Source organism: Lathamus discolor, chromosome Z (assembly GCF_037157495.1).
Source record: "Lathamus discolor isolate bLatDis1 chromosome Z, bLatDis1.hap1, whole genome shotgun sequence".
NCBI classification, from domain to species: domain Eukaryota; kingdom Metazoa; phylum Chordata; class Aves; order Psittaciformes; family Psittacidae; genus Lathamus; species Lathamus discolor.
This window is the reverse complement of record NC_088909.1, coordinates 92,017,948-92,139,843: the sequence shown is the minus strand read 5'-3', so window position 1 is coordinate 92,139,843 and position 121,896 is coordinate 92,017,948. Positions and strand designations below refer to the sequence as shown.

General features: G+C 41.2%; 1 protein-coding gene and 1 long non-coding RNA gene across 3 annotated transcripts; both read right to left on the bottom strand.

Moving 5' to 3' along the window:
- Positions 1–201: 201 nt before the first annotated feature.
- Positions 202–45,433, bottom strand: ANKRD55 (ankyrin repeat domain 55). The gene is given in 11 exon segments (XM_065662073.1): positions 202–873; positions 7,066–7,167; positions 12,619–13,265; positions 14,885–15,052; positions 16,813–16,997; positions 28,026–28,154; positions 31,639–31,699; positions 34,922–35,031; positions 37,122–37,252; positions 39,140–39,262; positions 45,379–45,433. Coding segments are annotated over 11 exon segments (1,980 nt in total). The 3' UTR covers positions 202–604.
- A 29,736-nt stretch (positions 45,434–75,169) lies between these two features.
- LOC136005269 (uncharacterized) lies at positions 75,170–94,953 on the bottom strand. Of its 2 annotated transcripts, none has more exons than XR_010608736.1 (3): positions 94,884–94,953; positions 77,557–77,656; positions 75,170–76,007 (listed from the first exon to the last, which is right to left on the bottom strand). It is a non-coding gene; the product is annotated as an uncharacterized LOC136005269 (long non-coding RNA). The 2 variants fall into 2 exon arrangements; XR_010608737.1 differs by lacking the exon at positions 94,884–94,953 and adding an exon at positions 77,853–77,897.
- Positions 94,954–121,896: the final 26,943 nt, after the last annotated feature.

The following is a 121,896-nucleotide window of genomic DNA, read 5'->3' as shown; positions in this document are numbered from 1 at the left end:
TCAGTGCAATGAAGGGTGTGCTACAGCCTTGTCTGTCCCAAAGGGGTTAGCATTTCATTGTACTTATTTAGCTTGTTGAAGTCTCAAAACCCACAAGCTTACAATGTAGAAAATATGTGAAAAACAAAGAGCCAAAACCCCTTATTTTCTAAGACTGCATTTTATTTTGATCTTATAATTTTAAAAAGATGTTTTTGGTGGCACACAGCCTCAGAATCAGCACCTTTGCATTTACAAACTACAGAGAACCCCTGTCAGTTTGTTTCCCTACTTTCAGCTTTTAAGTCGCGCAGAAAATCTTACTCTTTGATCCTGTTTTCTATGAAAGGCTTAACAGCACATTGCTGCAACAAGACTGCGTGTTATGAGGATTCCATTCACAAAATAGATTTACAGCACATTAAATATTGATTTAGTAATTTTCGTAAATGAAAACTACAATGAAAATGCCTACATAAATACACAGCGCAGCTTTTGTGATGTGCTACCATTTCTTGGATTTTGTTCATTTACACTCCAGTGCAAATTAATGAGATTTTACTATATGGTTATCTTGTAGCAAGCTCTTAGATATATTTCAACTGATTGAAGCTAGTGTGATGAGTTAATTTTCAGCATCTGGTTTGGTGAGAGATTTCTTAAGGTCTTCTGCAGGGTTAGATCTCTTCTGGCTTGGGATAGCAGGTAGGACACAGCTTGGTTTCAGAGGCTCTCCTGATACACCAGGCAAGATGGAATAGAGCAAATGATTCTCAGAATGTCCCCTTTTATGGGATTTGGAGGTTGGGGCTGGTGGGAGAATAACTGCACCAGTCCTTGGGGAATTTAAAGGCAGTGACTTAAACTTCTTAGCACCCTGCGATGATAGCTGAACTGGAGGAAAAAGAAAAAGAGAGAAAGAGTGGACAGGAAGTGAAAAGCATGACATTTTAACAAATGAATTTTCTACGTTGTTTGTCTTATATTGTGTGTACTCAAACCTGCATCTGAAAAACGTGATCAAAATATGATTAAAAAAATCTCTAAAGCCTGGCAGAGCTAATCTTCAACTGAAGAAAACAATTCCAGTGTTCCAGTAAATCTAAGTGTTTTGTTTTGTGTTTGGTGATCAATAAGACTTGATAAGTTCAAAGGTTTACTTTTGATAAGCAGAGAATCCATAGTTTGTCTGAAGGAGACTTGGTCTGTTTGAACAGATTTACACAAGATATTTTTTTCATCAAAAACCACAGGCTGACAGAAACAGAAATGTTCCATGGAAATATATTCACAAAACCTGTGTGTAAGGATGCTGTATTACCCAGGGTAAGTTCTTGGGAAGGTGAAATGGAAGAACGTGGGACACTGTCTAGGTTGTTTTAGGCACAGTCAATCATGAAGATTGATCCACATGTGCTCTGCAAGTCACAGGCCACAAAACTAAAAGCACACTAAAACCTGCACTGAAACACAAGAACCACAGCTGTTGTATGCCTCATATGTGTCAGAAATCTTTTAAGAAATCATAGGTTTTGATCATCCTTAATCTCCATCTCACACTCAGCAGTGTAGCATTGTTTGTGCTTTAAATTTAATATAGTTCTGAATCTTCTCTAAATCAAAATCCAACTTCCTTCATTCAGGCAACTTACTAACTAATTTTCTTTGTTTTTTTAAAAGGAGAATTCAAAACCTTAATTGCGGAACTGCTTTTCTCTGCCTTGGAATTTATTGTGAATTGCATTAGCGTCTTTTCATTTGATTCTCCATTTTATTCCCAAGTTTTTTGTATACAAACAGTTTGGGGTTTTCAGTTTAACTATATGAAGAGTTCCTTACTGGAGTTTACACCACAGAATCTTCCTTGAATTTTTTCACATTGATTTTTCCTTGATTCCATTCTCATTCCAGCTGTGATTTCCTTCCATCTGCATCTGTTACGATAAATACCTGAGAGGCTCTTAATTTTGACTTAATTTTGCATTTTTCCTGGCAGCTCCTTTGATTATTCCAATTTCATAGTCTCTGATGGAAATTTTTCTGGTGCAGGTTCAGGGAATTTCTACAGAAATGAGGGCTCGAGAAGAGTATTCTCTCTTAACCCAATTAAAATCCTGTATAATTCCAGAGAAACATCTGAAGTTAACCTGTAGTTGGACCATTTTAATAGAGGATAAACTGATAAATGAACTAATTTTTATTAGGAATAACAGACTGAGTAACTACTCAGGTGCAGTCAATGCAGCTGTGATAAGCTGGACTTTACAAGTCAATTTTGAGCTTTAAAAAAATGATCCTCAAACCAAAGTAAACATTCAGTACACTAATTGGTCTCACAAGTAGAATAGTGGATGGAGTTTATTGAGGGCTGTAGAATAAAAAGACAAGAAAAGGAGGACATAAGGAATTTCAAGTTAGTTAACCTACCTTAAAAAATCCTTAATACCTGAAATTCTGCCTACAGTTGATGTTTTCCAGAAGTGGATCTTTGAACCTATGAAGTCTGCCTTCTCACTGCTCATCAAGCAACACCAAAAAGAATAACTGGGATACTGATGGAGTGGATGCAGAAGAAGTGAGAAATTATGTAGTTTTAATAAGGAAAGGTTATTAACTTTTTCACAAATTTTCATAAAAAGTAAGGTAGGTTTTGTGGTGCATTTTTGTTTTTTTTTTTTTTTTTTTCCTTTTCATGCTAATTTCAGTACAATTCAAGTTCTGATGGCCTGAGCAGGTGATGTTCACTAGAACTTTGGCAATGTAGTGTAATTTGTGGGTCATATTCAAAGTTCATTCATGTTCAAAATTTCAGGAAATCACTTAGTTCTCTTTTCCATGAAAAAAAAAAACCAACCCAGAAAACAACATAAAAGCAACAACACCCCTCCCCCCAGTAAATATTTTGCTTTATTTTGTGTTGAATTTCTGTGAATTGGCCTGGGTTAAAGATAATAAATGAGTTCATTTGTTTTCTGGCACATGATATAATGCTTTGAGTTCACTGAAATTTTAGTATGTAAACCAAATACATATGGAGAGGCTCACTTGTTTCCATCTTTGGAGCACATGCATGTCTTCATGTATTAAAGTTTACACCTGTGTAAAGTATCTCCAGAACACTTTTTGTACTAAATAAACCTTTAACAATGTGTTTAAGTAGTGCAAATGTAGGGTAGTTTAACTTCACTCCCATGACCAGATAGCCATCACAAAATCATGCTCATTCAAAGAAGTAAAAAACAGCATCCAAATATCAAGCCTTTCTACATGGTCTTACATACTGTGCTCACTTTAGGATATCCTATGAGGATATCAGGACTGGATGGCTTTGAAATAATGTATATAGTGACTAGTTTTCATATATGTATCGAAACACAGGAGCCTGGACCCAGCACTGGGGTGTGAGAGACACAACTCTTAAGGCTGGTTACCATACATCCAGAAGCTGTATAGAGCAAAAGCACCAGTAATTATTCAGAGGGCAGAATTAACCATCAAAGACCTAGTGATACAGTAAGAGCTACTAATTCAGGGAACCTTTTCCACCCAGTAGTGACTCTTGAGTAGCTACTATTACAAACTGCAGAGGTAATAATATGGGACTAAGTGAATCATTGCCCAAGGACTATGTACTTCAGCAGAAGGAATGGTTCTTAGACTCTCTTAGTTTTACAAGCAGTGGACCATGGTAGGCCATGGTAGAGCCTCTGCAGAAAGGATGGTGCTTTGTGGAGTCCTTTGCTTTTGAGTTGGGAAAGAAGAAACTTCAAATCATGACAAATAACAAGAAAACCAACCACTGGTCAACCCAAAATATTGTTAAGTGACCTGCAGAAATATTTTTTTTTTTCCCCCAACAAGTAATATCCTCATTATGGCTTCAGGCTTTAGAGCAGGCTTAGAAAGCTACATGAAGAAATGAGAGCAGCAGAGAGTTCTCTAGAAGTCCCATATTTGTTTGGAAAATGATTCTGGCATTGTGTGAGCAGTGTGTGATAGTTGTAAGTCTGTTTTCCAGGTGTCCTTGGGGTAGTCATGTGGTGAGATAGAATGTGTGCAGGGGATGGAGCAGCAACATACAGAATAACAGAGATGGCAGACTGTGCTGAGTCTACTCAAGAAGCCCTTGAGGGACCTTTTAGGCTTTGGGAGTGTCTGGAGGGTGGAAGTTTATAAATTGTGGTTTAAAGTCACTCAAATATTCTTTTCCTAGGCTACTGTTTAATTACTGTTATCCTCTTTCTAACTTGTATTTTTAAATGTTTTTGCTTACAGATTAAAGTATCTCTTCCTTTTTTTTTTTTTCATTGCCCTTCCTTTTTTGGGAAATGTTTCTGCTTTCTGTTACTCTCTAAGCAGTTTCAGTTCTCTTTCTGATTTATGCTTATGTTATTGTTCTAACTCCCTGGTTGCTTTTGTTTTCCACTGGCTTTGTTACATGCTTTTAACACACATCTTGTGTAATGAAACTGTTAGAAAAATGTTTATATTTAACTTTGTAGCTGGAGCCATTTGCCTGGATGTCTAAATCATTTTGCCTGTGTCCAAATCAGTAATATATTTAAGGCTGCATGGAGGATGCGGAAAATCTTGGCTCTGAAGCACATATTTGCAAAACTCCAGGATCAAATGTGTCATTTATATTGACAAAGAGGGAATGTACATCTATTTTGCAAATAACTTTCTCTTTTCTTTTTTTTTAATTTCTTTTCTCTTATTGGCTTAAACTGATGTTCAAGCAATAATGGGCACCTAGGTACCTGTGCTTTGTTAGTCAATTAAACCATGGTTGTTAACTGTGATAATTGAATTTTATTTGTAAAACACAGGATTTTTGCATGAGACTAGAACTAAAATCCTGGCCGTTTGTATGATTTACTGCAAGAACACCAGTGATTATTAAATAATTTACTTTTTTTTTTTTTTTTTTTAGGATTTTGCTTACAACTATGTTTTAACTAGAAAACACAGATAACATTAGTAGAAAGCTTAAAAATAGGAGTCTTGGAACTGGGATTTTGAAAGCAGTGAGATTATTTTCTTTCCTCTGAGCAGACAGAGAATACCACCTCAGTATTCCACATATCTTTACTTTCTTCTTCCTCTCTTACTTACTGTGCAGCAGCAGTGCAGGATTCTGTATTTCCCCTACCCAGTCTGATGTTCCCCATAAAACTCTCTCTGCTGTTTCGTTTTTAGTAGTATTGTTGTAACTGCAGAATTGCTTCTGAAACTCATATCATAAAAGGCAATGAATCCTAAATTTAACTCTGAAATATGAGTGCTTTAGGACCTGGCTGATATGTAGGATGACAAATAGTAAACTGGAAATCCTAATCCAAAGTACACTGGGGGATCTGTGCCTTGTGGAGAGCAAGAATGTGAGGTCAGGACACTGCTGGGAGTAGGGCTAGTGCTTGTATGTGAAGAACACCCCAGTTCCTGGCTGGATCCAGCTTGGGACACTCACTAATTCTTGACACCGCCGGGGCTGTGGGAGTCGGGTGAAACTTTCCATACTCTTTGGCACCTTAGTTCACTGCCTTGGGAATGAGGAGCTAGCTGAAAATACAGAGGAATAAGAGGCTGCTGCTCTCTTGATTGCTTTATTTTTGTGCCTGTGTTATAGAAGCTACCCAAACCGGTTGCTGTTAGAATGAGAGAAATGAATGATTCCCATCCTGATGTAAAAGCTACTCTATCTGCCATGCTTAAGGCAGGGAGAGATAGACAATCTTTTCAGCTATGTAACATTCAGAAAATGACTGTTTCTTGTTCTAATAATCTTCTCTCTAGTTTTTGCTAGCAAAAGGACACAAAAATCTGTGTCATATTTTTAATGTTGTCTGCAGAAGAGTCTTTTACTTATCCTGGCTTTCATCTCACATGTCTGACCTCTCTTTGCCAAGCAGTCATTAGGGTGTTGTCATCCTTCTCTTTACATCCTGCCCCTTAAGAAAAGCTTCCAGAGTCATACAGATATATGCAATTGATAGTGAAACCAAGAGCAAAAAATCCTGTCTCTGAAAATTCCAGTCACTTCCTCCCTGGAAAGCAAATGTAGAACCATGCTCTCATCTGTATTGATGTACATCACTTCTACTAGCCCATCTCTACGAAACTTATTGGAGAAAAGGATTGTGAATCAGCAGCCCAGCCTGGAGGTGGGCCAGTCACTAGTGGAATACCCCAGGAGCTGATACTGGGGCTAACACTAATGCCCTCATTAGTGACTTGGATGATGGGGCAAATTTGCAAATGATGCGAATGAAACTGGGAGGAGTGGTCTTCACAGGCTGGAGAAATGGGTGGACAAGACTCTTACAAAGGGAAATGTGTAGTCCTGTGCTTTGGAAGGAGTAAGTCCCTGCACCAATATATGCTGAAAATCAAACAGCTGTAAAGGAGCTTGTCAGAAAGGGACCTGGGAGTCCCGATAGACAATGAGCTGAACATAAGCCAGCAATGTGGCCATGCGGCAAAGATCTCCAACAGTCTCCATTAGGAAAAGTGTTGCCAGCAAATTGTGGCAGGTGATCCTTCCCTTCTGCTCAGTACTGATAAGGCACATCTGGAGTGCTGTGTCCCATTCTGGGACCTCCAGTACAGGAGACACATGGACATACTGGAGCCGCAGTCCAACAAAGGGTGTTGGAGATGACTTAGGGATTGGAATGTCCAGCCTCAGAGGGGTAACTGAAAGAGCTGGGACTGTCCAGCCTTGAGAAGAGGGAGCCAGACTCTTCTCAGTAGTATCCTATGAAAGGAAAGGAGTCAATGGGAAATAACTAAGAAGCAGCATTTTTTGCTCTAAAGGAGCTCCAACAGGTTTTCCAGAGAAGTTGTGTAGTCCCCATCATTAGAGTTATTCAGAACATAGGTGGATATGACCCTGAGCAGCCTGCTGTAGGTGACTTCCCCATGGACATGGAGGTTGGACTAGACAATCTCCAAAGGTGCTTTCCAAACTCAGCCATTCTATGATGCTGTGAAAAAAGGAACATGAAACCTCTCTCAAAACCCTCAGATTGCCAGTGCCGGAGGCACGCAAGTATGATACTGTAACTGAGACTTGACTGTACTTACATTTCTGAGCACAGTGGTTGGGCATGGGAGCTAGGCTGTTCTGTACCGGAGTATTATTTTGTATTTTGGGTTGGTCTGTGAAAATCTGTTGAAAACTTTTACCTGTGAAAGAGAAAAAATGACCTGTTACCATATGGAAATAATTATTAATAATATGATGCACTGTAGATCGCTGGCTTTTAGAAAAAACGGCAGATTTAGTAATTCTCAGACATATGTAATAACAAGAAACCACTGACGGAAAAAGGCTTTTCTTTTTTTTTTTTTTTTTAACTCTACATTCATTTAAAAGAGTGACTGATTTAATACAACCTTCATGTGTACCCTTATCACTTCCTTTCATATAATATAACAATTGGTTTTAAAACAAGCACAGTCCAGTAGCTAGGTCCATGTAAGAATATTTGGACACTAAATTTGTAGAAATATTCATCTAGATGAATTTGATTTCAGAACCAAAGCTTTCATTTGCAAACTTTTCTAATAGGGTCTCAGCCTTTCTAAATACTACAACACAAATAGAGTTCAACTTGTGGTTGGTAAATGAGACTGGTGCAGGTCTATCAGCAGTAAAGATGAGCTCTGAGAGGGTTTTACCACAGATGAAAACATAGCGGAACTGATGTAAACTGTTACTGATCCTTATTAAGCTATGTTAATGGCAATTACATTTTTCCAGGAACAGATACTGGAAAATGAAAGGTTAATTGGCTAACTGTGGCATTCCACTGGCTATGATTAAAATTAACTTGGTTTTAGTACTGTTAAAAAGAAAATACAATAGATGATGTTTTGCATTTTGCTACATTAATGACAAATCAAATAAAGAGGAAATTCAAGCACCAAATCAACATTTTCACCAGATCATCTTCCTGAGTTGATCTTATTCAGTGATGTTCGAGTCCCCAGATTTTTCTTTTTTGTTATCCTCAGAGCTGAGATGAGCTGTGTAAGAAGTCTTGAGTTGTCTTGCCAAACAGCTGCTCATCCAGCATGGCATTGCAACATAGCTCACTGCAGATCAAGCATATGGCTCTGTTGGCATGCAGACAGAAAGGGAGACACAGACTGCATGTAGTAGGACATCTCAGGCAACAGCTGAAAATGGAATTATGCAAATTGCCTTTGTGGCTTTGTAGTTACTTGAAAGTACATATGTTGCTGGCTTGTGCAAGATAAAGCTATAGGAAAATAGTTGCAGAACCGTTTCCTAGAAGTGCACTGAAGTAATTGTCAAGACTGCTGTAACTGTGCTACTGACCAAATGGATTCTCTATGAAAGGAGCTAACGTGGTCTTTATTGGACAAATCCCCGTGTTGCAGTGCATCCTTCACCTGAACATGGAGCAAAATTCTGGTCCAAAGACCACGGCAGTTGATAGCCATTGACTCAATCTGCTGGATCCCATGTGTAAAGCTGATGTGTATTGGACTAAGAGTTTCTTACAGATGAGCTATGTCTGTTACAAACAGACTTTAGTTTCTATTTTTCCCATGTTTTACTCTTTATTTAGTCTTTGACACTTCTCCAGGGTGATCAAAAAATGGGTGTAAAAGTTGGGAAATTTCTTCTATAGACATTGCATCCACGGTGCACAAAGAAATAAATACATAAATTCCGAAATAGCAGAGTATCAAGCCTGCTGTTCCCATTAGTGAAATTTGAATTATATTGGTTTCAGTGATGCTTATGCTGAGAACTAATGGCTTATGTATGTACCATTATGGCCTTGATTATGGGAGGTTGTTTCTATCAAGAGACATATTTATTTCATAAATGGGGATATATGGCTGCAAAACAACAGTACAAAGCATAATCATGTTTGCAAGGCTGGTATGAATGTTTGGAAAAGAATCCTTGTGTCTAAAAGTTCTGGCATCAAGGGAAAGTATTCTTCTGCTCTTTCTTTCTATCTGCTCCACGTAACATCAGAGAAAAAAATTTTTCTTTCCTGAATATATCATCTTTGTCATCCCTAAGAGCATATTTATGATGATATTTATTTTTTAATGAAATGGAAAGGGTACAATTTATTATCATAGAATGCAGGATTGCTCTGCATTTTATTTTGTTTACTGACATTTTTTACAGGTTGTTCTTTGTTTTTCCTTTGCATTTAGATAGGTGAACCACACTGTGAAACAGTGAAACAGCTACACTGAAAGAAACAGCTACACTGATCATCTTTGCTCTAGTCTTTCCTGGCCAAAAAGTGCTTCCTGTTGAACCATACCATACTGATTATGCCAACATAAGCTTAATAATAGCCTATTTTTTACATTACCTGTTCAAGCAAATAGAAGGTACTGGGCTGCTGTAATAAAACCCCTAATAAAGTATCACCCTTAGCAAAGGTTAATAATCTAAAAGACGAATAAAAGAAAGAAAATGCTCCAGCTGGTTAGGGGGTGCTAACAGCTGCTTACATTTGAGACAGGTTTCCTTTTACCCGTATCACTTGGAGTTTCTCTACCTGCACCATTTTCGCTGTGGAAAGTAGATGACAGTACATTTTGCAAAAAGAGATGATTACAAAGTTCATAAATAAAAAACGCTTTGGATTGTGGATGCCAGCTCAGCACTGTGGCTGGCAAACTCTTGCAATATTGGCTGTAGTTTTTGGTATAATCTGTCTTTGCTCTTCCCAGTGGAGGGCAAGACAAAGTAGTTATACTGGATGAAACCAGTGTCATGATTGTAAGGTGAGTCTCATCGCTACCCAAAGCAACTTCTCCCCTTTGTGTAAATGCAAAGTCTCAGCTAGTAAATTGACTCATGTTTCATTTCCAGGAGCACAGAAACCAGAACAAAATAGCTCCAAAAATCCCAGTCTATGTGCCAGCTGCCTTAGTAGCTTACTCAACTCTGACTTTAATAAAAGGTCATGCAAGAAAATCAATTCTGGGTGTTAGCTGAGAAAATAATTTTAAAATTGAGTTCCCCTAGATTATTGATACCCATAATCCTGCCCTGGATATTCAGTGATTAGGGAGTTATTTTTAACCCCCACAGTCATGACTTGAGAAATGCAGTTTTAACACTTCAGTGTCCTTCAGAGTCCAGATGATGTTCTTCCCCTCAGCTAGGCCTTCTGCAGAAAAAAACCAGTGAGGAAATATCTTTCCTCGGAGACAGCTGCCTGCAGAGCACTGCTGGCTGGGCTGGAGCCAGGATTACTTTACTTCTGATCCCTCTGAGTCCTGCAGGCACAGTGCACTGGAGACCTGGAGCTCATACAGTAAATGCAGCTCTAATTCACAGCAAGTCAGGTGGCTGTAATTACAGGGGCAGGCAGATTTAAACCACACACACAGGCATGAAGGAGGATAAGCAGATCTTTTTATCGTGAAGAAATGTTAGGCAGTATCTAGGTTGTGCAATGTATTCCTGTCAGACACTCCCTGCATCCTTAAGAGCTTTTAATTCATATGCTTCAGTGGAAGTCTTTTTTGCCAGCTACAGGAATCTTTTTATTGTTGGAAAGTTTTGTTAAAGGGAGCTGGTAGACAGAGAGCTGGGCTTAAAGCAGACTCAGGCTTTATTTTCTCTGAGGGAGATAATAAACTCTTAGAGATAAAATGACTTACTCTTCCTTTGGACATGCAAAGACTGCTCCCATTGTAACAATTAGAAGATTTCCCATAATTGGTACAATTTTTCCCTTATTCATGCATGTAGATTGTGGGTGCTATACCAAATCTCTGTGCAGATAACAGAGTACTGAATGGGTGCGCAGGGTCTGTCCTGATTCAGGGTCTGTCCTGATTCAGCTGGTTGCAACATTTTATCATAGGATGTTCACAGAAATCTGCCTGTCTTTCTGTCCAGAGCAAAAAAGTATTTAACCATACAGTATTTCACAGTCTTGAGAAAAATCTGTAGTCACATTTTAAGTAACATGGTCGTTACTTCCACATGAAATGCGTTCATGGTCTAGCTAATCCCATGAAGAAATGTTTTTCTACAGTTATCCCCAGGTTTGGTTTTTCCAGTTTGAGTTCATTCCTCCTCTGCTGTCAACAGCCCTCAGATATCTCAGTCTCAGTGTACCCTGTTATATTTGGGTTGTAAAGAAGCCCTGCAGATTTTCTTATCTTCCACGTGTGAGCTGAACCTTGAGGAGTTCAGTGTAGAAAGAGTTATGCTGGAGCAATCCTTGTAGCCGTATGGAGTTTGGGGTTTGTATGGTAGAGTGAATAGCTGAAGAATGCATAGTAAAAAAGTAGTGACACTTACGGATCAGGCCTATCAAGTTTTCAGGAACGTGGCCTGATGTTCATAAAGTGGAACTTTTTGTATAGCTACTTTTTATTACCCTGAAAAACAGGGTAAAATTTCCAGCTTTTATTTGCACAACGTAGAATGACCAGACATTCTGAGATTGCCACCTCTACTCTCATTATTAGAGATGTGAACAAGGATTTGCTATTTTATAGATCCCTTCACCTAGAAGTCAGCACAGTTTGCGCTATCAGGCAAGCTCAGATAGTGACCTGACCTCTGAGAGTGTTCTTTTCAGAGAGGGTTTCTGTTCATTCCTATTTACTGTAAAAGATAGCAGCTCATGTTTGTTGGGGTGAGGGGAGATTAACTTATTGTGTAATGTTTACTTCTTGTAATGGTGTACTGGTAAGTTTGGGGATTGCTTTTGCTTGCTTCATTTTCTGTTGGATATTACAGTGGTTGGAAAGCATGCTAGATGTGTTTAATTTTGGCATGGGGCTAATCCCAAAGGAGATGGAGTTGAAGACAGATATGTTGAGGTAAACTCCAGCACTCAAGCTAGCCAGCCAGATTCATTTAAACATTAATATGAGTCAAACAAAGTACTGGATCCCAAATCCAGTCAAACCCTGGTTTTGAGTTTACTTCAGAATTCTGGTGCTCTTCTTCATTACTGTTGCTTTAGTTTCCAAACCGCAACATAAAAGCATTTACTCTGTCTCTGTAAATTTAGCAACCTGAACTCAGCTTTGGAAGAACTGTAAGAGCAGCACCTTGGACCAAAAGGCTGGCACTTGGGGTAGGCAGGGCGGGAAGGGGTGACACTACAGTCTAAAAGTGCCAAAGCGCAGAGCTGTCCAGCGTGGCACACATGGGCTTACCTGGTTGGATCCAGAAGCAGCTGTAAGCACAGTTAGAGATTTGAGTGCAGTACTATTCCCTTGCACATCTAGTTCCAGGACTAAATGTGGACACAAGGCAGCAGGTGTGGCTGAGGGTGTTACCATGAATTCACAAACCACATATATGATCTGAAGGCACTTACTTACCTTGCTCAGGTACATTCTGTGCTTCCTGACTACCTGTATTTTTATTTCCTCATCAGACCTACTTAAATTTCTTATTTCTCACCCCTAAGCACCTTGCTTAAACTGTCAGCTGATGTTCTGTACATATGCTATCTTCAATTGCTACTACATATAGGGAGAAGAAATTGGAAAAGGAATTGAAAAACTTGAAATGTCATGGGTCAGACTTACCAATTTTTTCTGACTCAGCTTGCTACATCAGTAGACATTATAGGATTCGGGAGACAGAAAACAAATTACCTGAGGAAGAACTGGGAAGTGAGGGAAGGTGGGGAGGGCACAAATGCACATGGTGAGATCTATCAGAGTTTAAGCCATTTATCAGTTTGTCTGAAGGAGTTCTAGTGCAGGCTTTGGAGGAGAATAGCTGGTTAGAGCCTGTGTTCCAGGGATCACCCAGCGAAGTCTGGCAGCTGCTTCTGGGGTCCATCAAGTTGTGTTCACTCTGCCTCTTCAGAGACTTGTGTGCAAATTGGTGGGTGCTGGTGCTGGAGAAGGTTGATGTGCTCCGGGAAGCAGTTAGGAAGGAATTGCCCACAGTGATGGGGGGAAGGCTCTGGGTCCTGATGGGCAGAAGTCCCTGACACTCTGGCTGCTTCTTTTCTGGTATGAGGTACTTTGTGTCTGTGCTCCTTCTTTTAAAGCCAATGGTGGTCAAACGCTTATCTTTGCAGTTTGTGTCCATAATGCAATCAAAAGTGGTGATGATGTCATCTACATCTGACCTCTCTTCTCTGGGATTTCGGTCTCTACTTTTCTCCTTCTGACTGTTTTTTTGATCATTTTTATTCTTTTTGAGAGAGAAGATGTGGTTCAGTATACTGAATCGTCCTTCCTTCTTTGGGGGTCTTTTGTTCTGGGAGGGAAACTGTTGAACTAGCTCAGATCTACTGGAATTACAAATCAAAATGTGATATCATTATTGCCAAATAATAAAGAAATACTGTGTTTGCCAATGAAATGGAGTATGTATTGTTCAGACACATTTGCAGGAGTCATTCAAGGAGGCAGAAAATTAGGAATGCAGGTTTGTAATTAAGAGAGACTATAAACGATACCATGTTACTTCACTCTTTCTTATGGGGTTCATTGCCTTACACTCATCTTAATGTAGGCTCAGTGCAGCTATCAGGAAAAAAAAATAAACAAACTTTCCTGGCTTCAGCATCTACCAGCTGCAGAATTATTATTCTTACTGGTGAAGCAAGATCCAATAATAACAAGAATAACATGATGGGATCTTTGAAACCAAGTGGTCTTTGTATTATGTCATATCTGGAAAATAGTATTTCCAACAGCACAGTCATTGCTAACACTGTAACAAAGGCACTAGTTGACCATTCCTCCCCTTTCTCTTTTTCTTTCCCTTTCCCTTTCCCTTCTCTTTTCCTTTTCCCTTTCCCTTTCTTTTTCCTTTTCCCTTTCCCTTTCTTTTTCCTTTTCCCTTTCCCTTTCTTTTTCCTTTTCCCTTTCCCTTTCCCTTTCTTTTTCTCTTTACCTTTCCTTTTCTCTTTCCGATTTTTTTTACCTTTAATTTTTCTTTTCCCTTTCACTTTTCTTCTTTCCCTTTTCCTTTCCCCTTTCTCCTTTCCCCTTTCCCTTGCCTTGCTTGTACTAAATAGGTCCGGTGCAGTTTCAGATCTATCAAGATAATTACCTACAGTGATGATGCTGTAGTGTTTTTAGTAGTGGTTTTTAGATGAGATTTTGCTAACCAACATTTCAGATCTACTCTGTCAGGCAGAGTGCAGAAAGAAGAGGGGAAATGTCACCCATGTCTTGCAGTTTGTAACATAGGAAATAATACTAACTGCTGACTGAAAAAGAGGGGCAAGCACAAAGAAATGTGACGATAAGTGTAAATGCATGCTCATTTACCAAAGCTGAAGAACCAAAACTAATTAAATGACAACTGCTGAAACATGAGAAATACAAAGAGACAAGATCATAAGCAGTGGTAAAAGGCTCATACTTTTTAACAGAAAAAAAAAGTCAGAATAAAAAGAATTCAATAATATAATCAAGGTAGAGAACTAAATAAGGAAAACACTCCCAAACGCTTATCCTGAGAATGCAGACTTGAGGTTTATTTTATTATCTATCTGGCAAAGCTGCTTTTGTGTTCAGCCTATCCCTCTGTCAGATTAAATGAACACACAGCTAGTGCACAGAGATTTCAAAGAAGTGGAAGGCATAATACTGAGGGCTGAAATTATTCTGTAAGATAAATTTTCTGCATGAAGGTGACTGAGCAAGATCTATACTCACATCTTCTTGGTTCAGAACCCTCTGCTGATTGGCAGACTAGCACTGTAACCTCAGTGATGAATTTTCAGTAGATGACTAATTTTAATGTTGCTACCTTGGTGGAAAACTTCAACTGAGTATTGCATATGAATCGAGAAGACATCACCCAGGGTTCAAACCCTGCAGTAGCAAACAAAAAGCAATATATTTGCTTTCTAGTCAGTAGCAATATATGAGCAAAATGTGAACTTTTTTTTACCTGCTCTCCTGAGACAGCAGATTGATGCATGCTGTATGCCCACAGTACATTGCGTACGTCAGAGGAGTGTTTTCATTGATGTCTCGAGGGTTGCTATCTATCCCCAGCTCTAGCAGTGTCTGCACACAGTCAGCTTTCCCTGCTGCTGCAGCCCAGTGCAAAGGCGTCCTATGGAAAAGGAGGAGTATCATTAAAATAAATGGATTAATTTACTATTTAAACTATAAATGATATAATGAGGTGTGTTCCTATGCTACTTATCCAGCCACAACATCCATTTTATGGAATTCTTCAGCGACTTACCACATGCTGATGTAGTTGCCAGCGGTGGTAATAAGGCCACTGAAGAACTGGTTTCTATCTATGTGCGACTATTTAGCTGTAAAGAATGTAGATATGGGGCTGCAAAATGCCTATACATACTATGTAATAGCAACTGCTGGAGCTGCAGAGTGGGAGGGATCCCTGAAGTTTTCAAAGCAGAATTAGAAAGAAAAGATCTTCATAGTGTCTCCTGCACAGGGACAAGGTCTTCTCATATTTACACCAAACACAATTAGCAATGGTTGGCTCAGGTATCTCTGTGGAGGTAGCTGGAAAAGAAGCCTCCTCCGGGTGAATGAGAAGGACTGGACACATCTGCCAGGCTGTTACTGGCTCTTTGTCAGTTTCTGTGTTCTTTGATGGGCACAGACTGGAGCAGATATAATTGTCTTGAATCTGTGTATGACAATTAAACTTATTTTCTTCTTGGCAGAAGATTTGCATCTTGTCTTTGGAAACCTATGTGAAATTTCCAAATTGTAATACTTTGCACTTATGAAAAATCTGGAAGCACAGAAAGTACCATGATAAAACTGTGAGAATGAAAAAGAAAATTGACTTTTCTTCTGCGTGTTTCTTTGCAATCCCAGTGATTTCAGATGGATACAGTCGGACACATAATATAATGGAAATCTGCTGTGTTTACAATGAACAGCTTATCTTTTCCTCTCTTCAAGTATAACATCTTCTATGGAAATATCTGAGAATGTGCAATAGGAGGTCAAGTCTTACTGAGCTCTTTACTGTAGTTAAACTCCTCCCTTTGCCCTTTTTTCCATAGAAACACAGCCTTCTCAACTACATTTTACTGACGTTTAGAAACTTCTCCAGAACCCTGTTGGTTTTATTTCTGTTCCATTTTATTGCACTTTTCCATGAAAAATGCTATTATTTTAAGTACCTGAAGGCCTAAGCCAAGAAAATGTTGGCTTTTGCTCCACTAAGCAGGATAAGCAATGTGAACAGTCAGTTGGTTCTATTTGCATTAAATAAATTTTAGAGCAAAGTTCCAAGGGAGGTGGGTGTGGGCTGAAAAACAGTAAAGGAGATGACTCTTGTGCACTTATGATATAGGGGTGTCATCCTAGAAGAAATCAAATGCCTCATCAAAATGGAAGGTGAATTTCCCTTGGTCTAAGGAACACTGTGTTAGCATTCTTATGAAACACAGGAGAATGTGTTAAATGTGTTTCATTCTTAAATGAAACAAGGGAACGTTGCCATTTCTTAAATACAAATAGCAGCAGGATCCTAGCGTCAAATTGTAGGATCCTGTTCTATTGTTTTGAAAAGAATGTCCACTTTTGATTGAAAGAAGTCAAATGGTGACAAAGTCCTTTCACACATAATCTTATCATTTCCTACCAGAAACACAAAGCTAAATAACATTCCTACTAGTCAGTTATTATACCAGATATGATACATGTGGGCTGGACTGCTTTGGACTGCTTCTGAGCAAGCACGGTTCTCCCTAAGTGCAGTTCATTAGTCTAGTGCACTAGACCATGGCCTGTGAAACAGGAAACACCATTATAGAATAAACAGAACTAGTCTCAGGTTAATAGAAAGGAAGCAGCAATTTCAGTCAGAGTTTCCATGGTTACCTTTCATCCACATCAAGGGCCTGCAGGTTGCACCCCGGGACTTTAGCCAGCTCACTAATAATATCACTGTAGCCTGAAGCAGCAGCAATGTGCATACATGTTTTGCCATTCTCATCATCGTAGTTTATTATTGATGGTCCCTGGTAGTGGTCTAGAATGATGGAACACAGAACCCTGTTGCCACTCTGGGAGGAAGTTCAGAGAAGAAAAGCATTTTACGATGGAGCTTACACCAAACTGCATTTTCTCTGCTAGAAAAGGCTATATACAATAATGGTATTTTGTTTTGTGTATACTACACTCCCCAGGTATGAAAGCCAAGAGCTTCCGATCTCCTGCTGGGAATTGAGTTTGAGTTATGAATTTCCTAGAACACTTTGAACACTGCAAAAATAATAAATAATGTACCACTGCAGACATCTCCAGAAGTTACAGAGTGTAAATTACTCAACAACTTTCTCAGAAGTAACTTTGGGTTTTTGCTGTTTTGCTAAGAGTCCAGAAAGATACAAGCCTATATTTTCTCATAGAAATTAGAAAGGACCTCAAAAGACCAACCCAATTCTGTAAGCCTGTCCACCTACACCTAGAAAAGCCATATAAAATATTTGCTCAAGTGGTTCTTGAAAATTTTCTTAGCTAGTATGCTCCAGTACCTTAATAGTAAGTTGAAATTGTTCTCTAACCTGCAAATGAAACTGAACATCTTATATCCTAACTTGGTGGAAACAGAGAGAAAGAATCTATGATTTTTTTCTATAACAAGAGAGAAGCACACAGCTGGAGATGTCTTACTAGACCATCAAATTCAATCCCTGCGATCACTAGCAGCTATGTTACATCACCCGTTTCATAAACTTACTGTGTCCAATAAAAGCAGTTAGGTTTTTAGTCCCCATTACTCCCAGAGGAAGTCAGCTCAAGAACTTGTTTGCTTTAACGATTAATATCTCTAATTTGTACACATACCCATGGCTGATTTATGTCCTTTTGGTTCTGTGCCAGCATTATTATTTAGATTAAATACTTCTTTACCTGGTATGTGTTCTTCAGATCTATTTATAGACAATCTTCATATTGTTTCTGAGCAGTTCTCTTGTTGCTCTAATTAATCAAAGACTTTTAAGTTTTCCATGTAAAATGCACTTTCTATTCCTCTCATCAACCTGCTAACCCTTCTCCTTTTGTGTTTTAGTTGTGTATCCTTGGAGAGGAGTGAATAAAAATTGTACGTAGTTGTGCATAGTAGTGGAAACCTCATAGCAGCCTTCCAGTATCTGAAGCAGGCCTACAAGGATGCTGGAGAGGAACTGTAGCGATAAGACAAGGGGTAATGGGTTTGAACTTGAACAGGGAAAGTTCAGGTTAGATATAAGGAAGAAGTTCTTTACCGCGAAGGTTGTGAGGCACTGGAACAGGTTGCCAAAAGATGTGGTAAATTCTCCATCCTTGGCAGTGTTCAAGGCCAGGCTGGACAGAGCCTTGGGTGACATGGTCTAGGGGAAGGTGTCCCTGCCATGGCACGCTGGTTGGAAGTAAGTGATCTTAAGGTCCTTTTTAACCCTAACCATTATATGATTCTATGAGAGACATTTTTGCTAGGTCTTTCTACAGTAACACTAGCTCTTCCCTATTTGTGTTAGAAATACCTCTTTTGGTATGTAACAGAACAGCATTTGCCTAATTCACAGCTGTGTCTCATTAGAAGCTACTAGTAATTTTGGAATAACTCTTTACAACTCAGTACTTCTCTCTCTTCCATAATTGTTTCCAAACAGTTTCTAGTTTCTGGGAGAACCTTCTGTTATTAGTGCCCAAATGAATGACTTAAATTTTTTATCCTATGCATTTTTTCCCATTTGTATTACTCTAGATTTGAAGGTATTCCATTTTTCCCTGTGTAATATCCCTATTCCTTTCTGTTAGTGTCTTCCAGGTTTGTTTTTTTTTTGCTTCGGCAGATTTCATCAGAAAGTCTCTGTATTTTGTGCCGAGTTATCATGAAAATATTAACCAAGATTGATTCTGCACCTTATTCCTCAAAGTAATTTCAGGCATTATTCAACATTCAGTTATTACTCTTGACTCCTTGATTTTGAGATACAAGTTCTTTTGCTTCTCCATACTTTTGCTTATTATTTTTTAAGGTGTCTGCTTATTCTAAATATGTCTATTAGAGATGGACAGACATCCATTATATCTCAAGTCTTTTCTACACACTTTTCTTCTCTGCTTTTGGGACACAGATATCTGCTACATATTGCACCATTGGCAGGATACAATCCAGGTCCCTGGAACCTGCTGGTTCCCAGTGATTCTCAGTCCCACAATTTACTGAAATGTGTCCCTCTGAAATAAGTAATTTTGTCTTGTATGTATTGTTTTTAGTCAGCTGTTTAATGTATAGTCTACTCATGATTATGCCACCCAAGCTTATTTTCTATGACCAGGCATTTTATGATACCCTTATTAACCACGTTAAAATTATTAATAATTAATAGTTGCTTGAATAGCTAATGAAAAAAGGGTGTTAATCAACATTTTCAAGAATACCAATGTCCTATGAATAATGGTTTTATTCTCCAGTCCTTATGCCAAATGTCCTCCATGCTAGCAAAATTCTGGTTAGAGATACAAATCCCTGGTCACATTCAGGTCTAACTGAACCTAAATGTGTATTATATACTGCTAGTACTACCACAATAAATATCTATTGCCATCTTTCTCCAACTTATTTTGATTAAAAAAGAATAAAATTAGTAATATGCATTACCTTAGTATTTCCGTATTTGTGTTCTAATGATACTATTGTTCTTCTAATCTTATGCTATCTTGCTAAATCCAAATTTCACATCTGCACCTACAGTTTCAGTCCCCCAGTGTTTTTGCACAACACTTAGCATTTGCGTAAGGCATTTCCCACTGTTCTTACTGGCATTTTATACATTTACAGACAGTTCTGTCTCCCACTAATCTTCCACTTTCTAGACTAAACAAACCAATTCAACCTCTCTTCATGGGTCAGGTTTTTCAACCCACTTATACTTGGTGCTTGCTTTTGGCCTCTTTCCAGTTTGTCTACAGCTTTCTTCAACTATGGCATCCCAAACAGCACAATTATCCAGATGAGGTTTCTCTCCTGACACTGAAAATGACATTGCCACTTCCTGTAGCCCACATATATCGCGCTTCTGTTAATATGTCCCAGAATGATGTTAGTTTGATTTGTATCGACATTGTAATTTAAACCTCTACTCACTTTTTAATCCACTACTCTTAATTTTGTGCAAACAGCTTCAGTCTTTCACTGTTCTGCTTTACACTGTGCTACTCTATTAATTGCAGTTCAATCTTAAAATTTATCAAAATAATTTTGAATATCATCCTAACCCCTGATGTACTCAATGTCCCTCTAATTTGGTTCTAGATGTAGGTTATATGCATACTCTCATATTCTGCATTTTATCACCTTAGTCTGGAACAAATAAAAGCATTCTTATGATAAATCCCTAGTTAGACTACCTATGAGATGTCCATATCCAAAGGTTATTTGAACTGTTCTGAATGTGTCTGATAGAGAATATAGGATGTGTGAACAATCATATATTGATTCATATATATCATCCCAGTCTCTGGCTTTATTTTGATTGCATTACTCCTTATTCTTCCCCACTGGGACTTTGGACTATCTTTGGACTGAGTTCTGAGTCCATTATAGAAGATTGTATTTATACAAATTCTGCTGTTCACATCATTCAGTGTGCCAAGAGTATGTACCACTCAAACCAGAAACAGACAAAGAACTGGACTTTCTCTGATCACTCTATTCACCATCTGCTTAAGAAAGGTTCTGTACCATGCGGTGAATTTTATTTTGCTGGCACTTTGCCAGTATTTCTGTGTTTTACTACATGGCACTAGACTGATTAATTGACGTTCAAACTATAGCCATACCATATCCAATAGCCTCTTATCTGAGGAAGCAAGATTGCTTTGAAGATGGCTGTGAAATTTCTGTCCTGTTTTAAGAATATTCGATTCTTCTGCTGAAGGAGATCTCTGGCCAACTGTTCTGTGGTTTTCCAGCTCTCTCTTCTTAGGAATGCCTTCTTATCTTTAAATTCATCTTGGCTTTTTTAAGTTGCACACAAAATACTTCTAAAATGCTTACGTTGCCCTTATTCCTAGATTGATAGCTTTGAGCTGAGTTCACCAAAAATATAGTCTTTCTGTGGTAAATTTACAATCAACCACTGCACTATTGTTACAGCAGAGGATGTTCAGTGGTAAATTTACCATAGGAAAATTATATGTTTTTGTAACCTTACTCTCTATATCCCTACATTTCATCTTCGCTTTTTGTATTCAAATTCCTCTCACCAATGTTCTCAGAGATTATTAGTTATTTTTGCTATGTGTTTCTATATAATTCTGCAGAGCTCCCCACTCAGTTTTATTTACACTTTTATCCCATTTCACTCCTTTAGATGCTTCCACCCGGTATTCATTTTCATCAGTGAACTTTTCTTTCTTAGATCACCCATCTCAATTGGACTTTTTTCATGAAGGAGAAATGTCCTAAAGCCTGACACTGGGAGACCTTGCAAGGCAAGCTGTCATTGTGCTTTATGCAAGATTTTGTCTGAGGTTTGTGTCTTCTCCAGACTGCGGCAAACAAATTCAGTAACAGGATCATTAGTGAATTTGTTGTTAGCTCTTTGACTTCATTACAACTCCATTTTCTTCAGGTTTGTTAAACAGCTCCTGATAGTTGCATCTCTCAGTGCTTTCAAAACAAGAAAATAATTCCTCAGGAAGTATTCACCGAATCAGGTACCATGAGGAGAATAATGAAAGTTTGGTGCACTTTTACGGTTTCAGTTAATTTTTCACCTGTTTCTACCCAATTTGTCCTCATTGTTGTTATGGCCATTGTTCTTATACTTCTGCCATTCTGATATGCAGAATGGTAATTTTACTCAGAAAGTTTATTGTCACTTATGTAGTATTCTACTATAACATTGCATTTTGTTTTGCCAGGCCTTCAATTGTACATAGTAGAATATTTTCTTTGTTCACTGCACTGTATAGAGGGTTCTATTTCCCCCCTTGTCAGAATACTCTTAACGAACTACAGATTTCGATGTCAAGGAGAAGAATCATGTGAAGGGAGTCTGCTAAGCTGGCTTGTGGCTACCAGTAATGTAGAGGTGGGAGGAGGAGAGGGACAGACTATAGACCACTTAACTGTTTTCAGGAAACCCTGACAAAGTACTTTTCTTCCAAGTGAATGCCTCCAGAGATTATGTGGTTAGGTATTATTAGTTCTCCTATACTTTCTGTCTCTTTGTATTAGTGTGCAGTTTAAAATGTTCCTGTATCTATAGTCAGCTTTGCTGAACGGAAATTCCCCACTAGCAGCTCTTGACATTGCTTCTTATTGTTAGCACTGAAGGCTAAATTAAGGCTGTTCCCTGTCCTTCTATATCCTCCTTTTTCAATCCCACACCTTTCTCTTTGTTGTCCTTCTGCTCTGACACTGAAGGGCTTGACATTTTAACCATTATTTCACATCTCTGTCTCATTGTAGATGAAGAATCTTCCATTTCAAACATAGCAAATGCCAATCTCAAGAGCAGGGATGTACTGCAGCACCTCTAGCCTGCTGCAAACACAGCACAGTGAGAAATGTCCATAAATATGGCAACCTGGGTTGCTGAAGGGTTTTGCACACATGGAAGCTTTCTCCCATTTTTAAGGACTTTCAGCATCCCCCTCTGTATGCCAGACTAGGGAAAGCTGAGGAGTGGAAGCATGTTTACTCTACCTGCACTGCTGCCCTGCCCTGGCTGCCAGATGGCTATGTTGGCAGCGCAGGTGCAGTGCACAAATTCAAAGCACCCTGTGGTTTCTCTGCTCTCAGAAGACAGAGGTCACTGGGCCCTATGCTGAGGAAAGGAACAATCGATGATGCCATCTTCAGCTTTCCTTCTGCCAGGGAAACTTGCCAGGAGTTGCCTGGATGCAGCCCAGGCACTTCACAGAGTGTGTTTCTGATGGCAAACCAATATAAATTAACAACAACTCTACTGACACTGCTGTAGTTACACTGGTGAGACTCAGCCAACCTAGAGAGAAGCTCACTGGTCGTCTCCTAACCCTAGTACTTCAGCCACAGACACCCACTGAGACAGGTCTCTTGCAGACTCAAGAGTGACCCAGCTTGGCTTGACTTTGTGGTACTCTTGAAAAGAGAATGTGCTGTGCTACAGGATACTTTGTCCTGTGGTCCTCAGAGCACTGCTGCCTCTGTTACAGCTAGGGGACCTGGTGTTATTAAAATACTTACCCTCTCAACAGCCTTAGTGGGTGTTGGCAAAAGCTACGAAGTGACAAAGGCAGTCATGGAGGCATGCCTCTATAGTTATCACATATTCCTCCCTCTCCTACCCTCTCTTTGCTCAAAGTAGAAACTGCATGAAATACTGGCCAATTCTCTGAGAATGATTTTCACTTGTAGTCTTCTATAATAAGTGCGTGATTTACTGTCTAAATGACTATGGCTATGACTAATATTACTTGGCAGCTTTCCCTTGCTAGTACATTGTCATGAGGACTAATTTGTCTGGATGAGCTGTTTACGTGCTTTGAAAAAGAGGTCATTTTTTATTCTGCAGTAGAATAAGGATTTTTTCTTTACTACTAGCAGAGAAATTGAAACATTTTTCTTCCAGTGTCTTTTTCCAGGCACAGGAGATCAGGACATTTATAGATATGCATAAAGTGTGGTGCACGTACATTACTCATGTTCTGGCGTCCACTTGCAGAGTTACACATAGTCTGTTCTGAGAAGAGGTCTGGTAATTATCCTGTACTTACCTACAGGTTTTGCCTGAGACAAATCCTGACTATGCTCAGTGGGAGTTCTGCCATTGATTTCCTTGGAAATTTGATTTGGCATGAATAATTACATTGTCAGCAGCATGTTGACAGTCAGTCATTTCAGGTAAAGGCATTTTTTTCTGATGATCTGGTTGTACTGATGAGTTTGTGTATCAATACTGCTGTAGCCTGTACAAGTCACAAAAGCAGCTTTGGCTTATGAAATGACACAAATGAAACCAGAGAAGTAGGTTACAGCTCTTCTGAAAAACTAAGTAGCAAGAGGGAACATTCCTGATCCTCAGAACTCAGCTGTATGCAGTAAAATTGTAAAACTCCTGCCTGGCATGAATTTGTCTTGAGTCAATTAACACTTTCCCTACCAGTTCCTGTATGTGGCTCAGGAGCTAGCATGAGCTGCAGACCATTTCTAGTAAGTGGTCTGCATACTATGACCATCCTGTTTTAGAGAATAAGAGTTCAGCTTAGTTAGTAGGGACACAGGCTGTCCTGTGATAGTTAGCCTTGGTGCCAGACTCAAGGCTAAAGCACATTCAATTTGCTATTGCTGACATAGTCACAAATGTTTAGTGCACTTTTTGGGAGACGCTTCTGATGGTACTGGAACAATTTTATTTCTCACTCAAAGCTATTTGCAAACTCTCTTCCTCCTTGTTCTGCAACTTGACAGCTCACTCTATAGAGCCGTGCTGCTATGCAAGGAGTGACAGCTGTACCTTTGCTGGAGTGACAATATTTATACAACAAAGGGATTTCTTAAGGGTATGCTTGACAAATGCACATAGAACCTATTTGTCATTTGTTTGCTAACAGTAAAAATTGTCTTTAAAGCTTGGTGACATAAACAAATCACTACTCTTTCTAGCTATTTCGAGAAAACTACATGAAACAAGGAGAAAACAAGTACAGTTTTGCAGAGAAAGAAATCTGCCTGAAACCAACCAGACTGTGAAGTGCCTAGCAAACACACTTTTTCTGGCCCAACTGAACAACAAACATGTCACATGGAGAAACACCCACTAAATTTAATGAAGTTTTTGGAAGTCTCTCTGAATCCTTCCACTGTAGGCAGTCCTCAGGAAAAAAACAGGGTGCTGGGCAGAAAGCACACAGATCCCCAAAAAAGACCCCAGTCCTGAGGCATAGCTGCCTTCCCTGTCCCCATCCTCTGCCCTGGCTGTGTGGCCAGCTGTGTCCTTGAGGTGCCCAGCGTCAGTGAAGGGGTTTATTCCTAGAGATCCTGACATTTAAGCGTGCTTTCACCTCCCAAATCATTACGGAGGCTGCCACGCTTGCTCAGCCAAACACAAATAGATAATTGCCTACACTTTTCTTTTACGATGTGTTTAAGATATACAAGTATTTTGCTTTCCTCCTAGGAAACAGGGTACTGAAATAATTGCATTGTTGTTGTGGAGCAAACATGCAGGCTCGTAATTTTTTAAAACTTTGCACTGCAAATCAACCTATTAAAAAATCATCAGAGTAGTTTTGCATGGCGGAATATTATTTTTAAAACCTTTTTAGTTGCCTTTTTTTTTTTATCCCTAACAGTTTGCCTTTCTTCACTTGAGAAGAACTCTTTAATTATTTTTTTTGTTTATTCTTTAAATGAAAGCTGATATTTTTATGTAATCATACAACTTTGGGAAACAGAGTTTTAAAAAAGAGACAAAGAAATTTCTGGTAAAAATTATTACAACTGGCAAGGCAATGCAGAAAGATGCCCAAACTTCTCAAGCTATTTGAAGGTATTACTAATTTTATTATGATACAGTAGTATGTATGACAGCGTATACCATGTAGTATATACTATATTCTACTAGGATTTCAATTACACCATTATCTAGATCTGCTAGAATGGCTTTAAACTTCGTTGCAGTATCAGTGAACTTTGTTGTTGTTTTTTTTTTGTTATGGAGATGTGTTTCCTTTTCATTACAGAGATTATTGCTGGCTGAAATGAAATTAGAGAAATGCCTCCTGAAACACTTTGATATAGTCCTATCTGCACCAGCTCATAAGAATATTACATGTCTAAAAAGTGTGACACGAGATGTTCTCACTCCAAACACGAATGGTCTATGTTTTTGACTTTGGTGCAGGCAAGGTCCCCATTTGTCTGATGGAAGACCAAGTGCCAAACATAAGGTCTTTGAAACAGCCATTGTGGAACAATTTTTTCACATGAAACATGCCTGAGAATCTGGTTTCGACTGGCAGCCAGGGGATTTTATGTGGTCCTGGTCTGTGTTTCAGCCCAGTGTGCACAAACTGCCTCTTTCCTGCAACAAGTTTCGGTGCCTGGTCTTCCCCTTGATGTATTTTTAAAAATGAAATTTAACACAGGGCCCTATTCAGCCGAAAACAGCTCCTGCAGCTGGTACTGCCTGAGCAATGTGAGTCTCTTGTGCCCTGAAGATATTAATACAATTATTAAAGCAAAAATTCCCCCTTTCCAGCAGCCACAGAGAAGACCATTAGACAAAATGATAATCCCACCTAGCAGAGCTGTTGTTCTGCTCTCTATCATAGAAGAGAAAGTTATGCCTGTCCATGGTGTCTGTTTCTCCTGGGTCTAATAGGGCAGCAGAGAGCACCAGCTGAAAGTAATTTTTCTTGGCCAAGCCTGAGTAGGAGAAATGGTAATGGATCTATTCCATGCGCTGGTATTTCAACTACCCCTTCTGGGCCTACAATATGGAGAAGTATGTGGACAGAAGAAGCAATTTATAAGGCTTCATAGCAGAAATCTGTCAAGAAGAATGCTATTTCCTCTGATTTCTGGGAGTAACTTACGGGGAGAAAGAAAAGGGAATTGTGATATGCCTCCATCTTAGTCCAAGGGGGTTTTGTGAGGTTTTAATTTCCCCCCTTCTCAAGAGTTATTCTGCATATTTGTGACAGAAAAGTGGAAGTGGGAGTTAATCCTGGAATTACATTAGTGAAGTTTACAAAATACAGAATCAGGGAAAGATTAAGGTATGAGAGGAACTCTGAAGGTCATGATACGAAGGAGATTCCCTATTGTCTTTCTGTCTGAGAGAAAGCTTATTCCCAGAACTCTGATCCAGACCACTGCATAGCCTGTGGGAGCTTGCATGAGTTTCAGAGATTTCCTGCTGGAAGCAGCCTGCATTGGAGTACGCCTAGTAAAAATGAAGAACAGGTTTTAGAGTAGATACATGTAGTCTCCTAAGGCAAAATAACAGGGGATGTAGCTGAGTTTCAGACTGATTGAGGAATAACAAAACTAATGTTGAAACAATACCAGTTGCAGAGGCCAAAATATACCTCTGCTGAAGAAAAACAAAAGTTGAGCCTATTGTACAAGAACCATCTGTGTGAGGTCATGGTCAAAGGAAACAGATTATTTGTTCTAGGTGTCCTTGCTCATTTACAAATATAACATATGGCAGTTCAGAGCTTTCTTTGTTGACATATTTTTTAAGACAAGTGAACTTAGGCCAAAAGGTAAGGATGCTAATATTTAGTGATTGTAGGGAAATGTTACTGGATTTTTATGCAAGTTCTATTTCTGGTTATCTGTTGTGCAGGTGTTTTGAACATTGATACCGGAACTTGCTATGGCAAGTGAGCAAGTAAAAATATATTTATATAATTTCATCTGGGAAGTTTTCTGCAGTAAAGTCTAAGAATAACTTAGTAAATTTGGCTATATTTTATATCAGTTACTACCAATTGCATAGTGCAGTATTTAGCGCCACATTAAACCTGCGTGTTTTGTTTTGTTTTTCTAATTATTGCCTGAGTAAATTTTAGCAATTTGACTTTTTTTTTTTTTTGCATAGAAGATAGGAACATACAGTTCAACAGGAAATGTGTTTGCTTCCTTGTCTGCCTTAATCTCCAGAGAAGCAGGGCCTCAACCCTTCAGCTAATTATTCTGCAACTATAGCTGTTAAAATGGATTTTAACTTGTATTTACTTTATTTTTTCCTAAAGGCCTTTGTCGAGAGCATTTGAGTTGCTGATTTCTACAACCCTGATTTGGTGAAAAAATTTAAGCATGAGTTCAACATGAGGCATACATGTGCTCTCATTGAGATAAATGATAACTTTGTTCAGGGCAACAGAGCTGAGCCTATTTTAAGTATGCCTTACTCTCCAACAAAGATGTTAGATCCTTGATTTGTGCCCACTGGCAAAATGCTGGGGTTTTAGTAGGCATTCCTCTCATCGCTTTTCCTTGTTTCACAGCCGAAATAATTGCTTTTGAAGTATTTCAGACACCCCAATAGCCAGCTCAGCTCAAGCAACTGCCTGGTGAAACCATGGCCATGGCTCACCTGTACTGCCCAGTGCAGAGCTGTTTTGAGGTCTTTGTCCACCAGAGTGAGGTCTGCTCCCCTGTGCAGCAGAGTCTGGGTGTGCTGAGGCCTGTTGTGGAAAGCAGCCCAGTGGAGTGAAGTCATTCCCTGAAAGCCACAAACCCAAAAGAGGAAATTATTGTCACTCACTGGGGCCCTCAAGTCTCTCCTCAAGTCTCTAGATAAGCTAGACGGTTCTGAAACTGTTCGGGACTGATACTCACTTCCCTCTTGCTCTTGATTTGGAATAATTAGTAACAGCTTCTGAATTAGTGGAGTCACAAGGGGGAATCAAGCTTTTTGAAGTTATTACAGAACATGGATACAAATGTAAACGTGCTTTTTGTACATGACTGTAGCCTAGTCGAAATAATGGGTGGTCAGGACATGACAGCTGGGGGGTAGTTCCTTACTGCTCAGTTTGTATCGTGTCAGAAAAGCCCATTTTAGACTGGTGTTTGACATGACACAATGTGGTGTTTTGTTTAGGTCTTATCTTGGATCCAAAATAAATATTATAAGCTAGTATTCTAGCTGGCACTAAAAAATGTCAGCAAAAAGTCACAATATAAACGTTTCATATTGTTTAGGGAGAAAACAAAGCAGCTATTGACCTGCATTTTCATCCCATCTTAGCTGTGTTCAGTCAGTCTTGGTAGATCGGAGAATTCATGGCATGTATTTGCACTGTCATCACCACTGTTACACACATGTATACGCTCTACATCCGTAATATTAAAGATTATTTGTATAAAGTTACTTTTAAAATGTGTTTCTTAAAAAACTGCTACTGTTGTTCAGGTGTCGTAGCATATTACTTTGGACAGGATAGTTCTTTACTATCTCTTATCAGGAAAATGCATTTCAAGGGTCTTGTCTGGTTTTGAAAATTATAAAAAGCGAAAAATGTGGAGTGGAACATTAAATTAAAACTTGACCTAGGACCCCATAAAGCCAATTGGCAACAATGTACAAGCTATAAGACACTGGTGCAGACAGTTTATCTGTGCATTAATATTGGAAATTCTTAGAAGTGGTGTTCTAACTAAAAGCTTGAATGCCCTAACAGTAATTTCTCTCACTCGTTAGGTATCGTAGAGGGCTTTTCAAGTCTCCAGATGTCTTAAGTATAGGCGATGACAAAATAGAGCAGTTGAATAAGAGCAGTTTTGGTTTTAGTTAGGGCTTGAGTGTGGGGGGTAGCTTTGTAAAACCAAAAATGTGGGTAAAATCCTACCCTAACTGAAATTTATGGGAGATCTGCACCTGACATCAGTGGACCAAGGTTTTGACAGCAGAGACTCAGTACTTTTGATGGACACTTAGTATCTGAGTGCTGTGAAGTGAGGCTTCCCTGAAGTTATTTCCAGCTAGGAAATAGGTCCTCACACCTGGTCTGGGAGAGCAGGAAAAATCACTGAAAGAGAAGAAGCTACAGTGTACCAAGCCAGCTTTCTGTCATCCCCTCTCAGTCTATTGACACGGACAAAATATTACTGAAAAATCAACGTTCTCTCTGTTTCTGCTGTGGTAACCAGCAGTCAGCTGTAACATAGGAGTGTGAGAGCTGTGGGTGGGGATCAAAGTTCTCTCTAGTCCAGGAACACAGCTCAGAGAGGTCAGTAGCAGATGCTTATGGAGAAATTATAAGAAACAAGGCTTGACATACAGCCACCTAAAATGTGGTAATCAGACTGAAGACTTCCTAAGAAATCCAGACCTCCACAGGCTAATGATGCAAAGAGTAAAATGTAATTATTTTTATTTTGTTTAAAACTGCTGCTGGATAATTTCTGTAGGTGTCCCCATCAATTTAGATATAAAAAACCAGTTAACAGTAATTACTTTTCAAACTCGTCCATGAAGTTTATTATGCCATGGATTTATATAATCCCTCTGGCGTAGCTGCCAAGGTGAAAATCCTGTTTTTGTTCATTCATTCTAGTTGTTAGCCTGCCCATGAAAGGAACCTAATATACAACTACTGCCATCTTTCTAGTCTTTTAATGTTGATTTTTATTCTCCTATATTCTTTTTCAGATTACTCCTCCAGTTGACATTCAAGCATAATGCTGCTTCCTGGTTTGTTCTCTATTTCTTTCCTAATAATTAGTACAGTCCATGTCCTTTTGGAGCACACATCTGGGCAAAGACTATTGACCTGGTTGTAGCAGCAGCTCACATGTGTGAGTCTGCTGCAGTGAGCAACGGCTGTCTAGCCTGCACCCATCCATCTGTGCATGGTGATTCCACCCTTGACTGGCATCTGTAGATAGGTTACTGTTGGAGAGAGGAAGCATGAGAGTGATATCAGAACTGTCAAAGCTGAAGATCTAGCAGAATCTTGTATTAAAGGTGAGACAGCCAAACAAACATTTGTAAATAATAGTGGACATAAAAGGAGAAAACAGAAGAAATGTCTGTGGGAAGTCAAGTGTGACACTTGTTCTGCCCAGATTTGAGGCTTATTCAGGGGATATTTCTTCACACTGTTATCTCACAGGCCTCATAAGTAAACCCACAGAAAGCTGCAGTTGTGGAAACTTATGAAACCTCCAGATGTATTTCTTATTGTTTATGCATTCATGCATTTATCGGGGTGTTTTTCTCAAGTGTAAGATGGGAAAACTGAACTGTTTTATGCCAAAAGAACAGTTCTGTTAGCTGAAATCATTTGTGAGGATCCATATTTTCCAGAAAACATGAATGTTCAGGGCTTAGTACTCACATTTGAACAAATACCTTCTCAGTGCCAAATGACAGTGAGATGGACTAAAAGTTCCAGATTGCATGTAGCCGTGCATTACAGCAAAAGATTACAGCTTGAAATTATGATTCACAGTTCCATGCAATTCATTAGCAACATAATTCTATACCAAGTCAAAGCATGCGTCTAGTTTAGGTTGTGAGCAGTGTCAGCAAACCATCCACTGCATAAGGAAGGTTCATGGGAAGGGGATCAACTAACAACTCTGTGACAGCTATGGCACAGTAGAGAAGAGGTACGTTCTTGAGCAATTGTTAGAGTGAAGAGAAACATATGAAAAGACATCCAGGGTCTCTCGTGTTTTGGCTTCTCTATTTGGAGAAGAAAACATTTGGAAGTTATCACTCTTCTATGAATACTATACTATATATATATATACGTATATGCAGGGCACAGTTCTTTAGGGACCAGAAGACAGTATAACTTCTTTATGTCCATGACTGTTCTGTGTAATGCCAGCTTGCCAATATTTTTGCTAATAACAGTGGTTTAATGAGGATGAGTGGTAAAGGTGACAGTTTAGTCCAGTGTCTAACTTCAGAAAAATCAAAAGCAACTAACATCTTGGCAATTTGAGTTAAGAGACTGATTCAACGTACCTCATAATTGGCAGTGTATGGAGAAGGTATATCAACCTAATGGTGAATCACATATAGCAAGAAAAATGACATAATCCTTTGCAGAGTTCAGCGAAAGCATTCTAGAAATTTTTGTCTAGTGCATAGGTTCATTGAAAATTGATACTACAGTGGACTTTTTCTGAGCAGCATGAATTGTATGCCCCCAGAGCCCAAGACTGTGACTTTTAGCACAAAGCTCACTCACCTCATTGTCCTGATGATTAATTTCATGAAGATTTGACTTCTGCAGAAGCACGTTCAGAAGCCTGTGGAAGCAATGACATAATCAGTGTGCTGTTGTCCCAACTAAACCTGGAAAAATGACATTTTTTTGAGAAATGAAACATGCAATTTCACGAAAAATCAGTATGAGTGGTAGGCATAGGTCAGAATCTTAGGTCTGTGCTTTGTCATATTAGAAAAGACAATAGGACTTTATGGCTTACTGTAACAACAGAAGTTTAATGCTGGGAATTAAAAGCAGATCCCTTTGTGTTGATTGCCAGACTGTAATCAAAGTGTGTAATAGTATACATGTGTGCAATTTTTGGTAGCTTAGCAATTGATTGTCATACTATTTAATGAAGTTTTTAACAAAGAGAAATGCTAATGATCAGTTTTTCACTCTCCTTAACTCTTGGACTAATGTGATGCTGTGTACAAGTTTGTGTGTGTGTACATGCATAGTATATATTTACACACACTCAAACCAATAGTATTTTACAAGGACTTGCAGTTTGTCTCCTGGGATAGGACATTGTTATGATGTAAAATATAGCAGTGAATTGTTCACATTTTATAGAATAATAGACCACAAACACTCCTCTCTGGTGGAGGGAACAGTTACAATAAAATGGTTTCATGAAATATTATCCAAGTGCAATAATACTTTTAACACTGCATGGATTTTGTTTTTCTTTTCCTTTCATCCCTGTGAGGGCGTTCGAAAATCACTATAGTTTTGGTGAAGGTGGTTTTGTTTTATAGTAGGATGCTAAGTGTTTGGATCATGGTAAAGGACCATCCTGTCACAGGCTGTAACAAACCCAAATAGCATAGATCCTAACGTGGATGTACAGTTCTTATGATTCTGGCAAATGGGAAGATAGATCCTCAGTGGATTCCTAGGTAAGATCATACTGGAAATCAGTGTCTCACCTGCAAGTGTAAATTTGCTAGAAACCTTCAAAATATGAGCGTGTTTAAAGGCATGCTGTTTTGCAAGGAAATTAAAAGATGAAGTGTCAAGAATGAAACTCTGATAAATGTACACACAATGTGCAGATAAATGTGTATAATCATGCATTATTAACATGCGTAAGAGGCAGAATAAAAATCTTGTGCTGCTTTTCATCAGGACAATCTTCAACATCTTCTAGTATGTTTTCTATATGGAAGTGTGCTCAGGTGTGTGGATCAGATCAAGTCAAGCATGTTCTTTTCCTCCCCAGTAATGACAACTAGGTAATTTAATTTATTCAAAATAAAGACATTTGCGGTTGCTTGGGGATGATTTGAGCAATTCTGCAGGTGAAAGTCTTAGTGATTGGTAACACCGTCTTCAGGTGCCAGAAGTCCAAATTGAGTATTTTCCTAATGAAAATATTCCTAAAGGGTTAAGCCTGGTCAGATGCCAGTGCTTTGCTAGGACTTAAAATCCATTTGTATATGGACACAAATACTTGGAGAAAAGAAGTGCTACACATCCTTTTCTGAATCATACAGCTAATGGCATAATGGAGTCATACTATAGGAACTCTGAAAAGGATGGTATTTTAGAATTGCTGTGATTAGCTTGGTAAAAACTTATAAAATGGAAGAGACATTTTGTGGTCATTCGGCACAGTGACTCAGAGTCTCAGAAATACAGGTCTTGGTAAAAAAGAACTGATGAGCAGCACGGAAGTTGGATAACCATAATATGCTGATAAAAACCATTTATCACACAGTTTTATAATCTGAGGCACGGTTCTGTTTAACCCCAGATATCATCAATAAAACCAGTGGTGCGAAGGCAGTCTCCTTCTTTTAGGGTAAAATCTCTATCAACAACAAACTTTGGGTCACTTATATCCTTAGAGATTGTGGCAACATAACTGCTACCACTAAAATATGTAGATATTCCACCATGCAGCTGAAATTTCTGTGATATGTGCTCTAAAAGGCATAGACCAGGAAGGGATTCTCTGTTTACCTTTCCTTGTAGGCTCTGTAGAACATGCTGAAGTGGGTAAGTCAGTTGCCAAAACAGTACATAAAATGGCTGATCAAGCTTTCAAACTTGGCTGAAAAAGCATTTCATAGCTGGCCACTGCATATACCCTTTGACAGCAGCTTTGGTTTCAAGAGAGTGACAATGACTGTGGTGGAAAAGCCTCTCCCTCAGTGCTCCAGGCATGTCTTCTGGGCCTGGTGCAAGCACAGTGAGAAGACACAGGAAATGGAATCACGGAACTGGTAAATTCCTGTGCAGAGTAAAGGTCTGCCTGTACCCGTGGAGAATGAGAAAATCATTCAGGGAACCCTGTGTGCTGCTGTTAAATTTTTGTTAAATTACTGTAATTGACTGTTCCCTTTCAAATAGCAGCCTGTACAGTATTTTACAAACATTGTCTTCTGTCTGTGTAGGCTCGGTTTAATGATAATGACCTGCCCTTTTGCTATTGTCTCCAAGTGACGCATGAAAAGCAATGGTAATGTGAAAAATTGATAAAGCTGTTAGAAAAAGTCTTGAGAGCAAGATCAGCAGAGGTCTGAGCTGGTCGGATGTGGTGACAGCAGCAAAACTGTAGTCTCATTGATTATGTCACATGACAATTTTGTGTATACTGAGCGTTATACCTGTCTCTAATGTCATCTTCTACCACCAGACATGATTTACTTGTGAAAGCTTTTTCTAAGTGAATTTGTTCAAATGTACAAATCAATTTTTTATTTTTTTTTTTACCTTCCTATTATCACAGGCTGGAATGAGACAAAGAAGTTCCCAAGACTTCTTGTGAAGACACTCTGTAGTTGTTATTCCACGTTCAGCAAAAGTAGCTTAAAATGAGGCAGTCCACCAAACCTAGCACCCCCGTTACAGTCAGGGCTCTCAGAGAGGTTATCATGTAGAGAACTTTCCTCACATTTGCCATTGCTACTCAGGGAAGTCCAGAGAAGAAGCAATATCTTGTAATATTTCTTGTGGGGAGATGCCAGAAGGGAAACCCAGGGTTGCAACCTGTGTTATATTTCCACCACCTCCCCCCCCCCCACTGTGATCTTAAACCAGGCTCCTCACCTTGACCATATATCTCTGCTACGCAAGTACTGTACAGTGCTTTTCCTTCTCTGCCCCCCTTCATAATAGCCACTAAATGAGGGAGCAAGTCACAAGTGTAACAGCTAACCTTCCTGACTGGGGCTCCCCTTTAGGCTGGGTAGCTTGTGCTGGTGACTACCTGTTGAAATTCAACCAGCAAATGCTGTTGGAGCCTGGGACGTACCTCACATCAGGCTCTGCAGTAGCAGCATGCAGTGGCAACCTCCCGTTTTTGTCAGGTATGTTCTGCTTAGCACCATTTCTGAGCAGGCTGATACAGCCTTCCAGCCAGCCCTAAAAAAGAAATCACAGCATGTCAAAGAGGAAGGTGAAATGCATCAGGTCAGATCTTTCTTTGGTGCGTCTGGCATCTGGGTGTTACTGTAGCTGTTTCTGCCAGCAGGGGAACTGGTCTCAGCAGTGAGAGCAGTTTCCCTTTGGAGTGCAAATCTCATACTAGCTCAGCCATTCATTTTTGTGATAAGGTGTTTTCTTTACACTGCATTTTGGTTTCTGCAGCTGTGGCAAATACTGACTCAGTAAACAATGGCTAAAAACCTGCTAATTGCAGGATCACTAGGAAATGCTACACATATTCTTGCATGTGGATTTAATTATGCTAGATTAAACCGGAAACATGAGCACTTAATCTTATTTCCTTGATGAGATTTTAGCAGGGATGGCAAATCAATAGTAAAAAGCCTTAGAGTGTGGTCTTATAAACACTGTTGCAGAAGTTTGAACTAGTGACAACGTTAGACTGAAAACACCACCAAAACAGATGGGATTAATCAGTGCTTGGCCTAAAACCTTCTATTGATCAACTCGGCAAAAAAGCAAGTAAACAACCTGGTTGCAATGGCATAAATCTTTCAGGGTATACTTAAATCCCAGGGAAATCAAGCATGAGTTTGTTTTTTTCAATCCTTCGCAAGCAATCGATAAAGACCATTCCCTCCTGTATGAGCTACATCAGATTGGCATTACCAGCATTTATAGGGAAGAGGTGTGGAATAAGGGAATCAGAGCAGCCCTGTTGTAGCTGCTGGTGGAAGTACAAGGCCACCAAATTCTGCATGTGATCGTGACTGTGGAGCTCTGCTGAATTCAGTTCCCTGCACAGACATCACAGCCAAATGCTCCCTAGACCTCTGATTATACCCATCACAGAAACAGAAATGGAAACTTCGAAGCCTGGGTGGTTTAAATCTTTTCCAGTCATTTCTTCTGTTGTTTGGGGTTTTTTTGTTTTGGTGGTGTTTTTTTTTTCCCAAAGAATATTTTTTCCCCTCTGGGAAAAGAGGAAGGAAAAAAGGAGCATGACACTAATTATGGGATTTTTAAAAAATATCTGGCAGAGGAAATGTTTATTCTCAAGAAAGTGGGGCATCCTCCTTGCACTGAATCAGACTGCCTGTTTTGAAATTTTCTACACTTATTTCCTGTCCTAATATTGCATAGCTGAGCAGAAGCATTGTTTTTGCCCTGAACTTGCAGGAAGAAACTAGATGTTTCCATAGTAAGGGAAGTAGTTTTATTAGGCTGCCACGGTATCTGTTTAAATGAAATGGCTGTCATCCAGCCGTAACTCATACTATGCACCATAGGTGAACATTCCTTCCTCCTTTCTGTCCGACTAATAATGGCAGCCCTTTGCCCAATTAACTTGGTTCCCATCCTTTCTCTGACTTCTGAATTACCTCCAGCAAGGAGCAGAAGACTAAAGACAAGAGGATCATCCTTGTGTACTTCAGAGATCACCACATCTCCCTTCCCAAACTTCAAAATGGGATGGCTGCCACGTTGTCACTTGCATGTGGGTTGACTTGGGCTGGATTGCTTACTGTTTTAGTGTCTGCACCACCTTGAATTCAAATTCCTAACCTCGCCATCCAAGGTCCATCAATGGTTTGGCTCATGTGGTGCACAGTAAAACATGCCTGCCGACAATCAGATTTTGAGATGGAAGTGCTGTCGCTGGAGCATAAATATCTGACGCTGACAGTGGGAGGGGAGAAGTTAATCTGCATATTAAGAACAAGAGTGGACTTTCCACTGCAACAGAAGCAAGCGCACCAGCAAGTGCAACAGAAGCAAGTGGCTTTCTTGAAACCACACAGAGGACCCTGGACCTAGTGAGATCCCCATACCATGCACTAATTTTACAACCTGAAAGAGAAAGGACACTCTGACACGAGTCCTGATCCTTCTCTGATAATCATCAGCTTTGCACTATAGTAAAGTTTAAAATTTCACTCTTGTCTATAGCTAAATATTTTGCACTTGTTTTCTTTCTGTAGTATAAGCAGAAATCTTATTTGGTCTGCACGTTTACTCCTTTTACTCCATCTATCTTTCCATACTTCTCCCCCAAGCTTTGGTACCAGATAAGTTGCCAGACATAAACTGGTACGTCCACAAGCATCTTGAGTATTAATATTGGCTCCCATCTTCAACAGAAGCTTCACTGTATCAACCTGGCGTCCTGACACAGCATGCAGCAAAGGTGTGCAACCTGGGGAAGAAAGTCAAATGTTCTTTTACAATTTTTATTTTGTCAGAGCCATAAACTAGAGATATTTTCTTATTTGCTAATGTTAGTACTGGCAAAGTAACAAATCCTTTCACTGACAACTGTTCCAACAGTTGTACTCAGCTCTTTGTAGGCAGGAAGTAACTGTTATGCCAGTTACTGACCACTGGTTTTAAAAAGAGCATGACTTCATTAGCAAAAGCCTTGCCTCATTAACTCTGCTTCTGGAGGGAAAAGTGTTTTTCTGTTGACAAGCTTCCAATATGAACTGTTGGTTTCGTATACCGTTTTGGAGGCTGATATTCTTCAGAGGGACTAGTAGCCAGATGGTGATTGGCTAATTTTCACAAACCCCAGCTTCATCCTGTCTCTATGTATTCAAAAGACTTATGAAATCAAGCCCTGTCCTGTGCAAATGTGTGTGTATGTGAATTGACACTTCATGTAGACAACAACTTATTTTAAAGTCTGTGTTTGCTCTAGAATATTTTCTTTTGTGTTGTCATGAGAACTTTTTTAACATCCTGCAACAATTTCTGTGCTGGAAAAACCTCTGAAATCTGTATTCAAACCTAATACTCAAATTTCTTCATGAAATATTATGGTATCTTTCAATTGCTTCCTCTTCCTTCCATTCTATTAACTACTGAATAACATCAAGAGATTTTCCTGCAGAATCTGACAAAACAATTTGAAATTAATAAACTGGGAATACACGTGAATTTTGAAAGCTGTAAAACTACTAGAAACTTCAGGCACAACTGAAGAATAATTTTTCTTACTGGATTCAGTAAGACTGCTGAGCAAATGTGTACTACCCAACCTGAGGTTATGCAGACTCTGCCATACATGCAGGATATGAGCCATACATTTGTCTTGCAAGACTGGTGTTTAGTTACATCTGTATGTGCAATGAAGTAAACAAGTTTCTCTTGGAGCTGAAATACTTCCATTTGCTGATCAGTCTATCTCTGCCCACAGCCCTTCATACCTAGTCCCTCTCCTGTTACGGGTCTGGACTGTGAGCATTTTAGCTTGATTAAGTATTTTTCCTAGTGACCCAATAGATGTTTTAAAGATAATAGGATGTCTGTCTTAAAGTGTAGGAAAAAATTGGTGACATGGTAAAAGCTGGTAAAGATTAAAATAGACAATGTTCATATGGACCCTTTAAAAGAAACTGCAGTAAAAAAATACTTTGAATAAACAAAGTCTTCTTTGGGAGAAGCATCCAGAGATCTGTGGCTCTAATTCAGTTGGGGAATAGAGGCATGTAAAACCTAAGCAATGGACAGCACTTTGTAATAACATTAAATAGTTCCCCGAACACAAACAAAAAGGAGCACAATCTTGCAGATAAAACAGATTATTTAAATTATTGTATGCTGTACACTCAACCCTTTGAGTTTGTAATTTAAACAGTTACATGACAAAATCATTCAAACTGTGTCTGTACATATACTTCACAAGTGCAAAAGAGTGAAATTCCCTACTCTAGCATTGTGCAGACTGAATGTAGCATTTGCCTTTGATAAAAAAAAATGTGCCTTTTCCTTCCATGAAGTGACAACAGTTTCTCATCATCTCCCTAAAGAAGATAAAATAGATTCATGATAAAGTACTGTCCCATTATAGCACAACAATGTATTTGTATCCATATACATAAAAAAAAAAAAAACTTACAATTAAAGGGAAAAGGAGTATCCAAACTAGGCATTTTTAGTGGATGTTCCAAAGAATAACTCAAATTTCCCATATTCTGCTACTAAATATAATTTGCTGAACAGAAAAATCAGGATAAAAAAATGGAAAATTTCATTGCAAGCTGAAGCAACTACTCCCATGAGAACAAGCTCAGCCTTCATTTACCCTCGCTGTCGCAGGACTCCAGGATGGAAGGATCTTCTCGAATCACTGCAGTTAGTGTGCTCACATCACCACTGGCTGCTGCTTGGTAAACCAGAGACAAGTCCCCCTCTTCTGCTGCATCACCTGCAGGGGAGGAGTATGTCCATGAGTAAGCAGAGTGCAAGTACAAATGATTAACAGTGAAAATTTATGACTGAATAACTCGAGGTGGAACAAAGTGTGTCTAAACAGCCCTGTGGTTTTTGTTAGTCATCGAAACTTGTTTTTCATCATAACTTCTTCCAAAAACTGTCAGACATCGACAGTGAGAGGACATAAGAAAACTTCTGGAAGGTTTCCATCTCTCCTAACTATGATGTAACATAACTTGTGAAACAACGAAGGAATAGCTGAACTAGCTCATAATATCACTGTTATACTTTTATGAGATAGGATGAAATCAGGACACAGTTGATTTCAGTTTCAGTGTTATCCTTGCATCAGTCAGAAGACTGAGGCTTTTCACTTCCTTTCCCTCAGTATCCAGGGAGATTCACTTCTCAGGAGAGTGAACTTCTGGCAGCAATGGTTTGTATTAACAGTTCCTACAGAAAAGAATGGTGGAATATTAGTTGGAACCCAGGAGAGGTTTATTTTGTTTGGCAGTTAATAGTATGAGGTATTATTTAAAGCAGATGCCTTGCAGGACCTATTCCTAAATACTCCTCAGAATTTTGTTTCTAGAGAAATTAATGTGATGATTCTGTCTTTTTTTGCTTGTAACTTCCTTAGAGACTGATCATCCCATGTCCCGCATGCCTACACCTCTTTTGGCTTCAAGTGATTTATAAACCAGTTAACTCCAGGAGTTGAAAGAGTTGTTTTTTTTTTTGGTGTAGGGGCAAATCTGTCATAATGGTAAAATGCTCTAGCTATGTATTTTTGGTCAGCCACAGTCTCGTGTTTAATTTTAGAGTTTCTGATCTCTATCAAATCAATAAGAACAGCTGCAGTGAGCTGTGTTCTTCCCTGTGGCTGAGGGCCAGAGCTACAAACTATTGCATTTCTCTAGCCACTGAACTACCTTGTAAGTAGGAGAAAGTAAAACTAATGCCTAAATTACACTAGAGAGCTGATCGAAGAAATGACAGAGCAAGTGACTGGTGGCTTATCCTTACTACCATGTCTTCTGGAGATAGCATAACTATACAGAAAAATGGGAGATGGTTTAAAGAGAATTTGAAAAGTTTATAATAAAGTCTTTTTCATAATAAAATATTGCATTATGATTATACATCGCTATAAATTATATTTTAAACATTTTCATATATATTTTTGAATGATAAAATGTTTTTAAAGATAACTTTAAAGTATTAGCCACACAATTCACATTGTGATCAGATGTTGCCACAGCTGAACCTGCCTGAGCTCCACACTGGGGTTTACAGCCCTGTGCAATTCCCCACATTGACCTTCTCCCCAGGATGCAATAATCACTCTTGACTTCCAAACTTGGCTTCCATGGAAACACAATCAGCCCTTACCCTGGGAAAGGTTAGTCTGTCAGAGCCAGAGCTCTTATTTTGGGCTTGGGAAAACTTGAAAGCTGGTGTTAATCTGTCTTCACCAATGCACAAATTCCCTCTCTATCACCTCTCAACTGAAGAAAATTTGATTTCCTTTCTTTCTTCTAGTTATCGTTTAAATTACACATTTGATAAGGTTTATAAATTAAAAATATTAACTTGTTTTTTATTCTACTGGGGAGTCTATCACTGAGAGAACTGTTCATTTGGCTCAGAAGCTTTGACCTGTGTGCTTGGGAGATCAGACTAAGAGTCATTGCCTCTGAAGAGTCATCACCAGTGACTAGTATACGAAAAAAGAAGTGACTTTACCACAGGGCCCATTAATCAGATTTCCTTGTCATGCCAGATCTGCAGACTGCTCTCACAATCAGCAAACTCATCAAAGACATGGTAATAACAAGCTCAGGTCAGAGCTAGTCCCTTACTCAAAGAGGGGTGTAGTATGGGCTGGGAGGAAGGCAAGGAGACAAGGCAGAGGTGCATCACTGGTGCTGCGCCTCTTGGCCAGCCTCTAGAGGTACACTTGCCAGCCACAAGCACCAGCATAAGCTCTTCTCAGAGCTGCGTGTGGTGCTTGTTGGATCAAAGGGACCCTCACCTCGTTTCATGCATTACACATGTAAATTTTGTATTTTTTGCTGTTCAGCCTTGTAAGTACTGTTAAATCTTCCTGCTGTGAGTCAGGAGGGAGCAATTCACCCACAAAAAGAAACTCTCCATCTCCCAGAGCAGAGCATGCGCTTACCCAGAGGGCAGGATGGTGGGAAGATGAGGACATGGGCACAAAACTGCGTGTGGGTCCCTGACTCCTTCTACCCCTTCTCATCTAACTAAAACCAAAACAGCTTCTTCCCTGTGCCTTTGCTTGTGCTGGGCTGCATCTGCTTTTCCCAGAGCAATTACCCTGCTGTATGAGGAGAAGAAGCAAGACTAAATAAATGGATGAATGAATGAAGCTTTCCCCATGCCTGCGCTCACAGATCATGAGCTCCACTCCTGTTAAGCTACAGTGGCATGAAGCCACATCCAAGATTCACACTTCCGTGTCTGTGAATCCTAGCTGTCAAAGCTAGAAAAGGCAGAGGAAGCAGGCTGTCATCCTCCTGGTGAGGGAGACTGGTCCAGGAGGACTTGATGAGCACCCACATTGTGCATCTGACATAAAGTAGACTGACACTAATTCAATTTCTATAGGGTGGCATGATTTCAACTGGGGTGTCTTGAACATGACCTTTGTGGCTTTGAGTAGGAGGCGAGGAGGAAGATAGATGTGTGGTATTCTGATGCTTCAGATGGCAGGGGGTAGGAATTGCCAGGATGTCATTTCTCCTGCTTCATCTTCCTGCAGCTTACCCCAACAAGGAATAAGGGGGCATAGGCACAAAGCTTGTAGGCTCTTTAATTTTGCAGTCACATCCCTGGGCATGCAGAATGGGTGTTCTGCAGAAGGTGACAGTGGGGTACTGAGCACCTGTGTCCCTCTTTGTGAGCTTAACCTGCTAGGGAACTCATCTGTGACTGGGGCATCAGCACTAAGCGAGATAAAGGGATTGTGGATAGCCAAATGCCTGACTCTGCATCCTCAAATGTGTTAGCATTACTTCATTTATTGTCTTGCAGTTCTGTAAATGCCAGCGAATAGTGGTGCCATCTCAGATACGTTTGTATTTTATTTTGAAAAATTGTTGTGCTACTGGTAAAAGGAAGCTGTCAGCTTCAGGAAGGCAGAAGGTCTGACTGAGAGCCCGTGTATGGAGCAAGGATAGAGAGAAACTGCAGGCTAGCACAACAGTGGCATAGAAAGATCTGGAAGGATCTTAGTGAATAGACCAAATGACATATAGGTTGTGACAGCTTTTGTAGCTACAATCCCCAGAAAGAATCAATCTTAAAAGCCGATTTATCTGAAATAAAGTGCAGTATTTTGAAAGTACGTGATTCCTTTAAGGCAAAGTAATTTTGGTTAGGAAAGGGTTTATATATAAAGATACAAGCAGAATGATCACAGGATTCAGAGCAATGAAATTACACTGCTTGTGAAATTAATTCTCCTCAGACTCTCCTGTGCTGAATGCATGCTTTACACGATTTGCTGTGTTGGCTGATGTGCTGTTTTACAAAGCACACGTTGGAAGTACGTAAGTGCATGCTTTCTCCTGCATTGGAATTTGCTGTAGCTTATTTTACATGGTCTGACAATGATTGATTTAGACCTTTCTAAAACAATAGGTTTGGAAAACAGAAGGCCAGAACACATTCTAATTTATGTTCATTGTGAAGGAGAAATATTGGTGTATATTATTTACTCCCCCCTTTCCTACAAGCCTTCTTCTTTCCACCAGTAGCCAAATGCCTTATGTGATTTCCCACAGCTCGTCAGTAGCACACAATACTAGGCAGTTTATTTGATTTCAGCATGTCAGTGTCAAGGCTCAGCAGGATGTGGGTAAGTGCAGTTTTTGAGAATTATAACTTGCTCTGCTGTTGATACTGGCAGGTATTATATTAATGAGCTGTACCATAGGAAGTGTTGTAAAGAGACAGTATGCTTTTCAAGCCCAGGATGCTGTTCATTTGATCTGTAACTGGGATAGTTTTCTGATGTGTGGGGTGGAGAAAGGTTTGTAGGGAGGGTTGAATTACTTCACTGGACTGACAGATTGATCTGGTTTGTTTGAATGATGATCATTCGTTCATTCATGTGTATTCTTTCACTCTTATAAATCATTCCAATGAAAGATACTCCCTCTCTCCTTACTAAAAAAATCGTGCCTGCTTGCATCAGTAATGTGCTGAGACATTAACATGCTGTTCAGATAAAATCCACCACAGGCTGTATGTTTTGAATAGCACTTTCTTTGCATGATAACCAGTGGTTTCACTGTCCCATTACTGCGTGCTGCCTGCTCCTGCTCTGCATCCGCCTCCCACACAGCACAGCTGCCAGGGAAGGCAAACAGTAAGTCACAAATCATCTAATGAGCCAGCATCCCTGGCATGGTAGTGATGACGAATTTATCTGGAGGGGACCCTTTTGCTGTGGAGGTGCTATAGAGGAGTGTGAGATGGGCCTGGAGATGATGCTGGACATGAATAAGGATAGGTCAGTATGGAGAGTGGCCTGGCAGGAGAAAAGGCTGCTGATCAGTAGCAAGGGTAGTACAGGCATATGTTGCTTCCTAACTCTCTTCTATCCATATATAGTGGTTAAGGTCAGTGGTCTCCTGCACTGCTTTCTGCCCCCTTATCCATCTGGAGACTTGACTTCTCATTCCCCAGCCCTGATCACATTCCAACCTCATTCCCAGCATCACTGCCACTGGCAGCCATCCCCCTAGCACTGACTGTGCAGTGTTTCCCCTCTCCCTTCCTAGTCTGAGCACTGCAGGGTTGATGTGTGGCACAGAGCATACTCGTGGTGCATGCAGACAGAGTTTCAGAATGGCAGTTTGGAGCTATAGCAGCTCAGTCAGCCCCACACATCTGCCCTGTTTGGGAAAATGCTCCATACGTGATTCACACATGACCTTGGGGCACCTGTCTCTATTCCTGCAGTACAGATTCCCCTTCTCCTGTTGCACTTCCCTTCCTCTTTTATCCTTGCAGGTAGGATTTTTTGCCTTTTGTCACTCAGTTTTGCTTGATGGCTTCCCACTGCTCCCTGTCTGCTCAGGGTGGCGTCCTGGCTGGGCTGGTGTGCTCTCAAAAAGACTTGCTTCAGGCTTTGAGCACTACTGTGGCTGAAAGGCAGCTTTAAGTCCACTGCTCTACATGGAGTGTGTTTACTCTGGGTACACCAAAGAAGCATAGGCAAGCTCTCAAGTACAACTGTAGGCAAGCGCCCATGTCAGCTCGGACACTTTGCAGGTATGCAAGAGAAACTGTAGCCCCTGCAAACAAATCATTTTGGCAAGCTGACTTAAAGAGAGATTTGTTGGAACACATCTAAACAAGCAATGACAGCTACCTGCTTTGGGAACATAAAAGGACTGCCACTAGGTTCCTCTGAGTAGATTAAGCTGTAAGACACAAAAGCTTGCACTGTGCAAACAATGACATGAAATTCAAACATTTAACTTAAAAAACAGAAAACAAAGAGACCTTCGTATTTCCATAGCAACCTTACCATGTAGAAAATCTTCATGTTGGGGATTTTAAAAATAATCTAAATTCACAGTTACAGCAATACTTACCTATACAGCTAAGATTTCCTGAAGCAAAGCTGATCACTTGACAGCATCTAGTCCTTTCAATGTATACAAACTAGTAAACTTAGGAAAATATTTTTTTTTCTTAAAATTTTACTCCGTTTTAAACTGCTCTGTTTGCTAATATTGCATTTTTTTATATATATATATGTATACATGAGGACCAACACCTAATATAAATTTATACATACATCTCTTGATGCTAAGCAGAAAAGAAATTTGATGCTCTTACTATTCTGCTGAAAAAATATTATTTAAAAAGAAAATACTGTAGCAATCTGCTGAAATACCCATGTCTAAATCTGAATAAAGAAATTCCTTCACATGTAACCAAAATAAATCTCTGTGAGACCTAAATCTTTTCCAAAAATTGTTGTTATTAATTCTGTCAAGTAATCCTAGTGCATTTGATGGGATGCATGGGAGGACCGGAAGATTTTGAAATTAGTAGCATGTGACTTACCTCTGTGCTGATCAAACACTGATGAGGTACTGAAATCCATTGTGGTCTATCTCATTATTTACAACCAGACCACACAAATGACATCTCCAGGGTTTTCAGGGAAGAATCCCATACATAACAGTAAATAATGCAACGATAGCTGTTGCCAGTCTTCTTGTGAGAGAATTGAACTTGCTTTACCGCTGAAGATTGTTGTCAGAGCAAGGACATTATCGCTATCCTAATGGGAATGGTATATTCTCTTTGCTATGCACCCTCTTCAAATGAGATCCCTGGAAGCTTAACTGAGCTTCTGAAAAACGTCTTAGCTTCAGTGAGTGAAACTGCCTATGAGCGGCTCTGAGAGATGCTGCAGCTCTCCAGCCTCAGCAGCAGAGCTCTGCCCGTAGAAAACAAGCCTCAGAGGGTGAGTGGGACTGGGCTGTCAGACAGAGCATGTGCAGAGCTGCCAGCACAGGTTGGATGCAGACGTCCTTGCTGTGCCAGCCAAGTGGCATGTGCTCCATTCACCGACAGCCCTGTGGGCAGGCTGCCTGTACCACTGTGCTGTCAGCGTGTGTCTGAGGAAGGCTTGTGAAGTGATGTTTTCAGAGATTACCCATTTCCTGATTAACTCCCCCACAGAGAACACAAATTAACAAGCCCTTTCTACCTTAGTTTAGTACCATCCAGTTACAGTTAAAGTACAATGTTTCATGAAGGGATAATAACTGAGAACACATTACCATGGCTGAAGTGCATAGCGATAGCTCCAGCAGCATAGTGCAATAGGTATAATAGTTCACAGCGGATGCTCCAAACCTAGTGTTTGCCAAAACAACAGTAGACCAACATCTCCACCCTATTTTTTTTGACTGGGCCTCTGCCTCCCTAAGTTGGGGCCCAGACTCTGTACTGCAAAGGGCTGGGGAGGGGACTCTTGTGAGCTTTGCTTTTAGCTGGGTTGTCTCTGTGGGAGAAAGAACAATAAATGGGCTGACTTGGAATTCACCTGGAACAGCGGGTCACCAGCAGTGCCTAGGGGTTGGTAGATGGGAGGGATAGAACAATTCTGCTTAGCACTGATGCACTGGAAGAAACACATAACTACTGTAGAATAATGCAAACAAATATACGAAAATTAGAAAAAGCAAGACACTTTTGAACCTCAAAGTACAAGCAGGACCTATACTAAAGCTAACCCTAGGTTTGGTCAGCATAAGAAGACCCTAGACTTTATTCACTGTGTTTATTCTGTACTGGTGTTTTGACCAATTCCCATGACTACAGCAGATGTTAGGAATATAAAGTACATTTGGACACTGTAGGAGTTGTATCTGGAGCTGATTCACATTCCAAGCATCTGCTGCTGAACCTTAATCTAAATGATGTGTTTGGGAATAGATAGTGGGTCCAGGAAGGAACACAGCCTCAACAGCTTCAAATGACAGACCACAGCTGAAATTCTCAAAAATGTGGCAGTGTGACCTGCTCAAGTGTCCTTAACTGCGGGGAGGCATGTGGTGGGACTGGAGCCAGAGACTGGCTCCGTTTCTTTTCCCTGCTGCTGGCTGGTTTATGCTACGGCTCACCTCAGGCCTTTTTTATATTAAGGAGGGATCCACTATGTGGCAAGTATGACCTGCAAACAGAGTGTTAGTTATCCAGATGGTCAGCTCCAACTGTCTCTACCTAGTTTGATCAACTAAATGCTCACAGTTTAACCTGCCCATTTATCATTACCATGTCTCTGTACTTCCATTCTGCTCCTGAGATGGAAGCAATAGGCTTTGGAGATTACTGGTCTAGTCTCTTGCAGTGCATTTGGCTGGGCATAAGGTGCATTGAAGGTATGAGGCCAGGTAATTTTGGGGAGAAACACCCAGGTACTCAGGTAAGCAGCTGACTCCTCACGGGTCCCAAATGGAACAGAATACTCATATGCACTGTGTGCATATCCCAAGGGCTCAGCCTGCCTTCAGCTCATATGCATATGCCAAGGGCTCAGCCTGCCTTCAGCTATGGAAAAGATAGGCATCTCTTCTGAGGTAAGTGTCCACAGCCCATAAAGACAAAGTGTGTTTGAGGGTCAGCAACTTCTGTCCTCTACATCCATCAGAAAAAAAGGAAAGCCAGCGCTTGAGCAAAACAGCTTTCCCCAGTGTAGGTACGAGCGGCATGCGAACACAGCTGTGTGTCTCAGCTATGGTGAACATATCAAAGCTCAGACGTTGCCAGAAACCCCAAGATTTAGGAGCTGGACTTGAGTCACTGACTTTTCTGGAAGTATCTTTTTATTTCTTCTTTAGAAGAGTTGAAGGAGATGTCTCCAAATTCGTCAGGACCTCCTGTGCTCAGTGGCTATGAAAACAACCCTGGCTATGGACAACTAACCCACAAAAGAGGTAGATCCTGATGACAGCTCTAGTTTGTTAAAGCGGATAAAGTTGACAGCTTTAATTTGTTAATTTACATCATTCTTTAATTTTAAGCAAAATGTTCCTGAATGTTTATGCTGTCAGCAGTAGCTGTTTTTTTTTTTTGGTGGTTGCATTTAGTGGAAGAAAGAGCTGGTGCAGAAAAATGACAAAAAGCAAGTATCAGAAACACTGTTTTTCTTTGTGTGTTTGTTTGCCCACATTTGCCAGTGCATTGGCATTTGACTGTATGTCAGGTAGTTAACTCTCCTCTTTCTAACTGTTGTTTCATTAGGTGAACGCAAAAGTTGTGGTGAGACGACAGAGAATGGGCAAAACATATACTCAAATGCTATGTAAATGCTATTTACAGGGGTGCAGAGCAGGGCTGATGGCTGGCATTGCAGAGACCGAGGGATCTTACCGAGTGCTTACAGCTGGCAGGCCGCATCCGCTCTGTGCCGCATTGCCAGCATGACCATAGACCCAGCTTACACATCTTCTCTTCCGCTGCCCCGTCAGAAGACAGCGCATGTGAGCAAGGGTTCTGCATGCGTTTTCACCCTGGCACAGCCAGGGCTTTGCACGAAGGACGCTGTGCCTCCGCAGAGCGCCTGGAGCAGCAGTGCCCCCATCTGTAAGGAGCACTGCCAGCACCGCAGGCCGGCAGCTGCAGCAGCGGAGCGTTTCCCTGCTTTCTTTACGGGAGTGTACGGGAGCCTCTGTACCGCCTGGTAAGGCATGTCACCGAGTGAATGAGAGTCAAAATGAACAGAGATACCATCAGCTTTCACTTTCTGTCCCCTGTGAACCAGTAATAATAACTTGATTATAAAGTATTTAAAGTACCATGCTATATATAGACTAACTCCTGATTGGCCTTGGAGCTTCATCCTCAGTGCTGGGAGTGCTCAAGACGTGTGGAGAAGTCAGAGCCCTAGCCAGCAGAAAGATTCAGCTGTGCTTTTTGGTGAGGACTGATCCAGGCACACCTAAATGGGCAAAATCTATGCTGAAATCTCAGCAAATAAGAGTGACTTGAGAAAAGAGAATAAAGCTACAGCTACACCTTAGAGGTTCCCACACGAATTTCAAGACAACGTGAGGATGTGTTGCTTCATAATGACAAATAACTCCTCTGCTAAGTCAATATTACTTTTTGTCCTTAACTTCAACGCGATCAGGGCATCTCCCATGGCACGATTTACTGGGACATCACTAGCATCTGTGAGACAATTTTCGTAGCAAGCCAATCACACCTGAGAGTCCATTCCCACCTGAGAGTCCATTCTGTAATTGGAGTAGGTCTGTTAAACAGCAACTGGTTTTACAGGTACTGTTTTCCCACATGATAACTGGCTTGTGATTAACTAAACCGAATTCATACTTTTTCTCAGACTGATTGTGCCCCCTTCAGGAGTGGGAAGTCTCACACTGAGTTTATCACCCTTGCCATGCTGTAGCTTTTCTTGTTACCCTCCAGACTTTCTCATGGTATTTTCAGGTCTAAAACTGTGTTCAGTACCTCTGGTATGGTGCAAGGCTGGTTTGAAGACCCTGGCAGAGTGGGCAAGCCAGATGTGCATATGGAGAAGCAGATGGGGTGAGTGGGGGTACATGGTTAGTCAGGAGAGTCAAGGTGTGTGTTCTGTGTACACACCTATGTGATACCAGGGAGCTGGGGTGTGACACATTCGTGGTATTACACTTGTAAAGGGAAACCTATGTGCAAATCCTTGCTTTTTATTATTTTTATTTTTTTATTCAATTATTTTATTATTTTAAAAATCTATTATTGTTTATTGTACAAGATAACAAGATAACTGCAGGGTCTAAATAGCTCTCACCAGCAGCTGTCTGGCTAACTGCAGCACAAGTGCGCAATGGTATTTCCTCTGAGCGCTGCCCTAGTCTCCAGCCTTTTTCAGGTAGCGTCCCGCAGAGCAATCTCGAAGGCAGGACTGCGATTCTGCAGAGTTCCAGTAGATGGTGGGATGGGATCAGCACTTGGCTCTTTGAACCGGCAGAAGCAGCTCTTAAGTGGAGACGCTTGCATTGTTTTTCTAGTAAATCCTTTTAAGTGGAGGAAGAAAAGTTCATTTGTGGGAAACGGTAATCTCTGGCATTATGCAGTGCATTAAGAATGTCTGCAAATTAATGAAGTGCCATTCCAGATATCGAATAACAGCACAGAGCATGACTAATCATCTATGAATGGTAAGCTTTGAGAGCCTTGCTGTAGACCTTTATGACACTAAATTCGCATTGGTAAAATACAGGAAAAGCTTAACATGCGTTTCTACCTCTTTGGCTCCAAAATGCTCTATCTATCTTAAACAAGAAAGTTAGATAATGAATTACAGGTGGGCTGAAAACATTATCAAGAACAATGGATCAGAAGGACAAAACAGACTGCCTGGTCTCTATGTTTAAAAGGAGAAAGGAGAAAGTCACCCCTTGCAGCCCTGAATCAGGAGAAGGCTGCTGCCTCTTCCCCAGTGGGTGGGGATGTACACATGGGGAATCCATCTCCCTGTGCCTCTGACTTGCTGGGACAGCTAAGTCAGCTCATCTTTGTACTGGGTTCAGGGTCATAATACCTGAGGGATGTGTCTTTTCAAAGGTATTGGCACCATTCTGCTTTTGTGTGCTTGCTGTAAAGGTTTTCCTGTTAGACACCCAAAGCCAGGTTAGTGAGGGAATGTCAGCAGCTGTGGGAGCACTACCTGCATAACTGTGGCTGTGTCCAGGCTCTGCAATGGGACACACGATACTGGCAGTGTAACAGATCCAACCAGGAGCAAGTATACAGAAAACAGGGAATTTGGGTGACAAGTCAATTCTTGGAGAAACTGCTTGAAAAAGAAACTGTTCATCCCCTGCCTCCGAGCACTTTCATGCTGTGTGAAAGGCAAAAAAATCCAGTCTAGTAGCTTTGGTTGTAGAAAAGACATAAATCTATTTATTTGTTATACGGCTATTTTATCACGCAAGCCTCCTCTGCTCCTCATTAATGCTTACAATTTACTGATAGCAGCCAGCCACACTTCATATTGTTTTCTGCAGCAAGCCGAGAAAGCACGCACCTTCTTTCTAGTCCTTTTTCTTTGAATCTCTTGTCTGCCTCTTAATGCAGAAGTCAGAGGGCAAAACCAAGATTAAATCCCACACCCATATCTTTGTATCATGTTTGTTCTAACAATTTCAGTTTCATGTAACAGCTACATAATATTGCAAAAGCTGCTCCTCTGACCCTCTTCAGTGTGATTACAGTGAGGTGTGTAATGCGGAGTGAATTTGCTGATGACTTCTGGGCTTTTTGTGTTTGGGGTAATTGAAGGTATGTGTCCGTTAAGGTCTTTGATTAGCAGTTTTCATATTTCATTGCCAAGATATGCTAAAGCCCCAGATATGAGATAAAAAGAAAAAAAGGTGTCTGTAACATGCAAACTGCTAATTGTGGCATGAAGGGTTTAGTCCTGCATTCTTTGCATACGTGGGACTCATGTTGATATCTCAACCCAGATTATGAGCTTTACTTCAGGCTTGCAAGGTGACAAGTGCATCAGTAGTAATGGGGGACATAGGTCTGTAGTTTGGTGTTACTAAGACAGAAGAGCAATTTAACTGTGTGCCAATTAAACTCAAACAAAAATGCTAACATATAATTTGTATCTCAATATGTGTAGTGTACTCGTGGTCAGAATTTGAAGTTAAGCACTGAGTAGGCCACAGCATCAGAGGTAGGTTCAGAAGAAAGCCAAGCACAACTGGGCAAAACATACCCTTTTTATACTTACACTACTGCCTCTGCTGAAGGTACAATTAAATCTGCAATGCTGCAGGACTTTGGGTTGCAACGGCATTTATTAGTGCTTTGATATAGTCAGGATAGTTCCCAGAGTTAGAAGAACAATTTATGGATGCCCCCTCCACCTTTACAATAAAAATTGTTACTCTGAAATTACGGTAGTACTGAGAGGGCCAACCAAGCACTGTGCTCCCATGGTGTCAGGCAGGGCTGAAACCCAACGTGAAACTCTCCTGAGGTGGCAAGGTTTTCCAGCCTACCTAGGAAAGACATTAAAAGTTAGAAAAAGTCACCGAGGTGAAGTACATTGTAGAGGTCACTTGGAAGGCCAGAGCAGGGTCACACACCTGGCTAGCAGTCCTCGGACTAGCAAATGACTTCCGAATGGCCTTAGCAGGCTAGTGCTTGGTCACTCGATATCCTGGCTTTGCGAACAAGGGTGGCCCTACTGGTTAAATACAAAACTGGGAGATGGCTGTGTTCTGCTGTAGTCTGCTTTCATGGGTTCTGCTGTTCCAGTTCACTGGAAATAATAATGTAATAATAGGTATTAGTTATAGAAATCAATGGATTTGTACACAGAACTGATGTGTTTTAGATGCTTGAGTGGATGTTTGCAAGAGGGCTGTTGTAAAGTCTGCTCATTTCTCACTGTGGTAGAATCAGTGTGCAACAGAAATGTAGAAAACATATTTTGCTGCTGACATGTGGCTTTTATATGAAGTAATTTTTGAACTTCAGGGGACCTTTCCTGAGATTACGAAGCCATCCAAGTGGGTCAAAGTGTGGCCTTAAACTATGTGCATACTTTAACTGGCAAGAGAAACTGGAAACTCTTTGGGACCACTTGAAAACTCTGTGTGTTTATTCTGCATATGATGGACAGGCACTAACTCACTCGATTTGTGCTCTGACACAAAGACAAGCCTGGTCTGTTAGCTCAAGCCCAGCACTGTACTAATGCAGTCACACGTTTTTCAGCTTGGAGTGTCTTTCCACTATATCTCACTTACATATATGTTAAAAGTAAGCACAAAGAGGAACTTTTCCTCTACAAATGTAACAGAAGCCTCCATATATATTGGTCAGAAACAATTGACAGGTTACACACGTAGATGTGCAGGAATAGGAGCATGAGAGTAGATGAGAGGAGGTTCCAAGGGTACCTCAAGAGATTTCAACTGAAAAGGATGCAGCGCCTGCACAGGGGGCTGTGCCACCAGTCCTGGGATGTGATGCAGTGCTGTGCATTGTGTCAGGTTTTCCACGACACAATAGGCAACCCCATGGCTTCCTCCCTGCCCTGCAGAGCCCGTGCTAGGCATCCTGACCCACAGCTTGAACAGGCATGGAGCTTCTTATTTTTTTTCAGAGAGAGGAGAATGTTTTTCACTCTGGTTAGGTGGGCTTGAAGTAAAAATAGTCCTGGAAAAGAGTGAAATAGGTATTTAAGCAAAAGGTGAATGTGCACAGCTTCTTTGGAGAAGGTAAGGAAACTGCTGGTAAGGAAATGTCTTTACATTGTCTCAGCTGGCTGGGGAGGCGTTTTTCATGGCAGAAACTGTCGGTGTTGGCAATGCTATGTGTGCAGGCCCAGCCTGGCCTGGACAAGCGGGTGGCTGGTAGGCGCACTGGCCGCTGGAGGTGTCAGGGATGGTTCGTGCCAGGGCAGCAGCCTGGATGTGCAGCCACCCCGAAAGGAGTGCAGCCCCTCAGCCAGCCTCGGCTCCCAGCAAGTGCTCAGTGCGGTCGCACTCCTCCAGGCTTGCCTCATCCTGAGCGTCAGCCTGGCGCTGTGCTGAAGTGTGATTTTTGTATGAAGGGGCTATTGAATCACACATGTTTGCCTGCCTGCACAAACTCTTCACCGAGCTGAAATGTCAACAGCATGCTCAGGACATCAGGGAAGTATATAAAGGAAAGTGAGTGTTGCCCATGACCCCATTAATTCTGCTTTTCCTTACTGTCAGACCGTGTGTCTCTTGTTTTAGATGCTTGCTCACGCCTCTGATCTGCAGTGCTCACTGCTGACTGGTGGGTGGGATGTGGGGATAAGAGCCCATCCCCAGCCTGTCCATGGGCTCCGTACCACACTGCCCTCACTGCTTCAAGGCATCCGCTGAGTGCAGCATGGTCTCATCTCAACCAGCCAGCTTTGGGCAGTGCTGTGGTCTCCAGCAGCAGAAAGGCAATGGCTAGAGGGAATTGCAAAAAGGCTGTGATGGCTTTCTCACTAACTTAGGCACTAAAAATAAACAACCCTTCACACCTTTTGGACACTTCACAAAGCAACTTGAGCAACCCCAGAAAAAACATGTGAAGCTCTAAAAATGGTTTCGTGATTTGCTGTGAGTCTGACTAGGGCAGAAGTGTTTAAAAGTTCTTTGAACATGTTTCTGTTCTTGAATTATTTTGAAATTATAGCACTTTCACATGTTATATAGATTCTGTTTTCCTGACCGGAGTCACTTTGGCATTTGTAAGTCCCAGGCTATTTATTATAACATTATCAGGACTGGATAGGACTGCAGAGAAGTGAATGTAACAAGTATCATCTTTTTTAGAAACAGTGAGTCTTACAGAACAAGCCAAGATATTTTTAGGTATGTGAAAAGGCACGCTTGATTTGTTTGTATTAAGGTTCAATTTGGCTTAATAGTAAAGAAAGCCCTTTGCAATGTTTTTTTTTCTATTTCAGAGTTGGTTTGCTGTGGCTTGTGAGGTTGGTTATAATCCACAACTGTCTTGACAGCTGCATGAACATGAAATTGTCATGTCTGTAAATCATAAAAATGTCATGAGTCTCTATAGAAAAATGAGATATTTTAGCTGGTCTTTTTTTTTATTCTGCTTTTCTAAAATAATTGTCATTTTCCACTTTTTTGAGTATTTTTAGGTTTGTTTCTTCTTTTTTTTCCCCCAAAGTGATAAGTGCACATAAATATTTTAGTGTAACTCTGATCACGCAGGGATTTATATTTATGCAAACAAAACTGAAGCTTTTCAATTTCCAGGAAGCGTTTTAGCAAGTAAATTTTGTAGTATGTAATGCCCTTAGATGATCATTCAAACTCGATGAACAACAAGTAGCTTATAGTTATTTGCCTACTGAGATTTGCCAAATCATATACACACACACACATTGTACTTCCACACATGCCAGAGGGCCTTTTCCAATGTTCAGCTAGAAGCCCACTACTGTAACTGAAAGTTCCCCAAAAAAGCTACTGCAGTGGGCTCAGACAGGAAAAAATGTATATGGAATAAAACCAGATTATAGACAACCTTTTACTGAACTTGCTTAATCCAGGAGGAGATTTGTGGGCTGATGGTGGGGAAGGGGAAGGAGACTGTCCCTGCTCCTCCTGTGTGGCGCATGCTTCATGTCACATGCAAGGGGAGCAGCTGTGCAGTCTCTCCAATCCACCCCATGGCCGTAGTGATCTCCGCCTAATCCATGGGAGATTTATAACTCAGCCCATGTGGGGCCATGCTAAATCACTCCATCAAAACCCTACAGCCAGGAACAATTGTCTAAAACTAAGATCAAAAACACAGACTGGGTCAATTAATAAAACTGCTGAGAGACTGTCTGGAAGGACACCTTGTCAGAGCAGGGTCTTCATGAGGTCTAATCCATACTACATGATGACAAAGGTACTGGGGGCCTTTCTCTTCATGGATGCCACAGGATGTACAATATTTATGAGACCAGTAGGCCACCTGCTCCAGTGTCTCTCCAGAAACAGTGAGCAGCAGGTGGTTACAAGTGTAGGAACAGAGCAGATATAGAAAATCCTTTCTCTAGTGTGAACTTCTGGTTTCTAGCAGTCAGTGCTTCAAGGACTGCCTGTGCTGGAGCTGTGTCCAGATGATCACGGATAACTGTAGTCAGTAGACCTCTTGCTCATCAGTCTGTCTGTTGTGTTATTGATCTTGTGTATGCTTTTGTCTTCTACATCATCCCAAATTACATAGTTAAATTTCTTGTGCCCAGTGATCTTGTACTTTCAGAAATAGTAATTCTTGCTGTCTCTAGTATTTCTTATTTTATAGATCTCTGTCAGCAGTGCTCAAGGATCCACATTCCTCTGAGGTTCTGGGTCTGGCTCCTTTTACACAGATTTTGCCTCAGACAACAGGTAGTGCAGATGTTTCATGTTTGGTGGATGTCTGCAATAGTGAAGAACAGCAAAATGGTGATTTCTTCCACTAGAAACAAGCGTTTTGTCTGTCAGATTTTTTCAACTAAGAACCATGAAATGAGATAAAATGAAGGAAATTATGAAAATGCCTTACTGAAATAAATACTTGTGTAGCAGATGGCATGGGATAGAGATATCTATGAGATTTTTCTCAGGACAACATTGTCAATGAAGAGCTGAGCTACAGCAGGTACAGCAGCTGCTAAAGCTTGGAGTATAGGTTTACCTGGAAGAGTCTGCTGCTGAATCAGTGAAGTTCTGTCAGTGATGAATTTAGGCCAGTAATTACTAAAACAAATGAAAAATAGCAGCCAGAGGCTGTAGTCCTGCCATGAGTATCTGTCATGATGCCAGAAAGGCTTCTGAAGTGCCTTAGAGCAGGTTTGCATTTCTTTTAGTGGGAGGATACTCAAGAAGGGAGAAAAGATAAGGTTATTTCTTAGACTGTAAAGAGGCTAGAAATTTGAACATACTTAAAATTGCTTAGCAAACAATGGCTAATTCTAGCTTACAGCAAGGCTGGTTCTGTGCAATCTGCTGCCATGTTTTGCTGTGGGTAGGGAAGACAGTGTTTCATAGAGCTGTTACCAGAGGTGGAGCAAATATGCCTACTGGGCTACACACTGTGTGTAGTAGACAGCATATATTCACAATGCCAAAAGAAGCAGAGCCAAAGTGGCAAGAGGTGAAGGGGATAGCAGTTGTTTCATGGAATACAGCACTCCTCAAGCTTCAGTCTTTCCAGTTGCATGAAAGATGCTACTAATTTCATGTTCTAGTCAATAGTTATTTCTCTTGGGTGCTCAAATCTCATAAACACAACAGCTAGCCTACATATATGTACGTATGCACATATGTATACAACCTTCTCTCCATATACATTTAAACACAAATATATAGTGGCCAACCTAATATATGTGTACAATTGATGTCTAACACATAATGCACTTATCTGAAATGCTATTGAGGGCGTATAATATGGTGCAGTTGCCTAAAATCTTTTGTAAATTTTCCTATTTCTTTTTAGATAATGCTATTTGTGAAAAGCCTTTGGAAGTAAAAAGCAGTATTTTATTCTTTGAGGACAATTAAAAATGCAGATTTTCTCTGGACCCGTGTTCTTACTCATCCCATTACATATTGGTCAGCTGGACATTTTAATCAGGATTATGGTGTCTAATGAGATTAGTTAGATAACACTTCTTGTTAATTAGGGTGGGTGTCCACTGAACTTTTTCAGAAAGGCATGTGGGTGCAGGACAGAGAATGCTTTGATGGACAAGTGACAGTGTGAGACCAAGGTCAGAGATAGGGTGCTGTGGGGTAGATGAGAATGCAAGCATGAGTGTTACCATCAGGTGATTTTTAAATGAGTTGATGAAAAAAGCCTTAATGGGGTAAAAAAAACAAACCCACACCAGACGTACTTTTATAGAAGTAATCATAGCTCTTCAACTGCTGTTCAAATGGTATTCAAATGTATCTGTTGGATTTAAAGAGATGATGTGAACAGAGTGCAGTAAAAAAACCAAAACCCAAACCAAACCAACAGAAAAATTACAAAGAGGAAGTTCATTTTAAAGAAACCTTTAGAAAATAACTGTCTTATTTCTCTGAATAGTTTTGAGTTGGAGATGTTTGCATTCTGCTGGGCACCGTAATTTTTTGACGGAGTTTCAATGAATGCACTCGAGACCCACTTACATTTTGTGTCTACTCTAGTCCAGATTTTTTTTTGTGTTTCCCAAGAACACAGAACACAAAGAGATCCTGATTCCTTACTTGAAAGGAAGGACAACAATTCAGAGTTTTGGAATGAAACACGGCATAGTAAAATGTATGCTGAATATCTGGATAGATGTCATGATGGTAAGATAAATTAAACTGTAAAGGAGCCTGATGAAAGCCTGAGAGTCATTTAAACTAGAAAGAACAAAGCTGCCTGACATACACTGTAGATAACAAGCCTGTGCTCATGGGAGGGACAAGATGATATCATAGGTCTTTTCCATCATTTATTTTCTAATGTCTATAATCCATGATAAGGCATTCTTTTGTGGAGAGTAGGCCAGTTAAGCCTAGGCACTGACATTTGGATTTAGTTTAAAGAGGTATATGTAATAAGTCATAGGGAATCTTTCCAAAACTCTAAGAAATGATGCAAGACTAACAGAGAAGTTACTGTGTTGAATACAGACCATGCTTAAAGAAGCAGGGTCTACCTATGAGCCTACATCTGCGTAGAAGTTAGTCTTACAGTGCTCCATTTGCAGTTGGCTCCTACATGTTATTATAACAAAAATCATAATGATTTGAAATAGCAGGATATTGACTTTGTGATACTGACAACTGAATCCAAAGCATCCATAGAAACCTCCATGTGGAAATTATAAGGCATGGTATGGTTTCACAATATATGGAAAAAAGATTTTGTAGCACTTGAGCTTTATGCTTTCCACAGTTATAAGACAGAAACACATCCGCCTTTTTCTAGTGTCATAGGAATTAACAACAAGGTCTTACAGTGGAAGATGTAGCCTCTGCCTACTGTATGACTAGTATAATAGTACTGTTAGCTGCTGGCCTGAATGCACAACACACATGAGAATGAGCTTGTAGCTCATTGTAGCTTTTGTGCTCATAATATTATAGCAATATTTCACCCTCAGCATTGCAAACATGGCAATTACAAATATCAGAGGTGTGCAGGAAAGATTTTTGCACACAAAATTTCCTTACATTCTTCACATCGGTTCTTTTTTTTAAAAAATAAAACCCAACATGTATGAGGAGAACATAATTAAAGTACATTTGCCTTACCGAAAATTAATTGATTCTGTAAAATCTATTCGAGGGAGGACAAACAACTGGAGATTAAGCATAACCTCAGCCAGCTGAAGAAATTAAAACTTTCAGGATATGTATTCACAGTGGAAAGAGATGATACAGTGACATGGGGGAGGCTTCCAAAGCATTCAGCCCACATTCAGACAGCTAGGTAGGCATGAAGTCCACCTAAGTCTTTGCCTACTGCTTCCTGCCTTAAGCTCTTCAGAAACATGAAATAGAAAGCTCCAAAACTTAGATGCGCTTTTGGCCGTTTGAATTTGGAGCTCTCTCTTCTCTCACTGATATCAGTATGAGTTATATATTTACTTAGGAGGCAATCATACAGTATGTTTTTTAAAGTCTCATTCATGGCACACAGTAATGCATATCTTTCTTTATTTCTGACATATCAGCTCTGGGCCCCTGAGGAAACAGTATGAATGACCAGCAGTGTTGCCAGACATGGCATGTACTGGGGGGTCATTGCACCCATCATCTATTCTGGATAAATCCTCTGCTGTATGACTCAGTAGCATGAGTCATAAAGTTACTTTCCAAAACCGGCTGCCCATTCTCATCTTTATCTGGGTATTTCGTTTGGGGCCATACTGCTTTACTTTCAACTTTCTGAGCTACAAGTACAAAGTGGTTGGTTAGCTTTTCACTGTTTGCAGCATTTATTTACCTAATAAAAACTGCACAGCTACATTGCTAAGAATGTAGTTCTGAGCCTCATTACTTCCCAGTTATTTAAAGTCTAATTTTACATTTTCACTATATTTTAGTTTGAACACATGAGATACCTTAAAAATTATTTGTTGATTTGTTCTTGCGTTTCCAGTAAAAGAGTAGCCCCAGAAGCAGATGCATTCATTTACAGGTGTTTTTCCTGGTCAATTTGTCATGGCATAGCCAGCCTCAAAATATGTTCATTTCAGCTGAACATTGCTTGAGAAACATCTAGCAATTGCCATATTTTAGAGTAGACGATCCTTAAATTGCCTTGGAAGTTGCACCTGATATAGAATACAGATAAGTTAATAATGCCAGACTCAGGGGACACTTGGCAAACAAAATTGCAGATGTGAAGCCTGGACTGAGTTGTGTGTGTTTCTTGGAAGCCTCTCAAAAGGTTAATTGGAACCTGCCAAGCCTCACGCTGCAGACTTTGAGAGGCACTTGAGTTTCAGTACGTGCTGGTGGCCTCAGGTTTTTTTTCAGCTTTTGCCTGAGAAGGTGAAGAATATTTTAGCATAATTTAACCTCAGATAGGGAGGGGCAATACTTTTCCTGTGTTTGCTGGTGTGGTTTGTACCACGTTTCTGGAATCTGGTTCACATAGTCAGAGGCAAGAGTGATTTCAAGATGTCACGATACATCAGTGAAAGTAATTAAGAAAGAATGTGAGCTAGCACTTGCATTAATGCTGCCTAGTAATAAATAGCATAGCTGTAATCTTACTGGCTGCTGTAACAATGTGCAGACTTGAGCCTGTGCTTCTGCTTTCCTTTCTGCCTGCCTGACCTTGAGTAACTATGCCATCCCACCCTTTGAGTTGTGGAGGAGACTGTTTAGGTTGGAATTAGACAGCCCCAGATGGTACTCTAATGCTCAACACCTGCTATGACTCTTTCAGTTCTTGTTATCTCTGCCACAGCTTTTCTACATGCCTTTTTACAGTTGGTTCAGTGCCGCAGGGGGAGGGAGGGAGCCTCACTGGGAAGCTCAAGGCAGATGCAGCAACATGGTATATGCTCACTGCTTCGCCCACACATCAGTTGCCACACAGTGAGCATGAGCATCCTGCAAGCCATGGGGCAGTGTTAACTGTTCACAGAGTCATTTCTCCTGTGTGCTGATCTAGGGCAGACAGAACACTCACATCTCAGCACAAATACATTCTCTGGCTACCGCAGCTCTTCCAAGACTGGAATAGTTTTCATGGAGGTTTTTCCTTCCTCCCTCCATGGTTGCTGACATTGAAAGCATTGTGAGCCACCACTCCTGGAAGACTGCTGAAAACGTGTATCTGAAACAATCCCATGTTTACATTAGTTTTAATAAAACATCTTCCAATACGGGCCCAGAGGCTCTTACTGGCTGAGTGTCTCTTTTTCAATAGCTCTGAGGATGTGCCTGACATTACTATGTCAGAAGGAAATGCTCGCAAAGGGAGACTGGAGTTGTAGCCCAGCTGCTTTCTGAGACAGTCACAGAAATAAAGATCAACTTAGTGAACCAGACTTGTGTTGTAATTAAAATGCTCTATTAAAACAGGCTTCTAGAGGAACTGCTAGTTCCTATAGGGCAAATATAGATCCATACCTGTAACTCATAAATGGCAAGATGTCAGTCTGGTACTCCTGATAGACCTGGTTTAGTGACTTGTGAAGGTTGCCAAATTGATTTTATTTCAAGCTAATATATATTTACCATTCCTCCTGACCAAACAGCAGCAGCAAAGCAAGGCAGATCCTCAGATGCTTCAAATCAGCATAGCACCACTGACATAATCTTACCCAAAATGAAAAGCTGGGCAAACCCCATGCACTCCAGGTTTGGCACACAATGGCTGGTGAGCAAAATGTGCCCTTGACCTCTGTACCTAATAGTAGTCTGAAGAGGAACAGGCTCTCTGCAGGCAGGTGTGACTGCTTCCTGTGCACATCAGTGAAATAGTAGCAATCCTGCCAGACAAATCCACATTACTAAATAGCAATCAGAACAAAAAAAAAAAAAAAAAAGGGGGGGGGAGCACAGGGCAAAGATAGTTGGCATGCTCACAGGGCATCTGCTAAATATTCAGTACTCGTTGTCTGATCCCTTGCTTGCTGATCCAAGTATCAGATTGCTGGAGACAGCTCAAAAAAGTTTTAATCAATCAGTAAGAAATGTGTTCAAAAGAAATTTGGCATGAGAACTTCAGTTCCATCAGAAAGCTGTCATTGTCTGGTTCTAGGATTCCCGGTACTTGAGATGGTGTGTGAAATGGTAGAATATCTAACATAGCCAGGGCAATACTTTAGTATCAAGAAACATTAAAATAACAAGTTTCAAGGTCTGCTCAGGGTAAGTCTCTTTAGACCATGGGGTTTGTTATTTTTGATCATTCTACAAATCCTTTATGGGAAAAAAAATATTTTCCCTCCATACATTATTGCTCCAAATAAAATATTCTGCACAGACTAGACTGTTTAGTGTGTACATACATAAATAGGAAAGCCATGAAAGGATTGCCAGGTTGTATTCTTCCAAAGTCTCTATTTTATTTACCTCAGAAATCACAGAATCACAGAATCCCAAGGGTTGGAAGGGACCTCAAAAGATCATCTAGTCCAACCCCCCTGCAAGAGCAGGGTAACCTACAGTACATCACACAGGAACTTGTCCAGGCGGGCCTTGAATATCTTCAATGTGGGAGACTCCACAACCCCCCTGGGCAACCTGTTCCAGTGCTCTGTCACTCTTACAGTAAAGAAGTTCTTCCTGATGTTAACGTGGAACTTCCTATGTTCCAGTTTACACCCATTGCCCCTTGTCCTATCACTGGATATCACTGAAAAAAGCCTAGCTCCATCATCCTGACACCTACCCTTTACATATTTGTAAACATTGATGAGGTCACCCCTCAGTCTCCTCTTCTCCAAGCTAAAGAGACCCAGCTCCCTCAGCCTCTCCTCATAAGGGAGATGTTCCACTCCCTTAATCATCTTTGTGGCTCTGCGCTGGACTCCTTCAAGCAATTCCCTGTCCTTCTTGAACAGAGGGGCCCAGAACTGGACGCAATATTCCAGATGCGGCCTCACCAAGGCTGAGTAGAGGGGGAGGAGAACCTCTCTTGACCTACTAACCACTCCCTTTCTAATGCACCCTAAGATGCCATTTGCCTTCTTGGCCACAAGAGCACATTGCTGGCTCATGGTCATCCTCCTATCCACCAGGACCCCCAGGTCCCTTTCCCCTTCGCTACTTTCCAGCAGGTCACCCCCCAACCTGTACTGGTACATGGGGTTGTTCTTCCCCAGATGCAAGGCTCTACACTTGCCCTTGTTAAATTTCATCAAGTTTCTCCCCGCCCAACTCTCCAGCCTGTCCAGGTCTCGCTGAATGGCAGCACAGTCCTCTGGTGTGTCAGCCACTCCTCCCAGTTTTGTGTCATCAGCGAACTTGCTGAGGGTGCACTCAGTTCCCTCATCCAGGTCATTGATGAAAATATTAAACAGCACCGGTCCCAGCACCGACCCCTGAGGAACTCCACTAGTCACAGACCTCCAGCTAGATTCTGCGCCATTGACCACAACTCTCTGCCTTCTTCCTTTCAACCAGTTCTCGATCCACCTCACTACTTGATCGTCAAGCCCACACTTCCTTAGCTTATCTATGAGGATGCTGTGGGAGACAGTATCAAATGCCCTACTGAAATCAAGAAAAACCACATCTACCGCTCTACCATCATCCCTCCACCTAGTCACTTCCTCATAGAAGGCTATAAGGTTGGTCAAACATGACTTCCCCCTCATAAAACCATGTTGGCTGTTCTTAATGACCCCCTCATCCTTGACTGTAGCATGCCATTTTAAGACAGCCATGTTGGATTTAATGAAGATTACTTGTTGGTGAGGACTGAGGGTGTATGTCACCGTGCAGGCATAGAAATGTAGAGCTCAACTAATTTACTTTCTCTCTCAGATTCTTGCTTAAACACATTTTAGTCATGTGCTATTCCAGTTTCTGTGACAAAAAAATCCATGGTGATGGGTGATACAGGTTTGCCTTTCAATCAGGTTAAGTCAGCTGTGCAAGATTATTGGAAAGATTAATACACTTGAAAGCATGTTATCTGTTATCACTGAAGTCACATGTGAAATACAAGCAGCTACTGGAAAGTCATTGTGAATTTCCAGAACAGCTTGATAAAAGTTTCCTTAAATTTAGCTTACAGTGCAAGCCAATGTAATCTTATCTCTCTGGAGGTATTTGTTTTCACAGTTCATATATATACTGCACCTTTCCACTTTGTCATAAATTCTGTAAGTTCTAGGATCTCAATATCTGAAGACAATTTCCACAATGTCAATAACCTATTTGTTTTCATGTGAAACTCAGATTCTGAGGGACAAACTTGGCGTATGCCAGTAGATACCTGGGAGCTTCTTCTTGTATTTGATCAGTTTCATAATTCCATCACATTTTTGGCATGTTTTTAGTATTTATAATAAATACTGTGTTTATAAGTACTTGACCATGATTTCCACCCAACAATGATTTCTGATTTCTCTATTTGTTTTTATCAGCTTGCCAAAACTAGATTGCTTCCTTCTACATAACTGGTAAATTTGTTAGCAAGCTCATTGTGATGTACTGTCATTAGCATGCAGAACTATTTCTTCATTTTTCTGTGTATTGTACTAGAAATCTACCTTATTCAGACCTTTATTGAACTGGATTTTGCTAGACACCACTGAGAACCTTATGTGTCCATATATTATATCTGTACTGCTGTTTTCCCTTCACGTTCTATACAACTTCATTTGTACTCTCTGCGCTTTCCTGATTTTGGAGGTGATGCAACTAGCCATATCTGTAAGTTCACTAAAGAAATTGTTCAGGGCTCGCTGGCATGATGAGTTAACTGGCTTTCAGTATGCTTGGAGCACTTACAAGCCAAAGCATACCGGTTGGATCTGAAGCAATTTCATCTGTGGTTTGGCTTTTCAAAACATGAAGACATAGAAACTTGCTAAAATGAAGCTGAAGTAATCAACTCTGAAGGCAAATAAGGCTCATTTGAAAGAATGCCTTTAGTTCATTAGATATGCCCAGCCTAAGGGTGACTTCTGTCCTTTGGCTGATTTTTTTTGCCAAGGTTTTTATAAATTGGAATGCCTCATTATTATATCCCTTGAAATGTGTTTCTACTTGGCACTGAGATATGATGCATGCTGCTTGCAGAATGTCCAAAAGCTCATTGGTCTACATGCTATACTTTATTTTATCACTGGCCTCAGTGACCAACACAGTGCCTTGTATGTCACTACATGCAACATACATAGGTACTAGCATACCTAGTTACCAAACATTTTTATTCTCTTTTTGTAGAAGAATTCTTGCTCCTTTTTTTTTTTTTTAATTTCTTTTTTTGTAAGTTGTCATATTGTAGGATTTTTTGTCTGATTGTAATGTTTTTGGTAGCAATGCATTGGAATTGCGTATGTGTAATTCTGAACTTTTAACAAAATGTTCATTGTGTTTTGCTGGTATGTCTTTCTCTAAGTATCCTCTTTTGACTAACATGAGCTGCTTCTCTTTTACTATCTTGAAAGAATTCCATGGAGTTATTGTGAAAGAAAATACTTAGTTTATCAAATAATGGTTTAGCAAATCCTGAAATGCCTACCAAATCCATAAAAATGTTATTCTAAATCTTCACCTTAAGATATTCTCCTTAATCACAGTAACTCCTGGATTCACCCAGGCATTAACAGCTTGCACATTTGCATTTTTAAATACAGGCTGGTGGTATGCATGCTCCAATGTGTATTCTGCTTTTAATTAATAGGTTGAAGCCTATTAATTAAGCACAATTAAATAACTGAGTAAATTAAAAAAATGATAAAAAAAAAAAAAAAAAAGGAGTTAGGCTTTCAAAAGGGGAGAACATACCGCAGTTGCACCAATTGATCACAAGTTGCTGTCTCTCTCAAGTTCTTTCAGCACAGTGAATGTCCTCTTAGAGATCACAAATAACAATGTCAGGAAAAATGATGATATATGCACTATTCACTCTTCATCAAATTTGGCTGGCACTTAGGTGCTTCATTCCAGCTCAGAATCTATCCTCTTCAGATTAAAGAGGTGTTATAACTCACTGTTTGTTTAGGACAAATTAATAATGTCCTTCTGTTTTCTCGGAATCAGACTTCATTCTCCCTGGTGTGAGTTATTAAAAATGCTGGCCGTGATCCCCTAGCTGAAAGATCAAAGATGAAAAAGAAGATAACTTTGGCATAAAACAGATGCCATATTTTAGCTAAAGTTCCATTTGCTGTAGGTTTCTTATCTACATGGTTCTACTGATAAAGACACAGCATATCATAAATAAGAAAAATAAAATGCCTGTGGCTTGTGCATAGATTGTACTATATTCTATTTGATATAGATGGAAAACAGACAAATTAAGAAAAAATCTGTTTTTGTTCCCAGCCACTTACCTCTTTGTCACCTTTCCTAAGTAACAAGAGATGAAGTGTAAAGAGATTACTTGAAAAAAAATGGATATAATTTCTGTTTTTAGCACTACTATGCTGCATCATTATTTTCATCATCACCATTATTGTAATGCTTCTCAGTTAGTGCCTGACATCCTTCATTCATGAATACTTCCACATAACCTTTTCCCAGTGCTTGCCTGGGGTTCGTGTCAGTGACCCAGCAGGTCTGCTTTGGCTTGGCCTCTTATCTGGCTATGTCTGTACTGTGAATAAAGCAGAGCAAGAGAATGTCCTAAACCAGATCCCAGACTAGCTATGTTCACACTACATATCACACTATTTTCCCCTGCTGTCCTCTGGGTCTCAGGCTGTTTTCTGGACCACAGGATTATTCTTCGTGTGCTTTTTTTTGGTTTTCATTTCAAGGTATCTGAAGTAATGTGATCAATGTTTTGCAAAGAACCAGCGGCATCACCAGTATGAAACTGAAGTGAGGATACAAAGTTGACAGGGGTACTGTTGGAGGAGGAGGGAAGGTGGAGGAAGCCAAACCTTTTACAGTGTGACCATGCTGTCTAATGGACTCCTACTGCAGTGCTGTAGATGTTCTGCTGTTCTCCATTTCTCCTGGAGACTTCATGAGTATGTGTTGTGCTGGCACTACAAGTAACAATTTAGCTCTTTATTGACTCATAAATATTGATTTAATTCAGAAAAGGAACCTCAGTGTATTACTTTTCCTTCTGTCCTGATAGGTTTAGCCTCAAAATAGAGCTTTAAGCTGAAAGGAATGCACTGTTATTAGTTCTGGTTGCCAAGCAAGAAACCATTATTATTACTCTTTCATTTAAGTTTGCCCATGCTGCTCTGAAACAGGATCTTCTGGCAATGCTGTGTGAGAAAACATGTGTCTTGACATCCAAATCTCCTGCAGGACTCCACTACTAGCCACAGGTCCTGTCCTGAACAGGCAGGGTAGTCTGCTAGCATGGGTCTCCTGAACTGGCAAGTGGCTGGGACCATACCTGCATCTTTACAACCTGCTTTTGTAAGCCACATGGACTTATCTGTCAAAATCTGCATTCCTCTCTTTTCTCATGTTGTGTTCATTGTCCTGAAAAATAAAATTTTCCCCAGGTATTTTCTTGCTCATTGCTCTCTTGGCGTGTGGCACTAGGATGCAGGCAGCTGCACTGCCCTCTGTCTTTGTTTCTCAAGCTTTTTCTGTGCTTTCCACTCGTACATGTGCACGTTTTTAAAGATCTGTGCTGCATATACTCCCAGCATATGGTCAAATGCATGTGTGCTTGCAGCCACTTGAAGCCTCTTTGAGATGGAGGTTGACCAGAATTGAATGTTCGTGGGGGTTGTAGCCTTTCCCCCACCACCAGCACTGGTAGTGCAGTTCAGCCCCCTGCTTCAAAGGTTGTGGGGTTGCAGCTGCATTGTTCTCCCATTTTGTTCGCTACGGCATCTGCTGGAGGAGTGTGGGTTGTTGAAATGGACTGGGCTAAGTGAGTTATTTTTGTGCTCCCATGAGGGAGAACCGAGGGTAAAGAAGAATGTATGCAGCCTGCAAAGCATGCCTCTTCCCTTGGAAGTGGAAATTTTTCCTATAGTGGAGCCATTACTGAAGCTCAATGGAATATACTGAAGTGGCAAATCCACATGTTTCTCTGTGTTCATAAAGGAAGCAAAAACACCCTTCAGAGAGGAAGTAAAGGATTCAGTGCCCTCAGCAAAGCCACTAAAACCAATAAAACCCTTCCTGTGTTTTCAGAAAGTGCAGGTCTCTCCACTCTTCTGTACTGTCAGGCTAATTTGTAACAGCCCACACTGCTGACATCTTGCCCATCTCTGCAGGCAATTTTACTGGTCTTAGCAATTAGCAATGAGAGTTGCAAATTCTACCTGCAAAAGGAGGCAACTCTATCCTCTGGCTGGGAGCATCTCCACTCCAGGGCACTCCAGATCAGGGCAAATCACCCCGTGGCTGCTTTTCTGACCTGGTAGTATGTGTCAACAAATAAACTATGAGCAACACATTCCTCAGTCTATTGCAGGGCTAGCACCAGTGCCAGTAAATTATACACATGCAGAGTGAAGACAAGACTTTAAGGATCACATCTCCAGGGCACTTTCAACTGACCACTAAATTCAGATGATCAAGTATTTAGTGACAGCACTTTTATCTTTGCTGTCTTACCTGCTGAACTATTTGTGCTTTGGTATAATTGCTATTACGTTGCTTGAAAAATTATATGCACTTGTAATCAGAGTAGATTTTTTTTATTTCTGACTAAAAGCAGAATCTGAAACATTAGTTTTAAATTACTTCAATTTATTTTATTGTCAGTTCTGGGCTAAGTCTAAGTAGGTCAAGAAATATATTCTGATATCACATACATGAACTGCACATACTCTCAAAATATTTTCACTGAACTAAAGCAGATACACTGATAATTCTTTGAATTGTTCACAGGATCAAATAATGTAAAAATAATTTAAACCGTTTGTGAGATACCGAAATTACAAAGCCTCTCTTATTTTGCCGTGCAGGATGGATGTAGAAAATATATAAAAGCTTTATATGTGAGAAATTTTTTAAAACCATCTGCAAGGTCAGTGTCCAAGCTGAAGTGGAGGCAATGGAAGATGTCTGATAAAGAGATATGACAGGTGGAGGGCAAGGGAAAAGGAACTGATGAGATATAAGTGAAATGTAGTTGGCAAGTGTCTGTGACATCTCAAATACCTTTCAACTGTGGTTTGTCTTGCTAATATTAAGCCTCACATGTTCATCTGCACTGGTACCACTAAGAATTTGTTGGATGTTTGCCAGAAAAAGGCAAGGTGTTTTCTGAGTTTATTCTAGATTAACGACAAATATGACAAATTACCTGGTATATTAAAAATCCTCAGGAAAGATCTCTGGAATACAGACATCCAGTTAATGTAATCAGTCATAAGGGGTTACTTTTCCTTTATGCAAACGGGATAGAGAGAACATTTGTCTGGCAATGAAGCCTACAGCTTTATAGAGGCACTCTTGTGTGCCAGTTATCATTTTCTCTTTTATCTACTGCCCCAAAAGTGATTTCCCAAGAAAACCTCCCTGAACATATGTTGCTTGTTTTTACTTACTTGTCACTGACTATTGCTCACAAAGGCCACCAAAGTTTCTCAAGAGCAAGGGTTGTTTATCAAATCCAGCAAATGTTTGGGCACATGCAGAGTGTTTGCTAATGACCATGCAGTTGTTCTGTAACAGAGAATTCCAACAGTATCACATGAGAAGGGAATTCTTAATTATTCTGGCCACTCATAATTAATTTAATGATCTGAGCTTACTTGGTTGATTAGGCTGTGGCAAGCGGGTCTAACATTTTCTGGCTTCTTCATTGATTTTTAAAGCATTGCATGTAATGTTAACATTTGATAAGTGATTACTAAAAGCCTTGACAATGTGTGAGAGAGACTCATCCCTTGGCTACCCTTCTCTGTACGCATATTTTATATAATACATCCCATAGCAGCAGCTCTACTACTCCACAACTTGGAAATTTACATTGCAAGTCTTCTGCTTTTTAATTTGATTATGTAGGAAGCAAAACATAGTGTTGCGCTGAAAAAAGTGATGCATAAGCCTTCCTTATGATGTAGTTATTCTGTTTATGAGATACTTAAACCTTTTGTACTGTTAGCTGCATTGCATTCATAGCCATGAATTCAATAACATGCTACCAGCTAAATCAGTGCTCCATTTTACTTTCTTTTCAAAAGCATTCCTTTGACTCAACTGTGAGAGGGAAGGGTAGGAAAGAACAGAGTTTGTCAGCATTATGCACAAACACTACCATACTCACACTAGCTGGTTCTCCAAGTCATGAAACAGCAGTGGGGTGGATCTGTGCATCTGGCACTATGTCCACACAGGGGCACTGATGGCCAGTACACAAACCAGCGCAGAGCTTCTGCTGGCTGATCTTTATTTTTCCTGATCCTACCCACTTGATTTCCTGTACCCTCTTTGAGGAAATAAAAGTCAGTCTGCTGTTTACTCTAGATCCACATTTTTTTGATCAAAAGACATAGCTGCCAGATGACTGAGATCTCCTGAGAGGTTTAGGACCTCTGTTTTCTCCCACTTGGCTGATTGTGGAGATCCAGATTTCTTCTAGTCTACTTGCAAAAAGATTTGTGTTCAATTCTTCTTTGTAGTGTTATAAGTCATAATTATTTAGACTGCAACACAGACTTAGATCCAGATGCTTCCTACAGTGGGGAAACTTCCTGTTCAAAAGCAGTTTTTTTTGTATGTCATTTATACACAAGCATGCTGTGTGTTCTATATCCGTAACGTATCCACGTACTGCAAAACAGCAGGTTCACTTGTAGGGACACAGGTCCTTCTCCAGGAAGCCAGCCTTCAGCCTTTTCGGCAGCCCTTGGCTTTGCATGCTTCACAGCAGGCTTTTAGGAGGCTTTCATTAATTCTGATTCTAAAGACCCCAGTAGTAGCAGCCTTCTTTATGGGAGTTGTTGCAACACTTTCAGTTCTTAGAAAGCAGAAACAAGAAGACAAAAGGGTTTTCTTTGACTTCAAAACTTCTGCTTTCTCTTCTAACATTTTTATGCTGACTCTTTGCCAAGTCCTGCTGTTTACACCTGTATGTTGTGGACCTTCTGACTCACAGTGGTGTGAGGCAGGCAGCTGGTAAGGCCATGTTCACAAACCTGTACGTATCACTGAACAGAATGTACTTGAGATTTGTGAGCTTCAAAGCCTCTGCCCAGTACCTGCTTAAATCTGTGCAGGTCTTAAATTTAAGACGGAAAATCTTATGTCCCCAGGGATCCTGAAGTCCCCTTTCTCCAGCAGTCTCAAAACCTGTCAGATTCAGGGAGTCTGAATAGTTTCATCCCTGATACCCCACTGATGTACCACTGGGTTGCACAAACAAGGAGTTCATCTACTGTTACTGGAAAGTAGCTTCAAAGCATATGTAATACATACCCCGAAGGTTAGGCTTTACATAAAGCACAGTGGCTGAAAGTACTTTCATACAAACTAAAGAGACAGGAGGAGCTATGAAGGAGCATGTTCCTTTGATACAGCTGTACAGCAGCTAGAACAAGTATCGGACATGTGAAGGATGACATTTCAATGCCCTCTGGTCTAAGCCTCTAAAGGACACACTGCCCTCTGCTGAGGAGGATGCCCCGAAACCCAGGCTGAAGACTGCTCTCCTGCTAAGTTCTGAAGGATATCTTTGAAGACTGAGTCAAAGAAGCAATAGCCCTTTAGCCAGATGACTGGAGCACTCATGAAGAACAGGCCTGGGTCTTGAAACTTACTGTATTGATTGTTTCTGCACTGCTACAGAAGGGCAGAGCAGAGACCAGAGCCTTGAACTCCCCAGACAGCTCCCTGACTCTGTGCCCCCTGCACAGCTGTTGCTCAGCTTTCCTTCACTCTCTCTCTCCCCAAGCCCCCTCCATGAAAAGTTCTACGTGTGTGATTGTTTGTTCCTGCTTCTTCCTCTCCAGCTCATACAATATATATTCATACAACATGTATGTAAGTGTGTACACATACATTTACCATGCACACACATGCCAGGCACAAGCGCTGCTGGCTGCATCATTTATCCTCTTGGCAGATAGGAAATGTATTGCTCAGCTCAACTCAGCAAAAGCAGGAACCATGACTGCAGACTTATTAATAAATAAAGTAAAATGGCAAAAGGAAAATTTTAATCTGGTCACTCAACTGAGAGAGAAGCAATGCAGTCACTAATGCAGCAGTTACACTTTTGAAACAGAGCCAGATGAAATGGAGACTGATTTGTGTCTTGTGTTTAGTATATCAAATTTAGATTTATATTTATTTATATGACTTAATAATGAATTGAATGACTGTATAAACCTAAGAAATTTTTGTTATTTATACTGAGGGAGTCTAGAGAAGTTTCTTGTGCCAGATAGCTAGCTGCTTATGTTGTTCTTCTACTATCAAGTTAAATCACTTGTGTTAGGACAGTTTTTGGGTTAGGTACCGTCTTCTAAAACACACACTCATCCAAGGGATAAGCAGTATGCTTGGGATGAGGCTGCACGTGTGGGTCTGCCAGGGTTCTCACCAGTATCCAGAAGGCTGTTGGGTCAGAGGAACTCAAAATAAACTCTGTCTAAATGCCAGCAGGACCTGTGCTCAGTGGTTGTAGTCAACAGGCAAAGCAGGAGGATGGCTCTTCCTCTGAAAGGTGTGTTCAAATGGCTTTTCACTGTGAAAAACAACCAACAAAACTGTGTGGGCAGGTTCTTTCTGTTTTCTGTTTTGCAGACTCCCTCAGGTGCTGGTGTTACTTCACAAACATTTCTGTCATTTTCTTCCTATGCCATAATATCTATGGACCTTATAGATGGAATAGCCCCTATAATAGGGTGAGCTTAGCAGGATGACTGTCTACTTTAATTAGAGAAGAGAAAATGTGTCAGAACCAAAACAGGAAAATGGGCTGAAACAGCTGCCCCAGGCCTGGTGTTGGTCCAGTGGTGTTTTTCTGGATGGCAGTAGCCTGCCCCATCCCCTCCGGATGCTCCCTTTCCTCCTGCCACCGCCGAAGCTGGCACTTTGCCTCTTGGCTGCAGCCCCTGCTCCGCTGCCCAGGCTGGGCTCTCCCTGTCACACCCTGTCTGCCAGGCTGCCCTGGGGTGCCGGCTGGGAGCGGTGTGCCCCTGTTCCCCAGCACAGCCCCCCGGCGCCGCGGGCAGGGCAGGGAGCCCTCCCCTCCTCTGCTGATCCGGCAAAGGAGCCGAGGAAGGAAAGGGCAGACCACAGGCAAGGCAGCAGCAGCGCAGTCTGGAGCCAGGCTTTATGTCTTTGGCCAATAAAAGCATTAGTAATAGCAGGATGCGGATGGTTAGTGCAGCCTGGAACACTACACTGGAAATCAGCTCAGAGCTGGGACCAGGACTGGTAGAGAACAGGAGATGGGGAACAGGCCTGGGCAGCAGTGGCAGGATGCACTGCCCACCTGCTTCTTGTCCTAACCTCCATCCCCACATATTGAAGGCTGTGCTTTCTTGATCTTCTCTGACCACATTTTCATCTTGCCTTAACAAGGCAAGATTGTGTCCTGCTGGCTGAGCAGCAGCCTCTTCAGATCATCCCCCTCCCCAGCATCCTAAACATCAGGCCAAAGCTCCCATATTCTGGACAAGATTTCCTGGTAAACCAAGCGTCCTGAAACAACTAGTGAGCTACACGTGTACAGTGTACTCACTTACACTGTGGATTCGTACGATATCTGTATGGCCTGCTACAAGCTTAATATCCTGGGTGGTGCCAAGTAAAGTGTTGCACTGGCCAGATGTGGTCAGTGATTCAGTTTTTGGGCTAAACTTGACTGGGGCTGGTGGATGATCCAATGGGTTTCAGTAGGCATTTTTTGGGTAGGGGCTGGAGCAGGTTTGTCGCTTTGAGCACATCAAAGTGAAGCAATGTGAATCTGTTCTCTGTGTCTGGAGTCTCTCCCAGGCTATAAGAATCACGGAAAGGGCCACAGGAAAATTGCCTGGACCTTCAGGGCCTTGAGCACAGGGCTGACTGTCATCATGCTGTCTTTGGGTGAGCATTATAAAAGGTAAGACTAACCAAACTAGATCAATTCAAATCCAAAGTTTCTTCTAGCCAAGTGCTCTATCTCCAACAGTGGCCAACAGTGAATGTGTTAGGAAGAGAGTAAGAAACCAGACCTGTGGCAGTAATTCCTCAAACTGTTCCTCTAGCTTCCAGCATGCCGTGTGGCAGCTTGAGGAGGAGGGAGAACTTTAGAGCTCCCTTGTGTTGCCTTCCACCCACATGAGATATGGTTTAGTCCCACATTGCAAAAATGCTACAAAAAGGATGGGAAAGTGGCAACTGTTTCAATTATGACCTGTGGCATTTGTGAAACTAGGAATAGATGGTGGCAGTGATGAGTAAAGGCAAATAATGGCCCAAGACTTTCCAAAGAGAAGAATTGAGAGTAGAAATCATGAGGTATTGTTCCTTGTGTGATCTTATGCCAGTGTCTTGATGCTGCTTTTGAAAACATGAGTTAACTCCATATATTTCCTCAAAGCAAGGTTCAGGTGTTAAAGGTGTTCCTAGGTGCTGATTCCCAGCACCTGTAGACATCGATTATCCATGAATGAGATGGTATTACTCAGTGTTTTGCAGACTAGCATGTCTCAGTTACCACTGCTTCTCCCTGTACTTAAAATAGAAAACCACTGCAGTAACTTTGGCCTCTGCTATCGAGCACTGACTTTGGAGTAGTGCCTGTTGTACATCATCTTCTACGGTCAATATATCTATGTGTGCTCCCTGTAATAAATAAGCAGGGAAACAACGTATAAAAAACATTCCAGTTAGGACTGCAAGGGACTGCAAAGTTCATGACCATTAATTCCTCCTCCTCAAACATTTCTTACATTAAAAATTGAATGAAGTGATGATCCAAGGAGGAGGGCTTGTGAAAAGCTTATCAGCAATAAATATTTAGAAATCTTTGCTATTATAACATCATTCCTGACAAGTTTATCTTAAAAACTCTTGCTTTATACAATCTTCCAGCACAGAACTTGCACAAAAATGGACATTCAAAGTGGTTTCATCTGAAGTGTATTCAGGCTTTCCATATGCGTTTCTAATGTTTCCCTAGACACCACTTTGAACTATTTAGGAAATCTCAAGGGTGGTGTTTGCTTAAGATTGGTGAACAGAATGGCACTGCAGCCTGGGAACTACACAAGCAAAGAGAAACACTGTCCTCACAAAATACAGTGTGGATGCCTTGAATTACTTTGTGTTATAGCTGATACTAAAATTAGCAGAGGAGTGTTATTGTTGTGGGAGCACGGGGAGTGTGTTGCAGCACAAACAGAGCTCCAGCACCCAGGGCTGGCTGGGATGGGAGCTCCCATTGTCCTCACTGCCTGGAAATGCCATGTTTCTCTTACATTTAATAACTCAAAAAACATATTACTCTCACCCTGCATCAAAAACATAAAGCGCCTCAATTTTCTGTCTTTGAACACACTGAAAATTCGTCACTTTTATTGTGGGTTTAATGCTTTAGTCCTTGCAAACCCTGTTGGCGGTAAACACCTCTCACATGAGAAAAAGGCTGCAAGGACTGGTCCTTGCTTGGGCAGGGACCCTTCACATGGCAGAAAAGAGACTTCGCATTTTATTTGTACCTTCCAGCAGTGGCTTGTTGCTAGCTATTCACAGTATCATCTAAATTAGATAAGGACAAACAATGAGAGAGTGTGTTCTCCATGGTTGTCATAACTATTTATTTATTATGTTTTTCTTTCTAAAATAAAGAAAACTGTGGATAGATATTTCAGCCCAAAGGCATGTTCCTACGTCTAGCTGTGCTCCAGCCCTCCTGTGCTTGTATGTCCTGAGACTCCTTGGGAACATGGAAAAATATTTTTATTTAAGGCAACAGGAAAATGATCAGGAGAAGACTGGCAGTGCTCCCTGTGTTTTTATACAGGAGAAAGAACAGGAGAGAAAAGTGCAGCCATAGCTTTGCCCATCATCTGGAAGCAAATAACAACTGGCTGCCTTCACACTTCAGACATCACAGTCTTATTTCCAGTTTCTTCTTTCTCCATCTTTATTCACAGATAGGAGTAGGGCTAGGGCCACCCCATTATACCTGTTACTTGCTTTGACACCATCTGTACCAGGTCAGATCCTTCTGTTCAGTTCTATAGTCTCTCCTGTGTGTGCATATGCTGTCATACCTACATTTTCACTATTACTGGTCAGGACTGGCCTTGCTACAAAGTCAGCTTCAGATCACCCCTGCTTTTGGATCTGTCTACTCCAGTCTTACAGGTTCTTTCTAGATAGAGGGTAGGTATGGTGTAGGGAAACTCTTCAGATGGGGTTTTCTCTTCACAGGGAGCAGAGAGGTAGCCCCATCAGTGTGCCATGTAACTCAGAGAATGACAGGGAAAACAGAAGCATTTGCTAAGTGGAATGTTTGTGAGCCAGCTCCAGAGTTCACATATAGGGTAAAGCAGATCTTCCAGGGTATCAGCCTCTTTTACCAGCATGTTGTCCTGTCCTTCTCCCAGGCAGCAGCAGACATAGCTGGGCTTGTGAATCAGCCTGCAAGTGAAGAAAAAGTCAGCTAAGAGGAATCTGGGTGTTTTGCAATTTAGACCATTGTATTTAAACATCTCCAACAATGCAGCAGAAGTCAAATAGCCAAGCAGAAGATCCTTCAGGAACCTCCTCTCAAACACTCTACTCCTGTTGCACAAAAACAGAGTTCCCTTAAAAACCACTTTGCGTCAGAGATGATTTCAATCAGGTGCATACAGAGAAGCTCTTGTGAATTTTCCACTACACTTTAAAATGCTATCCTTCCCCTTGCCCCCCTCAAAGCTGTCTGCTCCATTCCCCTGCCAGAGGTTTCCAATGGGATGGGAGAGAAGCTTAGCAGGTCCAACCTGCTTATGCTTACCACAAATACACAGATGCTGGCTGGAGGCAGCAGCACACAATAGGTCTGCTTCAAACTTGGAGCTCCTAGGTCTCCAAGGGTTGTGCAAATATTTGCTTTGCTCTGCAGTATCATGGCACTCCCTAAGTTTCTGTTCTGAATAGACCCAAAATGCTCAAAACAAGCTCAAGTGAAACTGCCATTCTTCAGGTGGTTTTGTACTGAAACCATGTCAAAACACACAGTCACTATTTCACAGGGAGTTGTGGAAAGATGTATTTAGAAAAGCTAAAAAGGACAGTGACATTTTGGTAAACTCTGGTATTAAGGACAACTTCACACTACATGGGTGGATCCAGAGCTCCCATGCATCATGATGAGCAAAAATACATGCAGTCCGTAAACATCCAACACTATTTTCAAGACATGCTCTTTCATCCCTCACTATTTAACCTGAAGATGTGACACCATCAGGAGAGGTCCTGATTCCCTTTCATTCCTGTCCAAAAGCCTGTCACAGTGTCAGCCATCCTCCCTTGCTAGCCAGGACTGGGGCCGCAGCCGAAACTCAGGCTTGACATTAATATTATCAGAGAGTATTACATGGGAGGAAATGTTACAGATGACAGGCTGTGATTAGGTTCATTGAAACACCATGTCTGGAAACCCTGATTATAGAAAAGAACAAGATTAGCAGCACAGGGTGACCAGATTAGCACTTGCTGAGCTGCTGTAGCTTGAAGCTGCTAAATTCCCCCTCTATCTACAATACAAACTTGGCTGTCAGAGACTTGACTTAAAACTATCAACTCCTGTCACCTCAGGTGAGCTCAGAGACTATGTGCTGTGCTTGCACTGGGGCAAACTTACATTTTAATTACAATGCATATACATTTCCTAAAACCTTATATTTTTGCTAACAAACCCCAGTCCCTCTTTTCAGTAGTGTCACTCTGAGTAGAGTTCAGTAAGGATTTAAAATCCTTTTGAAAATAGGACATACTTGTGAAAATCATTGGCAGACCCCTGAGCACCAGGAGCTTTGGCTCTCCCAGAAGAAAATGGGTGGCTGCACATGTCTAGACTGAAGCTGCTTTGATAGAGTATAAATAAAGATAACGGAAAGCTTTCCATTCCCAAACATGCAGTCGCAGTCGCAGTCACACTCTACAACATGGAGCAGTGGCTAAACACTTTTAATGTCTAAATTACCTTTAAGAATGTTGTACAGGCTCTCAAGTCACTTCCACATATCTGACCACGTTATCCTAATGGCTGAATGTTGATGCTCCAGAAGCATTAGGTTGCACATCTGTAAAATGATTTTTTTTTATTTTAGATAAGGCGGACATGTATAGAAAAAAATAATCTGTCAACAGTAAGTGGATTCATAAAGTAAGAACAATGAATATGTCTGGGAAACACACATAAAGATGGAACAGTGTACCATGGCGAGAGTTAGCATTTTAATTGAAAGGACAGACAAAAAGGAGAGAAAACAAACCTACACAAAGCCCATCTTGAAAGATGTCCTGAAGTGCTGATAATTCAAGAGACAGGTTGATGATTAAGACTTGTGTTGACATTTAAACCAATAAGGGAGCAAGGGCCACATCTCAGTTATGTCTTTATCCCATTGGGATCTGATTAAAGTGGAATCAAAGACTAATGCTATGGTTCAGCACTGTTTGGGTGGGCTTTCAAAGGGACGATGTGGGTGCAGACTTGCAATAGCTCAAACTGGGTAGTGAAGGAAGTACATTGTAGAAACACACTATGGGACTTTGAGCAACCTGGTCTAGGGGAAGGTGTCCCTGACCACAGCAGGAGGGTTAGAACTGTATGATCTTTAAAGTCCCTTCCAACTCAGATTGCTCTATGATTCTATGATTTGTATTTGTTCAGTAAGGGCCCGCAACGTGCTATTAAACAGAGGATCAGAAGGCAATAGCTGCAGGTTTCTCCCCTCCTCCTAAACTACTCCAGGTTACACTCAATCACATAGTCTGGGACAGACTTGTGTTTCGCTGTGGCTTCTGACACTGCAGACTGTGGGGACTCGCTGGTATTTTTAATCCATCTGCTCCTAGTATCAGTGAAGATTTCTTGTCCAGAAGAACTTGCTTGTTTGTGTTCCACACAAGGATTTATAAGAGACTGTAAGAAACAGAGGAAGAGATAAATGGGGGGGAAAAAGGCAGGAAAAAAAAAAGTGAAAAGTGATTCAGAAATGTGTCTGTTCTTTCCGCTCAAGCCACTGTACAGAAACTATGCTTCTATTGTGGGACAAAGACCTTTGAGCACAGTGAGATGTGTTTATGCTGCTCCTATCAAAGAGCCTTTCATCTCCACAAAGCAAATTATTAACACATTCCACTGAAGATGTGGGGGTGGAGGCCTGGCCTTGGAAAAAAAGCTGGCCAAAAATGAACATTTTTTTTTTATAAACACTTTTAATGATAGTGAATGGCGCCTTGCCAAGACCCTTATGCCCAGTGAAGCACTGCAGGCTGATTGTTTGTCTGGAGAAGTCCCGTGGGCTGAGCCTTTTGTGCCAAGGAATTTCTCATTTGAAAGGCAGTGGTGTGGGAGGTGTGGGCCTTTCCAGGTTCATCGAGTTAAGGCCTGCACTGCCGGTTGCCTTAAACCTGCACCAGAGACTAATTTTTGTTGGGTGAATGAACACCCACCTCTGTTCCAGGCGGTAAATCTTGGCCTTTCGTGAGGAGCTCAAAACATGAAGAGTAACCTACACAAAATATGCAGGACAGCTCTGTTAAGAGACTACTCCCCACGTACTCTGTGCCCCAAGGATCAATATTGGCTTGAGTAGGAAAAAGGCTCATTGTTAGTAAATGGAGCTCTGAAGTCAGTTTATCAATAAATCTGTTAAAAATGTGTAGGTTTGGGGCTTTTTCCCTAGTTTTTTTTCCTGTTTCATTTGAAAATAGTACCATTATTTGCATGAGCATCATATTTCTTCATTGCTATTTTTGTCACAGCACAGAATGCATATATATAAACAAATTGCAATGAGCTTTGATGGATTCCTATGATTCAAAGGACAGCTGCTGTCCATGGATGACAATATATTTCTTCTGGGGTAGCATCTGAGTATGGCTCAACAGACTCCAGGAAAGGGAAGTACCTGTGGGTTTCTGCCCATGCTTAAGTGCCTCTTTCGCACTTAACATTTAGCCTTTGGGCAGTCATTGACACCAGGGGGGAATGGGAGTTTCTACATGCTTTACTTTCTACATGCTTGTACATATCTTGGATATTTATATCCTTGTGCTAGCTAATTCCAAGTTAACTTAGGATACTTAAGGAGACCCTTCAATGTTTTTTCCAAGATACAAATATTTATATTGAACACTGAGGAGTAGGTCTGGAGTTTGAACATTGCAGTTTGCTATGCACAGATTGGCCTGTGTTTAACACTGAGGAATAGTGGCAACAGATAAAAATTTTCAGCTTCCTGCTGTAAAACCAGACATTTCGTGCTGGAGAAAGTGATCAGAACAAACCAGATTGGAAAAAGCACTTCCAATTTGTGGAAGACATCAATGTTAAAAAAATTAGTTTTTTTTCCGATCTGTGACAAAACAAAGAGTTAGAAAGTACTCCGAAAAAGGGAAGATCCCGGTTATAGCATCTATATGCCTGGCTTGTAGCATCTATAGCATGTAATTTCTGAACTGTAAGCAACAGGGGCTCCATAGTCTTAACCTGAAGGCAGCTGATCTGAGACCTGAGGAATTAACAAAGCCTGGCAACTGCCAAGAACCCATCAGCTGGGAAGCCTGAGCTCCTGGGTGCTTGGTCACTGTCTGGCCCAGCTTGACAGGTGAGGAGAGATCAGGAAAAACATTTAGAAAAATCACACATGTTGTCAGAACTTTTGCATTTGTACAAACTGGCCATTTCAGATAAAAAAACATTCTTGTCTGAAATTTTCCAGCAGTCTTGATTTGAGTGAGAGCTGAGTTAGGTACAGCCCAGCAATGCAGTATATTAGAATATAAGGGCTGGTAAACCAGCATAGTGTTTCAAATACAGATATTCTGGTCCCTAGACAAAAGTAACATCACTCAGTGAATTTTGCTCTGTGCGTATACATGCATATAGGTGTACAGCATTTGTACACACTCTGTATGTTACTATAATATTGATACACACAAGAATTCATTCTTTTTGAAGACCAAGAGCAGGTTTTGTCAAAGGTGAAGTGTACTTTTACTGACAATTTGATAGCTGTATCTGAACTTTGGCAGTGATAATGCATCTCTCAGTAATGCCCACTTATAGTTACCATTACCTCAGATGGAAATACATTTTCTTAATTTCTTTGCACTGCCTTCTTTATACATCTTAATAGTTGCTCCAAATGGATTTTCAAATGTTTTTGTGATAGACTGTGAAGCTCCCAGAGTGAATGCTGGTGAGTTTGTCCTCACTGAACTCTGTGGTTAAAGCCTGGTTTCCCCTGCATCCAAAATTTCAGAGCTCCTGTTCAGTTGTGGCAATGCTAGGATTTCACCAGCTAGCTTCACTGAAAACACATTTTCCCATTCACTCCTAGCCTCATTTTAGTTTTTCTCCTCCAGAAATCCAGTTATTTGGCATTATTTTTGACTCAGACAGCTCTTCTCTGATCTGCTGGAGGATGGCTGAGTCCGAGGGATCAAAAGATTCCCAGACTCTTAATCTACCCTTCCTTAGATGGGTTTGTTTTGTTTTGTTGTTTGCTTGCTTTTCCACTAAAAGCTGTTTCCCTGCTCTACTTACCCTGTGTGAGAAAGTCTGAGTAGAAATAGTCCTGAAAAGAATGTCTCTGCAATATCTGTGATCAGGGGCATCCTGTCACCAGGCCAATGGAAAGCTATTGTTCACAGAGAACCATTTTGGGGATTTGCACTGCTGAACCCATCAGGACATTACTGTCTTTGCCCTGGATGCAGTGCAAAGAGGCACATGGGAACTATCTCTCCTTCAGTGACCTTATCAATCTAGTCTACCAATTTAGGCATTACGCAGTAATATTAATTTCTTATATATCTTTCATACAATGTTTTAAGAGGCTTTTAAAAGTTAAGACAAGTGAGAGTTCTTTCTCAAATGTGTCAATCTGTGTAACTTTCATGGTAGCTGATAAGTTACCCAGGCTATAAACACAAGTCAGCAGCAGTTAGATTGTGAAGTGCTTAATAGCCACAATATTTGAGCATGTGTGCTTAAGATTAAAGTTTGAGTCCATCTTCCTGTTCCCAAATAAAATCAGAACAAATTTAAGAGTGTCCTAGGACTCCATATCACTTCAGGTGACTTATCTTTTAATTTCAATTCCTATTTCCTACACATTAAAACTAATGAGGGTCCCATAACTCTTTGGAGTCTGCTATCTCATAAGCTGTGCTTCAGCCTACAACTTACGAAAATGCTCTAGGCAATAGAGCTCACTTTGTTACTTCAACTTTTTGTTTCAGCTCTGCTTGTAAAGCCAAGCCCTTTATCAGGCTGCAGTGGTTTGCACATTTGGTTTAACTGTAATGCTAAATACCAAATCTCCATTTATCTCATACTCTTGATTTCCTTTTGGCCAGCACTCCAGCATCACTGGTGAACATGAATTTATGTATAAATCAGCTCTTGTCAGCAGTATATTTTCAGCAAAAAGGTGTATTTTCTGAAATACTAAAATCAAGCTACATATAATAACAATGTCTTAGAATCATAGAATCATAGAACAGTTAGGGTTGGAAAGGACCTTCAGATCATCTAGTTCCAACCCCCCTACCATGGGCAGGGACACCTCACACTAAACCATGTTACCCAAGGCTCTGTCCAACCTGGGTTTGAACACCGAGAGGAATGGAGCACTCACAGCTTCCCTGGGCGACCCATTCCAGTGCCTCACCACCCTAACAGGAAAGAACTTCCTCCTTATATCCAATCTAAAATTCCCCTGTTTAAGTTTGAACCCATTACCCTTTGTCCTATCACTACAGTCCCTGATGAAGAGTCCCTCCCCAGCATCCCTATAGGCCCCCTTCAGATACTGCAAGGCTGCTGTGAGGTCTCCACGCAGCCTTCTCTTCTCCAGGCTGAACAGCCCCAGCTTTCTCAGCCTGTCTTCATACGGGAGGTGCTCCAGTCCCCTGATCATCCTCGTGGCCCTCCTCTGGACTTGTTCCAGCAGTTCCATGTCCTTTTTATGTTGAGGACACCAGAACTGCACACAATGCTCCAGGTGAGGTCTCATAAGAGCAGAGTAGAGGGGCAGGATCACCTCCTTCGACCTGCTGGTCACGCTCCTTTTGATGCAGCCCAGGATACCGTTGGCTTTCTGGGCTGCGAGTGCACACTGAAGCCGGCTCATGTTCATTTTCTCATCAACCAGCACCCCCAAGTCCTTCTCCGCAGGGCTGCTCTGAATATCTACTCTGTGCAGCCTGTAGCTGTGCCTGGGATTGCTTCGACCTTGCTGTATTTTGAGTTGTGTAAGAGGTCAGTGTGCTGATGAATTATGGGGGCCTGGCACACTGATGTCCTTCATGTCATGACTATACATTATGGAGTCCCTCATGAAAGTTTCCAACACCTCTCAGACCATTGCTGTTCTATATGATTAAGCTTAGTTCACGGTGCACTTGCCATTTCTGAAGTACTAGACCATAGAATCATAGAATGATTAGGGTTGGAAAGAACCTTAAGATCATCTTAAGGTCCTATGGGCAGGGATGTCTCACCCATGGTGTGTCAGTCTGCTTTCCTCTGCTCTTGGTATGACACTGGAAGAGAAAAGCCCAATGCTTGGAAACAGATGCCTGTTAATCACTTACAAAGGCTGAACTCCAGAACTAACAACTGTATGGTTGGGTCTTGCAGTAGGATATGTGAAAGATTATGGGTAAGGATCCAATCTCATGAAGAAGTAATGTATATATGAGTTTATTTTAAGTACTTTCCTCCTTACAGTGGCTAAAGGACAAACAGACTTCACGTGAAGGCAGGGACAAACAGTAGCTCCTTGTAATATTATTCCAGCCTTTGTCTTTCCAGCTCAGTTTCCAATTTCTCTTTGATTTTTTTTCTGTTACAAATTTGTCACTGCTGCTGGCAGTTAACTTCCCTGATGGTAGGCAGGAAGCTGCTAACGGGGAAACACCTTTCTCTGTGTTGGCTAATTTTTCACGAAGGGGTTATTTCCTTAGATAGGAAACTCAGAGGAAGTGAGCATGTTGAGAGGCTGGGAGGAAATGGAGAGAGTCTGAGATGGTCTGCCGATGGCACTGCAGCTGCTCCAGCTCTTGCACAGTTAAGATTTTAGGGTGGTGGTGATGCCAAAACATTAAGCAATCAAGCAAGCAGGAAGAAGTTCTGCCTGAGGAGAGCAATTGTCTTGGTGGCATTAGTAAAAGGAAATTGAGATGTGAGAAGGGAAATGGCTGGATCCTCACAAGGGGAGCAGGGACTGGTAAATGCTCAAGGAAAGAGTGGAGTGCCCCAGAAAATCCTCCCTGCTCATGGTGTTGCCCATGTTAAAAAAGAACTTGCACTCACATAAAAGCCATGTATGTATTTATAAGCACATGTGTTATACTACTATTGACCTTGATCTTTCTGACGGCTTTACACTGGCTCCTCTATTCAGGAGTAGAGAAGGCTCTTTGGAAGCAGTCAGGTACAACACAGAGCCAGAGTGAACCCATGCTTAAGTCTGACTTTGTGACTTTATACCTTTGGTACATATAAAGCCTACACAGAGAAGTCTGACTTGCCACTTGCTATTGCTGTATGATTTAAGTGTGCCAAAGCAAACAGTGCTGACAAAAAGGAGAGCAGGCTGGGTCTGAAAGCAAACTAGCTATCCCAGTACCTTGGCATTCAGAAAGGGCAAAATCCAGACAGCTGATTGACAAAAGGCATTTCCCTCCTATAGGAACTAAAAGAGACCTTTCCCAGGCTGAAGCTACCAAAGCTGACACAGGAAGACCAAACACAGCGTCCAGTAGAGAACAACAGGACATGCAGGGTCAGTCTTGGCTGTTGTATATTCTCTGAGTTACTCTTTTGGTATAATTCACTAATACTGATCTGCGAGCTAGGATTTCAACTATCACTTTTGAAAAAGGAGAAATTATGCAAACCTTGCATTTTGCTATTTATGGAGTTGTTGGGAATAGCTGAACTGTTCTTAGGTATGCAAAATATGAGGGAAAAGCTTCTTCTAGTTTTTTTTTTTTTTTGCTGTATTGAAATTCCTTTAGAAATAAGGAAGTGAAGAACACACAGGAATCAAGTAACTGAAAAAACAGCATTAAAGAATCTATTTATGTAAGTGCTTTTTATGTATTTTTATTTATAGGTAACTGCCTAACTGGATTAATTTTAGTTCAGCTGTGTATTCATAAGGCTTTTTCAGGATGTGTAGTATAGTGTATTATTTTTAGCCCAGGGTAAACCAGCAAGTTAGTAAAAATCATTCTGGGCTTCCCACTCTGGCATGCAGCAGCTCCAACTTCAAAGAGCGCTGGGGCAAGGAAAGGTGCAAACTGATTGTCACAGTTTATTCTAGCCATTATCTCCCTCCCCAGCTTTGTGATAGCGGAGCAGAAAGGGACTCCACCAAGAAGAGAGTAGCAACTCATTCCTAACAATCCACAGCAGACATGGCTTGCAGAAGGACTTGTGTGGTTGCTGCCTTTAGCAATGTCAGGAAAGAGGTCAAGGTGCGAAGTCAGTAGAGGCGTGGGTATCCAGGAGTGGTTAGGAGAGCTTCTCAGTGTGGTCGCACCTTGTACCTCCTAGTTATACCCTAAAAAAACAAGGCTCTCTGTGCTGCTGTGTTCTGACAGTGATCGTTTCTGAGCAATACTGAAACAATGTTGCCCTCTGCTTTGGCCCTGTTATTGTTTGATAACACAGGCTGCTGCTTCACTGGCATCTATCCATCATGTTGTGTCTGGAAACTGGGTCAGAGAAGACTAGCTTTTTGACATACACTTTATAATTGTCACTCTTCATTGTGAACTGCAAGGTCACACGATTCAGTGGCCTGAGGAGAGGCATAGATGCACTGAACCACTGCCAGAGCAGCTGAAAAGAGCTCCTATTCATTGCAGATTACATGTTTTGACCTAACTCTGACAGAAAACATACCTGTCAGCTCCATGGCAGGCTGATTAGGTTAATTAAGTCCTTGCCTATGAGAACAATAATTAGAACTGTCAGTTGTTTAAATGATGATAGAAGAAAGGCAAGATTCAAGAAGCACTGGAGTTCGGAAGCACTAACCATACAGAAGGGAATCCATAACAGAGAGTGATTTAAAACTTCCTTTCAGGCAACCACACTTATGAATAATGCTGAGGGGAGGAGAAAATTGTGTCCGGTGGGGCTTGTTTTGTTTGGTTTTTCACTTACAGTAATGAGAATTGAGATGGTCAATGAGTTTATAAATCAGTTTTATAGGCTGCAAGCATAACTGTTGCCTTGGGGTAACCTTGGAAAACTTCACTCTTTTCACAGGGAAGTTCAAGGCAAATAGTGTACATTTTCTCATCCTCTTAATCAAGATATGAGAAGCCATCTTGTGTATTCTTGTAGATTTGGATTTGTCAGTAAATGCTGTGCACCAAGGTGGTAGGTTATAGTAGTAGCACAAAATGGGAAAAGGGGGAAGCTGAGAGAAACAAAACCAGGAAAGCCATATGTAAGGCTAGATAATAAGACTGCTCAATCTCGAGAAGCCTCTTAGGAAGTTTGATTTTTATGTCTTGAATTTTTAGGTGCAAATACATTTGCAGGAGACCAGAGGAAAGAGAATAAAACGTTTTACAGCAGGCCTGGAAAACATAACATGGTAGGAGCAGAGTTAAAAACAAAGAGAAGACTGAGGAGGAAGAGAGGACACTCATGGTAACACGCTTCCAGTGTGCATAGAAGGATCACTTGAATCCCACGGCAGCTGGGGGAGGGACGGGAAGAAATCATGTTGCATTGCAGCAGCTTTCCTCTTTCACTGTGGTGGAAAACTTTAGAAGTGTGACCATGGTCATATATTAAAGGAGGCTGTCTAAGGCTGTGGCAAAAGTGCCAGAAAGTGTTGAGAAGATGATAGGTAAACATTTATTTGCATTAATGGAGGAAGATAGCTTGCCAGCTCTTACAACTCTACCCATTGATGACTCTGTATGGGGTTAGGATTTAGCCATAGTCAAGTTAAGATGCCAGCAAAGCATCTCTTCAAGCAAGTCAGAAAAAAAAAATAAAAAAGATGAAACACGATAGAGGGAAGAAAATCAGGAGCAACAAGACTGTTTGGGGAACTGAACTAAGAATAGTAGCGATAGGACAAGGGGTAATGGGCTTGGAACTATGGGTAGATCAAGTTATCCAAAGAGCAGTGCAAAGCAGCTTGACAAAGAGCCCAAAGTCTCAATAAAGCAGTGCAGACACCTCAACAAAGTCTGTTGTAATGACAGATGGAGAATAAAATGAAAAGGTGGAGAGAAAACTGATGGTGACTGGTCACATTTTGTAGAAGGGAATATGACTAACAACAGAGCTGAGGGAGAAGGGAATGAACAGACACATGCAGACCTGGCTATGGAAAGGTCATTGAAAGCCTTGGTGCTGCAAGGACTAAGGTACTATGTCCTGAGGTACAAGAAAGTATTTTAACCCTGCAGCACTAAAACCAGTTTTAAAGAATTCAATTCCATGTAATTTTTTTTAAAAGCACATCTGCCCTGAATTTTCTATCATGCATGCATACGCACAAAGAAATAATGGAAGCCAAGCTTTAATTAGAAAAACCTTCCAGAAAACATTAAGAACTTGCCTCTGTGAAACTGAACAGCTTCTCATCAAGCTAGCTTAATCAGAGATATGCACTGTTAAGAAGTCTGTGTAACCGTAACTGATGTTTGGTTTGATTTGGACATGATTTGAAGAAGGAGAAGTAATACACGGATATGAGGTTCTCAGTCATTTCCTGACATTGCTAAAGAAAATACAGTCATTGTAAAGCACAGAACATTTCTGAAGCATGGCAGTGATAACAACCTTATTTTTTTACTAGCACTAGATAAGTTTTCATGCTAGAAGAAGTTTATGAATTATATCCATCTTGAGCAGAAGTGCCAGAGCCAATCCCATTCCTACCAACGGGGACTGTTGACGTGTATGAGCATCTTTACCAGTTAACGAATTGGGTCATTAACAGCAGTGAGTCCTGGGGGCAAGGACTGCCTGTGCTGTTCTGTGTTAAGCAGAGGCATCTCCAGCAGCCACAGTAAGTCATGCCGCCTGCCCGCTGCCAGCTCTTAAACCAGTTGCTGAGGAAACTTCAGCTTTTTTCTATGGGAGAGAGGTAGACAGAATGTAAATGGCACAGTGTCACACTCTGCTCTGTGACTATGGTGAAACTCAAGTTGCTTTAGCTGGAGCTCTGAAGACAAAAATCTGGGGTTTCTGATAAGCATGGCATTTTGTTATTCAAGCCCTTCCCATGCACATAAGGCACCCATTTCCTCTTGCTTTTGTTGATGAATACAGAAACAACTATGGAGCTTCTGCTTTATAATAGAAGAGACCTAAATAATTAATAAACAGAGAGTAAGTATCTAATAATGATAATGCCCTGAAAGAGAAAGAACACTTTTTAGAAAGAGAGTGTTGCTGTTTACCTTCTTTTCAATGTTATCTTACTTAAGGGAGCTAGGGATATCTGTGCTACTACATGGCAATAGGAAACACTACCACTTTATTTTTTCACATTCTTTCCCTGCAGAGCTACATGCCAGTGGCTGCCGCACAAAGTCTTTTATAAACTGCAAGTATGTGCTCAAGGAAAAGTCTTTCAGGCTTCAACACACAAATAAATTACCACAGGTTCATGAATTTCCACTTCCTGACAGGGAAGGTGCATGTGAGTGCTCTCATCCTCCTGCAAATGTGGGGAGCTGAGGCAGTTGTGGTTCACAGTGGAACACGTAGAAGCCCCCTTGCATTTATCATGGAGAAAGGGTTTCATCACAGGCAGCTCGCAGTCACTGAACAGTGCTTTCAGTCATTTCCTGATATTGCTTAAGAAAATACAGTCATTGTAAAACACAGAACATTTCTGAAGCATGGCAGTGATAACAACCTCATTTTTTTACCAGCACTAGATAAGTTTTCTGGGTGGTTGGCATCAGATGCTAGAAGAAGCTTATGAATTATATCCATCTTGAGCAGAAGTGCCACACTGGATCCTGGGGTTGAGGCCCTAAATTTTTACAAATCGCTCAGCAAGTGGAAAAGAAGAGTTTTAGCTGCAAGTATAGGAAATCTTGATCAAACTGGGCTACATCCCTTTTAACTCTGCAGTTTCTCAAAACTGGTAAAAGTTCTTACCTTTGGCCCTACATTGGGCTAATACCTGCTTTGAGACATCTGCATAGAAATGGCATGGCTTTCTTGGGCCTGGAGAGGTAGTGGGTGCAGAGCTGGGCAGAGAGACACATGCTCACAGACCTGATGAACCCTGTAGGCTTTGGATGTGGTTTTGGTGTGTTTTTATGTGTGCTTTATTACGTGCTTCTGTGTAGGGCTGCTGCTCTGGGGCTTAGCAGGGGTAACAGACCTGGAGTCAGAGCATCTGTCTGATTCAAAAGTACTGAGGCGCAGGGTTCACCCAGAGGGATTTTGTCTCACAAATTTCTGTGAAGACCCTGTGGTATTCTGGATGTATTGGACAACAGCCAAGGAGGAGACAGCATAGGGTCATTTGGTGCCTTCTGGCTCTGGATTTACAGGGTAATTGCTGAAACCAATAAGGTATAATGATCATTATGTCGTATTTTATAAGCAGAAAACAGTGTAGGACCAGTCTTGTTCTGAGGAGGTAAGGGCTAATTGATTAGCCTTAGGGTCCTTTGAGCATACGTATTTCGTAGGCTGATGAGGATGTCTACATTTATCTGATATAACATATGCAAGATGGTGATGACATGAATGAGTCAGGGTTAACTGAAGGCTGGTTTGTAAGAAAAAATAACAAGAAGAACTGGAGGAAACAGGCAGTAAAATCTCTAATAATAATGACAGGCTTTAGCTGCAAGATGGATATCACAACCCAGGATTTTAATCCTTTCTAAATTGGAGGTTGTTTGGATGTGCAGTTATATTTTGGGCATAACTCTATTTATAAACAACAAAAAGGTCTTCATGCAACCTGCCAATTTATGCAGATGGACAAAGACAGCTTTGGAGGCTTAATAAATACTTTTTTTGTTTTACAATACTACATCTGTTTTAGATAATGCAGGAATGCTGTTTAATAAGATCTTTCATATATGCTTCCAGTTTAGTATCTCTCCATAATCACTTTAGATACTCATATTAGAGAAATTAAACTAGACAAATGCTAAAGTGACAAGAGTCAGATCTGAGCAACAACATTAACCAGAGAAGCAGATTCAATCTGTGGAAATACCCTGGTCAACAAACTAATAAAATTTTCTTTTCTTCCCCTGGACAAAGGGTACATTTTACTAAGCAAGCCCCTTCATACAGCTGTGTTAATACAGTTAGATGTTGTTGCTGAGAAACTAATCAGAGAAATGTCTGGAAATAGTTTAGGTCTCCTCTTTGATTTAAAAGCGGAGTGAAGTTTGAAATGTAACCATTTAAAAATAGATTCAGCCTCTGAGTTGCCATTGTGAATAACTCAAACTCATTGTTTGACTAAAATCTGATAACTTAGCCAGAGTTTTTACAAGACTGCAAAACCAGTGGTGTTCTTTCTTGTCTGGTCTCACAGACATTCTTATCAGCATTCAAGACTTCATCTGATTTTATTGTTTGGAAAAACCCAGAAGAGTAGAGTTTAGAACTGAATTTCAACTGATAACTATCTCATGTAACTTCTTTCACACTAGTTTATCCCAGAAGAGCGTGTGCCCATTCAAAATGTTACTACATCCTAAATCCAGCTAGGCTAAGTCTTTACTTTCAGGAATATTTCAAGGGCTGGAGTATAAAGATCATTAGCAAATATATTTAATCATGCTTATATTGACTGCACCTCCTTCCTGCCCCCAGTGACCAAGTTTTATGTGGAAAAAAAAGGAGGAGGTAGAGATTGCCTGTGAAGAACAGAATTGCTTTGCACGGGTAAAAGTGGATGTTGGTCTTGTCCCAGACATTGCAGTGGTTTGGTGCATAAAACGTTTTTTCAGTGTGCTAATCCTTAATAATAGCATACTAGCATGCTGCAGTACCCATTCTGTGCTTTATATGGCTTTACAGAGGCCTATTGTTAGCAGAGATTGATGGAGGAAGTTACTTAGGTCTACTGAGATCCACCCAGGTCAACTGTCAAGACTTGTGCAGCTGACGCTTACAGCAGGGGAAAAACAAGTTGTAAATGGCTCCTCCGTGGGCTTCTGGAAATCAGCACCGGCCTTTGGCTGCATGGAGCGTGTTCTTTACGGGGCATACTCGCTGTGGAGGCTGCCGGCAGTCTCCGGCTGTGGGTGGGGATGGGGGGAGCCCTGTGCGAGTGCCAGGAGCTGCGAGGGAGGGCTGCCATTCACACAGCCCAGCTTGCCCCCGGCCTCCCTGACACATTTGGCACACGGTAACAGTATAGCTTCTGTTCCTATCAGCGGCACTTTTAGTCAGCATGCATTTGGGAAGTCAGCTTGCTTCAGAGACAGTCACTTTGGTTGGGGGAACTCAGGAGTCCTAGAAGAGGGAATTCCCTCCTTCCTGTGGTCATTTGCAGGTTTCATGGTCCTTGCATTGGGTAGGTAACACTGAAGATCACAAGTGTTTCTTATGAATGACCCATTCAGAAGTGAGGCACACTGAGTGTGTGCTAGCATCTACCTATACATATATATGGAACCTAAATTGCATGGAAAAGACCACGTGAAAATCAAGATTTAAAATGTAATTAACTCCCCCCTTCCCAAACCTGTAAGAAACCTAAAAACCAAAAAACCATTAAACAGAAAAAAAAAAAAGAAAAGTAAAAATGAAGTTTTCTGTGAGGGTGCTGAGGCACTGGCACAGGGTGCCCAGAGAAGCTGTGGCTGCCCCATCCCTGGTAGTGCTCAAGGCCAGGTTAGGCAGGGCTTGGAGCAGCCTGGTCTAGTGGAAGGTGCCCCTGCCTGTGGCAGGGGGTTGGAACTGGATGAGCTTTAGTGTCCCCTCCAACCCAAATTGTTCTACGACTCTATGAAAATTGGAACTGAGCAGGAACAGCATGGAAGAGATGAGACCATTGCAACGACAGCTCTACAGGGACCTTCTTTTGTGGTCTCACAAGAAGGTCCTTCTTGAGATGGTACCTTTTGCAGACAGCGCCAGTTGCCAGCCCTGCTCTGCCATTTATCCCTCCTCTGTCTCCCCTTGGCCTCTCTTCATCCCAGGCATCCTACTGTCCACATCGGTGGGGCAGGTGCTATGAGCACAGCCTTGAAACCTGCTGCTAGGATGTCTTTGCCAGCAGGCATGGGTGACTGTGTTGGAAACTTCTCTGAGGAATATGAAGGGAGCACAGAGAAGTCTCTGATCTCTCTGCATACAAGGAGGTGAACTGTTGGCCAGTTGAACTGACTGAAAGTCTCCATGGGGCTTCAAAATTGTCCCTCTGCTGCAACAAATGACTGTATTTACCATGGGGAGGAAGTCAAGGGAGCCAAACCTGAGGATGACTGTTTGGATAGGAATGGAGCAGAGGCTGATATCTCACGAAACAAAGTCTTGATCACTTTGATCTTTAAGCTTTTTAAACATCACTAGAGAAAAGAACTATTTCTTATCTGGCCAAATCACTCTTCCTATCTATAAGTCCCTGTCTGAGTTGAGTTGGCCATCATGGGGCTAGGCAGGTGCTGCAGTCCTCACTGCCCATGGCAGTGGGGTTCCTGCGTGCGGTTTCAAATCTGTTGGGAAAATAATTTCTATTATAAGCAACACAGACAAGTGCACACACAGGCATATCACGAGTCACATGATGTCATATTCAGTTCTTGCAAAGTGTTACTGTCACAGTGGGCTCTCATCATATGGCAGACTACAATACATTCATTTTTTCTTGCCACAAAGTCAAGGGAATAGAACATGCTCTCTCTGACTAACGAAGAAGCCAGATGTTCAGAATAATTTTTGAAGCACGAGCAAATTCAAAGCCAAATTAAGCAAGTATGTCTTGACATAGTCTTTTCAAGCTCTGTTTTCCCTTTCTTAAGTCTCTCAGCATGAAAAAATAAAAATCTAGCTGGGTGGTAAAACAAAACTTGGTGATTAATTATAACCTTTTCTCAGGGGTATTTCATTGCTGGGAATCATGTCACACATAACCCTCAACTGACTCTAAGCATTATCCATATGCAGTAAAATATTATAAAGATTTCTTCCTACATTCAATGCCTCCTATGATTTAAATAATGTCAAGGACTCAATTCTGCTTCCTTATTTAGAATTTAAGTGCCATATTTGAAGGACACTATTGGCTACATTTTAGATATGAAAAGCAGAGATTAACACAGGACATGTCAAACTTCCTCATGACAATATTGAATGGGTTATGGCTTTGCATGAACATTTGGTAATTCAGTTTTTGAGAAGTGCAGTTTTTTTGTGAATAGCGTGCATATTTGTAAACGCAAACATGGCAACTGCACTCACACAGGTAGGTAAGTTCTTGAATATGGTTTCATATATACCCCATAGAAAAATTTGCTCTTGTGTTCTGCAATCCACACATTATGAAAACATCCACTTTTCTAAGTCTAGGAGCCTTTCCAGGAAGAAAATTCAGCCAGATTGTCAGTTTGGGGGTATATAATCAGTCAATACTTAACAGTGTTTTAGTATTTATCTTCTCTGACACACTACTTGAGCATGCATTGCACACCTCAATGCATGCAGATGCATGCTCATTGAATGCATCTATATGCATTGTACCACTACTGTACAGGAACGTGGTTATTATAATCTATAAAAAATTCTTGTGAGCTTAGCTTTAGTCTGGTTTTGATTCATTGATTTGCATTTAGGAACACAAGTATAGAAGCTTTGTAGGATGTAGACTTTGGAAAGTGGCACAGTTTGTTGTACCAGTATCTACTGCTGTTGAGCATTAACTTCTTAATAATGAAGTCTTTCAAATCAAAGTGACACAATAGCACACTTGCATCTTGTGGCTTGGCTGAACACAAGATAGAAATAATTTCTTTTATCCTTTTGCCCAATACATTAACTTTGATCTCTATGTATGGACAATTCTCATTACGCTACACTTTTCTTAAATATGAACTCAGTACACATATCTCATGTATATTTTTGTCTGTTCACTCCCTCTACCACATCAAAAGGGCTGATCAATTAGATATGGATTCTTTTATGTAAAGGAGGTCAGCACAAACTGTGCTTTCCTTTGTTTATATCAACCAAAATCCTTTCACAGATTACTTTTCATTAATCTCAAATCCATAATATATTGTAGCAGAACTAAAAGCTAATCTGGTATCTTTGCTGGATCTCCATTCTTTAAAAAAGTACAAAGACTGTCATTTTGCAGCAATACAGCCCTTCCAGCGTTGGAGTTATAAAGTGGCTTTTCTGAGTGTCTTAAGAGGAAGAAGGTTGTACCCACAAGCTGGAATGAAGATTGACCACTACTGTGGAGTCTCAGTTTTGAGGCACTAAGGATATGCTTTCTTCCCATGTTCAGCTTTATACAGTGCTAAAAGCAGCAGTGATTTCAATACAGCTGTGAATACTCAGCATTTATTTCAATTGGGCCTGAAAGTCTCCAGCCAGGCACTGAATATCAGACCATCTGGAAGATGTTACGCTAAAGTGATTTGACTCTAGAGCAGAGACAAGGAAAAATCTGTTTTTCCAGAATGACCCTAAAGCTGAGCCCTGCTAGGCAGGTGTCCTGTGGGGAAACTGTATATGATCAGTAACTGAGGACTCCATCCTGTGTTGTGGAAGGGCTTGGGGAGAAAGGGAGTTAAGGTCTCATAGGCTGTTCAGGAATCTCAGCCTTTGGGTGTTTAACTTGTTCTTCTAATGTAACTCTGTGTGTTCTGGAGGAGCAGCATTGACCAACGATGCCTTGCCAGGTCTGACCATGAGTTTTGAGAGTGTAGGGAGTTCTGATTCTGGCCCTGGAGGGGAAGGGACATGGACGCATGCTGTTCCTCCCCAGTGTGACCTTTCTGTGTTGTCACCCCTCACTTGTCTTTAACCTGCTTTCCTCATCTAGACAATTTCTATGTGCAGTCCTTATTTTTGTCAACCAATTCACAGGGTGGGACTTAGAGACTTGACATTACTCAAGGAAACCATGGTTAAGACCACAAGGAAAATTCGGCAGAGCTTCAGACTAGACATGCATGGTAGTGGACAAAATCTTCAGCAGAAAAAGTGGAGACATGTGAGGACCTATCAAGCATGTGTAAACTAGATTTGACTGGTCTCTAGTTTTGAGGAAAAATCACAGACTTCCTGCCAACGCATTGTTGACTTACCTCGGCAAAAATTCAGGTGATACTTTTCCTGCCTTTCCAGAACTTCAGAGTTTAGACCTTCCCAGAGAACATTTCAGTCACGGCACAGTTATTTTTGGATATTCAAAATAGCTTATTTCAGAATGAGAATTCTAGGAGTAAAAATGGTCCATAGCATAGAAAATTTCAGCCCAGCATTTAAAGTTTGCCTGCAACAGAAAAGGGATACCTCTTGCAAGATGAATCCTGGCAAACCATGCATCTGAAATAATTGATCCATAGAAGAGCAACCACAGGAGCTGCTGGATGTCCATGGAAACACCGCCCAGCTCTTTCCGTGCCCAACACGGTATTCCCTTGGGAAAGTAGGAAGGGATTACCCAAGCAGCCAGAATTTAGCCAGAAACGCACCAGGGTTAGCATACCCTTTCGTTTTCCCTCCTTTATTCACCTTATGGAATGGGCTCTTTCTTGACCAGCAGAGGTCAGGGCCTCCCAGCTCAGTTCTCCCAGTGGCACCCGGGCGCTGGGAGGCTCGGGGGAAGAGCTCGGCAGCCTTCCGCTGGCACCGGGGTGCAAGAGGCGGATTTAAGAGCGAAAGATACTTCATCTGTGAAAGCACAGCACAAACGGATGTGGCTACCGCCTGTTCGGGGACCGCTCTGTCCTTCCTGCGGGGTGAGAAGGGGTCACTGCTGCATTCCGTGTCACAGGGTCCCTGGGGACCACAGCTGGGCTCACACAAATAGCAGCAATCTATGCCATGGGGGGCCTCCACAACCCTGTTGGACAAGGGAGAGGAAGTGACTGTTTTGGTGTCACCCAGTAGGTTAGAAAAGGGTTAGTAGGTTATAGAAGGATGTCACATAACTCTATGGTTCTGTGCTTTTCTGACAACACCTTTGGGAAACAACCACCTTGTTCTTTGGGGTGTTTGAGAGAAACAGAAAGCTTTGGGGTTAAATCCTCTAATAATGCTGAATTGGGCTGATAGTGCTCAGAATTTTCACTGAGAATTTTAGGTTATTCATCAAAATCCCATTCTATTGCTCTTTTATTCCTTCTCATTGCTTCCTTCCCATCTCTACTGTCCAGTTGCTGTTCAGGAATAGTCATTTTTTGCTTCCTTCTTTACGCATGACAGCTGTTTGTTGCAAAATCTCTCACTTCATTTAGTTATGCTGTGCACAGAACAGAGTCAATGACTGTTATACTAATTTAAAAGAAATGCAACAATATTCCGGGAAGCTGTTTTCAATAAGGAAGGAACACCCTTCGCCTAAGCCACCTACAGTTTAAGATATTCCTTCCAATGCCAAAACCTGTTAAATTAAAAGTTATCACTAAACTTTTTCTGTTCTGGCTTTAGACCAGTTTTGAGCTGTAGAGTTTGTTAGCCAATCTAATATAAATAGCTTTTTCAGTGTTAGAAGATTGTTTGATCCTAATTTTTTGGTGCTGATTCTTAGGCAAATAATAAATAACCTTTAGAACATTATTTTTTTTTTTTCCCTGTGGCAGTTTTACTGAGTACTCATTTACGGCTACTTATAGAATAGTTAGAATCATAGAATCATAGAATAGTTAGGGTTGGAAGGGACCTCAAGATCATCTAGTTCCAACCCCCCTGCCATGGACAGGGACACCTCACACTAAACCATGTCACCCAAGGCTCTGTCCAACCTGGGTTTGAACACCGCCAGGGATGGAGCACTCACAACCTCCCTGGGCAACCAATTCCAGTGTCTCACCACCCTAACAGGAAAGAATTTCCTCCTTATATCCAATCTAAACTTCCCCTGTTTAAGTTTTAACCCATTACCCCTTGTCCTATCACTACAGTCCCTGACAAAGAGTCCCTCCCCAGCATCCCTATAGGCCCCCTTCAGGTACTGGAAGGCTGCTATGAGGTCTCCATGCAGCCTTCTCTTCTCCAGGCTGAACAGCCCCAACTTCCTCAGCCTGTCTTCATACAGGAGGTGCTCCAGTCCCCTGATCATCCTCGTGGCCCTCCTCTGGACTTGTTCCAGCAGTTCCATGTCCTTTTTATGTTGAGGACACCAGAACTGCATAGTTCATAAAATAAGTAGATATCCAACCATATAGAATCATAGAATAGTTAGGGTTGGAAACAACCTTAAGATTGTCTAGTTCCAACTGCCCTGCCATGGGCAGCAACGCCACGCACTGAATACATGACACCTTTTAATAGCTGTGCTCTCTTCCTAGGTTTCTATAGAATAAATAGCTTGAGCTGCAAACAAGAGTCTTAAAAAGTAGTTTCTGAATTTTTCTGCATTTTTTATATTTTAAATCCCTAATGTAGCCAAGAGTAAAGTTTTTTAAGCACATTTTTCACACTTAGACTAAAATCCAATCATATAACCTTAGAAGGTCGGCTTTTGTATATTGAGAGAAAACAGAGAAGGAACTTGATCCTGGTCTATAATTGACTACAGTGGGAGAAAAAATTTAAATCCGACAGGATTCGCAATCAAGAGGCAAATTGAGCCCAGTGATTCAAAGGTGAGTCTGCAGAAACTAAAAACTGGCGGATGTTTGTAAAATCACTAGAATCAGCCTGTTGGAACAGGGTACCAAGGGGTGCAGAAGGAAAGCAGGGAGCTTTCAAAGCATCCCTGCTTCAAACCATCTTTGACGCTTTCAAACCACCCCTTCATCTGTCAGGGATGGGCAGGGGCCACCACTGCGCAGCTCTGGAGCTGGTGGGCAACTTGCACTTACTACACTGTGCAGGTCTTGAGGGACAGCTGGGTGCTGTGACACCCCATGCACTGGTTCAGCATTGGCCTTTGAATGCCACATGAGCCCAGGCTGTGTCTCCATTCCCAGCCAAAATCTGGGTGGGAACCACGAAGGTGAACACGATGAGCAGGAAACAAGAAAACATGTGGAATTAATCAGTTCCAGTGAACCGGGATTTTCTCATTAAAATGTGTTCAGTCAGGCCCATGGAGCGGAGAATGGCTGCCATCCCTAAAATTATATCCTGGTTCTCACAAAGCCTGTTTATTCAGGAAACAAAACTGGATGATGGGTCTTTCCAGCTTCCACATGAATTCCTGGTGCTTGTTTACGTTTGTGGCAAGTCTGGATGGTTTCTTGATTTCATTAGAAAGCAAGAAGCAGCTCTACAATTTTAAGTGGCCTATGCTCAAAAATGTTTTGTAAAGGCTTAGTTGTGAAAATATCAGTAAGATTCTGTTTTGAAAATAACAAGTCCAGTTACACTTTTAAACTTTTAGCACACTTTCTGCATTCAGTTATATGTTAAGGTCAAAGATTTGCTGTTTTGCTCCTTACTTCAGTGGAAAGATAACATACTCAGATATTACTAATCCATGCACTTTTTACTTCAAAATTAGTAAGAAAACCAAGACAAGCTGTGTGTGAAACAGCTGGATTAATTGTGCTCACATGCTTAACTTGAGTTAATGGGGTTGAACAGGTTATTCTGACATAGGAGTACAGGAGATTCGAACATTTCCACAGTAAAAGACCAGAACAATTTTCCAGCAAGCTCAGCACAAGCATATTCTGTTTTAAGTAAGGGACCCACAAACTGCAAAGGAAGAAAATACAACTCTGAGGGACCTGCATGATACTAAGAGGTTTATGTCAAACAGATTTGCCTGTTGGTTTTTGGACTCTTCTTGTTTATTCCAATCTTCTTTCTTTACTCTTCAGTTTATGTTAACTTATATGTTTATGTCAACTCACGAGTTTATGTCATACGTTAATGTGAAAGTATTTGGTGATATATGTCTATCCCAAACAGCAGCATATACCCAAAACCTCACAGCCAAGGTGCCTCATGAATCATGTCATGTCATGTAATCATGTCATCCTGCAACCCATGTTGCAGGGCGTGGCTGAGGGGGGTTAAAGATGCCTCCAATGCTGGAGCTGCAGAACAAGGAGGGATGCATTTGGCCCCATGTTCCCATCCTGGAAGCAACCTCTTTACTGAGGATGGCCAGATGTGGAAGTCCTGAGACTAAGTCACCTGGGACAGCATCTCTGTGGGCACATCTGACTTAGGTTTACAACAGTATGTTGGGGCCCTCCTGTGTGGAACTACAGCATGAAGACCAGCATGGGGTTCTGACACTCCATGTTGAGGAATAGCTCCCTTTCTGGGGCAGTCTGCCCTGCGGCTTGGGAGCTGCAGAAGTCCAGAAGGCCACTGAACCCCTAAGGCCACTTGAGCGCCAGTCTGCCCCAAAAGCTCTGAATGCCTTTGTTCAGACTTGCTCACCCAGCCCGATAGCTGTGACCGCCACTGTCAGAGAAAGGGCAATGTGCGCTGTAGATTCACAGCATTCATGGGCAAAGGAGCACCTGATGTTTTGTCTACCCTCTGCCCGGCTCTGCAGTACCCTGCTTTATGCCAGTCAGCACTTCTTGTGCTTTCAGCCTATATCACTATCTTGCCTTTATCCTGTCTCTCTGCTTTCATGGCTTCTGAACACTTTTCCCATTTCTGTTTTAGACAATGCTGACAATTATCAGTCCCAAATGAGTACATTTATGCCTCAATCATATCAGTGTCACCACAATGTCATTAGCATTATGTTGAGCACTTCATAAATCGTGGCCTCAGCTATGTCCTCACTGACACTGATGGAAATAAAATGTTATTTGGGGGTATTTGTCAAGGATGCAGAAGTTTGAAGCCTTTGCAAAAACATGCTGAAACACAGCCTGTAATTTTACACAGAGCTGTAATAAAGCAAATTTCTAAGATTTTACTGTTGCGAGCTCAATTGGTAAAATCTCTTCTGGATAAAAAAACCTTGAGAAATGCTTTGTAAGTCCAGACAGGCACCTTCAGTGCCGGTGGCTGCCTCAGAGCCTGAGTTCAGCAGAAGTGGCAGTGGTGCCTCCGAGCGCGGAGCTGCGCAGTCCCATTCAAACGGCGTTTGTGTTCAAATGTCCGTGCTTATCAGTTGCTGGGCAGTTTGCTCAGAGAAAATAAAACCTAGGAGCTGGGGTGTGAAACATGAGCATCTGAAGTGCTGTTTCTAGTAGGACACACTGCTTCCGTCATGAATAAGAGCAGGGTTGTTATGTGGGGAGGCAATCTGTTCCTCTAGCTAGGGATCCTCACTTTCATGGTGAGCTGTCTTGGCTTCTCTTTAATATAATCAGCAATATAGCTCCTTTTTATTTTGACCAGAATTCAAACATCTGCTCCTGACAACTATAGGGAAAGTAAAAACATAACCATATTCATAACCACAAAATGTGCATGAAGAAGTCGCATACAGTTTTCTCTGCAAGGCATTTAGCCCTGATGTGCTGCTTTAACTGCTGTGCTGCACTTACATATATAGCTAAGAGTAAGCCCTCTTGTCGTGCATTTGTGCACAAACATCCCACACTGCCTCTTGTAACAACAGCCACATTATGCTTCCTTGCACAAAACCAGCTGTCAGTTTAGATTTCCTTAATCCTGCCAGATTCCAACTCAGCCAGCTAACAACCATTATCTATGGGAAACCCTTCTGTGAAATAAAGCAATGTCCTTACTGAAATGACATGTCATAAAAATTAGTTTGGTCACCAATCCAATGAAATATATTGTTTAAGTTTGAAAATTACAGACTTGTGGTATCATATTCTCTGGTGCTACAGATCTCAGAAATGATGAGCACAACTGCACAGAAACAGCACACAGGACCAGATCCCTGCTTGCCCTGATCACATAACACACTTAAACAGTGCAATTGTGTTTTGCAAGTTGTTGCTATGTAGACAGTGCACATGCATGGGCAATGGCACGATACTCTTGGGCATGATCTTTCTGAACTTCATCAGTGCAAACAAGAAATGTGAGCCGTGAGGATTTTGACCTGACCAGAGTTAGGATGGTTCATTCAAAAGCAGCTTACTACCACAAGGAAAGAGCTAAAGGTGTCAATGGTTCCCCAAAAGGACATGGTAATGTTTCGTATGGGCTTCTCTGGAGAAGGTTTAGGAGAAGCCAAAAGAAAAGTGCATATTGCAGAGCTTATTTCTGCCTGTAGTAAACATGAGGCAGAGAGAAACCAGGCCACGTTTCCTGACCCTGGACACAGAACACCATATGGATTGGATCAATGAATGAACATGAGTGTCTTCAGCACAGTGGTCTTCAGCTGTCTTACCCCACAGTGAACCCTGCAAATAATTTATGTTTCCCCATGTACCTGACTCACTGGACAGGAGAGGAGAGTAAGGCTGGATGTGAGCCCAGTCCGCAAGGACTGTATCTTGCTAGTTGAGAAAGGGAAATCACCCCAAAGACAAGTCAAACAGTTCAAATGTAGTTCCACTTCCAGGCCTATTAGCACTTTGACAAGAACTGCAGCTTCTCAAGGTACCAGCTAGGGAAAGCTAAACACTTTCTTCAGGTTGTTCTGATTTGCCATTGTTTTTGAGCGTTTGCATCATAAATGAATTCCAGAGTTGCCAATCACAGTCAGTTTAAAGCCAGGAGTCAGTTTTCAATACATCAGTAGAGTGCCTTAAAAAAGAAAAATCAATATGGGGTATTTTTAGTTACACTGTAGATACCATTAAAAGCAGCTATGGGAATGTTTCTGCTTTTTTCCCTCTGCTGCAAGAGGGAGAAAACTATTATTTCTTTGTAACAAAAGTTGTGACCTTTATCTGTTTACAAGATTTGGCAACAGGGACTTTCAGAATAAAAATCATGATATGTAATGGGACTCATAATAAAACCCCAGAAGATGCCAATCCATACATAATCTGATAATCCTTTTACATCCTGGTCAAAGACAGTGAAGTTTTTAGTGTGTTCAAATGAGAATCTCTTCATGACTTTTCAAGCCAAGTCGCTTGATAATACATTTGTGAAACAAGGGACTAGATTTATGTTTGCATTCAAAAATAGAATTGTGTGGTTACAGCCCACTGCTGTGCTATAACCACACCAATAAAAACATGTACTTCCTTGTTTGGGAGGAATATCATGTCTTTTTGAAGATAACTTTTATGTGGAAAAGGAGAGAGGTTAGTATCTTTTACAGTAAATGCACTAAATACCATTTTATGAGCTTTCCTTTAAGATTTTGCTTTTCTAAATTAAAATAGTGCTTCATTGCTAATAGTTACTTCCAACCTAATTATTTTTGTTCTTTTTAGTTCAAACTGCTATTTAGAGAGGAAAAAAACCCTGCTGTGGCTTGTTCCCTGTGGGTTGATGGAGGCCTCTAGGCAATCAGACTAATCAGAGCTCAGTCTCAGGGTCAGCCTGATCTCTGCAACAATCTCTGCAGAGGCTGCAGCTGAGCTCTTCACATCATGTTTGAAAGCTGCGCACATTTTATATAAAAGGTGACAGGCACAAGCAAGCAAGAATCCAGAGCATGCAAGAAAGGTGTTTTAACAGGACAGCACTGCAGGCCTGTTTTCAAAACTCAGTCTTAAATTGCGTGTAGCAACTGTATTTTTGCGAACAGAAAAAAAAAATGAATTACTTCCCCAAAGCATTGTTTTAGGGTGAGAGCAAACAATAAAAGGATGGTTCCACAGTAAAATGGTGAGAAGAAAGCTGGGGGTCAAATCTGTTTCCACTATAGATATCAGTGGGATTTTGTGGTAGTGTCTGTGCTTTCACTTCTGCTGCTGCTGAAGAGAGGCAGCAGTACACCCTTTCTGAACCCCTTCGTCTGTCCAGTTGATTTAGACGTTAAGTGCTCAGTGGCAGACACTCTCTCCTCCTCAGTGGCAAAGCAGTGCCCTGCACAATGAAACCCTAATCTCTGCTGAAACCCAGTGATGCTGCAACAGCAACAGGAAGAATGAAGCAGGAAGTGCAGCATTTAAAGGCAGCGGGAGAACACGATTCGGCAAGATTACCTCACATGAAACCTTTCTGACTGGCTAACTGTGGGGTGATAGGTGGGCAGTATACAATACTGGTTATTTTCAAAATAGAGATGGCTTTGGAAGTCCTCCTGCTGACGGACGTTGGTCGGGTTTCTGTCAGGGATCATAACTGAGCCAGATCTCCTTGCATCCACTCTGATGGATGAAAGACTTCAAATTCCTATGCATGGCTCATAAAACCTCAGTGTGTGCATGCAATACAGCAAAAAGTCTCTGCAGGTTGTTAAAGTTTCAAAGTCAAACACCCAAATGCAAACAGCAACAGAACTGTTATTTAGCCCCCTTGTGTGTTTGATGCTTGATGGTGTCTGAGCACTACTGTTTTGTGGTATAGCCCCGCACTCGTTTAGTGCAGATGATGAATAGTGGTTGAGTAGTTCTAATTACAGCATGCTGCCACTGGAAATATTTTTGAAAGACTGAATTTACTGCCATTCTTTGCAAGGGTCAAGCCTACAACTGTCCAGAAATAAAGGCCCTCCCCATCAGGAGCTTTAAGGAAAAAGGCACAGAAGTTCAGATGGGTTTGGAGAACTTTTCTATAAAGAAGTCAGGTATGAAGGGAGAGGTAGTACTGGATGCCGAAGAAGGAGAGGAGCTCTGATGGCACCTTTCATGGCTGGAGCTAATCCAGTAGGCAAGGAAACCTGTTGGGAGATTGAGCCAAAAGGGCCAGGTCCTACCATCCCAAAAGACCCACCAGCACTCCTGAAAGCTTCATTGGGCAAGTCAAGAAGTGCAGGAGGGAAGAGGTAGCCTCATGGTGAGCATGATTTAAATATTGCCCTAGAGAGCTGCATTCTGCCTCTGCTCATGCCACAGCACTGTAACTCCTAGGAAAATCACTTAAAACAGAGAGGAAACTCCGCAGGTTCCTCTTTCTCTGGTGTCTGTTTCCTGAGACATCTGGGTCTGATTTGCAGGAAGCCATAGTAAGTGTTGCGTCTCAGGGAATGAATGAGCCTAGCGTCAGAGCAGCGGTTGGACACTGTGTTAGGAGCACCTCTGTATCGCAGGGTCACACACCATCAGCAGTGAGACATAAACAGCCATTCATTCAGCAGACATGGTCATTCCTGTGCCCTGGATGGGCACAGGGACTCAGTGGGGATGGGGCACTCCAGCACTCTCATAACATGTGTCTGGCACAGAGACCAATTACTGGATGACTCTGCCTTCTGAGCACTTTGCTTTGTCATTTAGTTAATAACCTTGTATTGATAAAATACATGCTCATTTTCCCAAGATAGTATGAGAAGTATCGCTGGTTTAGGGATGTAAAGGTAAGGAAGAGCCTGGTCCCCTGCAGAGTACACTTGATTGGAATGCAAAGAATGCAGGTTTGTTCATGGCTTTTTCTCTCATTTCCATGGTCAGATTATTCTTCTACAAACTCTCTGTACATCCGCTTTCTCATATGGGCCATGGAACCAAATATTCATCCTGCATTGTAAAACTCTTGAAAGTACTTGCTTTGAAGTTGCAGGGACCATTTTAATAATATGCATTAAAATACCTGTCAATTCCTGCACATGTCCTAGTGCACTTAACCAGATTGGACTTCCATGGCAGGGTCAATTACAACAAGCTGAAAGAGCTGGAAGTAGATCCATGGCGATGTAACATTAGAAAAGCCCTTGAAGTTCAAGAGTGGCCTATTCTATGCAAGAAACATTGTTTTCCATGCAAAAACCAAGGAGTCAGTGCTGTGCACAGTACAGCTGAGGGGTGCCTATAGCTAATTCAGCTCAGATCAAGCAGAACTAGAAAATTTGACAGAAGATATCTTGGCACTTTTCTTTCTTTCTTTTTTTTTTTTTTTCTATGTAAGAATCTTGCTTTGAGAAGTTTGTCTAAATCCTAGAACAGCAGGAACATCACAAACAGAAATGAAGAGATTTAATTTCATGGAATTGGAACACAGCAATGTGGGTAACAACAATATTAGGTAAATAGCTGCTCATTTTCTTGAGTTTACAAACCTTCTAAGCCCTAGATGGGCTGGTCAGGAGCCAAAAGAAAGCAATACCTGGCAAGTTAGGAGCAAATCCAGCCAGTGGTGTGTGGGACTGGTCTTTGCTTCTGCCGACTGAACAGAAAGATCTATTTCATGTGGTGGTCTGATAATGACTATTGGTTTTCTTTTTCCTCTACAGATAAGGCAGAGGTATATCCTTAGTTTCCCTTGACATCAACTTGGCAATCTTACATGCACCCCGACTGTACCCTGGTCTTCCATTGCTGGAACTTGTGCTCACTGGGGTCAGTGATGTCTGCAAACATGCAGCTTCTTGCTGGAGGAAGCATAGGGAATATAGCAATATCCAAATTCTGTAAGCAAAGAAGAAGCTGAGCACTATTTTAAGCAAACATTTCCTGCACAGACTTCCGATATTTCTTCCCTTTGTGTTCGCATTTCTCTAAAAGTATTGCATGTGGCCACAGAGGCAATTTTCCCTACTTCATTTGCAGTACTTAGCTATTATTTTGCAACACAAACCAGCTGGGAAGTTAGATGAGTAAGATAAAATTTGAAAGTTTTGCTTCTGAGAACAACCAGACCTAGCTCTCTTTCCATTTGTAAGTCTCAAGAGGAAATTTCATATTCAGTAATTCCCATCACAAAGTTTTCACCTGAATTAATTTTATTATAATTTTTAACTTTACAGCTTGAAAAAAAGGCAAGGTGCTTTATCAGAGCTCGTTGCTGTGAAAGGAGAATAGCAACTGCAGACAAAGTTCTTTGCTTCTTGATTGGTAATAGAATATCAAGAAAGATAGCATATAAAAACATTCTATACTGAAGATAATTATGGAGATGTGGTGGGAAGGGAAATGGATGTCCTCTCACTGTGGTCTTTTCCACAGAAAGCTCAGTTTCATAGCTGTATAGGGTCTTTGCTGCACAGATATTCACACTGTACTTCTCAGGTTCTTGTTTTGGATTGAACCCCTGTTAGGGGTGATCAGACTGAGCTAGTTTTAAAATTCTGTAGGTTTGACTTTAAAAGCAATTCAGAAGAAGAAAAGACTGTTTCTCTCGGTGGCAAAAGCTTGTGCCCTGAAAGTTGTTTTCCTTGACTTGAGAAACTGGCCCCCAGAACACTTCTGGTTGTTCCCATTGAACAGCTTATGCCTCTGAACAGCTTCCTGATGAATCCCAGGAAGAAAAAAAACCTGAGAACAAGTCAGTCTCTGGGATATCGGAGCTTTCTAAATGGTCACAAATTGGCCTTTTTCTATGTTATACCCTTTGGATCCATATATTTATTTTATGCAACTTCTTTGCGGATTGCTACAGGAGTTGTGTTCTCTTTCAAGGAGAAAGTGCCATGGTACAAGAATTCCTCAAGCTAATGGGTAGCAGACACTGGATTGCACAGTAGATGCCCTGAGGTCTATGCTCGGTTGCACTGTGGTTCAGTAACCTGTTGCAGGGCATGTAGCCTTTCTTTTTTGCCTCCTTTTAACATCTTATCTTCTGTTTGTCTTTAGATTATATTGGTCCTGTCCTGTCCATGTACCACAAGATACGTGTTCCAGGCTTGCTTATGGTTTTGGATAGAAACAAACTGCAAAGATTAACCCTGCTGCAGTGGCTACTTGGAGACTACACATTTTGTTGAAAGAGGAACTGACACATTTCAATTCAAAGGGAGATTCCAGCTCCAACAAATTTTCCTGTGAATTCTCCCATGTGTTTCACTCCCATAAGCTGGGAGTCTCTCCAGAGAAAGCACTTTCCTTTCTCCCTGATGCTTGCTTCTCTTTCAGGGGTTTCATTTGCAGCACTAGTATATGACATGTCACCAATTCCACTCCCTGCAGCTGATGTGATATAATCTGGGGAGTTGATGTGTTCATCCAGTGATGCTCAGTGTAAGATACTTTCAGTCCTCCTAACTCAGCTTTTGGTGCAGGTGTGCAGTGACCCCACAGGGCGCAAGGGGTTGGCAAGCTAACAGAGGTCCTGCACACAGGCATGATCCCAGCTGCTACTGGTGCACAGACCCTGCTCACCGTTTGGTCACTGCTGCAGGAATGGCAGCCACTCTTCCTCTGGCACAAGCTTTCAGTTCAGTTAGTTTACTGCATATTCTCTCCCCTTGGTAATCAGCAGAAAGGTCATTTTTTATTCACTAACCCATGGATTCACACACAGCTTGAGCACAGACAGTGGTGAGCAGGGGTTTGCTGGGAGAGGTTTAGGGGGGGCATCGCTTCTGGCTGGTGCTGCCTGTGATGATGGGGGCCAGGCAGCAGCAGGGCTGAGCTATTGTATCCCTCCTCTCTTCTGTAGGACTGTACTGCTGCAACCATTCCCGCAAGCTGTGTTTTTAACTGAAGTTTATGGACTTAACTATTTCCTCAGCTTTGACCCACCCAGGCAGGCTGTGAGACACCTCAGCCAGGCCTGAGGACAGCCCAGAGACCTTCCCCAATCTGCCTTGCTGGGGCAAAAGGCCAGTTCCCCAGCCACTAGCTGGCCTTGCCTACTGTTCAGCCCCAGGCACGCTTTATTGCTCACTCATGGAAATAGGCTCCAGAATTTCATAAAAAGAATGTAAAAGCCATGAGATTATACCAAGTTATAAACTCTGGGGGGTTTAATTAGCTTTGGGGGTTTAGCTTTTGCCTTGAAACTACAAGGACTAAATATTTATTTTATCTTAAATATAAGCTACAGTTCCCACATAATCATACACAGACACAGGCCAGACACCAGAAAGCATACGTGGGAAACAACCAGAAAGGCAGGGCAGTGTAATTAATGCCAGTCAGCAGGCTAACAAGGTTGTTAGACCTCCCTTTCCTGTAACAGTTATCATGTTGATGAGACTGTAATCTTATAAAAGTAACTGGAGAGGTCTGTCTCAGTAGTGGGTGCAAATAATGGTATTATTGTTGCATCCTGTCTGGCTCAGCCAGATAGAAGGCAGTGCTGGTTGGAAAAGCCATGCTGCTGTATTACCATGCCCTCATGCACAGAAACAGAGACTCGTGCGTATGCATGTTTCTGTGCAACATATTGGTTAAAAAATATATTACAAATTAACTATATATCTATATAGCTATTCACATAAAAGTTCAAATGGCCATAATCTATATTAGCTACATGAACTATCAGGTACTAAAAAGTGTTGGTAAATGTTGAAACCTCATCTAACAAACTTTGTGGGCAAACCTTTGGGGATAATACCTGGGCCAATGTCTTTTGGTACCTTCACCCACAGTCTGAAGGAACAGATGTGCCTACAACTGGTGAAATCTGCAAGTGCCACAAACCTGGGTGCTGCAGTAAATAATGAGAAGAACAAATCACTCCTGCAGACTAAACGGATTGACTGGTTAGGTGGCTCCATCTGGGAAATATGTGCTTTTATATGACAAAAGGCAGGATTTCTCCAGGAAAGACGAAGAATGTAGAAGGAAAGGCACGGCAGTGAAATAGGCTCAGGGAAATAGCGGGTAACCCACTAAGCATCAGCTCCCAGGACAATGTTATTGCTAAGTGTGAAACTATGACTCCAGGAACTTTAAACTAAACATTGACCATTACAAGATTCATGATAAAGTCATGAGAGTTGGCAAAGTTATCAGCCCCTACTCCTTCTGGGTGACTCTGGTCTCAGGGACTCCTGTGCGTGTGAGGGAATGTGTCTATGATTTCTGCAGAAGGGCTGGTGTGCCCTGTGTATTTCCCAGGGACTTGTGTCTCCTTCCCTGGGGATGCTTGCCTTGGAGGGACAGTGCACAAGGACAAACCTCTCCATAGCACTCTGAGCACCTCTGCTTTTTGACCCGTTTGCTGGTGGAAATGCACTCTGAGTTCGGGCATATGTGTTGTCTTGCATGACTGTAACAACAGAGAACACAGTAAGACTCATATTGCCATCGTAATCTTTACTGTGCCCATCCAGTGGGATTGCTGTCTTTTCAAGGCCTGAAGACAATAGTGAAGAGCCTCTTTATACATCTAGGTGATGTGCATTTACACTGGGACTATGAAGGAGAGCAAATGGGTTTGATTAGGATACACCACTGCTATAGCAACCCAGAGATAACTTCCAGACTTGTTACAAGAGAGTGCAGGTCAGAACAGCATTTTTAATGTCAGAGCAGTCTGGGGAAGGGGGATGGATAAACCACACCTTGGAGTGATGAGTTTGAAGAAGATAACCAAATCCTCAGTGCACACTACTGTGACTTGCACTCTGGTTCCTTCCAAGTTCGAGCACTCTCTCATGTGAAAATGTTGATGCCTCAACACTTTGTGCAATGCTTCATCAAATGGAAGGGTTGCATGTCTTGCTCATCTCCCTGAGGTGTCAGGCTACAGGTTTTACAAGCTTTCCCTACCATTTCTTGCAGATAGATTTATGCTGCCTTAGTTTCATGAGATTTTGGGATGCTTTTGAGTCTTTTCCAAGCTTTGACAGAGAAAAATTATTGATAGTGTTTGCCTCTTCAAGGCAAAATAGCAACAATATTACATAAGTCATTAATCTTGGTTGCGTTGCTTCATTTTTCCTATTACTCTCAGGGCTTATATAGTGTGCAACTTCTTTTTGAAGACCCCATGAATATGTCTATAGTGAGAAAACTGTGCAGCTACGGACAGAGAAGACAAGCTGTAGTGGAGCTTTACTGGTGCCAGCCAGGGACGCATATCTGATACTTGTCCTGGTGGCAGAGGGCAGCTAGCCAAAATGACGGTTTCTGGGAAAATGGACAAAAGGCAACTGCATGAAGAAAATGAAATGAAAAGTGTCAGGATGAAGCCAAATGAGAAAGAGCAAAAGGGAGGAAGAGGAGAAATATGGAAACAGAGACACATAAATGTGGAAAACACAGAAACCACATGAAGGGACAGTGAAAAAAACACAAGGGCTCAGACGTAGGGTTCACATCCCCATATTTTAGCCATTTTTGTGTTGGCTGCTTTCAGTTACCTGTTTTCACAAGTCTTTATCTGCTACAGAGGAGACTCAGGCAATTATCACAGATCTAACCTCCAAATGGCTCGTCTCATCTCATGTGGAGGGGAGTGGCACTCAGCAGCAAATTTCAAAGCCGCTCAGCCCATTGCTCAGCCCTTCCATATGAAAGACCTTTGCTTTATGGGCCTCTGATAACTTGACATAACTCCCAGTCAGGCTGCCTTATCATGATGTGCTATTATTACTGGCCTCTGAAAATGCTCAGTTCTCAGGTACAGCATTACAAGGTGCTATGAATCCATTTGCAGTTGCCATAGCTCAGTCTCCATCTGGTAGGGAACATAAACATGTCAGGGAAAGAAGTGCTTCTGTCTTTCTTCACTGAGAGACTTCAGGAGCATTTTTTTACCTGGAATAGTTTCACCATTATGCATTATTTATTTATAGTCATTATATGAAAACCATACCTATATATATATTTATATGCTATACACTTTATGATATATACATATATAGAGTATATATAAATTGTGTATATGGATTTGTATATATTATGCATGAGAAAGCTTGAGCTTCTAAGTCCACTGTGAATTCTTCTTACCCTTCTGTTAGTAGGAGACATGAATTATTGATGAAAATGGAAAGTAAAAATACATGAAAGTTATCAACTTGTTAAAATATTGATCTTCTCAGCTCTTGGGCACCCGTGAGATAACAGGTCCTGTGCAACTGCAAAAACATCTCAGAGGGACCATGAGCAATGTTTACAGCAGGGAAGGTTTGCTTAACAGAATATAAAATGAGGACGAGTATGAATAGAAGTTTGTGTGAAGTCTGAGGAAAAAAGATGTGGTTTTCAGTTTTGCACAAATAAAGAGCAATCAGTATAGACAAGATGCCATCTCTGTACTGTCAGTTCTGGCCAGAGCAGGAGCCTCTGAAGATGATCTCATGTCACATGTGGCATATTGCTCTATCTCAAGGGCAGAACAATTCAAGAGACAAGAATATCTTGAGCCTGAAAAGTAAGAGAGCAACTTACAGTGTGAAGTATGCAGCCAGGAAGAGATTGCTTCATATCATTGTCACAAGAAATAACCCAGAAGCAGAAACCATATTTGCAAAAAGCCTATGGTATTTCCATTCATAATGAGAATTAATCACAGATACAGCCTGCTGACAAGTCAAAACTAAACTGCAACCAGTAGAAGTCCAAGCCAAACAAGTCCAAAGAAACACAGTTGTCAGTACTGTTGGAGATTGACCAGTTTCTCAAACATGAAGAGGATCCCCCCACAGAGCAGCCGCACTGGCAGGCGATTTGCAGAGACATAGTAAGCCTCTTTCCACCTCCTAAGACTGCTCCTCAATGAGCTTTCACACTCTGCACTGGAGGGACGCTAAGTGTGGCAGAGGCAGTCACTGCCACGTGCTAAAGCCTTCTGGCCAAAATTTATTCCTGACAGCATCCATTAAAAAATGCACAGAATAACGTAGAAGTACACAGAATAAAGGGATGCCCACTCGTGGGGGCGTTTGAAAAGCTGTCTGTGATGGAAGAGGAAGACATTGCAGAATTTACCCAAGTCTAACTTTGTGCTCTAAGTTATCAGCTGAGTGGAAATTTTTTGCAGATGTGGTTGCAGTAAAGGGGAGAAAAGAAGGCAGCATTTCCTGCAGTTACAGTCCCCAGTGCAAGGGGAACTCATCCTGTTCCTCCTGCCCCAATCCAGTGCAGCCCAAATCCTTCATAGAGTGGAGAGGGAGTAATGTTAGGCACATTTCACCACAGCTGTGGTCAGCTCAGTTTCACAATATATGTTATGCGTTGCACATCAATAAGTTATGTTCAGGTGAAATTGTTCAGGTGTGTGTATGTGTATGAGTTCAGTACCAAAACTTACAGGAGTTTGCTCTGAGGTCTGCATCAGGACTCTGCCAAGCTATGACTGCATTTCTGGTCTGTTTTACACAGCTGAAGATTGCCTGGTAGTATTTGCTATTAGTCATAAAGAAAATAATTATCTGAATTAAAAAAATAAATAAATCTGCTCTTTAGAGCATGGTCACATGGAAAGTATTTAATCAGACAGAAATAACCTGGATAAACTGGAATATAATATTATATTTATTACAGTGAGGCTATATATGAATTCAGAGGTTATGCCACCTTATTCTAAGAGATCATGGAGGTTGGTCAGGCAAATAATTGTCCTCTCAAGCCAGAATAAAGTTAGAACTTTGACAGTCCACATATTTTAGACTTTAAGTCTTCTACTATGAATCTTCCAAACCTAAGCAAAGGCTGAGAAATCACATAACAAACAATGAACTATGAATGCTCATTATGTATTTTCTGCAAAGAAAGATCTTATAAGATGCTGCTAATAGTTGAATTATACTGGCTATTGACTAAACACATTCACTTTAATGGGCAGATGCAACTACCATAATGCTTTCTTCTGTTCAGTCACTTTTCAGAATAAAATAATAGCAAAGCATGGCACAGATGGGCCAACATCATCAGATGCACTTAATCCCAGGCAAAAATCCAGAAGGTCATTTAGGAAACAACAGGCAAGTGCTGTTCGCTTTATAGACCTTTGAAGAAGTACAAATATCTACTTGAGTGGTGTACTTTAAATTTTGTAATAATAGATAAATTGATTTAAAGGGAAAGAACTTAACTCTGGAGAAGATTTAGTACTACATTTGAATCAAAGTTAGAAACCAGGTCTTAGCTTTGTGGAACAAATTATCCTACCTGTCCATTAAAATACATCTGTAAGCAAGGACAGGTAAATAAGAGATTCAGGAAGGATTTTTTCCTTGTTTTCTGAACCATGAGTTCTTTAGCATGGGGAAAATGAATATGATTTCAGCATGAATATGACATAGCTCTACCAGCAAGACAGTACCAACAATGAAGATATCAATACTTCCAAAATCAGGTAATAGGAAGGAAAGGAGGGGTCTGCTGTGAGGATTCCAGTCAAATTCCTGAAAGTGCTATTGCACTTTGAAAAATAATCCTCACTTGCACCTGATACCCATCGTTTACTGAAGTGATGGGCAGGCAGTGCTATGGAGATATCCAAGCCTAGAGAGGACTGGTGAGGATGCAGGAATGATGTGCAGCACTGTGGTTAGCAGAAACAACCACTGCCAATTTCTTGTGTAAAGCAAACAGAAAACTCATCCTGTTCCCCTTGCCTTTCCCCAGTCGCTTCCTATTTTTAAACTGGGTTTTGTTGCTGACTACAAAAGAATGTAGTAATAACTTGAAATGACAAAATTCCTCATTCAATGGGCATGTGCAAGCTTTGGAAAGCTGCTTAGGTACCCAATTCTGACATGGCTGGAACTAGGTGCCTGAGTACTTCTTATCAGAGTTTTCTCTTACTATTTTCACAGTCTTTCTTCCCTGGCAACCCCAGTCATTCCCCAGATGTATCCCAAGAGAGGGACTTGGGCAGGAGAATAAGGTCTTTTTGCTCGCCAAGAGGCAGTGGACACAGCAGATCCCCCTGCCGCTGTGCCACATTACTGCTCTGCCAGTCACTGTCTGCTGCCTGCAAGAGGGGTCTGCCCAGCGGGGATGCTGTGCCTGGATGTGTGTGTGTCTGCCATGTATCCTCCAGTCAGCACCTCCTGGCTGATGTGTGGGAGAAAAAGAGCGACAAAGGATTTGCAGCAATGTTTGGGCTTGTTGACCATGAGGCTGTCACCTGTGTGCTCATGACATGGGATTTAAAACACCCTTTCCTCAAATTTAATGAGGAAAGGAAATCTTCACTTTGGTGATTGCTATCATGAGGCCTAGCCAGTTGTTTGCTCTTTGTGTACAGTTTGTTTTGGTGATCTCCTAGGCCCTGTGATATAACACCCTGTCATGTGGAATGGAAGCACAATAATGCAGCTGTAGCTGTGAATCAGGGAAATTAGTTAGAGAACAGTTCTCTTTTACATTATGCTTCTCTTGAAAGCCATTTTGCATTGAGCAAGCTTTTGCTTGGAAGACCATATTAAACTGCCCCTGGCTGAGGTAGAAAGTGACAAGTGAGCTGGTTAGTCAGCCATTCCCATGCATGGAAACATTGCACAGTCCTATTTGTGCCCCCACTCCCAGGAGGGAAGGCTGGTGCCCTTCCCGCTGGTCAGCCTTGTTTGCTCAGCCCAGTCTCTGGGTGGTATTCCCTCTGCTAATTCCAGCTGAAGTCACCTCCTGAGCTGACAAAGCTGGCCAGTGGACTGCCCTGCCCAGACTGCTGTCATTGCTCATTCCTCTTGCCAGAAAAATACTTCATTTTTTTTTTATTTTCAGATTTGGCCAACCAATAAGTAAAAACTTTGTCTCCCAAGCAGAAGTGAGGTCATGCAGATACTGAGCAGAGCTGGGAGTCTGAATGAGCCAGTTATGTCAGCCAGTTAATAACTTCTCTGTTGTCATTTATTTGTCATTCATCCAGAAGAATCCAAAAGTGCTTTACATTCTTTACAACCAGCTCTTCTTGCTAAGAGGGGTGCTTCACACATGGCTGAAAGCCCATCACCCCTGGGAGTGGTGCAAGGCTGCTCGATGGTGCCCTGCCACACTGCTCTGTTGGGGACAGGAGGCAAAGACCATTTTGAAGCAGACAGGGAGTTCGGTGCCATGCCCAAGGACAGTCCAAGTAGCCATTTGGAAATTGTCCTGCGGCCCCGGGCTAACGCTTCCCACCAGTACACACTGCAGAAACAGACCATTGTGTCAGGACCACCACCCCATGGGACAGACTCCTCTACTACTGCAAAGAGACCCTGACCTGGACTGCCTGGGCTTCTCAGTAAGCTGGGCATGTGCCCGTCCCTGGCAGTGTTCAGGGCCAGACTGAGCAACTGCTTGGAGCAACCTGCTCTAGTGGAAGATGTCCCTGCCCATGGCAGGGGGTTGGAACTGGGTGAGATTTAGGGATCTGGAGTCAATAAAAAGTGAAAGTGCCCATAAAAAAATACTTTGCTATTCGCTTTATCTTTTTCTCTCTCTTTATTTATTTATTTTTTTTTTTTTTAAGAAATGTGAATACCAACATTTTTGGCTAACACAAAAATGTTTGTCTTGGAAAATGCATCTTGTATTCCCCTTTGCTTTGACAGCCTGGATTCTCCTGCCATACTGTATTTCCTGTGTAGCATTACATTCTTCCCTGGGGCAAATGAGCTGGTGTGATGGGATGACAGTTGCAATGCAACAAGGGACATGGGGGATGAGCTACGATGTAGGAGACATTTTTCTTCTAAGAAATATGTTTAATCAAAGCCATTTTCCATTAAAATATATCTTCAGAAAGACATTTAAGGATTTGTAAGTAATGTAATTAACCCCATGGGCTCTGCTTCCATTTCTGAAAACTGCTGGAATGGAACAAAGGATGGTTTGGGCTGCTTCGGTGGGTTCGCAAATACTTGAGGTACAGTAACTAATCCTCAGGGAAGTATAGGATTAGAAGAGTTTAAGAATTTTGGCGAAGTGGAAAACATGCGGATTCTTGCTGTCACGACAGTCTCCAATGTTTAGGTACCAAGATGTTGGAACCTAAAGCACAGAGACTGTAAGGAGGGCCTGAGAGAGATGAACTTGTTTAATATGATGAAAAGGGGGTAGAAGACTGATCTTATAGCAGCCTACAAATTCTTAAAGGGGAGCTACTTAGACCTTGGAGCAAAAATCTTCTTAGCTGCTGTAGATGATGCAACAAGGGATGACAGCAACAAGATGTAGCACAGGTTGTCCATGGTGGGTATTCAGACGAGCATTTTCACCAGAATGTTGGTGCAGCACTGGAATGGGTTACCCAGGGAGGTGTTCAAATTGCCACCCTTGAAGTTTTCTATCATCCAACTAGATAAAGCTGCAGTGGACCTGATCTAGCACTGGTGATAGACATCTTTGAGCAATGGGTCAGACTAGAGAGCCCCAGAGGTCTAACTGACATTTCTATGGCTCTTTTATTCCCTCACAAACCTAGGTTTGGAGCTGAAAGTCCATTCTCCCATATGCGCAGGTGGGAGAAATCTCTAGGCTTCCCTGCCTCTATCCCTAGCACTGTTGTCCTTCTCCTGCCCTGCATCAGCACCACCTGATATTCATTTGATGGTGTGCCAGATCAGGTTTATGGTTATATTTGGGTCAAAGATTAATTTGGTGACAGTCATCAATTGCTTCCAGATCTTACTACCTAGAAAGTTTTCTTCTGGCTTGATCTCTTATGCATCCTTGCCTGGTGGAAATCAGCAAGCCTGCTTATTTATCTTAATCCCTATTTTAAGCCTGGCTTTTAAAACAGAGTATGAAGTTCATTTGATCAGCCTAGGCAATAGCTGCTGTCTGGAAGTGTAGCAATCTCAAATTTGTGTTGTGCAATGAAACAGATGGGACAAATTGAACTTGAATGGGGTTTGATGCAGGAAGGCATAGAAGAGGACTGTTCCAGCTGCTCTGTGATTAATACTATGTCAGTGCACGATGAATTCACAAAAGGGTAACATCCCTCTCAAATGCTCTGAAAAACAAAACCTGTAGGCCTATTTGTTTCATCTTATTAATATTTCCAAGATTCTTTTTACTTCTGAAAGCCACCTGTGCCCAACAATTATCAGGAAATCTGCTTTTGATAATGCCCTTGCATTGGGCTTTAATATGTGAAAAGGGCATCTGGTTTATTTTGGGTTTTTTTATTAAATAGATAAAGCTTCAAAGAGCTCCTCCAGATGACCTGCAGACTCTGAAGCCTTGGCAAATTTTCTCATGTAATTTGCTAAGAGTATTATTACCTGCAGTGTTGATAAAGGTCCCACTTCCAAACTGTTGTTAGTCTTTAAATCACTGCAAAGACATGCTGTTGAAAGACTGCCTTTTTGTGATCCCTCACTAGGCATACCCAAGAACAATGAACAAGAAAGTCTTTTACTTCAGCTGCTAAAACCCCCAAACTGCTTTTTTTCTTTGCAAGTCAAGTCAAAGTCCAGCATCTCAATAGTAAAATCTTTGCATTCTTCAGTATCCTATCTACAGGTCCTTTTGCACATTATAATCAGCAAAATAAAACCTACCAACTGATATTGTTTTGAGAAATAGCAGGGTAATTTACTGCAAAGCTGTGAGTCCTGCATTTGCTTCTGAGTATGACTTATCATGTGAAAAGAATATTGACATAGATTAATTAGGACAAATACTTCATGTATATGACTGTTCCGTACATGATATACTTCCCTTCCAAGGTTTAAAATATTTTCAAACTGAATTTGGAAATTAAAGTAGAGGCTGTGAACACTCAGATGATAATGGAATGTAAAAAGCCACAATAGCCTACCTGATTCAAGAGACCTAATTCTGCTCTCATTTAACTCCATTAGTAAATAGATTGCACTCATCAGGATATGAAAGCCAGAATCAGATAACAGACTGAAGTATCCAGGCATGTAGCAGAATGAACTTGCTTGAGCCTTTATTCCTTGTCTGTAACAGATCTCTAATGCCTTACTGATAGATAAAACAATTCAAGAAAACTATTGCTGTCCTTTCATTAGATAGTGGTGTCAGTGAATAGCAACTGATGGCCTTATTTTTTTTTTATTAACCTTGAATATCTGGTGTCAGATGTAAATTAGGTGGATTTCTTGTAAATGAATAGTTCTCAGAGGTTTTGCATGAATCCCCTTCCTCTGTTTTGTGCAGTGTTTGTGCTTGCTTTCCCCAGACTGAGCAGCAGCTCCGTTCCACTGAGTGAGGGCAGGCTGGCTGCAGGGTAAGCTTCACACTCCTACCCTGCAGGCATCTGCTGGCTGGTCAGCAGTTAGGATCAAATGGCTGGTCCTTTGCCAGCCCGAGTTGTGATTAAAATCAATAAATAGTCCCTAGTTTTCTTCAAACTGTCAGCTGTTCTATCAGAATAGCGTAAAGAAGCAGGAACTGATTTATATATTTTTAGTGTATAAAACTGTAGAGGAACAAGAGTTATAAGGGGGAGAACCAACTCCTTCCTAAGCATCTTTTCAAACAGAAGATGCCTTACCTGTGAGCTAAATGAGTCTCAAGAAGCAAAAGTGAGTCAGCAAAAATGAGACATCACTAGGCACACCAGAGTTGATGAGAAGTCTCCTTAATGAGCTCCTTATCTGGGATTGTGCATCCTTATCTGACATTGTGCAAGTAGATCACTACCGTTAGCGTCTTCCATTAATTTTCTTTTAAAAAGTCATGTTAGAAGAATTACTCAGAGAAACTGGGTTGAAAATGAAATAAATCTGACCATGAACAAAAATATACCAAACTAAAGTAAGCAAGGGAAAAGAAGCCATTTATCACTTTACTAAATTTGTTAGCAACTAAAGGTGGAATTTGGTTCCTACTGTTTTGTTCAGTTAGAGGTGGGTGGATTCTCTAATTCATTTTAGATTCTCTGCTTCTCAAATACAGGGTGGTGTTTCTTTAGCAGAGTCTTCTCAGACTGCTTTTGCTTTTCAAACAAATTGATAACAATGGTAATAAAATACTTTTAACTTCTAAATATTCTTTCATCTGAGATGCCAAAGCACTTTTCATAAGTGAAATGATTCTTATGATGCTGAAATTTAGGTATGGATTATTATCCTAGTGGTGGCAGCAATCAGAACACAGAACAGAGTAAGTGGTTTGCTTGTGCTGGTGGTAAGAAAAAAAGGAAAAAGAATAGGGGCAGAAGTTGCTGCACGTACAGTGTGGGAGAAAGCAAACGTCATTCACTTGCAAATCTATGGTTCTCTGTGTTTAGTGCTGAGAGGTTGCTTAGCTTTTTTCCTGTCTTGACTATTACACCAGTTGGGGTTTTTAAGTTGTTTTTGTGATGTTGAGTATTCAAGGATAAATACAATTTTTATAGGAAACAGCTCCTCTGCAAACGAGAAACGTCCATGTTCAAGAATCATCAACAAAACAAAAATGTTGGTGGCTGAAAAAAATCAAGTGAATTCCCATTTCAAAGATCCAAGTGCCTCTTATTCTAGTAAGTAAGGACATCCATGCTTCTGGTTACTTTGCGTAACTCCATGCAAGCTGGGAAAGAGCATGCTGGAAAAGGAGTATTTTCTGCTTAACTTCTCTACAACTGGGATGTTAGACTAGTGAAGTGTCATAGAACTGTCACAACCCTAACCAGCATTGTAGTCACTACATAAACTGCAAATTTTGATGAAAATCAAGGTGAATTGAGCACATTCTGCAAGATTTAATCTAGTGGGACTGGGTAGACTAAGCAGAAGCCTTTCTGCACATACACTTGCTTTGTGTGCTGCTTTGATGGTGGTGCTGGAGCACAGGGTGCAGCCAAGCTGAGTGAGAACAATTGGATAGCACCATGCTGAGAGCTGGGCTGGGGAAGCATCACCATACCACAGAACCTGTGGTCCATAACTCCCAAACTGTCTACAGCTGGGCTGCTGACAAGGCCAAAGCCTGCAGGGTTGGGGTGTGCTCTGCTCTGCCTTGCATCCACCCAAACTGTATGAAGAGGCAGGTTGGAGCCTGCAAGGCACAGGAGATGCTGTGGCCTGCTGTCACCAGAGCCTGCTGGAGTTTACAGCAGGGTCACCTTTTAGATATTGTGTCTGAAGGGAGGGAACAAAGACAGCGAGCAAGCCCAGTCTTGTGACAAGCCTCAAACCAAGCTTCATGAGTCAAGCAGGAGACCTGCTCTGTGTCACTGTGTCTTGAAGTAGCTGAGAAAATAGCTCTGAAAGCACGGCTGATATCAACACCCTTAGCCCAGGTAAGCTTTGCACTTCTCGCATCCAGGAACAGGCCACTAGCAGACATTAATGGGTGATGGAGGCAGATCAAGCCATCCCCCCATGAGGTTTTGAGAGTACCAGGCTCTGCTGTACCCTGTCCAAACCCACAGATTACTTTATGGTCCTCAGCATGCTAGGGGCTTTAGTTTTTTTTTGATACTAGTTTAACAGGAAGAGGTAGGGAAAGTAGTGTGGAGCTTAACTACCCAGTGAGATGCTTGCTATTACTTTTCATCAGGTATTAAGGAATCTATTTGGATATCCTAATAACTGAAAAACATTCTCTGTTTCCCAATGTTGTTGGGATATTTTTGGATTTTCTACTCTAATGGCAATTATCTCAGTGGAATAGCAGTTTCCCCCCTCCCATCTGTGCTCCGCACTGAAACAAAGAGGAAACTGGTGTCTTCTTGTTTTACGCAGCTTGACCCCCAGCCTGCAATTTTTATGATTTGTGTGGTAGTGAAAGGCAAAGAAAGGGGGAAAAAAGCAAGAGCACAAGGAAGACAAGGAGAAAGAAGCTTCATTTTTCCCAAGCTGCCCTGGCACTGACCGCAGCTCAGCTAGGGCTGATTTGTGGCCATCGAGTAAGCGAACACAAAAGCATCAGGGAAAAGGCACAAAAGGCTCTCCTTAGAGATTGACAGCTTGTTAAGGACCATTATTAATACAAGTTCAACTTAAATGACAGGGTCACCTATATGATGCTGTTTGGGCTCCTTGCCCTGGTTTAATAGCATCTTGCCACATTTTTATTCAGTGTTTGTCTGACAGGCACATAACCCTGAATTAACCAACATTTATCCTCAGTTATCTGAATTTATAGACTCTGCACTAACTCAACACTGACTGAAAGGGCACCGCACTCACCACTGTCCTTCCTCATCTTTAATGGAAGGAGGAATCACTTGGGTAAGAATCTTTTTTTTTTTTTTTGTTTGAACTTGAAAAGCCACATTTCATTAAACAAGTGAAATAAATTAGTGGCAAAGGACTACATGTGAGATATTACAGCAGTCTATAATTTAAAGGCATTTTTGCAGACATCTAGTATAACAGCTGTGTCATAGGATTCTTCAGTCCAGGATGACTGCTCTTCTGCAGGACCTGACAAATGGAGGATCCATTCTTCACCTCCAAAATAGTAAGGCCATGGCTTAAGATAATTTACCAAGACAGAGTGAAATAGTGTAATTTAATGTTTGTTGCTGTTAATTTGTTACTTACAAGATGCCAATCTAATTACCCCTATTTCACTACCTCTTTTTTGGGAAGAACCTTAATAAGACCATTTCAAAGAAGCTTCAATTAAATTAGATTTTAACATTTTGAAATAATACAGATGAAATTTGATGAGCATCCTATGTATGGGAGAGATAAAGAAAGGAAAAATGCATGTTTTTCAAGCAGTATAGTCTATTATTTGGTTATCAGAAGCCTCCCTACTGACAATTTCTGTTAAAGAGCAAAATATTAAGCACTATTTTTTTTTTCTGCCAGAAACAACCAAAAAAGAATGACTTGACTTAACATGTACCTTCAGCTTCTGGTATTGCTGGTCCATGATACTCCCTTGTTTCTCAGCAGTATCCCAGGAAGGAGGCATAAATGGCATGGAAAGTTAAGGGTAAGATGACCTACTCCACCTCCTTCACACATTTTCCCTCACTTCTTGGCTGTGAAGCTTCTGGTTCCTGTACATCAGTAGCAGCAAAAGACTGCTTAACTTAAACAGCATGCCCTGTCATTTTACAGTCCTTCAGATTTTGCATGAAAGTCATCCTTTTTTTAAGAAAACCACTACTTTTGTCCTTCAGAAGCCAATACTAATTTGAATAAATGGTAAAAAACCAGTGACAAGGCAAAAACAAAAAATAAATAAAAGGCTCAGCAGATGTAAATCAGAATAAATCTACTGACTTCAGTGGAGCTACCCCCGTGTGGGCAAACTGAGGTTTTCATCACCGTTATCACTGAGGATGTGGCATTTGGGAGAAGTTTTAGCTGCAACAGCTTATCTTACTACCTTTTTCCTGCTTAGCCCATACATACTTGGCATTTTATTGTCATCTCCTCTGTAACAGTTGAGTTTTTTCTCTTTTAGGTGTTAAAATCAAGCGTCATGCAATTTTATCACTGGTCTGAGTAGCAGAAGAGGCTATTGGTATCTTGTGACTCTTCCATGATGTTAAAAGAAAGTCAAAGAAACCAGGACAATTTGGTCAAATGAAAAAAAAAAAAAAAAAAGGATTGTGTGAGTTTAAGTCTGCTCAGGGGCAACCTTAATTTATGTGCCAATAAGTTACACAAATATTTTCTCTACTATTCAATTAAGAACAAGTAGTTTCCTTGGCGACGGCCACATTACA